Raw genomic sequence first — 144,179 nt, 5'->3', positions numbered from 1 at the left:
GGTAAAGTTGTATCTAACTGGTAAAGTTGTATCTGACTGGTAAAGTTGTATCTAACTGGTAAAGTTGTATCTAACTGGTAAAGTTGTATCTGATGGGTAAAGTTGTATCTGACTGGTAAGACTGGTAAAGTTGTATCTGACTGGTAAAGTTGTATCTGACTGACTGGTAAAGTTGTATCTGACTGGTAAAGTTGTATCTGACTGGTAAAGTTGTATCTGACTGGTAAAGTTGTATCTGACTGACTGGTAAAGTTGTATCTGACTGACTGGTAAAGTTGTATCTGACTGGTAAAGTTGTATCTGACTGGTAAAGTTGTATCTGACTGGTAAAGTTGTATCTAACTGGTAAAGTTGTATCTAACTGGTAAAGTTGTATCTAACTGGTAAAGTTGTATCTGACTGGTAAAGTTGTATCTAACTGGTAAAGTTGTATTTGACTGGTAAAGTTGTATCTAACTGGTAAAGTTGTATCTGACTGGTAAAGTTGTATCTAACTGGTAAAGTTGTATCTAACTGGTAAAGTTGTATCTGACTGACTGGTAAATTTGTATCTGACTGGTAAAGTTGTAACTGGTAAAGTTGTATCTGACTGGTAAAGTTGTGTCTGACTGACAGATCAAGCTGTATTTGACTGTTAAAGGTGTATCTTACTGGTGATGTTGTATCTGACTGGTAAAGTTGTATCTGACTGGTAAAGTTGTATCTGACTGGTGAAGTTGTATCTGACTGGTAAAGTTGTATCTGACTGGTAAAGTTGTATCTGACTGGTAAAGTTGTATCTGACTGGTAAAGTTGTAACTGACTGGTAAAGTTGTATCTGACTGGTAAAGTTGTATCTGACTGGTAAAGTTGTATCTGACTGGTAAAGTTGTATCTGATGGGTAAAGTTGTATCTGACTGGTAAGACTGGTAAAGTTGTATCTGACTGGTAAAGTTGTATCTGACTGGTAAAGTTGTATCTGACTGGTAAGACTGGTAAAGTTGTATCTGATGGGTAAAGTTGTATCTGACTGGTAAAGTTGTATCTGACTGGTAAAGTTGTATCTGACTGGTAAAGTTGTATCTGACTGGTGAAGTTGTATCTGACTGGTAAAGTTGTTATCTAACTGGTAAAGTTGTTATCTAACTGGTAAAGTTGTTATCTAACTGGTAAAGTTGTATCTAACTGGTAAAGTTGTATCTAACTGGTAAAGTTGTAACTGACTGGTAAAGTTGTAACTGACTGGTAAAGTTGTATCTGACTGGTAAAGTTGTATCTGACTGGTAAAGTTGTATCTGACTGGTAAAGTTGTATCTGACTGGTAAAGTTGTATCTGACTGGTAAAGTTGTAACTGACTGGTAAAGTTGTATCTGACTGGTAAAGTTGTATCTGACTGGTAAAGTTGTATCTAACTCACATGGCTTTATTTTCTGTGTCTGACTAGTAAGGTCTGCTCAGTAGAATACAGGACCTGAGATTTTATAGAAATGACAAGATTGGTACTTGCTCCGATCAGGTGCCACCGAATCCCCTGATACATAGCTATTTCCCAAATTACACCCTCTTCCCTTTTTAGTGCACTGCTTTTCTCCAAAGACATTCAGAAACCCCATAATGCTCCAGTTTAAAAGTTGTGCACTACATAGGGAATAAGCTGCCATTTGAGATCAACTCACACTGAATCATCTACTCACCTCCGACATAATTTGAAGCTGATTGTCATTGCGTTCTGGTCCAAGATCAGCTCTTTATCAATATGGAAATGGCATCTCTTTAATGGGACTTTCGCTGCAGGAATTCGATTAGACTGACCATCTTTGGGGACCGGTACAAATGTGCACTGAAGACCTTGAAACTTAGCTTACATGTTTTGAAAGAAAAGTGAGTTAAATATATCAAGCCTGGCGAAGGACCAAGGGAGGTTCAGTCACGCACAGGCACATGTACAGACATATGCACACACACGCAGGCACGCACGCATGCACCGACACACACACACACACTCGACACACACACAGAAACACACACACACGCACGCATACACCGACACACACACACACACACACACGCGACACACACACACACACACACAGAAACACACACACACACACACACATATACACCGACACACACACACACACACGCACGCGACACACACACACACAGAAACACACAGACACACGCACGCACCGACATACACACACACACACACACACACACAGAAACACACACACACGCACATCTCTTACTCACTCAGAGCATTGGCCAGGCTCTTGTTTCTCTCTAGTGTTGTACTGCTCCTCTGTGTGTCCCCAGGATACAGCACAACAAATTCTGCTCTAGATGCACACACACACACACTTGCACACACACCTCTTGCTGTAGATACACACATACACACACACACAGAGACACACAGACACACCGACACACACAAAAACACACATGTGCACATACACACACACCTCTTGCTGTAGATACATACATGTGCGTGCAAGTACACACACGCGCACGCACACACACACACACACACACACACACACACACACACACACACACACACACACACCTCCTGCTCGAATACACACTGCCTCCTCATTAACCAATCCACTGTGGGTTTATTATCAATTGACATTCTGAAGAGTTTCATGATTTATTTTTGATTTATTTACACAATTTGAAATTACAATATGAGATGTGACTGACAAGGTATTGCATGGTTTCAAACCAGTGGGATATAGTGGATTCTGATTGACTGATTTATTCATGTATCATTATACATGATGTATGCCATATTGATCCAATTTACAAGGTTTTTTTCTTTTTCTTTCTAAGATTGTAATCGATGTTTTGCTGACGTGCTCAGGGTTTGTGAAGAGCCACCTGTCAATAGAGGGAGAAAAAAAAATAATGATGAAAATATCAGAAAATAACAAAGCACTGGTGCTGTTGAGGTGCGGTCCGGAGTTTCAAACCGTCACTGAAAGATACTTTGCCTATACTAGGAAGAAAATAAAAAACTTATTCTATAGGCTACTTCAACGCTCTATTCGTCATTTACGGACACAGTTTTATGACGTTGACCTTCCCGATTCAGTTCGGTTCTCTCTCGCTCCCGGATTTGGAAATACAATAACATTAAGCGGTTTGTTCGAACCCACTCCTCACGACACTTCCTCCACTGTTCGGCACTCTGTAGGGGTGAATGTGACATCGATGACTCCTCATCGCGGGGAGCCACATACAACAACCCCCGCACCACAGCATCCTGCTTCTGTGCCCGGAAAAACGCTCAAAAGTCATCACATTGTCCATGGTCTATTTCAAGGAGTTCCCATTTGAGTTTATTTCATTGACTGTTGAACTTGGAAAGGAAAGGTAAGCGCTTGACTTCTTTATTGGCTTCAAGGATACATGAACAATGCGTAACAGGCGTTTTTTTTACTGTCTGTGTGTCTCATGTGTAGATAAATGACTAGTAGGCTAGGGAATGACACTTGCATGTCCAGTGATCATGTAATACATTAGTCCTTTGATATGTTGATGATGCGTTGTTTATACCTATATTGTTATATCTGTCTTGTTATCTACATTTTATAATTGACAGATTAACAAGGTAAGTGTTGGTACGCCTGAAATTACGCATGAAAAACAGCTGCATTTGGTTTACACGAACTAAATAAATTCTTATCGGAAGATAAGAAATTATTGTGATGTTTTATTCTGAAATTATATATATGTTATTATTATTCCATTGACATATAGTGGAAACCACACGTGAAATAGACATTTTCACATTTTATAGATATACAGATTTGGTCAAGAATGCGATGACACTGATATTACACCCCTTCATTCCCCAATGTCTCCCCCGGTATAAACTCGGTTAGGCTACTCCATGTATAAAGAGTATTCTCCTATCTCTTATCAGTCCATATCTCGGGTGATTTCATCTCTCCCCTTTGGTACAGGTTATCTCTAGGACCCAGAAGAGTGGGAGAGACAAGTGTTGAACCAGAATACGTATCGTCGTTCCTATTACCTCACATTAGGAAAACATATATTGCTTATCTCCAGTCTAGTCCGTCACTCTTGACTCTTGTTGGGCAGAGACAAGTGGTACAGAGGCAGGTGCAAGTCTGCGATTACCCACTCCAGAATACGCTATTTGTCTGGCGCTCTGTGGTTCTGTTCCTTAGCGAATCAGTGAGCAGAGATCACGAGATAGTTTGGTGGGTTTATGGGGTTATCACGAAAGCTCCCGAGACCAGAGGAACGCCCGCAAGGTGAAATGACACAATATATCATCTGCATCCTGAGAGGCGGTCTGCGTTGCGTAAAAGAAGCGGATGATTGAAGATAAACTGGGAGGTTTCCCGTGTCTCGGGGTGATTCCAGTGTCTCAGGAGTCGCGTCTGAGCGGTAATAGACGAGAGAGACCTAGAGAGAAGAGGTTGTTTGCGCTCCCGGGAGGTCCCGCTCTGCATGAAAAGGAGCGATGTAAAAGAGATTGCCAACGGTAAGAAGAAGTAGAGAAATAACCGATTATGAATTGAAAACAAAAGTTGAGCAGCTGTATCGGTATTTTAGATCTTCATTTAATATTCTATTGTTTTTAGGACGAGAGCTGTGTTTTACCCTGTCCGTTGCTTTCTGAATGCGCGCTTTACGCGTAGGACTCGGTTGGCTATTGTGATATAGATTTTGATTTTACAAAGACTTTTTCAACATGGGGAGTGTGACAAGGACTAAATCAGATATTGCAATCTGTTCCATGACCTCTTGCAACACACTAACTCTGTAATTAAACTACGTTAAGCCCAAACCTGTTCCAATGTTGCATACTGAACTTTTTGAATGGTTACGACAGGTCATTTCCAGTCCACCTGGGAAACCTGTGCGTATTCCTTAGCTATAGTTCTAATTGAAATACAAGTAGTCATGCTCTTGCGAATTTGAACAAAATTGTGTGCAATAATCAATTATTTTCCAATTTTGAACAAATATCTGATTTAAATAGGCCAATTTGTTACGTTTTTGTCAAAAAAAAAAATTATATGGTGAGCCATAGGCATCCGAAGTATATTACATTTATGTTTGTTAATCTTTGAGTTAATTTCTGTTCTGAGTAATAATCCAGCGGTTATTGTTCAAACTGGGCAGCCAGGGGTTTTACATGCTACAGACATGGCTGATAGTGTTTAGAATAAAGACAGGGTTGAGGTTGTGTAGACTACATACATGGGTTGTATAGACTATAGACAGGGTTGAGGTTGTATAGACTATAGACAGGGTTGAGGTTGTATAGACTATATACAGGGCTGAGTTTGTATAGACTATAGACAGGGCTGAGGTTGTATAGACTATAGACAGGGTTGAGGTTGTATAGACTATATACAGGGCTGAGGTTGTATAGACTATATACAGGGTTGAGTTTGTATAGACTATAGACAGGGCTGAGGTTGTATAGACTACAAAGAGGGCTGACATTGTACAGGCTAAAATCAGGGCTGAGGTTGGAAAGACTATAGACAGGGCTGAGGTTGTATAGACTATAGACAGGGTTGAGGTTGTATAGACTACAAAGAGGGCTGATATTGTACAGGCTAAAATCAGGGCTGAGGTTGTATAGACTATAGACAGGGCTGAGGTTGGAAAGACTACATACATGGATTATATAGACTATAGACAGGGCTGGGGTTGTGTAGACTACAAACAGGGGTTATGTAGACTATAGACAGGGCTGAGGTTGTAAATACTATAGACAGGGCTAAGGTTGTATATACTATAGACAGGGCTGAGGTTGTATAGACTACAGATAGGGCTGAGGTTGTAAAGACTACATACAGGGGTTATATAGACCACAGACAGGGATGAGGTAAAATAGACTATAGACAGGGCTAAATTTGTATAGACTATAGACAGGGCTGAGGATGGAAAGACTACAAACAGGGGTTATATAGATTATAGACAAGGCTGAGGTTGTATAGACTACAGATAGGGCTGAGGTTGTATAGACTACAGATAGGGCTGAGGTTGTATAGACTACATACAGGGGTTATATAGACCACAGACAGGGATGAGGTTAAATAGACTATAGACAGGGCTGAGGTTGTATAGCCTATAGAAAGGGCTACATTTGTATAGACTACAGACAGGGGTTATATAGACTGCAGACAGAGCTGAGGTTGTAGAGACCATAAACAGGGCTGAGTTTGTATAGACTATTGACGGGGTTGAGGTTGTATAGACTAGAAACATGGCCAAGGTTGGGTAGACTATAAATAGGGCTGAGTTTGTAAATACTATAGACAGGGCTAAGGTTGTATATACTATAGACAGGGCTGAGGTTGTGTAGACTACAGACAGGGGTTATATAGATTATAGACAGGGCTGAGTTTGTATAGATTATGGACAGGGCTGAGGTTGTGTAGACTACAGACAGGGGTTATATAGATTATGGACAGGGCTGAGTTTGTATAGACTGTATACAGGGCTGAGGTTGTATAGACTATAGGCAAGGCTGAGGTTGTGTAGACTACATACAGGGGTTATATAGACTATAGACAGGGCTGAGGTTGTATAGACTGTAGACAGGGCTGAGTTTGTATAGACTAGACATGTTTTGTGTAGATTGCAGACATAGCTGAGGTTGAGGAGACTACAAACAGGGCTGAGTTTGTATAGACTATTAACAGGGCTGAGGTTGTATAGACAGAGCTGCTTTTGTATAGACTATAGACAGAGCTGAGGTTGTATAGACTATAGACATGGCCGAGGTTGGGTAGACTATAAACAGGGCTGAGTTTGTATATACTATAGACAGGGCTGAGTTTGTATACACTATAGACAGGGCTGAGGTTGTATAGACGATTAACATGGCTGAGGTTGTATAGACTATAGCCAGAGCTTGAGGTTGTATAGACAAAGGTGATTTTGTATAGACTACAGACAGGGCTGATGTTGTATAGACTTTTGATATGGCTGAGGTTGTACAGACAGGGCTGAGGTTGTACAGACAGGGCTGAGGTTGTACAGACAGGGCTGAGGTTGTACTGACAGGGCTGAGGTTGTACTGACAGGGCTGAGGTTGTATAGACGATTAACAGGGCTGAGGTTGTATAGACGATTAACAGGGCTGAGGTGGTATAGACTATAGACAGAGCTGATGTTGAATAGACTATAGACAGGGCTGACGTTGTATAGACTTTTGATATGGCTGAGGTTGTACAGACAGGGCTGAGATTGTACTGACAGGGCTGAGGTTGTATAGACTAGACATGTGTTTTATAGACTACAGACAGAGCTGAGGTTGTGTAGACTATAGACAGAGCTGTTGTATTGTCATGTCCTGACCAGTAAAGGGGTTATTTGTTATTATAGTTTGGTCAGGACGTGGCAGGGGGTGTTTGTTTTATGTGTTTCGGAGTTTGTGGTTAATGTTCTATGTTAGTATATTTCTATGTTCGTTCTAGTCTTTCTATTTCTATTTGTAGTTTATTGGGTTGACCTCAATTGGAGGCAACTGTTCCTCGTTGCCTCTAATTGAAGGTCCTATTTAGTAGGGGTGTTTTTTCATGGGTTTTTGTGGGTAGTTATTTCCTGTTTTGTGTTCGTGCACCTGACAGGACTGTTTAGTGTCATTTGTTGTTTTTGTATACGTGTTTCTTTTGTTTTCCTTCTTTAATAAAATAAGAAGATGAGTTTACACGTTCCCACTGCGTTTTGGTCCAATCCCAACGACACCCGTGACATGTATAGACTATAGACAGGGCTGAGTTTGTATAGACTATAGACAGGGCTGAGTTTGTATAGACTATAGACAGGGCTGAGTTTGTATAGACTATAGACAAGGTTGTATAGACTATATACAGGGCTGAGGTTGTAGAGACTATATACAGGGCTGAGGTTGTAGAGACTATATACAGGGCTGAGGTTGTATAGACTATAGACAGGGCTGAGTTTGTATAGACTATAGACAAGGTTGTATAGACTATATACAGGGCTGAGGTTGTAGAGACTATATACAGGGCTGAGGTTGTAGAGACTATATACAGGGCTGAGGTTGTAGAGACTATAGACAGGGCTGATGTTGCATAGACTATAGACAGGGCTGATGTTGCATAGACTATAGACAGGGCTGATGTTGCATAGACTATAGACATGGCTGAGTTTGTATAGACTATAGACATGGCTGAGTTTGTATAGACTATAGACAGGGCTGAGGTTGTATAGAATATAGACAAGGCTGAGGTTGTAGAGACTATAGACAGGGCTGAGGTTGTATAGACAGGGCTGATGTTGCATAGACTATAGACAGGGCTGATGTTGCTTACTATAGACAGGGCTGATGTTGCATAGACTATAGACATTGCTGAGTTTGTATAGACTATAGACATGGCTGAGTTTGTATAGACTGTAGACATGGCTGAGTTTGTATAGACTATAGACAGGGCTGAGGTTGTAGAGACTATAGACAGGGCTGAGGTTGTATAGACTATAGACATGGCTGAGTTTGTATAGACTATAGACAGGGCTGAGGTTGTAGAGACTATAGACAGGGCTGATGTTGCATATACTATAGACATGGCTGAGTTTGTATAGACTATAGACATGGCTGAGTTTGTATAGACTATAGACAGGGCTGAGGTTGTATAGAATATAGACAGGGCTGAGGTTGTAGAGACTATAGACAGGGCTAAGTTTGTATAGACTATAGACAGGGCTGAGGTTGTAGAGACTATAGACAGGGCTGAGTTTGTATAGACTATAGACAAGGTTGTATAAACTATATACAGGGCTGAGGTTGTATTGACTAGACAGGGCTGAGGTTGTAGAGACTATAGACAGGGCGGAGGTTGTATAGACTATAGACAGGGCTGAGGTTGTAGAGACTATAGACAGGGCGGAGGTTGTATAGACTATAGACAGGGCTGAGGTTGCATAGACTATAGACAGGGCTGAGTTTGTATAGACTATAGACAGGGCTGAGGTTGTAGAGACTATAGACAGGGCTAAGGTTGTAGAGATTATATACAGGGCTGAGGTTGCATAGACTGTTGACAGGGCTGATGTTGCATAGACTATAGACATGGCTGATGTTGCATAGACTATAGACAGGGCTGATGTTGTATAGACTATAGACAGGGCTGAGGTTGTAGAGACTATAGACAGGGCTGATGTTGCATAGACTATAGACATGGCTGAGTTTGTGTAGACTATAGACAGGGCTGAGGTTGTATAGACTATAGACAGGGCTGAGTTTGTACTGACAGGACTGGAGTGCTGTATGTCTACCCTCTGGTGATCTTTAACCATAGATGAGTGGACTGATTAACACAGCATTGCTTGTGTGCTTATTAGCACAGTACTGCTTGGGTGCTGATTAATACAGTACTGCTTGGGTGCTGATTAATACAGCACAGCTTGGGTGCTGATTAACACAGCACACCTTGGGTGCTGATTAACACAGCACAGCTTGGGTGCTGATTAACACAGCACCGCTTGGGTGCTGATTAACACAGCACCGCTTGGGTGCTGATTAACACAGCACCGCTTGGGTGCTGATCAACATAGCACCGCTTGGGTGCTGATTAACACAGCACCGCTTGGGTGCTGATCAACACAGCACCGCTTGGGTGCTGATTAACACAGCACCGCTTGGGTGCAGATTAACACAGTACCGCTTGGGTGCTGATCAACAATGTACTAGCTGGGTGCTAATTAACAGAATACTGCCTGGGTTCTAATTAAGAAAGCATTAAATCGGTGCGTCAGCCCAACACGTCAGCAAAATGTATCCTTTACACAATGTACTATATACTGTATCAGAAATTCCCCACCGAGCTACCAAGCCTGGGTTAACCATTCAGCCATCAGACATTAACTGTTTGTGGCTAAATTTAAACTGTTACTCGGGAGAGTGAGCAGAAGAGAGGGACAGGCAGAGAAGCACAGAGACAGAGTGAGAAAGGCAGAGAGAGAGAGGTAGAGCAATACCCTGAACAAAAATGTAAACGTAACATGTAAACTTGGTTCCATGTTTCATGAGATGAAATAAAAGATCCCAGAAATGTTCCACTTCATCCTTCAAGACTGTTGGAAAAAGCATTTCATGTGAAGCTGGTTGAGAGAATGCCAAGAGTGTGCAAAGCTGTCATCAAGGCAAAGGGTGGCTACTTTGAAGAATCTCAAATCTCCAGTATATTTTCATTGTTTAACACTTTGTTTAACACGTTCTTGGTTACTTCATGATTTCATATGTGTTATTTCATAGTTTTGATGTAGAAAATAGTAAAAATAAAGAAAAACCCTGGAATGAGTAGGTGTGTCCAAACTTTTGACTGGTACTGTAGATAGAGCGGGAGGGAGAGGAATACAGAGATAGACAGAAGGGGGCTGGTAGCGGATGCCACGTCTGTGTTTCCTGCCAATTGATCACGCACTGGCTGGCTCTGGCTCATAGGGAAGAAATGGGTGTTGGACAATTGAAATCTGTGAAGGGGGGTGGGGGGGGGGGGTGGGGTGGGGGGGCGTTTTACAGTCATCAGTCTGGACAACAAGCATTTAGCTTCTGAAGTTAATAATTGTATATTAGTTATTGTGAGAAAAAATAAATATATATATATATATACTGCTCAAAAAAATAAAGGGAACACTTAAACAACACATCCTAGATCTGAATGAAAGAAATAATCGTTTTAAAACCTTTTTTCTTTACATAGTTGAATGTGCTGACAACAAAATCACACAAAAATAATCAATGGAGATCCAATTTATCAACCCATGGAGGTCTGGATTTGGAGTCACACTCAAAATTAAAGTGGAAAACCACACTACAGGCTGATCCAACTTTGATGTAATGTCCTTAAAACAAGTCAAAATGAGGCTCAGTAGTGTGTGTGGCCTCCACGTGCCTGTATGACCTCCCTACAACACCTGGGCATGCTCCTGATGAGGTGGCGGATGGTCTCCTGAGGGATCTCCTCCCAGACCTGGACTAAAGCATCCGCCAACTCCTGGACAGTCTGTGGTGCAACGTGGCGTTGGTGGATGGAGCGAGACATGATGTCCCAGATGTGCTCAATTGGATTCAGGTCTGGGGAACGGGCGGGCCAGTCCCTAGCATCAATGCCTTCCTCTTGCAGGAACTGCTGACACACTCCAGCCACATGAGGTCTAGCATTGTCTTGCATTAGGAGGAACCCAGGGCCAACCGCACCAGCATATGGTCTCACAAGGGGTCTGAGGATCTCATCTCGGTACCTAATGGCAGTCAGGCTACCACTGGCGAGCACATGGAGGGCTGTGCGGCCCCCCAAAGAAATGCCACCCCACACCATGACTGACCCACCACCAAACCGGTCATGCTGGAGGATGTTGCAGGCAGCAGAACGTTCACGTCGTCTCCAGACTCTGTCACGTCTGTCACGTGCTCAGTGTGAACCTGCTTTCATCTGTGAAGAGCACAGGGCGCTAGTGGCAAATTTGCCAATCTTGGTGTTCTCTGGCAAATGCCAAACGTCCTGCACGGTGTTGGGCTGTAAGCACAACCCCCACCTGTGGACGTCGGGCCCTCATACCACCCTCATGGAGTCTGTTTCTGACCGTTTGAGCAGACACATGCACATTTGTGGCCTGCTGGAGGTCATTTTGCAGGGCTCTGACAGTGCTTCTCCTGCTCCTCCTTGCACAAAGGCGGAGGTAGCGGTCCTTCTGCTGGGTTGTTGCCCTCCTACGGCCTCCTCCACGTCTCCTGATGTACTGGCCTGTCTCTTGGTAGCGCCTCCATGCCCTGGACACTACGCTGACAGACACAGCAAACCTTCTTGCCACAGCTCGCATTGATGTGCCATCCTGGATGAGCTGCACTACCTGAGCCACTTGTGTGGGTTGTAGACTCCGTCTCATGCTACTACTAGAGTGAAAGCACCGCCAGCATTCAAAAGTGACCAAAACATCAGCCAGAAAGCATAGGAACTGAGAAGTGGTCTGTGGTCCCCACCTGCAGAAACACTCCTTTATTGGGGGTGTCTTGCTAATTGCTTATAATTTCCAATTGTTGTCTATTCCATTTGCACAACAGCATGTGAAATTTATTGTCAATCAGTGTTGCTTCCTAAGTGGACAGTTTGATTTCACAGAAGTGTGATTGACTTGGAGTTACATTGTGTTGTTTAAGTGTTCCCTTTATTTTTTTGAGCAGTGTATATATATATATATATATATATTTTTTTTCATTTCCTGAAAAGTTTCTGTTTTGAGAGAGAGGACGTTTTTATCAGACAGTGACGATATGCTTGCGCTGTATATACATTTCTTATGGCTGAAAGTGCGAAAGGAAAGGAGAAGATGTTTGAAGCTTCCATCACACTTTTGTTTGAAGGATGTATTTCATCTACAGAGAGATTAACCTGGAGAAGAGTCCCCTAAGCAAGCTGGTGCTGGGGCTCTGTTCACAAACACACCCCACAGAGACCCCAGGACAGCAACACAATTAGACCTAACCAAATCATGAGAAAACAAATAGATAATTACTTGACACATTGGAAAAAATTAACAAAAAAACTGAGCAAACTAGAATACTATTTGACCCTAAACAGAGAGTACACAGTGGCAGAATAGCTGACCACTGTGACTGAACTAAAATAAAGGAAAGCTTTGACTATGTACAGACTCAGTGAGCATAGCCTTGCTATTGAGAAAGGTCGCCATAGGCAGACCTGGCTCTCAAGAGAAGACAGGCTATGTACACACTGCCCACAAAATGTGGTGGAAACTGAGCTGCACTTCCTAATCTCCTGCCAAATGTATGACCATATTAGAGACACATATTTCCCTCAGATTACACAGATCCAAAAAGAATTTGAAAACAAATACAATTTTGAAAAACCTTTGATAAACTCATATCTATTGGGCAATAATATCGGCAATATTTGTTGCCACAAGAAAAGGGCAAACAGAAGAACAAACACCATTGTAAATACAACCCATATTTATGTTTTTTATTTTCTCTTTTGTACTTTAACTATTTGCCCATGGAATTGAGAGAGAGAGAGAGCGAGAGAGAGCGAGAGAGGGAGAGAATCAAATTTTATTTGCCACATGCACCAAACACAACAAGTATAGACTTTTCCGTGAAATGCTTACTTACAAGCCCTTAACCAACAGTGCAGTTCAAGAAGAAGAAAATATTTACCAAGTGGGCTAAAATAAAAAGTTACACAATAAGAATAACAATAACGAGGCTATATACAGTGGGCACCGGTACTGAGTCAGTGTGCGGGGGTACAGGCTAGTTGAGGTAATCTGTGCATGTAGGTGGGGGCGAAGTGACTATGCCTAGGTAACAAACAAACAGCGAGTAGCAGCAGTGTACAAGAGGGGGGGGGGGGGTGTCAATGTAAATTGTCCGGTGGCGATTTTTATGAATTATTCAGCAGTCTTATGGCTTGTGGGTATAAACTGTTGAGGATCCTTTTGGTCCTCGACTTGGTGCTCCGGTACTGCTTGCCGTGCAGTAGCAGACAAAACAGTCTATAACTTGGGTGACTGGAGTCTCTGACAATTTTATGGGCTTTCCTCTGACACTGCCTATTATATAGGTCCTGGATGGCAGGGAGCTTGGCCCCAGTGATGTACTGGGCCATTCACATTACCTTCTGTATCGCCTTACTGCCGAGCAGTTGCCATACCAGGCAGTGATGCAACCGGTCAGGATGCTCTCGATGGTGCAGCTGTTGAACCTTTTGAGGATCTGGGGGCCCATGCAAAATCTTTTCAGTCTCCTGAGGGGAAAAGGTTTTGTCGTGCCCTCTTCACGGCTTTCTTGGTAATTTTGGACCATGATAACTCGTTGGTGATGTGGAGTCCAAGGAACTTGAAACTCTCGACCAGCTCCACTACAGCCCCTTCGATGTTAACCTCTCTAGGGGGTGTGGGACGCTACCGTCCCACCTGGCCAACATCCAGTGAAATTGCAGAGCGCCAAATTCAAAAACAGAAATACTCATTATAAAAATTCATGAAACATACAAGTGTTATACATTGGTTTAAAGATTAACTTCTTGTTAATCCAACCACGGTGTCAGATTTCAAAAAGACTTTACGGCGAAAGCAAACTATGCGATTATCTGAGAACAGCGCCCAGCAGACAAATCATTACAAACAGTAACCAGCCAAGTAGACGAGTAACAAAAGTCAGAAATAGCGCTAAAATTAATCACCTTTGATCTTCATATGGTTACACTCACAAAACTCCCAGTTACCCAATAAATGTTCGTTTTGTTCGATCAAGTACCTCTTTATATCCAAAAACCTCCATTTTGTTAGCGCGTTTTGTTCAGTAATCCACTGTCTCAAACAACATCCGGTGAAATTGCAGAGCGTAATAAACATACATAAAAGATACAAATGTTATACACCAGCTGGCCACATGTAGTGGAAGAAGCCATGGGGATCGTGAACTGCGTCATAAGTCTTTGTATGGTGGATAGGCTTTCAATGGAAAAACAGGCAATTCAAAATAATAGTACTTCCTGGATAGATTTTCCTCAGGTTTTCGCCTGAGGAAATCAGTTATGTTATACTCACAGACATTATTTGAACAGTTTTGGAAACCTTAGAGTGTTTTCTATCCAAATCTACCAATTATATGCATATCCTAGCTTCTGGACGTGAGTAGCAGGCAGTTTACTATGGGCATGCTTTTCATCCAAAATTCCGAATGCTGCCCAAATGCTGCCCCCTACCCTAGTGAGGTTAATGGGGGCCTGTTCAGCCCGCCTTTTCCTGTAGTCCACGATCAGCTCCGTTGTCTTGCTCACATTGAGGGAGAGGTTGTTGTCCTGGCACCACACTGACAGTTCTCTGACCTCCTCCCAAAGGCCATCTCATCGTTGTCGGTGATCAGGCCTACCACTGTTGTGTTGTCAGCAAACTTAATGATGGTGTTGGATTCATGTTTGGCCATGCAGTAGTGGGTGAACAGGGAATACAGGAGGGGACTAAGTATACACCCCTGAATGGTCCCAGTGTTAAGGATCAGCGTGGCAGATGTGTTGTTGCTGTCTCTTACCACCTGGGGGCGGGCCATCAGGAAGTCCAGGATCCAGATGCAGAGGGAGGTGTTTAGTCCCAGAGTCCTTAGCTAAGTGATGAGCTTCGTGGGCACTATGGTTTTGAACGCTGAGCTGTAGTCGATGAACAGCATTCCCACATAGGTGTTCCTTTTCTCCAGGTGAGAAAGGGCGGTGTGGAGTGCAAATGAGATTGCGTCATCTGTGGATCTGTTGGGGCGGTATGCGAATTGGAGTGGGTCTAGGGTGTCCGGGAGGATGCTGTTGATGTGAGCCATGACGAGCCTTTCAAAGCACTCGATTGCTACCGACGTGAGTGGCATGGGGCGGTAATCATTTAGGCAGGATACCTTCGCTTCCTTGGGCACAGGGACTATGGTGGTCTGCTTGAAACATTTAGGTGTTACAGACTCGGTCAGGAACATGTTGAAAATGTCAGTGAAGACACTTGACAGTTGGTCTGCGCATGCTTTGAGTACACGTCCTGGTAATCCATCTGGCCCAGCGGCTTTGTGAATGTTGACCTGTTTAAAGGTTTTGTTCACATTGGCTACCGAGAACATTATCACACAGTCATCCAGATCAGCTTGTGCTCTCGTGCATGCTTCAGTGTTGCTTGCCTCGAAGCGAGCATAAAAGGCATTTAGCTCGTCTGGTAGGCTCGTGTCACTGGGCAGCTCGCGTCTGGGTTTCCCTTTGTAGTCTGTAATAGTTTTCAAGCCATGCCACATCCAACGATCGTCAGAGCCAGTGTAGTAGGATTCAATCTTAATCCTGTATTGACACTTTGCTTGTTTGATAGTTCATCTGAGGCCATAGTGCGACTTCTTATAAGCGTCCGGATTAGTCTCCCGCTCCTTGAAAGCGACAGTTCTAGCCTTTAGCTCGATGCGGATGTTGCCTGTAATCCATGGCCTATGGTTGGGATATGTACGTACAGTCACTGTGGGGACGACGTCATCGATGAACTTCTTGGTGAAGCCGATGACTGAGGTGGTGTATTCCTCAATGCCATTGGAGGAATCCCAGAACATATTCCAGTCTGTGCTACCAAAACAGTCCTGTAGTGTAGCATCCGCATCATCTGATCTCTTCCGTATTGAGCGAGTCACTGGTTCTTCCTGCTTTAGTTTTTGCTTGTAAGCAGGAATCAAGAGGATAGAATTGAGGTCAAATTTGCCAAATGGAGGGCGGGGAAGAGCTTCGTATGCATCTCTGTGTGTGGCGTAAAGCTGGTCTAGGATTTTTTTTCCCCTGGTTGCACATGTGACATGCTGGTAAAAAATTTGAAAAATGGATTTAAGTTTGCCTGCATTAAAGTCCCTGGCCACTAGGAGCGCCATTTCTGGGTGAGCATTGTCTTCTTTGCTTATGGCCTTATAGAGTTGGTTGAGAGCTGTCTTAGTGCCAGCTTCGCTTTGTGGTGGTAAATAGACAGCTACGAATAATACAGATGAGAACTCTCTTGGTAGATAGTGTGGTCTGCAGCTTATCATAAGGTACTCTACCTCAGGTGAGCAATACCTCAAGACTTCTTTAATATTAGACATCGCGCACCAGCTGTTATTGACAAAAAGACACACACCCCCACCCCTTGTCTTACCAGAGGTAGCGTCTCTGTTCTGCTGGTGCATTGAAAATCCCACCAGCTCTATATTGTCCGTTTCTTCGTTCAGCCACGTCTCGGGGAAACATAAGATGTTACAGTTTTTAATGTCCCGTTGGTAGAATAATCTTAATACTAGGTCATAAATTTTATTTTCTAACGATTGCACGTTTGCAAGGAGAATGGAAGGCATTGGGCGTTTACTCGCTCTTCTCCGGATTCTCAGAAGGATTCCCGATCTGCGTCCCCTTTTTTCTTGCGTCTTTTCTTCACGCAAAAGGCGTGGATCTGGGCCTGATCCAGTGAAAGCAGGATATCCTTCTCGTCGGACTCGTTAAAGGAAAAAGTTTCTTCCAGCCCGCGGTGAGTAATCGCGATGTCCAGAAGTTATTTTCGGGTAGCAGCAACATTATGTACACAATAAGTAAAAAAAAATGTGTTAAACAAAACGCAAAAAATATAACAAAATTGCACAATTGGTTGGGAGAATGTAAAACGTCAGCCATGTTCTTCGGCGCCATATTGGGTATGAGAGGGGTATGTAGAGAAAGAGGCCGGATGCCATCTTTAAACACTCCACCATGCCTGACTGGCCCATAGGATGGGATGATAGCAGACACAAGCGGGTGTTTCACACAACTAAAAAAACAACAGAAGAGAGGATTTAAGATAGACAACCTCTGGATCTCTCTCTCTCTCTCTCTCTCTCTCTCTCTCTCTCTCTCTCTCTCTCTCTCTCTCTCTCTCTCTCTCTCTCTCCTGAACATAAAGAGATCTGGTGAAATATTTATGAATTTTAATATAGAATGCATCCTAGCAGCCTTAGCATTTTCTTCCTGCAACCTTGGACCCTGAAAATGTTGTTATCCCCAGTGCATTAGTCATTGGGTAACATGGTGTGTGACCGAGTGAGTTCAAACCCTGGTCTCCAGTGTTGCTCAGGACTGTGTTAGCCCACTGAGCTAAAGGCTAGACATTAGTATCATCTTATTTAGTCAGATGAAAACCACACTGTGAGTAAGTTAGTACTAAAAGAAATGTGTGGATTTTGCATCAAAAGCAACATTTATTCAGCTGCAAAATATCTTCATAATATTATTACCACATATTTTAAACTGTCAACATTTAGTTTGATCAGGTTGTCCTGGAGATCATTCCACTATTCCACCATCATGGCAGAATGTCCGGACACTTCTCTCTCTCTCTCTCTCTCTCTCTCTCTCTCTCTGTCTCTCTCTCTCTCTCTCTCTCTCTCTCTCTCTTGTCTCTCTCTCTCTCTTCTTTCTCTCTCTCGCTCTCTGAATGACATCCAATATTCATGCAGTCAGCCCCATCCACTATTGCTTAGCGTTGAATTTCTCTTTTTCACTTTTCCTAATGCAAAACAGATAAGAAGCAAGGCGGCTCCACGGCTCCACAGATTCACTCCAGTGATCAGAGAGAGAGAGAGAGGTAAGTGTGAAACATAATCTGACCAGTGGAATAATGAAACTCAAGCATCCGATAATGGGCGGGAGGTTTCTATCTAAATGGTGATTATGGTGATTTTCCTCAGCCTAGCCCTTATCAGTTCCTGGAACCCCCTGCAGTTAGAACAAATATAATCACCCACCATTTTATTTGTGTTATTATTAAACACACTAACACACCATCTTCTACACTTTATCTCACTTTATCACATCACGGTCTTCCCTCCTCCCCTGGGCAGCTTCCTGGCCGGTGACTTCATCATATTCAGTTCTGGGATAGATATCAAATTTGTAATTGGCTTCTTGTTACAAGACTTCTTGATTGATATCAGCACATTTAGAGAGACAAACCTTTCACATTCTGTATTGCAGCGAGTGTACAACACGAGGCTTGGCATCTACCTAGATTTAGCGAATTAGCAGTCATTTACTTAATAGTTCTTAGTTTATTCACTCAGTACTCAGTACAGCCTGACGTACACTCTAAATAGCCAACAAGAACTCCTGGATATTGTATCACAATGCACAAAGAGTTTTTTGACAACTTCCTCTGGAGATCGCGAAGAAACCCCAGGAGACTGAAACATAGCAGAGAGGAAGTGCATGCCTGGAGGCGGCGTCGAGATTGTAAACAAAGGCGAGGGAAGTGAGGTGGCCTCCGGGCGAGGCAAAAGCTTACCCCACATCAGCTTTCACTACCTAGCCTTTTCCTCGGTAACGTCCGGACATTGGCGAACAAAAATGAACAAAATACGACTGAGAATCATCTAACAAAAAAAGGATTGTGGATTGTAGCGTCATGATTTTCACGGAAACGTGGCTAAACAACAGCCCGACAACGCTATTGGGCTAGAGGGGCGTGACGTCTTCAGGGCTGATCGTACGGCAGAGGACTCTGGTAAGACCAGAGGAGGTGGTCTGTGCATTTATGTAAACAAAGCATGGTGTACAGGCAGTAAGATAACCAGGAGTCACTGCTCAACCAATCTGGACTACCTGATGATTTGCTGCAGGCCTTTCTAATTTCCTCGGGAGCTTACATCCATTGTTGTTACTGAAGCCTATATATACCTTGCGGATGCTAATGCTAAATTAGCAATGAAAGAACTTCACTTTGCTAATAGCTAACAGCAAACGGCACATCCTGATGGTGCTTTTATTGTTGCAGGGGATTTTAACCACTCAAATCTGAAAACTGTTTCTCCCAAATTCCACGAAAATGTCTCCTGCCCCACTAGGGGACACAATACACTAGGCCACGTGTATACAAACATTCCGGAGGCTTACAAAGCCATTCCCCTCCCCCACATGGGACAGTCTGATCACCTTTCACTGTTCCTGCTCATCAAGTATTTACCCCTTATTAAACGCGTGAAACCATCAGTGAGGACAGTCAGTGTGTGGCCAGAGGGGTCAGACTCATTACTACAGCACCAGTTTCAACACACAGACTGGAGATTGTTTGCCACTCAGGCCACCCTTGACTCACATATGGACATAGAAACATATGCTTCTTCTGTTCTGGATTACATCAACATCTGCATCAAAAATGTCACCACCCATAAACTAATAAAGGCCTTTCCCAACCAGAAGCTTTGGATGAACAGAGAGGTCCGACTACTGCTAAAGGCACGCAATGCTGCTTTCAGATCCGGCGATGCAGAAGCCTACAGCTCATCCAGGGCCAACCTGAAAAAGGGCATCAAGACATGACCAAGCTAAACATGACCACAAACTGCAGATTGAGGAGCACTTCAACAACAACTCCGACCCTCGACGCATGTGGCAGGGCATCCAAGCCATCACAGACTATCAGCCAAAAAACCCTACCCCCACAACCAGCGACGTCTCCATCGCCGACGTGTTAAACAGGTTCTATGCTCGCTTCGACAGGGACAACAAGGATCCAGACATCAAAGCTGAGCTCCCCCCAGATGACCTCCCCCTTAGACTATCCATCGCAGATGTTTTGTCTGCACTAAGCAGGGTGAATGCACACAAGGCTGCTGGTCCTGATGGTGTCCCCAGTCGTGTGCTCAGAGCATGTGCTGGGCAGCTGGCCGAGGTCTTCACTGACATTTTCAACCTGTCACTGGCTCAGGCGGTTGTCCCCACGTGTTTTAAGATGGCAACCATTGTGCCAGTGTCGAAGCATTCGACCGCATCAAGCCTGAATGACTTCCGACCTGTTGCACCCACCCCCACGATCATGAAGTGCTTCGAAAGACTGGTTTTGGCCTACCTTAAGTCCTCCAACACTGGATCCCCACCAGTTTGCCTACCGACCGAACGGGTCTACAGATGACACCATCTCCACAGCTTTGCACTCTGTCCTGACCCACCTGGACAAAACCCACACCTATGTGAGAATGCCGTTCATAGATTTTAGCTCAGCATTCAATACGATCATTCCCTCTAGGCTGGTCACCAAACTCCATGACCTAGGGATCAGCCCCTCTCTCTGTAACTGGACTTTGGACTTCCTGACCAACAGACCCCAGTCTGTCAGGTTAGACAACTTCACCTCCTCAACCCTGAACCTGAACACCGGTGTGCCACAGGGCTGCCTGCTGAGCCCCCTCCTGTACTCCCTCTTCACCTACGACTGCGTTCCTGTACACGGACCATTGTCAAGTTCACAGATGACACCACGGTGGTAGGCCTGATCAGTGACAATGACGAGTCAGCCTACAGGGAGGAGGTCAAGCACCTGGCTGCATGGTGCGCTGACAACAACCTGGTCCTCAATGCAAAGAAAACCAAGGAGCTCATTGCGGATTACAGGAAGTCTAAAAGCTGCAGCCATGCACCAGTTCTCATTGATGGCACTGAGTTGGAGCGTGTGTACAGCTTCAAATTACTGGGTGTCTACATCTCTGAGGACCTCTCCTGGACCCTCAACACCGGTCAAAAAGGCACAGCAGCACCTGTACTTTTTGAGGGGGTTGAAGAAGGCCTGTCTGTCTCCCTAGGTCCTGGTGAACTTTTACCACTGCACAGTCGAGAGCATTCTGACTAACTGCGCCACAGTGTGGTTTGGCGGATGCACCGTGGCCAACCAAAAGGCTCTGCAACAGGTGGTGAAAACCACCCAGCACATCACTGACGCCCAGCCATTGAAGACCTACATTTACATTTTAGTCATTTAGCAGACGCTCTTATCCAGAGCGACTTACAGTAGAGTGCATACATTTTTATTACATTTTTACATACTGGCCCCCCCCCGTGGGAATCAAACCCACAACCCTGGCGTTGCAAGCGCCATGCTCTACCAACTGAGCTATAGTGGGACTGCTTAGGTGTCTGCTTAGGGCGCGTGGCATCATCAGGGACCTGTCACATCCATGCCACAAACTGTTTGTACTCCTACCTTCAGGCAGGCGGTACAGGTCTCTATGTTCCCGCACTAACAGGCTCAAGAACAGTTTCTTTCCAGCTACTGTAACCCTGCTGAACTCTGTGACACGGCACTAGCCATATCCACCCGCCCACCGCTTAGTACTGCCTCTCAGGGACCTTGTTGCACTACTCTCTTTGCACTCTTCACGGTACGACTGGACTCTGACATTGCTTTGCAAAGTCCGATTAAGGACATAATTCAGTTGTACATGTCTACCTCGGTAACCTCATTGCTGCTATCCCTGCATTTCAGTTGCATACCTCCTTGCAATTTCAATTTCCTTCATTGCACTTTTATACATCCCACTTAATAACATACATTGAACTTAATTGTTTCACATGTACATTTTTTGTACTCTTTATTTGCACTTCTGGTCAGATGCTAACCGCATTTTGTTGTACTTGTACTTGTTCAATGACAATAAAGTTGAATCTAATCTAAATCTCTCCCTACTCACTTTCTGCTTCCTCCTTTCTCCTCCCTCCCTTTCTCTCCCTCTCTCCCTTCACTCTCCTCCTCATTTCACCTTCATCTCTTTCTGCTTCCTCCTTTCTCCCTTTCTCTCCCTCTCTCCCTTCACTCTCCTCCTCATTTCACCTTCATCTCTCCCCTCCTCCCTCCATTCTCTCTCCTCCTTTCTCCTCTCTCCCTTTCTCTCCCTCTCTCCCTTCACTCTCCTCCTCATTTCACCTTCATCTCTCCCCTCCTCCCTCCATTCTCTCTCCTCCTCCTTTCTCCTCCCTCCCTTTCTCTCCCTCTCTCCCTTCACTCTCCTCCTCATTTCACCTTCATCTCTTTCTGCTTCCTCCTTTCTCCTCTCTCCCCTTCTCCCCCTTTCTGCCCTCCCTGCCACCCTCCCGCCCTTTCTCCTCCCCTCCTTCTCTTCCTCTTCCCTCCTACTATCTCTCCCGCCTCCCTCTCCCCCTCCTCTCTCTATCCTCTCTCTCATCCTCCCTCCTCCCTCTCCTCTCTCCCTCCTCCTCCCCTTTCTCACCCATAGATGTATATCTAATCAAGGCTGTCAGTAATACATTCCTAACATGTTTCATTTTAAATGTTCAGATGTGGATGAATTGCAGAAATGATCGTGTCTCCAGTGTAAAGAAATATTTCAGTCTTTTCATCAATATCTGCATCCCAAATTGCACTCTATTCCCTATACAGTGCACTACCTTTGACAAGAGCCAGCGGGGACCTGGTTAAAACTAGGGGACTTAAATGGATACCTCAGGATTTTGGCAGAATTTATCTGCTTCCCCAGATGAACTCGTGGATACCATTTTTATGTATCTGTGTCCAGTATGAAGGAAGTTAGAGGTCTTTTTCTGAGCAAATTCTGACTAGAGTTTAGGGCAATGACTGAAAGTCATGTGTATCTACTGGCATGCTAGCAGATACCTATACACTCTTAGAAAAAAAACCTGGAACCAAAAAGGGTTCTCCTATGGGGACAGCTGAAGAACTATTTTGGAACCATTTTCTCTAACAGTGTAGACTTCCAGTCATTCTGCTAAATCTAGTTAGCATTGGCTCACAAAACTACCTCTAACTTCCTTCATACTGGACACAGCGACATACAAATTTGTACCAATGAGATTATCATTGCTAAAAAAAAACACTCGAAGTATCCCTTTAACCTGAGTGTATTCAGAGCCTTTTCAGCTCCGGAGTCAGTCCACCAATGTAAAGAAGTATTACATTGGTAGAAACTGGTACTGCTTGATGTGTTTGAATCCCAGTTCTTATAAATCTGGGCCAGTCATCTGGGTTCTATTAAGAATGGTTAAATATGCAGCAATGTTAAAATGGCAGGGAATAGGAAACATGTTAAGATATCAGGGAATAGGAGGCACGTTAAGATGTTAGGGAATAGGAGACATGTTAAGATGTCAGGGAATAGGAGACATGTTAAGATATCAGGGAATAGGAGACACGTTAAGATGTCAGGGAATAGGAGGCACGTTAAGATGTCAGGGAATAGGAGACACGTTAAGATGTCAGGGAATAGGAGACATGTTAAGATGTCAGGGAATAGGAAACATGTTAAGATATCAGGGAATAGGAGGCACGTTAAGATGTTAGGGAATAGGAGACATGTTAAGATGTCAGGGAATAGGAGACACGTTAAGATGTCAGGGAATAGGAGACATGTTAAGATGTCAGGGAATAGGAGACACGTTAAGATGTCAGGGAATAAGAGACACGTTAAGATGTTAGGGAATAGGAGACATGTTAAGATGTCAGGGAATAGGAGACATGATAAGATGTCAGGGAATAAGAGACACGTTAAGATGTCAGGGAATAGGAGACACGATAAGATGTCAGGGAATAGGAGACACGTTAAGATGTCAGGGAATAGGAGGCACGTTAAGATGTCAGGGAATAGGAGACACGTTAAGATATCAGGGAATAGGAGACAAGTTAAGATGTCAGGGAATAGGAGACACGTTAAGATGTCAGGGAATAGGAGACACGTTAAGATGTCAGGGAATAGGAAACATGTTAAGATATCAGGGAATAGGAGACACATTAAGATGTCAGGGAATAGGAGACATGTTAAGATGTCAGGGAATAGGAGACACGTTAAGATGTCAGGGAATAGGAGACACGTTAAGATGTCAGGGAATAGGAGACACGATAAGATGTCAGGGAATAGGAGACACGTTAAGATGTCAGGGAATAGGAGACACGATAAGATGTCAGGGAATAGGAGACACGTTAAGATGTTAGGGAATAGGAGACACGTTAAGATGTTAGGGAATAGGAGACACGTTAAGATGTTAGGGAATAGGAGACACGTTAAGATGTTAGGGAATAGGAGACACGTTAAGATGTTAGGGAATAGGAGACACGATAACATGTCAGGGAATAGGAGACACGATAAGATGTTAGGGAATAGGAGACACGTTAAGATGTTTTTTATTTATTTTTTATTTCACCTTTATTTTACCAGGTAGGCAAGTTGAGAACAAGTTCTCATTTACAATTGCGACCTGGCCAAGATAAAGCAAAGCACTTCGACAACATACAAAAACACAGAGTTACACATGGAGTAAAACAACATACAATCAATGATACAGTAGAAAGAAATATGTCAGGGAATAGGAGACACGATAAGATGTTAGGGAATAGGAGACACGATAAGATGTCAGGGAATAGGACACATGTTAAGATGTTAGGGAATAGGAGACACGTTAAGATATCAGGGAATAGGAGACACGTTAAGATGTACATTTGAAAATGTCAATGTGGTTGAAGGATTTATTTGAAGGATTCTATTTCTTTTGATTGTCACTGTAGTTCATAAATCTATTTATTTATTTTAAATAGTTGATGACGCCATAGAGTAAAAGCAGTTATTTCCCTTGAAATAAAGATTACGTTATAAATTGTAGATTTTGTCTTGAAAGCAGCAAAGGACTATATTTAGTCAAGCACAATGGAAAATTCATTAAAAGATAGCCTTGTAAAGTCAGAAACACCTTGAGTTGAAATATCGGTGTTACCAACATGTAATCAACAGTACCTTAACTCTTGCTCAGAGCTGTCCTATATACTCATCCTGAGGTTGGCATTCAAATGTTATCATCTATTTTGGTTTCTTTTTGCCCACACCTATTGACAGGCTTTACGTTACTGACACAGACACACGCACACACGCACACACACGCACACACACGCACGCAGGCACACACACGCGCACACACACACACTTTGTTAACCACAACTGGTGCACGATCTCTAAGGTTAAGGACGTTTCTAGAGTTAGAGAACCTCATGATAAGCTGCAGACCATGCTATTTACCAATAAAGTTTATCTATATTTTACGTAGGTGTCTATTTACCACCTCAAACCGTTCGTTGCTGGCACTAAGACCGCACTCAACGAGCTGTATACGGCCATAAGCAAACAAGAAAATGCACATCCAGAGGTGGCGCTTCTACTGGCCGGTGATTTTAGTGCATGTCACTTGTGCAACTAGAGGTGACAAAACTCTTAATCACCTTTACTCCCACACACAAAAGGTCATACAAGGCTCTCTCATACAAGGCCATAACTCTATCCTCCTGATTCCTGCTCAAAAGCAAAAACTCAAACAGTAAGTACCAGTGACTTGTTCAATACAGAAGTGGTACGTTGAAGCAGATGCTAAGCTTCAGGACTGTTTCGCTACCACAGACTGGAATATGTTCCCGGGATTCATCCGATAACATTGAGGTGTTTAATTAACACTGGCTTCATTAATAAGTGCATCGACGACGTCATCCCTGCAGTGACTGTACGTACAATATCCCAACCAGAAGCCATGGATTGCGAACAACATTTGCTCTGAGTTAAAGGCTAGAGCTGCTGCTTTCAAGGAGCAGGAAACTAACCCAGACACCCTCCTGTATTCCCTGTTCACCCACGACTCCAACAACATCATTAAGTTTGCGGATGACACGAAGGTGGTAGGCTGGATCACCAACGATACTAAGACAAGAAACGGGGGGGGGGGGGGGGGGGCGAGTACGCCGTCAACCACATTGATGGGGGGCTGTAGTGGAGCGGGTCGAGAGCTTCAAGTTTTCTTGGTGTCCACATCACTAAGGAATTAACATGGTCCATACACTCCAACACAATTGTGAAGAAGGCTCTAAAACGCCTCTTCCCTCTCAGGAGGCTAAAAAGGTTTGGTATGAGCCTCATCACTGCTTGGTATGACAACTGCTCGGCGTCCGACCGCAAGCCGCTACAGAGGGTAGTGAGTACGACCCAGTACATCACTGGGGCCGAGCTTCCTGCCATCCAGGACCTCTATACTAGGTGTCAGAGGAAGGCCATAAAAATTGTCAAATATTCCAGCCACCCATCAAGTGGTACCAAGTCTGGAACCAACAGGACCCTGAACGGTTTCTACCCTCAAAGCCATAAGACTGATAAATTGTTAACCAAATAGCTACCTGGACTATTGTCCCCCTTTTGCACTTTTCTTATGACTCATCACATACGCTGCTGCTACTGTTTATTATCTATCCTGCTTCCTAGTCACTTTAACCCTACCTATATGTACATATCTACCTTAATTACCTTGTACCCCTGCACATCTACTTGGTACTGGTACTTCCTGTATTTGGCCAATTTATTGTTACTTATTGTTTATTTATTCCTTGTGTTATTATCTTTCTAATTTTCTCTCTGCATTGTTGGGAAGGGCCCGTAAGTAAGCATTTCACTGTTCATCTACACCTGTTGCTCAAATAAAATAATATTTGATTTGATTTGACACACACACACACACACACACACACACACACACACACACACACACACACACACACACACACACACACACACACACACACACACACACACACACACACACACACATCCACACACACACACACTGAAGGCTGCCAGGTACTTTTACAGGAACAGTAGTTCTCAGTGATAGCTGCAAAACAATCCCTCAACACACCATTTTTCCTCTCCCAATTTTCTCTACCTCCACCGCTCCAAAGAATATGAGTAGTTAAACTGTGTCGCCAAATGACACGCTCTTCCCTACATAGTGCACTACTTTAGATCAGGGCCCTGGTCAAAAGTAGTGCACTAACTAGGGAATAGGGTATTATGTGGGTGTATGTATGACACTGAACTCTGAAATTCCAACAAATAAAAGGGGCTGACTGGAAAAGCAATTTAAATTACTCGACACATGGAAAAGCACCGCTTTGTTTGGAATTCTAATGAATATTAAGTTTCACATCCGAGCAAAGACACATTTAAATTGTATAGTTCAGCTGAGCCATTATTGAAGGGTAGATAACGGTGGTCAAATAAGACAACTTGTGTGTGTGTGTGTGTGTGTGTGTGTGTGTGTGTGTGTGTGTGTGTGTGTGTGTGTGTGTGTGTGTGTGTGTGTGTGTGTGTGTGTGTGTGTGTGTGTGTGTGTGTGTGTGTGTGTGTGCGTGTGTGCGTGTGTGCGTTTGTGTGTGTGTGCGTGCATGATCACTGACCACGTATCTACTAATCCACTTCCTGTCCACAGAGCACTGACTATAAGATAACCTCCTCTCCTTCTCTCCCACAGAGCACTGACTATAAGATAACCTCCTCTCCTCCTCTCCCACAGAGCACTGACTGTAAGATAACCTCCTCTCCTTCTCTCCCACAGAGCACTGACTGTAAGATAACCTCCTCTCCTCCTCTCCCACAGAGCACTGACTGTAAGATAACCTCCTCTCCTCCTCTCCCACAGAGCACTGACTATAAGATAACCTCCTCTCCAACAGAGGACTGACTACAAGATAACCTCCTCTCCTTCTCTCCCACAGAGGACTGAATGTAAGATAACCTCCTCTCCTTCTCTCCCACAGAGCACTGACTGTAAGATAACCTCCTCTCCTTCTCTCCCACAGAGGACTGAATGTAAGATAACCTCCTCTCCTTCTCTCCCACAGAGCACTGACTGTAAGATAACCTCCTCTCCTTCTCTCCCACAGAGCACTGACTGTAAGATAACCTCCTCTCCTTCTCTCCCACAGAGCACTGACTATAAGATAACCTCCTCTCCTTCTCTCCCACAGACCACTGACTATAAGATAACCTCATCTCCTTCTCTCCCACAGAGCACTGACTATAAGATAACCTCCTCTCCTTCTCTCCCACAGAGCACTGACTATAAGATAACCTCCTCTCCTTCTCTCCCACAGAGCACTGACTGTAAGATAACCTCCTCTCCTCCTCTCCCACAGAGCACTGACTATAAGATAACCTCCTCTCCTTCTCTCCCACAGAGCACTGACTGTAAGATAACCTCCTCTCCTCCTCTCCCACAGAGCACTGACTGTAAGATAACCTCCTCTCCCACAGGGCACTGACTGTAAGATAACCTCCTCTCCTTCTCTCCCACAGAGCACTGACTGTAAGATAACCTCCTCTCCTCCTCTCCCACAGAGCACTGACTACAAGATAACCTCCTCTCCTTCTCTCCCACAGAGCACAGACTGTAAGATAACCTCCTCTCCTTTTCTCCCACAGAGCACTGACTGTAAGATAACCTCCTCTCCTTCTCTCCCACAGAGCACTGACTGTAAGATAACCTCCTCTCCCACAGGGCACTGACTGTAAGATAACCTCCTCTCCTCCTCTCCCACAGAGCACTGACTGTAAGATAACCTCCTCTCCTTCTCTCCCACAGAGCACTGGCTGACCACAGTGACCTGAGACCATACAAACTGCTTGGTTGATGAAGATACAGACAACAGGTTGGCCCCACCCCTCCACACCATCCCCGACCCATCGTTGAGCTCTTCAAAAACATTTAACAATCAACACTTCTGAACAACGTTTCCTTCTGACACACTCTCTCGACCTTTCACCAGAAAAACAACAGCCTGGTCCCACAACAGTGACTGTAGCTCCAGCCTGGTCACACAACAGTGACTGTAGCTCCAGCCTGGTCCCACAACAGTGACTGTAGCTCCAGCCTGGTCACTCAACAGTGACTGTAGCTCCAGCCTGGTCCCACAACAGTGACTGTAGCTCCAGCCTGGTCCCACAACAGTGACTGTAGCTCCAGCCTGGTCCCACAACAGTGACTGTAGCTCCAGCCTGGTCCCACAACAGTGACTGTAGCTCCAGCCTGGTCCCACAACAGTGACTGTAGCTCCAGCCTGGTCACACAACAGTGACTGTAGCTCCAGCTTGGTCCCACAACAGTGACTGTAGCTCCAGCCTGGTCCCACAACAGTGACTGTAGCTCCAGCTTGGTCCCACAACAGTGACTGTAGCTCCAGCCTGGTCCCACAATAGTGACTGTAGCTCCAGCCTGGTCCCACAAAGACCAGTAAACGAAGAGGAATAACAGTAGTCTGAAGCTGCTCACACACAGTAACATGGTGCCCCCTCTTCCCACCTTTTGACGTTGGGAACCATCTTTTCAAAGTACTCTCTGTCCATCTTCTCTCTGTCCATCTTCTCTCAGTCCATCTTCTCTCTGTCCATCTTCTCTCAGTCCATCTTATCTCTGTCCATCTTCTCTCTGTCCATCTTCTTTCAGTCCATCTTCTCTCTGTCCATCTTCTCTCTGTCCATCTTCTCTCTGTGAATCTTCTTTCAGCCCATTGTCTTTCTGTCCATCTTCTTTCTGTCCATCTTCTCTCTGTCCATCTTCTTTCTGTCCATCTTCTCTCTGTCCATCTTCTTTCTGTCCATCTTCTCTCTGTCCATCTTCTCTCTGTCCATCTTCTCTCTGTGTATCTTCTTTCAGCCCATTGTCTTTCTGTCCATCTTCTTTCTGTCCATCTTCTCTCTGTCCATCTTCTTTCAGTCCATCTTCTCTCTGTCCATCTTCTCTCTGTCCATCTTCTTTCTGTCCATCTTCTCTCTGTCCATCTTCTTTCTGTCCATCTTCTCTCTGTCCATCTTCTCTCTGTCCATCTTATCTCTGTCCATCTTCTCTTTCTGTCCATCTTTTTTCTGTCCATATTCTTTCTGTCCATCTTCTCTCTGTCCATCTTCTTTCTGTCCATCTTATTTCTGTCCATCTTCTCTTTGTGTGAGTACAAAGGGACAGTAAAAACCTGCCACTTTGTCACGATAGGACGGACAAAAGAGAAACCTGCGATGCGTTGTCCAGAGATTTTGACACTGCAGGCGGTGTGTGTGTGTGTAAGTGTGTGTGTGAGTGTGTGTGTGGCCATGCAGCAATACCCAGCTGCTTGGTCCCACTATGACGTGTGTAAGAGTCGGATCTACACAGAGGAAGGGTTAACATGGGACTACATGGCCTGTCAACCAGAAGCTACAGTCATGACCAAGTACCTGACCGTCAGCCTGGACCCGCCCAATATCACCTGTGGAGACCCACCTGAGACATACTGCACACTGGTGAGTACTGTGATGGTGAAAGATACACACACACACACACACACACACACGCACACACGCACACACACGCACACACTGAAACTTGTATGGACACACTGGGCCGGCAGGTAGTCTAGTGGTTAGAGCGTTGGACTAGTAACTGAAAGGTTGCTAGATCGAATCCTTGAGCTGACAAGGTACAAATCTGTTGTTTTGCCCCTGAACAAGACAGTTCCTAGGCTGTCACTGTAAATAAGAATTTGTTCTTAACTGACTTTGCATGCATATCCACACACAGTTGGCTGTGATGGTGATGAATGAGAAGGTAGGTTCCAAACCACGTACTGTGCTGAGTCTCTGACTGGACTGGAATTCACCTGGACTGCACTATACTATACTGTACTGGACTGGAATGGACTTAGTGGACTGGACTAGGCAACAAGAAGAATGGACTTGTACACCTACACAATGGGATGTATGCATACACACATACTGCTGTGTGTGCTTGCATGCGTGTGGAGGGGTGACATTGGGATAGCGTTGTTCTTGGAATAGATTCCCATCCTGCTCTTGTTGTTTGACGCCTGTATAGTATAGTGAGCAGGAAGTTGCTCCGCTGTGTACGGTGATATCATGAGTAGATGGAGATCTTTGATTAGAATGAGTATCTGCACAGTCTTGTCGTTAAAATAAAAGCGGCTCCTGAAAGCTCTTTTCCTTCTCAAACTCCAGATGGCACAGAGACATTTAGTAGCTCGGCAAGATGAAAGAGAGAGAAGAGCGTCGCCGAGTAGGAGGGTATGTGTGTGTGTGTGTGTGCATGCAAGATATTCTCTTTTTATCTGTTGACATGGTTAGCGGGCACACAGTCCTGACTGGTACTCCTGGCCTTAGTCTCAGAAGCCTCCCACAGTTACTATGGCAATGTGGGGAGCATGTTCTGTAGATGAGCTCGTGCCCAGCCAATCACAAGGCCCCATGCTGCATGCTCGGGACAAAGGAACTAATTCCCTACCGCCAGACTTCCAGAATTTCATCATGACTAGATGGAGAGCAGACATGGTCTCTGCCCCTCTGTCCTTGTGTTACCAATAGCATTATGTCTGTCTGACTGTCTGTCTGTTTGAGGACAATGGTGTTGGCTCATTCAAGCGGCTTGCTGATCAGTTTATCAACACAGTTCTGAAAGTTTTTGTTATAATGCAGTAGTCATTACACGCAGTAACAGCACAAGGTAATGTCGATCATGTTACAAAAAAAAACACTTTTTTTCCTTTTTTGTGATTCCACTGAGATTCCTTTGTGATTCATCAGTGATTCCTGTGTGATTCATCTGTGATTCCTTTGTGATTCATCTGTGATTCCTGTGTGATACCTCTGTGATTCATCTGTGATTCCTGTGTGATACCTCTGTGATTCATCTGTGATTCCTTTGTGATTCCTATGTAATTCTTCTGTTATTCCTCTGGGATTCCTCTGGGATTCTCGTATGATTTTCAGCGTCCCTTTGCTTCCAGTTTAATCCTTATCCTTACTTTCCCATATATTGGTTGGAGAACTACTTCTGCCAAAGATAAAATGTGCCACATAGGAGTGTGAGGTAGTGTGTGTGGATCAGGACAGGACAGGTCATAACAGATACACAGGACAGAGACAGGACAGATACACAGGACAGAGACAGGACAGATACACAGGACAGGACAGATACACAAGACAGGACCACAGGACAGAGACAGAGACAGGACAGATACACAAGACAGGACAGAGACAGATACACAGGACAGATACACAGGACAGGACAGAGACAGGACAGATACACAGGACAGGACAGATACACAGGACAGATACACAGGACAGGACAGAGACAGGACAGATACACAGGACAGGACAGACAGGACAGACACACAGGACAGGACAGACAGGACAGATACACAGGACAGGACAGAGACAGGACAGATACACAAGACAGGACAGATACACAGGACAGGACAGAGACAGGACAGATGAACAGGACAGGTCATGACATTACAGGACAGGACAGATAAAAAGGACATGACAGTACAGGGCAGGAGAGAGACACAGAACAGAACAGGACAGGTAGACAGGACAAAACAGAGAGACAGGAAAGAGAGACAGGACAGAGAGACAGGACAGAGACACAGGACAGGAAAGAGAGACAGGACAGAGAGACAGGACAGAGACAGAAGAGGACAGGAAATGAGTGCAAGGAAGTACAGAACAGTAGAGGACAGGACAGAGACAGGACAGGACAGGACAGAGAGACAGGACAGGACAGAGAGATCAGACAGGACAGTACAGGAGAACAGGACAGTACAGATAGACAGGACAGGAGGACAGGACAGTACAGGACAAAGAGACAGGACAGCAAGACAGGACAGGACAGAGAGACAGGACAGGACTGGACAGAGAGACAGGATAGTACAGTACAGGAGAACAGGACATGACAGTACAATACATGACAGAGGGACAGGACAGTACAGGACAGAGAGACAGGACAGTACAGGAGAACAGGACAGGACATTACAGGACAGAGATACAGGACAGGACAATACAGGAGGACAGGACAGAGAGACAGGACAGGGAGACAGGACAGGTTAGGACAAAGAGACAGGACAGAGAGACAGGACAGGACAGAGGTACAGTACAGATAGACAGGACAGGGAGACAGGACAGGTTAGAAACAAAGAGACAGGACACCGATACAAAGATGAGTCCTCTATCTATCTCTATGGCCTGTTGTTCACATGCGTATCTGCCCTCTCATTGGCTAGAATGGTCCCGCCTGATCTCGCCTCCTCCCTCCTTCCTTCCATCTTTGAGGACATGTATTTATATGTATTTATATGTATACATTTTTTTTTAAATCTGCCTCAATGCCCCCCTTATGTCCTTGGGCCCCAGGGCTTCAGCCCCTGTAAGTTTATGCATTAATCAGGCCCTGGATTTGCACTATGCAACTTTTGCAAGACCACATTTTTCACTTGCTTTCGCAAAAACAATGATTTATAGGCAACTTAAACTTCTTCAATTCAACCATTATTGGGTTAAAATAAACATATACTGTACATTTGTGAACAGCCATCCACAACCACCACAATCAATAAGGTACAAAAAGCTAAATGAGAGAGCTGCAGTATGATTCACATCAATACGCTATGTAACAAAATGCATGAAATGAAATGTATGTATTCACTACTGTAAGTCGCTCTGGATAAGAGCGTCTGCTAAATGACTAAAATGTAAATGTAAATGTAGATATCAATAATAAGTGAAATCCATATTGCCCGTAGGCTACACCCCAGCTGTCATCCTTACCTCCAAGCGTTTATTTGTTAAGGCTAGAACGCACATGCAAAGACCAGAGTAAGCACTTTGCAATTTAACGCAACAATTTTTGTGACAAAACTATTGTTAGATTTGAAAATGTGACGGAAACACATTGAAGTTTAGATTTTTATTCGGTACATAAACTTTTATTCGGTACATAAACTGTCAATTTGGTAAAACACCCACTGGTGGGAAAATACGCATATTTTCTTTTGCGGATTTTTAGAATATTCACATGAAAATCTGTCTGCAAATTGGATGGAAACCCAGCTATTGAGAAAATAGAAAAGTGCCTACGTTTTTTTTTACCAAACAACCTTTTTGAATTTAATAATCTAATTTCTCTAAAGTATTTGTAATCTGATTACAATATTTTTGCTGGTAATGTAGCGGATTACAGTTACATTTTTTTATTTTTTTATAATCCATTACATGTAACAAAGGTTGTTACATTGTAACTAGATAGTAGTTATTAAGGTTATACCCTATTGGGTTTCAATTCACATTAAGTTTCTTGCTCCTGGGTAGGTATATGACAATTACAAGTATATCCTATGTAACTACATTGTTTTTACATTACATTACAGAAAAAAAAGATATATATATGGTAGGATTTTTTTGTGTATATAAAATGAATTATGTGAGAAATGTCAGTGGAAAAGCTTATGCGCAAATATTTATATAATAACCATTATAACGATCGATGTAAACTTGGAGTCACGCGATTACATGTCATGTGATCCTCCCACTCGTCGGGAAAGCGTGCAGTTTATTAGCCCACAGATGAAATAAGTGGCGGCAGGTAGCCTACTGGTTAGAGCATTGGCATAGTAACCGAAAGGTTTCAAGATCGAATCCCCGAGCTGACGATGTAAAAATATGTTGTTCTGCCCCCTGAACAAGGCTGTTCGTAGGCCGTCATTGAAAATATGAATTTGTTCTTAACTGACTTGCCTAGTTAAATAAAAAGGTGATTATGAACTTCCCATGGTGGTGAAAATGCAAGCATAATGTGAGCTTGTTTACTCTTTTCCAATATATATCCAGGGTCTTATTCTGGTAACATGATCGCGGATGCTTGGCTGCCTTCTGACAAATACGAATCATCTCGCTCTTCTGTCCGTAATTATCTCAACATGTAGGCTATACATTCTCTCTAGCCAACAGCACGCCGGTACAGTACGCTGCTGGCTAGGACGCAGGTGCCTTTAACAGAGTTAACACACTCGCTATATTACGCACTTTTTTGGAGGGTGAGAAAACCATCAGTAGAGTTGAAAATGCCATGGAAACCCACTCAACTTGTATTTGTTATTCGTTACATGGGAATTTAACCGCAAAATGTATATTTTTTATATATTGATCTACGTCATCACGCATAGTCTTTAATCTGTCACAAATCAATTGGATGGAAACATATCCCTGGTGTGTTTTAATGCAGATTTTAGAATATTCATACGAAAAATCTCTCGCCAATTGGATGGAAACCTAGCTTGTGACAGGGTGTGCCTTGTTCAATTGTTGTGACCCGCTCCGAGCGTATTTATCAACACTGGTATTACATGTGGATTGGGTGGCGGCAACACTGTAGTTTTGAGTCGAGTTATTAACATGGTAATTCGCTGGTGACTTTCAGTGTGTAATTACAAAACGTTAGGTGCGTAGCGGAAAAACAAGAAAATGTGTAATAACATCAGTAATTACTCGTGTGAAATAACCTTCAATTACACAGTCCCTGTTCCAATTGTGTAATAACTGATAGCCCTACAACCCTACTACCATGTGTTTACATCATAATACCATGGTAACTACTATAGTTATTACTGTTTAGTTATAGTAATACCTCTAACTACTGTAGTTTTTACTGTTTAGTTATAGTAATAACTCTAACTACTGTAGTTATTACTGTTTAGTTATAGTAATAACTCTAACTACTGTAGTTATTACTGTTTAGTTACACAGTAATACCTATGTAACTACAGTAGTTATTACTGTTTAGTTATGCAGTAATACCTATGTAACTACAGTAGTTAGTACTGATTAGTTACACAGTAATACCTATGTACCTACAGTAGTTATTACTGTTTAGTTACACAGTAATACCTCGAACTACTGTAGTTATTACTGTTTAGTTACATAGTAATACCTATATAACTACTGTAGTTATTACTGCTTAGTTACATAGTAATACCTATGTAACTACTGTAGTTATTACTGTTTAGTTACACAGTAATACCTCGAACTACTGTAGTTATTACTGTTTAGTTACATAGTAATACCTATATAACTACTGTAGTTATTACTGCTTAGTTACATAGTAATACCTATGTAACTACTGTAGTTATTACTGTTTAGTTACATAGTATTAGGGGAACTTAATGTAAGTGTAACTTAGTGTTACTTAGTTTAATTAAATAAACCAAATGATCCACTTAGAACTGTTTGAATAGTGAAGAGTAGAGGGAATCATTAGACAGATAAAAAAAAAACATGCACACACTCACACACAAGCACACCAGCCCCTGGGCCTAATAAACTAGGACTATTAATGCTGCAGGATGAGTCTTAAAAAAAACACTCAGTTTAAACTCTCTAAATGACATTAATGAATATCTTGCACAGAACCAGCCATAATTGGTTGAGGTGGATTTAATGGTGGTTTTCAACAGCTACATGTTATTACAGGCAATTACTTAATTTGATTAATCAGGGTTCCCCAACTGGCGGTCCGCGTGCCAAATCTGGCCCGCCAACAATAATATTTGGCCATCCCAAAGCCCCCAAAATGTATTATGAATATAATAATAAAAAATGATCGGACACGAGATGAAAAAAACTCCGAAATGTAATGTTCCAAGAAGGAAGTTACACTACCTAAATAATGCAAAAATTACATTTCAATTTCATTCGTGAGGAGGGAGGGAGAATGCAGGAGACAGTCAACTAATAAAGCAGGCAGCGGACCATTTCGTGTGGTGCTCAAACGTAAAGCTACAACCACAGCGAAATAAATAGGTGAACAGCTACCTGGTGCAGAAAATATAGCTCACTTGTTATGCAAGTGTTGCACAGCGACAGATGGAGAAAACCTACACCAGTCGATCCATTTATTTAAACAATAATCTTCATTTTAATTTGACTTTACAAACAACAAGAGTGCTACATTGGAATGTATTTCTTTCCCGAGCCTAGGCCTATATGAAATAACTAAACTGGCTGAGGTAGGCTATGAGGTTTACCAGCATCTTTCACCATCAAAAAAATATATGGCCTAATAGAAGTGCGATTTTGATTTTTTTTTTACAATTGCAACTGGCCAAAAATGTATCATCCTACATAAAACAATAATTGAAAGGGAAAAAAAATGCGATTTCTGTGTCTGAATGTCTGTATCGGGATAGCCTGCTCCTCTAACGACAGAACAAACAGAAAATACTGTCAGCTTGAGAACTAAATATCCTTGGACAAGCACTCAAAATAATGTTAGTATTTACTAAATACAGTCACATAGGCAACTATACCCATTCAATGGGAAAAGTTGCATTTCCCCTCGGACACAATCTTGTGGATTTTGCGTGAGATGCATGTGATTTTGATGCGTAGGCAGTCCTTGATTTACTTATGTGAAAGCCAGTTCCTGTCGTGAGAGTGTTCTGCGTTCATAGAGGAAAAGGAGGACTCGTAGGTGTAAGTTGAACCAAACATTGTTGTCAAATGAAGTTTCTTTATTGGCTGTATTCCTCTGAGCATGTCACCCAAAACGCACACAAGGACTACTGAGCGCATCCCTGATTTTTCTCTATCTGCTCCGTTTGAATTCCGGCTACATCCAGCGAGGGTATCGTTTTCTTAGCAAGGGAGGAGTGTGAGAGGATCACGTACAAACACAATTATATCATTGGGCATGCTGTAGTCTTCAAAACTGCTGGATAAATTGTCCCTCAGCTGCTTGATGAAATCTTCCATGCTGCGGCCTGGTCCCTCAGCCTTTTCGTTTCTTCAGTGTGCTGAAGTACAGTAGCCTTCCCGGATGACAAGTCCAAATCGAACCATTCAAGCTTCCTAGTAAAAGGCTTCACGTTTTTTTTCCACCATGTACACGACTGTTTCCCCTCTTCCTTGTAACTGGAGATTTAACCCGTTTAAGTGACAGAATACGTCAGCCCCCAAAAAATCTGTACGTGCAGCTTGCAGTTAACGCTAAGATGTTTCTGTGTTGGGCCTCTTGTCTGGTGATCGAAGGCCACTTTGAAAGTTTCATGCTTAGATTCATAATTACGTCTGAGATCGAATTCCTTGCAAACAGCGACATTTTCATTGCATATTGGCATTGGGGAAAATATGAACGCATATCTCACAGTACGTTCTAACCCTGAAACTTCGATTTTCATTATCCGCCTTTCTTTTGATACTTTATGAGAGCGACATTTTGTCTTGCCTAACAAGTTAATTGCTACGTAGACCTGTTTTCCCCAACAATCAACGCACAGAGAAATAGACAACAAAATAATAATTGAAGAGAGGCATGGTGATTTTAGGAGCGTAATCACTGAATTTATGATGTACTAATCAGATGTGTTAAAAATGTTGTTAAATCTGTAGTGTAGGTCAATTAATTGTGCTAATACCATATACTAATTATGTTCTGTCCCGCCGACTATTAGCGCAGAAGAAATTTGTCACAATGCCAAACCTAGTTGATGAACCCTGACCTAAATAATGCACTACTTTTTACAAGGGCCATAGGGATGCAACGCAAGTCACATAGCATCTCTAGTGAGGCCGATGCACAAATAGCGACTAATTCTGCTGCTGTCTGTAGGCTTTGACTCTGTAGATTACAGTAATTCTTCTGAACTCGTTTCTGCTCTCGGAGAAAGGCGAGAAAGACAGTTCATCATGTGATGTCTGGAAGAGCTTAGGATGGGAGGGAAAGACCATGTCCATCCCTCTCTCTGTTTCTCTCTCTCTCACTCTCCCATCACTCCTTTTCCTCCTCTCCCCTACACCTCTCTCTCTCTCTGCTTCTCTCTCTCTCACTCTCCCATCACTCCTTTTCCTCCTCTCCCCTACACCTCTCTCTCTCTCTGCTTCTCTCTCTCTCTCTCCCCTCACTCCTTTTCCTCCTCTCCCCTACACCTCTGTCTCTCTCTGCTTCTCTCTCTCTCTCTCCCATCACTCCTTTTCCTCCTCTCCCCTACACCTCTCTCTCTCTCTGCTTCTGTCTCTCTCCCATCACTCCTTTTCCTCCTCTCCCCTACACCTCTCTCTCTCTCTGTTTCTCTCTCACTCCCATCACTCCTTTTCCTCCTCTCCCCTACACCTCTCTCTCTGTTTCTCTCTCTCTCTCCCATCACTCCTTTTCCTCCTCTCCCCTACACCTCTCTCTCTCTCTGCTTCTCTCTCTCCCATCACTCCTTTTCCTCCTCTCCCCTACACCTCTCTCTCTGTTTCTCTCTCTCTCTCCCATCACTCCTTTTCCTCCTCTCCCCTACACCTCTGTCTCTCTCTCTCTGTTTCTCTCTCTCTCTCCCATCACTCCTTTTCCTACTCTCCCCTACACCTCTCTCTCTCTCTGTTTCTCTCTCACTCCCATCACTCCTTTTCCTCCTCTCCCCTATACCTCTCTCTCTCTCTCCCCCTCCTTCCACTCTCCTCTCTCTCTCTCTCTCTCTCTCATCCATATATTTATTTGGAGACAGCCACAGTGTTTAGCTCCCCCATCACCCCGTAACCTTGACTTTATTCTGAACTGCCCCGTCACATCATCCCCGCACCGCTGCACACAGACATGCATGCCCTCGCACACACACACACACACACACACACACACACACACACACACACACACACACACACACACACAAAGACACACACACTCACACACACACACTGCCCCTTCCCACCACATCATCACCGCTCCACTTCACAGTGAGACGCTGAGATGACATGCAACATGTCCCCAGAGTCCCCAAGAGGAGGGGGGAGAGGGAGGAGGGAGATGAGGAGGTGGAGGAGGGAGACGAGGAGGGGGAGGAGGGAGAGGAGGAGGAGGGGGAGGGAGGAGGAAGAGGAGGGAGATGAGGAGGGGGACAAGGGGGAGGGAGGAGGGAGAGGAGGGAGATGAGGAGGAGGGAGGAGGGAGATGAGGAGGTGGAGGAGGGAGAGAAGGGAGATGAGGAGGGGGACGAGGGGGAGAGGAGGAGGGGGACGAGGGGGAGAGGAGGAGGGAGAGGAGCCGGAGGGGGAGGGAGGGAGGAGGAAGAGGAGGGAGATGAGGAGGGGGACAAGGGGGAGGGAGGAGGGAGAGGAGGGAGATGAGGAGGAGGGGGAGAGGGAGGAGGGAGATGAGGAGGTGGAGGAGGGAGAGAAGGGAGATGAGGAGGGGGACGAGGGGGAGAGGAGGAGGGGGAGAGGAGGAGGGGGACGAGGGGGAGAGGAGGAGGGGGAGAGGGACGAGGGGGAGGGGGAGAGGGAGGAGGGAGACGAGGAGGGGAAGGGGGAGAAGGGAGGAGGGAGATGAGGAGGGGGACGAGGGGGAGGGGAGAGGAGGGAGATGACGAGGGGGATGAGGGGGAGGGAGGAGGGAGAGGAGGGAGATGACGAGGGGGACGATGGGGAGGGAGGAGGGAGAGAAGGGGGACGAGGGGGAGGGAGGAGGGCGAGGAGGAGGGAGATGAGGAGGGGGAGGAGGGAGATGAGGAGGGGGGCGAGGGGGAGGGAGAGGAGGGAAATGAGGAGGGAGAGGAGGGAGAGAAGGGAGATGAGGAGGAGGGAGATGAGGAGGGGGAGGAGGGAGATGAGGAGGGGGAGGGGGGAGATGAGGAGGGGGAGGGGGGAGATGAGGGGGAGGGGTGGAGGGAGGAGGAAGAGGAGGGAGAGGAGGGGGAGGGGTGGAGGGAGGAGGAAGAGGAGGGAGAGGAGGGAGATGAGGAGGGGGACGAGGAGGAGGGAGAGGAGGGAGATGAGGAGGAGGAGTCATCATCATGTATTCTCTCACTCTGCTGCTACTCCTTTTTACCTCATCGTTTTCCCCTCTTTTAAATGTTCTGGTCCCTTGTTTTTTGTAAAGCAACTGATGTATATTATTCCTGGACAGCGTTTGAACTGGGACGATTTTACCATTCCCTGTATAGGGCCTCATGGTTTGGGAGATGGAGACGTGCGTGTGTGTGTCTGTATGTATGTGTGTCGGTGGGTGTGTGTGTGGGTGGGTGTGAGTGAGTGAGTGTTCTCACTTTGCCGTCTTTTTTTCCAGGACAGATTTGGGGCGGATGAACCCTCTTGCTTCACTTCTTCCTCTCTGGCTCACAGCCTCCATCATCTCCACTACTTTTTTCCCCATTGTTTTATCTCAAGCTCCATATCCATTTCACCACCATCTTCTCACTCGCTTCTTAATCGTCGTCCTCCTCATCGATCCAGTGTCCTCGTCTGTCTCCACCATGCGAAAACGCTATTTACCCGTTGAAAATGTGCCGCAGCGCGCTGTTTTCCCTGCCTTTCTCTGTTGTTTTGAGATGAGCTGAAGCATGAGGAGATAAATAATCTACAATGCTGAACATAATCAATATTATGTTGTTTTTGGAGTGATATTTTGGCCACGTTCATCTGGCTAGCATGAGGGACAAGAAGTGTAGCAAAACCACAATGAAGTTTGTTTTGAGAAATGTCAGCTAACCTTGTAAGCTACCTAGGTATAAAGCTATTAGCTAGTTCAATTTCTCTCACGATTATAAAGCAAATAAAATGTTAATAAAAACAGCATATTATTGATTTAGAAGGCTATCAGTTTTAGCATAGTCACTAGCTTATCCAGCATCAGTGATACATAGAGCAACCATTTACTGTCAACCTAACGGAACCAACTGGAATCATTTTGGAAGCAACATTGCTAAAATTAATGAAATAAAATTGACCTCGTATGATACCTGTAATGCTCATCTCCTGTAGCCTAAATGTCATCTCCTTACTTTCATACTGTACAAACATTAGAAGGGTTCGATTTGCACTAAACAATGTTTTATGTCAGCACTTAATAGACATGTACAAAATCTGGTATATGGTTTGCCTCATATACATTGTCTACTGGCTTCATTTTAAATTGAGAACATATAGCTCAACATGTAAACAATGTGTGAGTTTTAGCTATTCTCTGCTTCAGATCACAGATGCCCATAAAGCTAGTAATGACATCATACTGTCGGCCTATGGCTGCATTGGTGATGCATGTCATATTATAAGCTGCACAATGGATTCACATGGCTGATATACTGAGACAGAGTGACAGTCAAATTAAAACAGATTGGAGATCTTACAACTGGACACAAAGGAAATGTTCATTTGAGAAAACAACACAGGAACACAGACACATTACAGACAGATCCCCTACCTCCCTTTATTGCAGGATTGTGATATGTGATTAATCAACATTGACACTGGTTCATTTAGAATAATACTTTAACAATTAAAGCAATTTTAAAATTACTTCACTTCAAAGATTTAACACTTTATTTAAACATTTGGAAGTGATAAACTAACTTGTATTTAAAGACGAGACCTCTTAGTCTAAACAACAATATATCACTGAGTAGCAACAAGTAGGCTATTATTACCAAAGAATAATTTCAGGGGAACAAGAGAAACTCCATACCAGTGTTGGCCAATGTTGCTCCACTGATCCCTGATCTACTGGGGGAGCAGACTTCTATTCCAGACCAGCAATAGATCTACTAGGGGGAGCAGACTTCTATTCCAGACCAGCAATATATCTACTAGGGTGAGCAGACTTCTATTCCAAATCAGCAATAGATCTACTGGGGGGAGCAGACTTCTATTCCAGACCAGTAATAGATCTACTGGGGGGAGCAGACTTCTATTCCAGACCAGCAATAGATCTACTGGGAAAGCAGACTTCTATTCCAGACCAGTAATAGATCTACTGGGGGGAGCAGACTTCTATTCCAGACCAGTAATATATCTACTGGGGGAGCAGACTTCTATTCCAGACCAGCAATAGATCTACTAGGGGGAGCAGACTTCTATTCCAGACCAGCAATAGATCTACTGGGGGGAGCAGGCTTCTATTCCAGACCAGTAATAGATCTACTGGGGGAGCAGACTTCTATTCCAGACCAGTAATAGATCTACTGGGGGGAGCAGAATTCTATTCCAGACCAGTAATAGATCTACTGGGGGAGCAGACTTCTATTCCAGACCAGCAATAGATCTACTGGGGGAGCAGGCTTCTATTCCAGACCAGTAATAGATCTACTGGGGGGAGCAGCTCTCTATTCCAGCCCAGCAATAGATCTACTGGGGGAGCAGCCTTCTATTCCAGACCAGTAATAGATCTACTGGGGGAAGCAGACTTCTATTCCAGACCAGTAATAGATCTACTGGGGGGAGCAGACTTCTATTCCAGACCAGTAATATATCTACTGGGGGAGCAGACTTCTATTCCAGACCAGTAATAGATCTACTGGGGGGAGCAGACTTCTATTCCAGCCCAGCAATAGATCTACTGGGTGTGCAGGGTTCTGTTCCAGACCAGTAATAGATCTACTGGGGGGAGCAGACTTCTATTCCAGACCAGCAATAGATCTACTGGGGGGAGCAGACTTCTATTCCAGCCCAGTAATATATCTACTGGGGGAGCAGACTTCTATTCCAGACCAGTACTAGATCTACTGGGGGGAGCAGACTTCTATTCCAGACCAGTAATAGATCTACTGGGGGAGCAGACTTCTATTCCAGACCAGTAATAGATCTACTGGGGGGAGTAGACTTCTATTCCAGACCAGTAATAGATCTACTGGGGGAGCAGACTTCTATTCCAGACCAGTAATAGATCTACTGGGGGGAACAGATTTCTATTCCAGGCCAGTAATAGATCTACTGGGGGAGCAGACTTCTATTCCAGACCAGTAATAGATCTACTGGGGGGAGCAGACTTCTATTCCAAACCAGCAATAGATCTACTGGGGGAGTAGACTTCTATTCCAGCCCGGTAATAGATCTACTGGGGGAGCAGACTTCTATTCCAGACCAGTAATAGATCTACTGGGGGGAGCAGACTTCTATTCCAGATCAGCAATAGATCTACTGGGGGGAGTAGACTTCTATTCCAGACCAGTAATAGATCTACTGGGGGGAGCAGACTTCTATTCCAGACCAGTAATAGATCTACTGGGGGGAGCAGACTTCTATTCCAGACCAGTAATAGATCTACTGGGGGGAGTAGACTTCTATTCCAGACCAGTAATAGATCTACTGGGGGAGCAGACTTCTATTCCAGACCAGCAATAGATCTACTAGGGGGAGCAGACTTCTATTCCAGACCAGCAATAGATCTACTGGGGGGAGCAGGCTTCTATTCCAGACCAGTAATAGATCTACTGGGGGAGCAGACTTCTATTCCAGACCAGTAATAGATCTACTGGGGGGAGCAGAATTCTATTCCAGACCAGTAATAGATCTACTGGGGGAGCAGACTTCTATTCCAGACCAGCAATAGATCTACTGGGGGAGCAGGCTTCTATTCCAGACCAGTAATAGATCTACTGGGGGGAGCAGCTCTCTATTCCAGCCCAGCAATAGATCTACTGGGGGAGCAGCCTTCTATTCCAGACCAGTAATAGATCTACTGGGGGAAGCAGACTTCTATTCCAGACCAGTAATAGATCTACTGGGGGGAGCAGACTTCTATTCCAGACCAGTAATATATCTACTGGGGGAGCAGACTTCTATTCCAGACCAGTAATAGATCTACTGGGGGGAGCAGACTTCTATTCCAGCCCAGCAATAGATCTACTGGGTGTGCAGGGTTCTGTTCCAGACCAGTAATAGATCTACTGGGGGGAGCAGACTTCTATTCCAGACCAGCAATAGATCTACTGGGGGGAGCAGACTTCTATTCCAGCCCAGTAATATATCTACTGGGGGAGCAGACTTCTATTCCAGACCAGTACTAGATCTACTGGGGGGAGCAGACTTCTATTCCAGACCAGTAATAGATCTACTGGGGGAGCAGACTTCTATTCCAGACCAGTAATAGATCTACTGGGGGGAGTAGACTTCTATTCCAGACCAGTAATAGATCTACTGGGGGAGCAGACTTCTATTCCAGACCAGTAATAGATCTACTGGGGGGAACAGATTTCTATTCCAGGCCAGTAATAGATCTACTGGGGGAGCAGACTTCTATTCCAGACCAGTAATAGATCTACTGGGGGGAGCAGACTTCTATTCCAAACCAGCAATAGATCTACTGGGGGAGTAGACTTCTATTCCAGCCCGGTAATAGATCTACTGGGGGAGCAGACTTCTATTCCAGACCAGTAATAGATCTACTGGGGGGAGCAGACTTCTATTCCAGATCAGCAATAGATCTACTGGGGGGAGTAGACTTCTATTCCAGACCAGTAATAGATCTACTGGGGGGAGCAGACTTCTATTCCAGACCAGTAATAGATCTACTGGGGGGAGCAGACTTCTATTCCAGACCAGTAATAGATCTACTGGGGGGAGTAGACTTCTATTCCAGACCAGTAATAGATCTACTGGGGGAGCAGACTTCTATTCCAGACCAGTAATAGATCTACTGGGGGGAACAGATTTCTATTCCAGCCCAGTAATAGATCTACTGGGGGAGCATACTTCTATTCCAGACCAGTAATAGATCTACTGGGGGGAGCAGACTTCTATTCCAAACCAGCAATAGATCTACTGGGGGAGTAGACTTCTATTCCAGCCCGGTAATAGATCTACTGGGGGAGCAGACTTCTATTCCAGACCAGTAATAGATCTACTGGGGGGAGCAGACTTCTATTCCAGACCAGCAATAGATCTACTGGGGGGAGCAGACTTCTATTCCAGACCAGTAATAGATCTACTGGGGGGAGCAGACTTCTATTCCAGACCAGTAATAGATCTACTGGGGGGAGCAGACTTCTATTCCAGACCAGTAATAGATCTACTGGGGGAGCAGACTTCTATTCCAGACCAGCAATAGATCTACTGGGGGAGCAGACTTCTATTCCAGACCAGTAATAGATCTACTGGGGGGAGCAGACTTCTATTCCAGCCCAGCAATAGATCTACTGGGGGGAACAGACTTCTATTCCAGACCAGTAATAGATCTACTGGGGGGAGCAGACTTCTATTCCAGCCCAGTAATAGATCTACTGGGTGTGCAGGGTTCTGTTCCAGCCCAGCAATAGCACACAAGATTATCAACTCACTAGATTTCTTGAGTTGAATCAGGTGTGTTATTGCTGGGCTGAAACAGAACCCTGCACACCCAGCAGACCTCCAGCAGGGTTGGTCTGCTCCAATCGTAACAGGTTTATACATTGTGTGTGCTGTTTAACTGTATTTTTGTATACAACATTTGTATACACCATAACCCTAACACAGGTAGGCCTACACATATAACCCATGGGATATAGGATAAAGTGTTAGTCTCTTGTGACATTCATTGGGACCTCTCTTTTCATCTACAAACAGGCTTTTAAAGCTTTCCATATCTGAGGACAGAAAACATAACAAAGAAACAGGCTTCATTATTCTAAAATTAGACAGCACTGAATAATATTTTGCTATTATCTCTCGGTCTTCAAAGTTTTCCCCTCTAGGGACTGGAACTGGGGAATATCTTCCTAATGTTCTCCCTCAATGTGACCTGCCCTGTCCACTAGTCTACACTGTCCCTTTACTGACAGCTGGAGCTGCAATGTCACCCTCTTCTCTGGCTGTTATCTACAAATGCATTTGGAGACTGTGTTATTAATTTATAATGATTACATCAAGATTGCTAGCTAATAGGAAGTTAGCTAGCTAATAATTACATCAAGAGAGCTAGCTGATATGAAGTTAGCTAGCTAATAATTACATCAAGAGAGCTAGCTGATAGGAAGGTAGCTAGCTGGTGATTACATCAAGATTGCTAGCTGATAGGAAGTTAGCTAGCTGGTGATTACATCAAGATTGCTAGCTCATAGGAAGTTAGCTAGCTGGTGATTACATCAAGAGAGCTAGCTGATAGGAAGTTAACCAGCTAATAATTACATCAAGAGAGCTAGCTGGTAGGAAGATAGCTAGCTAATAATTACATCAAGAGAGCTAGCTGATAGGAAGTTAGCTAGCTGGTGATTACATCAAGAGAGCTAGCTGATAGGAAGTTAGCTAGCTAATAATTACATCAAGAGAGCTAGCTGATAGGAAGTTAGCTAGCTAATAATTACATCAAGAGAGCTAGCTGATAGGAAGTTAGCTAGCTGGTGATTACATCAAGAGAGCTAGCTGATAGGAAGTTAGCTAGCTAATAATTACATCAAGAGAGCTAGCTGATAGGAAGTTAGCTAGCTGGTGATTACACCAAGAGAGCTAGCTGATAGGAAGTCATCTAGCTGATAATTACATCAAGAGAGCTAGTTGATAGGAAGTTAGCTAGCTGATAATTACATCAAGAGAGCTAGTTGATAGGAAGTTAGCTAGCAAATGTCATTTAATTCACTTAGCTAAATAGTGCACGAAGTTAGCTAGCTAACAGCTCAATTGAGTTAGTGGCCTACTGTAGCTAGTATCTGAGATCTGAGCCTGTCAAGGACATCCAACCCTGACAATATGTGTATCATACTAGGAGTGTGACTAAACACAGAGACTCAACAAGATGCTCGTATCCTCTTTGTGTCTCTGCTCTGAATCAGATCCTTCCTTCCTAGTGGATGGTCTAGATGATGTCACTGGCCTTCAACTCAGGGAGAATGTCTGTCTGACACATCTGTATTGTTTCTCATTTTAGGTCTGGGATTATTCCTAATGGGATTAACATGACAAGCATTTGAACTGCAGCTCTCATCTTTTACACAGGCAAATGAACAGGAGAAAAAAAAGATCTCTTTCTCTCTGTCTATCGTTCTCACCCACTCTCACCCACTCTCTTCTTTGCTTCTCTCTCTCTGTCTCTTGCTCTCTTTCCTCCCTCTCTCTCTCTCTCTCTCTCTCCCCTCTCTCTCTCTCTCTCTCTCTCTCTCTCTCTCTCTCTCTCTTTCTCTGTGGAAGCTCTTTGTAAGTATGGTAACCCCAGGCTGCTCAGTGAAAACAGCAAAGCATCAGACTCTAGTCCACTGACTCTTTAAAAAAAAAAGGCTGTCCTCAGAACAGCATAAAGGATAAATAGCAGGCCTTCATTTTTTTTAATTGCTTTTCTTGAGTGAAAGGAGGGAAACTTGTCAAAACCAGACTACAACCAAACCCAGCTCTAATCAGCCTTCTATGAGGAGAGAATCTTAGTGTGAATCCCAAATGGTATCCTATTCCCTATGTAGTGCACTACTTTAGACCAGAACCCTATGGGACCCTTTTCCCTATGTAGTGCACTACTTTAGACCAGAGCCCTATGGTACCTGGTCAAAGCAGTGCACTATATAGGAAATAGGGTGCCACAGGGCTCTGGTCAAAAGTAGTGCACTATATAGGGAATAGAGTATAATTTGGGACAGAGGCTAGAGCTGTTGATTGAATCCTGGTGTTTTCAGCCTTCGGAACTCCCCTTCATACACACACGTACGCCACGACCAGCATCATCACCACCCCCACCACCAGCAGCACCACCACCACCATCACTACCACCACTACCACCACCACCACCCCCACCACCACTACCACCATCACTACCACTACCATCACCACCATCACTACCACCACCACCACTACCACATCACTACCACCACCACCACTACCATCCCCACCATCACTGCCACCCCCACCACCATTACCACCATCACTATCACCACTACCACCATCACTACCACTACCACCACCACTACCACCATCACCACCACCATCACTACCACCACCACTACCACCACCATCACTACCACCACCACCACTACCACCATCACTACTACCACCACCAGCACCACCACTACCACCATCACCACCACCATCACCACCACCATCACTACCACCACCACTATCACTACCACCACCAGCACCACTCCCACCACTACCACCACCACTACCACCAGCATCACCACCACTACCACTACAATATTGCTAGTTCGCTGTGCCTGTACGAAAACTAACCCTAACCCATGACTGATCAAAACGTGTTTTCTGATGGTTCCCTTTTGACGCCCTGCAGAATAAATATGATGAGCAATATGTTTGGAACATCGAATCGCAATAAAATCACAGTATCGAATCGCAACACATATCGTATTGGCACCTAAGTACCGTATTGTGAGGTCCCTGGCAATTCCCAGTCCTTCTAATAAAGTGGTGTTAAATTTACCCCGGCAAACTGGACCACATGGGATAAATAATTCTCTCTCTCTCTCTCTCAAAAGAGCTGTGTTGCCTTGTTTATTAACCTGTCAAAGGTGTTCGACACTGTTAATCATTCTGTTTTGCTGGAGAAATGATGAAGAGTAGGCCTGGAATATACAACTTGTTTATGGTTTCAAAATGATCTTAGCGACAGAACTCAAGCCATCTTAACCCTCCTGCTGTGGATGGCATTCTCACAAACAATCACAACATTGTTTCAATAATATATATAACTTTTCTCGCTGCTCTGGTGTATAAAGCTTTTTTAGGCCTCGCTCACAATTCATTCTGTGGCAGCACAATGACCAAATTATGTACTGTATGTGAGGCTCTTGATCATATCTTTGATCATGACACTGGTGAGGAGGAGAGAGTCCTTGTTAAACAAAGTAGTCTGTGATAAAATAGCACAATATCTTTAATCTGAGTATTTGTTATAGTCAAAATAATCCATACATTATGCTTTTTTTACTCACAAATGAGTTGTATGAGCTCAGGTCAATGAGGCCTACAGGCCATAAATAGCACATAGAAGTTCAAACCTTGTAATGTTCACAATAAATTAAGTTGATAAAACGATCTAACACAACATTAGGTGATAATATATGTATTATTATGGATTTATAATCAGCTATAATGGGGTGGTCATTTTGGACCGGGAACACAGAACTAATTAACATAAAACGAACACAACAGGAGGGTTAAGAGATGGGGCTTAAATCTGAATTTCTTGAGATTCAAAAAGGTGTTCTTCAGGGTTCTATTTTGGGTCCAATATTGTTCACTTTGTATATTAATGACATAGGAAACACTGTTAATACTTGTAACATTCATCTCTATGCAGATGACACAGCTTTGTATTCCTGTGCCACCTTAGGTCGTTCGTGAACTTCAGCATGACTTTGATTCAATGCAGAAATCCCTTACATGTCTTAAATTAGTGTTAAATACAAGTAAAACCAAGCTCATGTTGTTCTCTAGGTCATAAAATGTTGACCTTGAGGACATGCATATGTGCGCTACAAATGGAGCCCAAATTGAGCTTGTTCTTCAATTTAAGTTCCTGGGTGTCTGGATTGATGACAAGTAGTCCTTCGTAACGCATATAGAAAATCTGACTAAGAAGCTAAGATCCAAGATTGTTTTTTTATTTTTTATTGAAATAAATCATGCCTTAGTATTAAAAAAAAGGAGAAAGATTGTTCAAACATTGCTTCTCCCTGTATTGGATTTTGGTGATATTGTTTACATGCATGTAGCAACCTGTATTTTAAAACCCCTTGGACGCCGTCTACCATTCAGCAATACCGTTTTATCACAAGGGACAATTGTAGGACTCATCATTGTAGTCTGTATAAAATGTGGGATGGACCTCTCTGTCTGTAAGAAGAGAGCTGCATTGTCTTTTATTTATTGACAAAGCAATCTTACAGAAATTCTGTCTATATGTAACATCATTAGTTAATTAAAAAAATAATCATAAGTTACCAAACCCGTTCACAGGAATGGATAACACTAGAGATCCCTCTAGTCTCCACAGATTGTGAAAATCTACGTTTTTTTTTTTTTGTTGCTACTAATTTGTGGAACAATCTGCAGAGTGCACTGCAGTTACATATGCTGGTGCCACTCAGGCAGTTTAAATTATTGATTGAGGACCTCTATGTAGTTGAATGTGATTGCTTTTATTAAATCTGTTTATTTTTTGTTTATTGTGCTGAATTATATTGTTTTATACACATACTGTATGTGTATGCTGTTTTATCATTCTGTTTTATTGTAATGTGTACAGGGTTCTCATGTAAAATAGATTTTCAATCTCAATGTTTAAATAAAGGATAAATGAAATACATTTATGCTGATGATTCAACCCTATACACATCCGCAGCCACAGCAGCAGCAGCAATAACAACAATAACAACATCAGCAACAGCAACAACAACAACAGCTGCAGCAGCAATAACAACAACAACAGCAACAAAAACAGCAACAGCAGCAGCAACAACATCAGCAGCAACAACAGCAGCAATAACAACAACATCAGCAGCAACAACAACAGCAACAAATACAGCAGCAATAACAACAACATCAGCAGCAATAACAACATCAGCAACAACAACATCAGCAGCAACAACAACAGCAACAAATACAGCAGCAATAACAACAACATCAGCAGCAATAACAACATCAGCAGCAACAACAGCAACAGCAGCAACAACAGCAGCAGCAGCAATAACAACAGCAGCAGCAACAACAACAGCAGCAACAACAACAACAGCAATAACAACAACAACATCAGCAGCAATAACAACAACAACATCAGCAGCAATAACAACAACAACAGCAACAAATACAGCAGCAACAACAACAACATCAGCAGCAATAACAACATCAGCAACAACAACATCAGCAGCAACAACAACAGCAGCAACAACAGCAACAGCAGCAATAACAACAACAACAGCAACAAATACAGCAGCAACAACAGCAACAACAATAGCAGTAACAACAACAACATCAGCAGCAACAACAACAACAACAACAGCAGCAATAACAACAACAACAGCAGCAGCAGCAACAACAACATCAGCAACAACAACAGCAACAAAAACAGCAACAACAGCAACAACAGCAGCAACAACAGCAGCAACAACAGCAAGAATGTAAACAATGCCACAGTAGAATAAGGACTTCAGTCATATTCCGTTGGATGTGACACTCTGCTCAGCTCACTGACTAACTGATGTTGTGAGAATCTCTCAGGTTTATTGGCACCGGACAGTGTAATGGCATCGGAAGTGATGTCTGCCGTTTTACTGGCTTCTAACCAACTTTGCTATTTTGTAACTCAGTTTGTATATAACATTACTGCTACCGTCTCTTTTGACAGAAAAGTGCTTCTAGACATCAGAACAGCGATTACTCACCTCGAACTAGACAAAGATTTTTTCTTTAATGAGTCTGACGCGAAGGATATACTGCTTCCCGGAGACCAGGGCCCTCATCCCTGTCATTCGTGGGAAGAAAATATGGAAATTCGAGGGGTCGAAGGTCTGGTTGCGAGTGAGTAAACCAGCACTACCCTCTGTATTATTGGCCAACATGCAATCATTGCAAAACAAACTGGACGATCTACGATTAAGAATATCCTACCAACGGGACATTAAAAGTTTCACCGAGACTTGGCTGAACAATGACACGGATTATATAGCGCTGGCTGGCTTCTCCATTTTTCCGCAGGACAGAGCAGCTACGTCTGGTAAGACGAGGGGCGTATGTGTGTGTCTATTTGTCAGTAACTCCTGGTGCGCAATGTCTAATATTAAAGAAGTCTCGAGGTATTGCTCACCTGAGGTAGAATACCTCATGATAAGCTGTAGACCACAGTATTTACCAAGAGAGTTCACATCTATATTATTTGTTGCCATCTATTTACCACCACAAACCGATGCTGGCACTAAGACCACTCTCAACGAACTGTATAAGGCCATAAGCAAACAAGAAAATGATCATCCCGAAGCGGCGCTCCTAGTGACCGGGGACTTTAATGCAGGCAAACTTAAATCCATTTTACCTCATTTCTACCAGCATGTAGAGGGGAAAAAAACTCTAGAGCACATTTACTCCACACACAGAGATGCATACAAAGCTCTCCCTCGCCCTCCATTTGGCAAATCTGACCATAATTCTATACTCCTGATTCCTGCTTACAAGCAAGAACTAAAGCAGGAAGTTCCAGTGACTCGCTCAATACGGAAGTGGTCAGATGATGCGGATGCTAACCTACAGGACTGTTTTGCTAGCACAGACTGTAATATGTTCTGGCATTCGTCCATTGATTAATAACTTTGATTGATTAATAACTGCCTCTTTATTTTGAAGCATGGTGGTAGCTGCATCATGGTATGGGTATGCTTGACATCGTCAAATACTGGGGAGTTTTTCAGGGAAAAAAAACGGGATGGAACTATGCACAGGTAAATTACTAAAGGAAAACCTGGTTCAGTCTGCTTTCTACCAGACACTGGGAGATTAATTCATCTTTAAGCAGAACAATAACCTAAAACACAAAGCCAAATCTACAATGGAGTTGCTTATCAAGAGGACAGTGTACAGTGGGGGAAAAAAGTATTTGATCCCCTGCTGATTTTGTACGTTTGCCCACTGACAAAGAAAGGATCAGTCTATAATTTTAATGGTAGGTTTATTTGAACAGTGAGAAACAGAATAACAACAACAAAAAATCCAGAAAAACGCATGTCAAAAAAGTTATGAATTGATTTGCATTTTAATGAGGGAAATAAGTATTTGACCTCCTCTCAATCAGAAAGATTTCTGGCTCCCAGGTGTCTTTTATACAAGTAATGAGCTGAGATTAGGAGCACACTCTTAAAGGGAGTGCTCCTAATCTCAGCTTGTTACCTGTATAAAAGACACCTGTCCACAGAAGCAATCAATCAATCAGATTCCAAACTCTCCACCATGGCCAAGACCAAAGAGCTCTCCAAGGTTGTCAGGGACAAGATTGTAGACCTACACAAGGCTGGAAAGGGCTACAAGACCATCGCCAGACAGCTTGGTGAGAAGATGACAACAGTTGGTGCCAATTATTCGCAAATGGAAGAAACACAAAATAACTGTCAATCTCCCTCGGCCTGGGACTCCATGCAAGATCTCACCTCGTGGAGTTGCAATGATCATGAAAACGGTGAGGAATCAGCCCAGAACTACACGGCAGGATCTTGTCAATGATCTCAAGGCAGCTGGGACCATAGTCACCAAGAAAACAATTGGTAACACACTACGCCGTGAAGGACTGAAATCCTGCAGCGCCCGCAAGGTCCCCCTGCTCAAGAAAGCACATATACATGCCCGTCTGAGGTTTGCCAATGAACATCTGAATGATTCAGAGGACAACTGGGTGAAAGTGTTGTGGTCAGATGAGACCAAAATGGAGCTCTTTGGCATCAACTCAACTCACCGTGTTTGGAGGAGGAGGAATGCTGCCTATGACCCCAAGAACACCATCCCCACCGTCAAACATGGAGGTGGAAACATTATGCTTTGGGGGTGTTTTTCTGCTAAGGGGACATGACAACTTCACCGCATCAAAGGGACGATGGACGGGGCCATGTACCGTCAAATCTTGGATGAGAACCTCCTTCCCTCAGCCAGGGCATTGAAAATGGGTCGTGGATGGGTATTCCAGCATGACAATGACCCAAAACACACGGCCAAGGCAACAAAGGAGTGGCTCAAGAAGAAGCACATTAAGGTCCCGGAGTAGCCTAGCCAGTCTCCAGACCTTAATCCCATAGAAAATCTGTGGAGGAAGCTGAAGGTTCGAGTTGCCAAACGTCAGCCTCAAAACCTTAATGACTTGGAGAACATCTGCAAAGAGGAGTGGGACAAAATGAGATGTGTGCAAACCTGGTGGTCAACTACAAGAAACGTCTGAACTCTGTGATTGCCAACAAGGATTTTGCCACCAAGTACTAAGTCATGTTTTGCAGAGGGGTCAAATACTTATTTCTTTCATTAAAATTCAAATCAATTCATAACATTTTTGACATGCGTTTTTCTGGATTTTTTGGTTGTTATTCTATCTCTCACTGTTCAAATACACCTACCATTAAAATTATAGACTGATCATTTATTTGTCAGTGGGCATAATCAGCAGGGGATCAAATACTTTTTTCCCTCACTGTACGTACATATCCCAACCAGAAGCCTTGGATTACAGGCAACATCTCCACCGAGCTAAAGGCTAGAGCTTCCGCTTTCAAGGAGCTGTACACTAATCCGGAAGTTTATAAGAAATCCTGCTATTTTTCTCAGATGAACCATCAAACAGGCAAAGCGTCAATACAGGACTAAGATTGAATCCTACTACACCGGCTCTGATGCTTGTCGAATTGTGGCAGGGCTTGAAAACTATTACGGACTACAAAGGCAAACCCAGCCGCAAGCTCCCCAGTGACGCGAGCCTACCAGACGAGATAAATGCCTTTTATACTCGCACATCTGCCACGCTGATCAACAACACTGGGGCCCCTCAGGGGTGTGTACTTAGTCCCCTCCTCTACTCCCTGTTCACCCACGACTGCGTGGCCAAGCATGACTCCAACACCATCATTAAGTTTGCTGATGACACAACGATGAGACCTGGCAGTGTGATGCCAGGACAACAACCTCTCTCTCTCAATGTGAGCAAGACAAAGGAGTAGATTGTGGACTGTAGGAAAAGGAGGTCTGAACAGGCCCCCATTAACTGAAGTGGAGCGGGACGAGAGTTTAAAGTTCCTTGGTGTCCTCATCACCAACAAACTCTCTTGGTCCAAACACACAAAACAGTTGTGTAGAGGGCACAACAGCACCTTTTCCCCCTCAGGAGACTGAGAAGATTTGGCAGTGGCTCCCCAGTGGCGCAGCGGTCTAAGGCACTACATCTCAGTGCAAGAGGCATCTCTCTGCTACAGCACGGCAAGCTGTACCGCAGCGTCAAGTCTAGGACCAAACGGCTCCTTAACAGCTTCTATCCCCAAGCCATTAAACTGCTGAACAACTAATCAAATGGCCACCCAGACTATTTACATTGAACCTCCTGTTGTTTTTACACTACTGCTACTCGCTGCTTATTATCTATGCATAGTAACTTTACAAATTACCTCGACTAACCTGTACCCCCGCACATTGACTCGGTACCAGTACCCCCTGTATATAGCCTCCACATTGACTCGGCACCGGTACCCCCTGCATATAGCCTCCACGTTGACTCGGTACCAGTACCCCCTGCATACAGCCTCCACGTTGACTCGGTACCCCCTGTATACAGCCTCCACGTTGACTCAGTACCCCCTGTATACAGCCTCCACGTTGACTCGGTACCGGTACCCCCTGTATATATCCTCCACTTTGACTCTGTGCCGGTACCCCCTGTATATAGTCTCCACATTGACTCTGTACCGGTACCCCCTGTATATAGCCTCCACATTGACTCTGTACCGGTACCCCCTGTATATAGCCTCCACATTGACTCTGTACCGGTACCCACTGTATATAGCCTCCACATTGACTATGTACCGGTACCCCCTGTATATAATCTCCACATTGACTCTGTACCGGTACCCCCTGTATATAGCCTCCACATTGACTCTGTACCGGTACCCCCTGTATAGATCCTCATTATTGTTATGTACCATTCTTGTGTTCATTTTTGATTCGTTAGATTTTTTGAACTTTAGTTTATTTAGTAAATATTTTGTTAACTCTATTTGTTGAACTGCATTGTTGGTTAAGGGCTTGTAAGTAAGATTTTCATGGAAAGTATTATTGATTAATGGATTGATAGGTTTAAATTTTAATTGTAGTTCTTTCCTCAAGTAGATACGGTACAGTATGTTTACAGCTGGTGGATGCTGCTTGGTGGATATGTGGTGTAGGGGAATAAAAGTGGAAATGTAAGACAAGTTGCTGAGGTGGACAACATTAACGTGAAACTTTAGAGGAAACTACACACAATTCAAGGTTGTTGAGTTCACGTCTATTAACTCTGATCAAGGTGGCTGAGGTGAAAGCCTCAGCGGGAGCCAAAGACCTTAGGTGAAACTCCCATCTAATTCTGGTTTATTTTATATCAGCAGGAGAGTAACAACTCCATCTGATTCACAGGGACCTTGTTCATTTTATAAGCAGGTCCAAAGCCTAGCACAATACTTCAGCTAACCCTTAATTGGTGGTAGACTGTAACACTATACCTCAGCTAACCTGTTCAGGGTGATAGACTGTAACAAGGCTCAAGATTCAAGGCCTGGTTATTTCATGTTTATGAATGTTCGCATTTTACCTAATGAAACCCATAGCGGGTGGTATCTGTAACAAACGGCCTACAAGTGTAGAGATGACATGTTACCCCAGGATACCTATTACAGGCGGTAAATATAGAAACAAGGTAGCTATATTCACGTCAGGGGAATTTAGTGAAAAGTTGTTATTTCGTTTTTTGTATTTTTTGTGTGTGTTGCACTTGCATTCAGTATGAATCCAATGATTATGAGAAGAAATAAATCTATGAAAATGCGTATACTTATTTTAAATGTATGTAGTTCTGTCTTTGTAATGTACCTGTCCATTATACATTATTATATGTTCTGTGGAAGAGTAGTTGCTGCTTTAGCACTAGCTAATTGGGATCCTAATACATCCCACCGTATAACAGACAGAGCCTTATCCCATAATGGTACCCTATTCTCTATGAAGTGTACTACTTTTGATGTTAGCAGTCATCTTCAGGAGGATATACGACATTTTCAGGAGCCAGTTGTTGTGGTGGGACTGCGAGGGCTGTGTGATTCACACTAAGGTCAGGTTAAGACACTGAGTTCTGATGGAGAGGTGAGGGAGTGAGGCTGGGAACACACACACGCACAGAGAGAGAGAGACAGAGAGAGAGAGAGAGAGAGCTGAGACAGCAGGGTATTTGAGGTGTAAAAATTAGCAGGATGGATTGATGATGGATTGATGAAATGAGTAACAAATCAAATCCTGAGGGAGAGATTTTTTCCACTGCCTCCCTATGAGCAGAGCCTGAATGAAGATGCTTGACTTTGTGATTTATCACGACCGTTCGATATAACGAGCGTATACATAACCAACTATAGACTATGGGGAAAAACAGACGTGTTTGGCTTAGATTGTTGATAACATGTAAACTATATTTAGTCTCCAATGTTTATTGAAAACATAAATACATTTTCACAATGAACACTTGTTGTCTCTCAAATACATCGTTACAGTTGTTGGTTAGCTAGCTAGCTAATTTTAGCAATGCTAGCATAGACGTGACAACAGTCAAAACACATCTAAACAAGACATGGTAAAACTAGCTGAAACGAGCCACCTAGGATTCCAAACATGGCAGCTTCTTGTCACTGTTGCTAGCTATCTGACCGTTCAGAATCATAATGACGCACGCCTTCTGGCCACATCGATGCGCTCGCATCATTTTCGTGATTTCTGCCAACCCGTCTGTTGACATAGCTGAATTTCCTTTACAGCTCCCTGAGCTCTCTGGGACTAGATCACAATGAATCCTCACTAAACTGCTGTTCACATGAACACACACACACACAGAGACACACAGAGACACACCCTTTGGTAAAGGCAAAAGGGAATTATAGGGCCACTACATGGTTAAAACTATCATTTCTATAACAAAAGTATAATGGATGGTCAGTCCTTGCACACATAGCTCTGTCTATGAATTTGACGGTGGATATATTTCTCCAGACCCATCCCTCAGCTGTTTACTAAAACAAGTGGTGGGGTGCCCACTTTGTTATTGTTTGAACTGCAGATTGCTGCTTAGCGGCAGCATTTTATTTAGCTTGTAATTAGATCAGAAATGAATCATCATAAGCAATATTCCTGCTGGACAAATAGAGATGTCTGATGAACAAGGTGTTTTGTTGGAGTGTGTATAATAGAGGAAAATAAAGACGAGGTGGTGAGGTTAGGTGGTGAGGGGAGGTGGTGTGGTTGTGAGGTGGTGAGGGGAGGTGGTGAGGTGGTGAAATGGTGAGGTGGTGAGGTTAGGTGGTGAGGTGGTGAAATTGTGAGGTGGTGAGGTGAGGTGGTGGTGAGGTGGTGGTGAGGTGAGGTGGTGGTTAGGTGGTGGTGAGGTGGTGGTTAGGTTGTGGTGAGGTGGTGGTGGTTAGGTGGTGGTGGTTAGGTGGTGGTGAGGTGGTGAGTTGGTGGTTAGGTTGTGGTGAGGTGGTGAGGTGGTGGTGGTTAGGTGGTGGTGGTTAGGTGGTGGTGAGGTGGTGAGTTGGTGGTTAGGTTGTGGTGAGGTGGTGGTTAGGTGGTGGTGAGGTGGTGAGGTGGTGGTGAGGTGGTGAGGTGAGGTGAGGTGGTGGTGAAGTGGTGAAATGCTGAGGTGAGGTGGTGGTTAGGTTGTGGTGAGGTGGTGAGGTTAGGTGGTGAAGTGGGAGGTGGTGAGGTGGTAAAATGGTGAAGTGGAGGTGGTGAAGTGGTGAGGTGGTGAAGTGGGAGGTGGTGACATGGTGAGGTGGTGAAGTGGGAGGTGGTGAAGTGGTGAGGTGGTGAAGTGGGAGGTGGTGAAGTGGGAGGTGGTGAGGTGGTGAAGTGGGAGGTGGTGAGGTGGTGAAGTGGTGAGGTGGTGAAGTGGGAGGTGGTGAGGTGGTGAGGTGGTGAAATGGGAGGTAGTGAGAGGGTGAGGTGAAGAAGTGGTGAGGTGGTGAAGTGGGAGGTGGTGAGATGGTGAAGTGGTGAGGTGGTGAGGTGGTGAAGTGGGAGGTGGTGAGGTGGTGAAGTGGGAGGTGGTGAAGTGGGAGGTGGTGAGGTGGTGAAGTGGGAGGTGGTGAAGTGGGAGGTGGTGAGGTGGTGAAGTGGGAGGTGGTGAGGTGGTGAAGTGGGAAGTGGTGAGGTGGTGAAGTGGTGAGGTGGTGAAATGGGAGGTGGTGAGGTAGTGAAGTGGTGAGGTGGTGAAGTGGGAGGTGGTGAGGTGGTGAAGTGGGAGGTGGTGAGGTGGTGAAGTGGGAGGTGGTGAAATGGTGAGGTGGTGAAGTGGGAGTTGGTGAGGTGGTAAGGTGGTGAGGTGGTGAAGAGGGAGGTGGTGAGGTGGTGAAGTGGGAGGTGGTGAGGTGGTGAAGTGGGAGCTGGTGAGGTGGTGAAGTGGGAGGTGGTGAGGTGGTGAAGTGGGAGGTGGTGAAGTGGGAGCTGGTGAGGTGGTGAAGTGGGAGGTGGCGAGGTGGTGAAGTGTGAGGTGGTGAGGTGGTGAAGTGGGAGCTGGTGAGGTGGGGAAGTGGGAGGTGGTGAAGTGGGAGGTGGTGAGGAGGTGAAGGGTGAGGTGGTGAGGTGGGGAAGTGGGAGGTGGTGAGGTGGTGAGGTGGTGAAGTGGGAGGTGGTGAGGTGGTGAAATGGTAAGGTGGTGAAGTGGGAGGTGGTGAGGTGGTGAAGTGGGAGGTGGTGAGGTGGTGAGGTGGGGAGGTGGTGAAGTGGGAGGTGGTGAGGTGGTGAAGTGGGAGGTGGTGAGGTGGGGAGGTGGGGATGTGGTGAGGTGGGGAGGTGGGGAGGTGGTGAGGTTAGGTGGTGAGCACTACATTTCCATTTTTAAACAACTAATTGACTTCCATTTAGATAAATCAGATCAAGCCTAAACTGTGTGATGTAGTAGGGAGTTGTGATTTTCCAACAGGCCTATACTCTACATAGTTTAGCATAGAAAATGTGATAATTAACTCTTATAACCATACCCCATTGCGTGCTTACATAGAGAGGGTGAGAAGAGACAGAAGACATGCGATGGAGAGGGATAGAGAGCTGTTGCTTCGTGAGGTATCTCTACCTGAAAATATATGATCTAGGTGATGGATAGTTGGTATTCAGCAGTCATAAAAGTATGCCTTATTTACTTTGAAGAACTACTAAAACAGTGATTTTGTCAGACAACATAGGCAGCAGCCCTCTAGAATAGAGATGAAGACTTGGAATCATTTTTGCCATTTATGAATGTGTTATTCAATGTGTTTCTCTGGGCTATAGAAGTAAAAGGACAAATTAAATATATTTTTCAATATATATTTTTTTAAACGTAAAGGGGTCCTAAAATGTCAAATCAAATTACTAAATGAACCATAATATGTACGGCCATCTTAAAACTATTCCATATATTAGCTTAGAAATCGATAAGGATTCATCAAGTGATAAGCAGTAATGGGCAGTCACTACCATCATGGGACTTTTATTAGTTGTTTTATTCTGTGTTGTTACAACATTATAAAAAAATAATATATAATTTAAAACCAAAATCAAAAACCGTGATAATTTTTTGTTATAAGTGAACCGATCTTAAAGAAGCACTAATTGCTCAGCACTAACACACACACACACGCACGCATGCACGCACACACACAGAGGCCTACACGACCTAGATCTGAATGGCCGAGGGTAATCTGCTGTCATGTCGTGTGTTATGTCATTGAGGTGTTCTAGGTTAACACTGCTAGAATTTATTGCCACTTCATCTGGTGAGATTACCTCATCGTTCTCTAATGGAACTGACAATAAGAAATTAGTGGAAATGACTGATGTTAGGATGAACTGTCCACCACTCCCCTGTCTCACCTCCAAGGAGCTCTCTCTTTCTGTCACTTCTGTCTCACCTCCAAGGAGCTCTCTTTCTGTCCACCACTCCCCTGTCTCACCTCCAAGGAGCTCTCTCTTTCTGTCACTTCTGTCTCCCCTCCAAGGAGATCTCTCTTTCTGTCCACCACTCCCCTGTCTCACCTCCAAGGAGCTCTCTCTTTCTGTCACTTCTGTCTCACCTCCAAGGAGCTCTCTTTCTGTCACTTCTGTCTCACCTCCAAGGAGCTCTCTTTCTGTCCACCACCCCCCTGTCTCACCTCCAAGGAGCTCTCTTTCTGTCACTTCTGTCTCACCTCCAAGGAGCTCTCTTTCTGTCACTTCTGTCTCACCTCCAAGGAGCTCTCTTTCTGTCACTTCTGTCTCACCTCCAAGGAGCTCTCTTTCTGTCACTTCTGTCTCACCTCCAAGGAGCTCTCTTTCTGTCACTTCTGTCTCACCTCCAAGGAGCTCTCTTTCTGTCACTTCTGTCTCACCTCCAAGGAGCTCTCTTTCTGTCCACCACCCCCCTGTCTCACCTCCAAGGAGCTCTCTTTCTGTCACTTCTGTCTCACCTCCAAGGAGCTCTCTTTCTGTCCACCACCCCCCTGTCTCACCTCCAAGGAGCTCTCTTTCTGTCACTTCTGTCTCACCTCCAAGGAGTTCTCTCTTTCTGTCACTTCTGTCTCACCTCCAAGGAGTTCTCTCTTTCTGTCACTTCTGTCTCACCTCCAAGGAGCTCTCTTTCTGTCACTTCTGTCTCACCTCCAAGGAGCTCTCTTTCTGTCCACCACCCCCCTGTCTCACCTCCAAGGAGCTCTCTTTCTGTCACTTCTGTCTCACCTCCAAGGAGCTCTCTTTCTGTCCACCACCCCCCTGTCTCACCTCCAAGGAGCTCTCTTTCTGTCACTTCTGTCTCACCTCCAAGGAGCTCTCTTTCTGTCACTTCTGTCTCACCTCCAAGGAGCTCTCTTTCTGTCCACCACCCCCCTGTCTCACCTCCAAGGAGCTCTCTTTCTGTCACTTCTGTCTCACCTCCAAGGAGCTCTCTTTCTGTCCACCACCCCCCTGTCTCACCTCCAAGGAGTTCTCTCTTTCTGTCACTTCTGTCTCACCTCCAAGGAGCTCTCTTTCTGTCCACCACCCCCCTGTCTCACCTCCAAGGAGCTCTCTTTCTGTCACTTCTGTCTCACCTCCAAGGAGCTCTCTTTCTGTCCACCACCCCCCTGTCTCACCTCCAAGGAGCTCTCTTTCTGTCACTTCTGTCTCACCTCCAAGGAGCTCTCTTTCTGTCACTTCTGTCTCACCTCCCAGGAGCTCTCTCTTTCTGTCACTTCTGTCTCACCTCCAAGGAGCTCTCTCTTTCTGTCACTTCTGTCTCACCTCCCAGCAGCTCTCTTTCTATCCACTTCTGCCATTTGCTGAGAACTGCCTCAACCCACCACCTTTCTGTTTAAGTAATGTCACCTACACTATGCAGTCAGTGTGTCTCCCTGATCCCAGATCAGATAGCCTTGTTGGAACCCGTCATGGTCAATTTACTCTGATGGAGAAAATAACCGATATGTACTGATCGCAGATCAGATAGCCTTGTTAGAACCCAGCTTGGTAGAGCTACTGATCCGTGGCGATGGAGATCAAATCAAAGTTTATTTGTCACGTGCGCTGAATACAACAGGTCACGTGCACAGAATACAACAGACCTTACAGTGAAATGCCGAATACAACAGGTGTAGACCTTACAGTGAAATGCTTACTTACTAACCAACAGTGCAATTTTTAAGTAAAAAATAGGTATTAGTTGAACAATAGATAAGTAAGAAAATAAAACACAACAGTCAAAAGACAGTGAAAAATAACAGTAGCAAGGCTATATACAGTAGAGAGGCTATATACAGTAGAGAGGCTATATACAGTAGAGAGGCTATATACAGTAGTGAGGCTATATACAGTAGTGAGGCTATATACAGTAGAGAGGCTATAACAGTAGAGAGGCTATATACAGTAGCAAGGCTTTATACAGTAGCGAGGCTATATGCAGTAGAGAGGCTAAATACAGGCATCGGTTAGTCGGGCTAATTGAGGTAGTATGTACATGTAGGTATGGTTAAAGTGATAATGCATATATAATGAACAGAGAGTAGCAGTAGCGTAAAAGAGGGGTTGGTGGGTGGTGGGTGGCGGGTGGCGGGATACAATGCAGATAGTTTGGGTGGCCAATGTGCGGGGGCACCGGTTAGTCGGGCTAATTGAGGTAGTATATACATGTAGGCATGATTAAAGTGACTATGCATATATGATAAACAGAGAGTAGCAGCAGTATAAAAGAGGGATTGGTGGGGGACACACAATGCAAATAGTAATTTCATTACCTGTTCAGGAATCTTATGGCTTGGGGGTAAAAGCTGTTGAGAAGCCTTTTGGACCTAGACTTGGCGCTCCGGTACCGCTTGCCATGCGGTAGAAGAGAGAGCAGTCTATGACTGGGTTGGCTGGGGTCTTTGACAATTTTTAGGGCCTACCACTCTGATCCATCCATTGTTGTCAGCCATTCTAATAAAGAGATGAGCCACTACCTCTTCTTTCCTGCTTAGCTCTTTCCCTCTCTCTATCTACCACTCTCTCGTGACATTGGAAAGAATCAACCAAAAAATAGAATAGATTAGAATTCTCTCTCTCAATTCTATTCTGCTCAAATGGTTTTACTGGCATGGGAAACATGTTTAGTGGAATAGAAAATAAACAAAAGGGAAATAATCAAGGCAAATAAACAATGAGTAAACATCAGAAAAGCTTTTTAAATAATATAGATATTTCAAATGTTATATTATTGGCTATGTACAGTGTTGTGACAATGTGAAAATAGTTGAAGTATGAAAGGGAAAATAAATAAAACAGATAAATGTATGTTGTTAGTGCTCTACTGGTTGACCTTTCCTTGACCTTTCCTGGTAACCCTTGACCTTTCCTGGTAACAGCAGTGTTGTAGTACTCGAGACCCGGTCTTGTTCTCCAGTGGTTGCGTGTGTTCATGGATGCTAAAGGAAGCCTGGCTTCCCCAAAACATTTACCCCCAAGAAATATATATATATATCTCTGTTTCATAATTTTCTTCAATTCACAAGAGGCTGAATGTATCTCACAGGAGACAGCAAACAGCGCCCCTCTGTCTCTCTACATGAAGATCATCTGTCTGATGCTGTCTGGTCCAAATGAATATGACATTGTTGCCGCCAGTAGCATTGAAGGCAAGGGAAGCCATTGAGTATCTGGCCTCCCTTGACAAAAATAATATAGAAAAAAATTGCCAATCAGCGTTAAGTTAAACTGAGCGAGGTCAACTATGAATGGTCCTGCCGCACCTAAAAAAAAGTCTCATTGAAGTTAGCTTGGATTTGGTGTCACTCCTATCAAATCCCATTGAATGCATACGTCATTGACAGAGAAACTTGAATTGTTGCATCTCGTTGTGTTGTCCTCCGGTGGCCTAGCTAAAATTGGCAATTATTTGACATAATTCTCCGTCCTGGTCAATGACTATAACGGCGATTCCGATCCAACCATTAATTCGTACATTATTATGCCCCTGGCCTGAGAGGATGGACATTCAATAGCTAGATAAAGAAGGCTAATGTTAATTACCTTGCTAAGGTTGCCCATGACTGGAAGTTAGTCTAACGAGCAAGAATCTGACTGGAAGTTAGGCTAACGAGCAAGAATCTGACTGGAAGTTAGGCTAACGAGCAAGAATCTGACTGGAAGTTAGGCTAACGAGCAAGAATCTTATTATGGTGTTTGCATTTTTCTGGTCTCGGTCCCCTTGTCCCCCGCCCGGTCTTGGTCTTGACTATGTCTCGGTCCACTTGTCCCCCGCCCGGTCTCGGTCTTGACTATGTCTCAGACCCCTTGTCCCCCGCACGGTCTCAGTCTTGACTCTGTCTTTCCCCCCTCCTGTCTTGGTCTAGACTCTGTCTTTCCCCCCCTCCTGTCTTGGTCTAGACTCTGTCTTTCCCCCCCTCCTGTCTTGGTCTTCACTCTGAGTCGATTTGCTACGGTCTTGGTCTTGAATAAGTCTCGTTTTATGTGGTCTCGAACACAACGCTGTGTAACAGGTTGAATCAAGATTGGATTTGTTTTAAAATGCTTTGTGAGTCTGTGTAATCTGAGGAAAATATGTGTCTTTAATATGGTCATACCTTTGGCAGGAAGTTTCCTCTCTCTCCTTCCTCCTCTCCCTAGGCAACACAGTGACTAGGGTCTGGTTTCAATGGACTCTTTTTCTTAATAAAATACAAAATAGCAAGATGAAGATCAGAGAGGTACATTTTTAATGAGTGCATTTCGCATGCGACTAGTTTGCATCAACTACCTTAGCTAAAACTACTGTAAACGTCGTGACGTTCTGGAATGTCTGCCTCGTGATTTGTTGGGAGAGTTTTCGAGACTATCCTCCCCCTCTCATTCTTAGCAGGAGGAGAGGACAGAACAAAGAGAGCTCTTATAATTTTCCAATAGCCTCCTCCCGTGCCGAATCTGTATCTTATACCATTTGAGCCCTACGGTGTGTAGTGACCAGAGAGTTTATCGTTTTCCAATAGCCTCCTCCAGTGCCGAATCTGTATCTTATACCATTTGAGCCCTACGGTGTGTAGTGACCAGAGAGGGTTATCGATCTTCATAAGGTCATGTTTTGTTGTCAAATAACCACCGCTGGAACCAGTGAGATGTCCTGACCTTTGTATTAAATACCTATCTATCCACTACCGCTGCTGTTCCTCTATATTAGGATGTTAAGGTTGATTTGTTACGATGGCGCTGTATCCACCCATGCAAAACATCTATAGCAAGACAAGTGACATGTCTTGATTGGGAAAGTGTTTCTCTAGTCTCCAGTCTACCTCCAGTGGCTAGATAATACAGCGCTATGATTGGTGATAAAGAGTCAACAGTATATCCTGCTCAGATGACTTGACTGATAACCTCCCTGAGGGGTAGAAGTCATCGTGAGCCAGTCCATAAGAAGAAATACAATAATAATAGATGAAATTGAGCGAAACCGCGTCCGCAGCAATCTCACAGCGCATCACAGTTTATTTTCCATCAATTTCTTTTATTTTGATGTCACCATGCCGTGAATCTCTGTCCACTCTTGCTCGAGAGGGGAAATTGTTTTTTTCATTAGCCATGGACAGTTTGGGTATTTCATTTTGTCTTTGAATAAGGCTTCAGGGAAGCACACACACACACACACACACACAATTATGTCTCTGAAGAGCACTCATCCCAGTGTCTGGCCATGACATCAAATGAAATACAAATACAAGTGGAGCTTCACGCTCTCATCATGGAAGCTCTCTCTCTCTCTCTCTCTATTCAATTCAATTCAATGGTCTTTATTTGCATGGAAAACATAGAGTATGTTGACATTGCCAAAGCAAATGGAATAAATAAAATTAACGAAAGGGAAATAAACACACTGCAATATTTCACCTAACGGAGATGGCAGTTTATCAATGTCTGATTTGTTTTCAAATTCTTTGTGGGTCTGTGTGATCTGTGGGAAATATGTGTCTCTAATGTGGTCATACATTTTGCAGGAGGTTAGGAAGTGCAGCTTATAGCCTGTCTTCTCTTGAGAGCCAGGTCTGCCTATGGCGGCCTCTCTCAATAGCAAGGCTATGTTCACTGAGTCTGTACATAGTCAAGGATTTTCTTAATTTAGAGTCAGTCACAGTGGTCAGGTCTGTGTACTCTCACTGTGTACTCTCTGTTCAGGGACAGATAACATTGGAATTCGTTTTTTTGGTTGATTCTTTCCAGTGTGTCAAATAGTTATCTTTTTGCTTTCTCGTGATTTGGTTGTGTCCAAATGTGTTTCTGTCCTGGGGCTCTGTGGGGTCTGTTTGTGTTTGTGAACAGAGTCCTAGAACCAGATTGCTGAGGGGACTCTTCTCTACGTTCATCTCTCTGTAGGTGAGGGCTTTGTGGTGGAATGCGTGGGCATCGCTTCCCTTTACGTGGTTGTAGAATTTAACAGCTCTTGTCTGGATTTTGATAATTAGCAGGTATAGTCATAATTCTGATCAACATGCATTGTTTGGGATTTTCCATTGTACACATAGTATATTTCTTGCTTTATTGCTTGCTGAGTCTCGATTGGGTGTTTGTCCTATTTTGTGAGTTCTTGGTTGGTGAGTGGACTCCAGACCTCACAACCATATAAATCAATGGGTTTGATAATTGATTGAAATGTTTTTAGCCATATCCTAATTGGGATATTGATTTTTATGTTCCTTTTGAAGGAATAGAAGGCCCTATTTGCCTTGCCTCTTCGATCGTTTACAGCCTTGTGGAAGGTACCTGGGGTGTTGATGTTTAGGCCGAGGTAGGTATAATTATTTGTGTGCTATAATATAATATATACAGTTGAAGTCGGAAGCTTACATACACCTTAGTCAAATATATATAAACACAGTTTCACAATTCCTGACACTTAATCCTAGTAAAAATTCCCTGTCTTAGGTCAGTTAGGATCACCACCTTATTTTAAGAATGTGAAATGTCAGAATAATAGCAGAGAGAATAATTTATTTCAGCTTTGATTTCTATTAGTATTTGGGAGCATTGCCTTTAAATTGTTTAACTTGGGTCAAACGTTTCAGGTAGCATTCCACAAGCTTCCCACAATAAATTGGGTGAATTTTGGCCCATTCATCCTGACAGAGCTGATGTAACTGAGTCAGGTTTGTAGGCCTCCTTGCTCACAAGTGCTTTTTCAGTTCTGCCCACACATTTTCTATAGGATTGAGGTCAGGGCTTTGTGATGGACTCTCCAATACCTTGACTTTGTTGTCCTTAAGCCATTTTGCCACAACTTTGGAAGTATACATGGGGTCATTGTCCATTTGGAAGACACATTTGTGACCAAGCTTTAACTTCCTGACTGATGTCTTGAGATGTTGCTTCAATGTATCCACATAATTTCCCATCCTCATGATGCCATCTATTTTGTGAAGTGCACCAGTCCCTCCTGTAGCAAAGCACCCCCACAACATGATGCTGCCACCCCTGTGGTTCATGGTTGGGATGGTGTTCTTCGGCTTGCAAGCCTCCCCCTTTTTCCTCCAAACATAACGATGTTCATTATGGCCAAAACGGTTCTATTTTTGTTTCATCAGACCAGAGAACATTTCTCCAAAAAGTACGATCTTTGTCCCCATGTGCAGTTGCAAACCGTAGTCTGGCTTTTTTATGGCGGTTTTGGAGCAGTGGTTTCTTCCATGCTGAGCTTGTTGATGTTGATATAGCACTCATTTACTGTAGATATAGATACTTTTGTACAGGTATCCTCCAGCATCTTCACAAGGTCCTTCACTGTTGTTCTGGGATTGATTTGCACTTTTCGCACTAAAGTACGTTCATCTCTAGGAGACAGAATGCGTCTCCTTCCTGAGTGGTATGATGGCTGAGTGGTCCCATGGTGTTTATACTTGCGTACTATTGTTTGTACAGATGAACGTGGTACCTTCAGGCGTTTGGAAATTGCTCCCAAGGATGAATCAGACTTGTGGTGGTCTACAATTTTTTTTCTGAGGGCTTGGCTGATTTCTTTAGGTTTTCCCATGATGTCAAGCAAAGAGGCACTGAGTTTGAAGGTAGGCCTTGAAATACATCCACAGGTACACCTCCAATTGACTCAAATTATGTCAATTAACCTATCAGAAGCTTCTAAAACCATGACATCATTTTCTGGAATTTTCCAAGCTGTTAGAAGGCACCGTCAACTTAGTGCATGTAAACGTCTGACCCACTGGAATTGTAATACAGTGAATTATAAAATACATTTGTGGAGTGGTTGAAAAACACTTTTTTTCAAAATGCGCTGTGGTGCCCCCTATCCTAGGCGACCGTCAAGAGGTTAGGCAGCCCTTTTTCCCTCCTTCAGTGTGGGATCTTGTTTTTGTACAGCTCAGTAAGCCTGCAGAACGTGACGCTCGTTTTTTGTTGTTTATTATTTTGATTTAGTGTTCTGAGTTACAATAAAGAAGTATGAGTACTTACCACGCTGCACCTTGGTCTACTCCTTTTGACGACTGTCACAGAAGATCCCACCACCAAGAGACCAGCGTGGTCCGGAGAAATGGACCTGGGAAGACACCCAGGAGGAAATGGTATCCTGGTCTATTGAGGAGATGAGGAGGAGTATATCCAGGGCTTTGGAGGAATTAGGGGCAGGAGAAAAGCGCCTCCCATGGGAACAGGTGGAGGCAGCGAGAGCACGGCAACGAGGGAAGCACGAGAGGCAGCCCCAAAAACAATTGGGAGGGGGTACTAGGGGAGATTGGCAGAGTCAGGTTGGAGACCTGAGCCAACTCCTCGTGCTTACCGTGGGGAGCGAGTGACTGAGCAAGCATCGTGTTTTGCGGTGATGCGCACTGTGTCGCCAGTGCGCATTCACAGGCCGGTGCGCTCTGTGCCTGCCCCACGTACCAGGCCTCCAGTGAGTATATCCAGCCTGGTATGCCCTGTGCCTGCTCCTTGCACTTGCCCTGAGGTGCGTGTCACCAGGCTGGCGCCACCTGTGCCAGCCCCATGCATCAGGTCTCTAGTGCACCTGGCCAGTCCGGTGTGTCCTGTTCCTGCTCCTCGCACACGCCCTGAGGTGCGTGTCACCAGTCTGGCGCCACCTGTGCCAGCCCCACGCATCACATCTCCAGTGCGCCTTCCCAGTCCAGAGCTTCCGGCGACAGTTCCCAGTCCAGAGCTTCCGGCGACGTCGGAAGGCTGCACGTAAGAAGCCTCCAGTGATGATCCATGGCCCGAAGCCTCCAGTGATGATCCATGGCATGAAGCCTCCAGTGATGATCCATGGCCCAGAGCCTGTAGTGATGATCCATGGCACGAAGCCTCCAGTGATAATCTGTGGCAAGAAGCCTGTAGGGATGATCCATGGCCCGGAGCCTGTAGGGGTGATCCATGGCACGAAGCCTCCAGTGATAATCCATGGCACAAAGCCTCCAGTGGTGATCCATGGCGCGGAGCCTGCAGTGATGATCCATGGCATGGAGCCTGCAGCGACGGTCCCCAGTCCAGAACCTCCTGAGACGGCCCGCAGTCCGGAACCTCCTGAGACGGCCCGCAGTCCGGAACCTCCTGAGATGGCCCGCAGTCCGGAACTTCCTGAGACGGCCCGCAGTCCGGAACGTCCTGAGACGGTCCGCAGTCCAGAGCCTCCTGAGACGGTCTGCAGCCCAGAGCCTCCAGCGGCGGTCTGCAGCCCAGAGCCTCCAGCGGCGGCCTGCAGTACGGTTCCTCCTCCGACGATCCACGGTCCGGTGGCGCAAAAGCAAAGGGATCAGCGGGCGGAGCGGGGGCTACGCCCCGAACCGGAGCCGCCACCATGGGTAGATGCCCAACCGGACCCTCCCCTATAGGTTCAGGTTTGCGGCCGGGAGTCCGCACCTTTGTGGGAGGGGGGTACTGTCATGCCCTGACCTGAGAGAGAAATTTTATTTCTCTATTTTGTTAGGTCAGGGTGTGGGGTGGGCAGTCTATGTGATATTTACATTTACATTTACATTTAAGTCATTTAGCAGACGCTCTTATCCAGAGCGACTTACAAAATGGTGCATTCACCTTATGATATCCAGTGGAACAACCACTTTACAATAGTGCATCTAAATATTTTAAGGGGGGGGGGGGGGGTTAGAAGGATTACTTTATCCTATCCTAGGTATTCCTTAAAGAGGTGGGGTTTCAGGTGTCTCCGGAAGGTGGTGATTGACTCCGCTGTCCTGGCGTCGTGAGGGAGCTTGTTCCACCATTGGGGTGCCAGAGCAGCGAACAGTTTTGACTGAGCTGAGCGGGAACTGTGCTTCCTCAGAGGTAGGGGGGCCAGCAGGCCAGTGGTGGATGAACGCAGTGCCCTTGTTTGGGTGTAGGCCTGATCAGAGCCTGAAGGTATGGAGGTGCCGTTCCCTTCACAGCTCCGTAGGCAATCACCATGGTCTTGTAGCGGATGCGAGCTTCAACTGGAAGCCAGTGGAGAGAGCGGAGGAGCGGGGTGACGTGAGAGAACTTGGGAAGGTTGAACACCAGACGGGCTGCGGCGTTCTGGATGAGTTGTAGGGGTTTAATGGCACAGGCAGGGAGCCCAGCCAACAGCGAGTTGCAGTAATCCAGACGGGAGATGACAAGTGCCTGGATTAGGACCTGCGCCGCTTCCTGTGTGAGGCAGGGTCGTACTCTGCGAATGTTGTGGAGCATGAACCTACAGGATCGGGTCACCGCCTTGATGTTAGTGGAGAACGACAGGGTGTTGTCCAGGATCACGCCAAGGTTCTTAGCACTCTGGGAGGAGGACACAAGGGAGTTGTCAACCGTGATGGCGAGATCATGGAACGGGCAGTCCTTCCCCGGGAGGAAGAGCAGCTCCGTCTTGCCGAGGTTAAGCTTGAGCTGGTGATCCGTCATCCACACTGATATGTCTGACAGACATGCAGAGATGCGATTCGCCGCCTGGTTATCAGAAGGGGGAAAGGAGAAGATTAATTGTGTGTCGTCTGCATAGCAATGATAGGAGAGACCATGTGAGGATATGACAGAGCCAAGTGACTTGGTGTATAGCGAGAATAGGAGAGGGCCTAGAACAGAGCCCTGGGGGACACCAGTGGTGAGAGCGCATGGTGCGGAGACAGATTCTCGCCACGCCACCTGGTAGGAGCGACCTGTCAGGTAGGACGCAATCCAAGCGTGGGCCGCGCCGGAGATGCCCAACTCGGAGAGGGTGGAGAGGAGGATCTGATGGTTCACAGTATCAAAAGCAGCAGATAGGTCTAGAAGTATGAGAGCAGAGGAGAGAGAGTTAGCTTTAGCAGTGCGGAGAGCCTCCGTGACACAGAGAAGAGCAGTCTCAGTTGAATGCCCAGTCTTGAAACCTGACTGATTAGGATCAAGAAGGTCATTCTGAGAGAGATAGCAGGAGAGCTGGCCAAGGACGGCACGTTCAAGAGTTTTGGAGAGAAAAGAAAGAAGGGATACTGGTCTGTAGTTGTTGACATCGGAGGGATCGAGTGTAGGTTTTTTCAGAAGGGGTGCAACTCTCGCTCTCTTGAAGACGGAAGGGACGTAGCCAGCGGTCAAGGATGAGTTGATGAGCGAGGTGAGGAAGGGGAGAAGGTCTCCGGAAATGGTCTGGAGAAGAGAGGAGGGGATAGGGTCAAGTGGGCAGGTTGTTGGGCGGCCGGCCGTCACAAGACGCGAGATTTCATCTGGAGAGAGAGGGGAGAAAGAGGTCAAAGCACAGGGTAGGGCAGTGTGAGCAGGACCAGCGGTGTCGTTTGACTTAGCAAACGAGGATCGGATATCGTCAACCTTCTTTTCAAAATGGTTGACGAAGTCATCCGCAGAGAGGGAGGAGGGGGGGAGGGGAAGGAGGATTCAGGAGGGAGGAGAAGGTAGCAAAGAGCTTCCTAGGGTTAGAGGCAGATGCTTGGAATTTAGAGTGGTAGAAAGTGGCTTTAGCAGCAGAGACAGAAGAGGAGAATGTAGAGAGGAGTGAGTGAAAGGATGCCAGGTCCGCAGGGAGGCGAGTTTTCCTCCATTTCCGCTCGGCTGCCCGGAGCCCTGTTCTGTGAGCTCGTAGTGAGTCGTCGAGCCACGGAGCAGGAGGGGAGGACCGAGCCGGCCTGGAGGATAGGGGACAGAGAAAATCAAAGGATGCAGAAAGGGAGGAGAGGAGGGTTGAGGAGGCAGAATCAGGAGATAGGTTGGAGAAGGTTTGAGCAGAGGGAAGAGATGATAGGATGGAAGAGGAGAGAGTAGCGGGAGAGAGAGAGCGAAGGTTGGGACGGGGCAATACCATCCGAGTAGGGGTAGAGTGAGAAGTGTTGGATGAGAGCAAGAGGGAAAAGGATACAAGGTAGTGGTCGGAGATTTGGAGGGGAGTTGCAATGAGATTAGTGGAAGAACAGCATCTAGTAAAGATGAGGTCAAGCGTATTGCCTGCCTTGTGAGTAGGGGGGGAAGGTGAGAGGGTGAGGTCAAAAGAGGAGAGGAGTGGAAAAAAGGAGGCAGAGAGGAATGAGTCAAAGGTAGACGTGGGGAGGTTAAAGTCACCCAGAACTGTGAGAGGTGAGCCATCCTCAGGAAAGGAACTTATCAAGGCGTCAAGCTCATTGATGAACTCTCCAAGGGAACCTGGAGGGCGATAAATGATAAGGATGTTAAGCTTGAAAGGGCTGGTAACTGTGATAGCATGGAATTCAAATGAGGAGATAGACAGATGGGTCAGGGGAGAAAGAGAGAATGTCCACTTGGGAGAGATGAGGATTCCAGTGCCACCACCCCGCTGGCTCGATGCTCTAGGGGTATGCGAGAACACGTGGGCAGACGAAGAGAGAGCAGTAGGAGTAGCAGTGTTATCTGTGGTAATCCATGTTTCCGTCAGCGCCAGGAAGTCTAGGGACTGGAAGGTAGCATAGGCTGAGATGAACTCAGCCTTGTTGGCTGCAGACCGGCAGTTCCAGAGGCTGCCGGAGACCTGGAACTCCACGTGGGTCGTGCGCGCTGGGACCACCAGGTTGGAGTGGCAGCGGCCACGCGGTGTGAAGCGTTTGTATGGCCTGTGCAGAGAGGAGAGAACAGGGATAGACAGACACATAGTTGACAAGCTACAGAAGTGTTGTTTCTTGTATTATTGTCTCCTGTGTCTTTAGAGAACTGTTTCACTTTGATATCCTTTTTCTTCTGTCCTGATTTTCTCTTTCTTTTCTTCTGTTAACTAGATATTCTTTGTTGTTCTTCGTTAGCTAGCTAGCTTCTTCCAAAAGAGTCCCTAGCAACTGCTTAGCAACTGGTAAACAATTCAGCTAGCTAAGATAACTACAATTTTATGAAAAATAGTTATTTTTCAAAAGCCTATCTTCTTTGTTTGTTGCTTGTTTTATCTCCTATTCAGTCTTACAGTTTTCTTTAGCTTTTTTCCGATGTACTTCACTCTAAAAACCATGTAAATTTCAATATTTGTAGGAGCTCATTTTTCAGCTGCTGCTGCTCAAATTGGAGTTCCGGAACATATATGATATATTTCTATGTTGTCTTTTTCTTTAATTGGCCTGGTATGGTTTCCAATCAGAGGCAGCTGTCTATCGTTGTCTCTGATTGGGAATCATACTTAGACAGCCCTTTTTCCCTCCTTCAGTGTGGGATCTTGTTTTTGTACAGCTCAGAGAGCCTGCAGAACGTGACGTTCGTTTTTCGTTGTTTATTATTTTTGATTTAGTGTTCTGAGTTACAGTAAAGAAATATGAGCACTTACCACGCTGCACCTTGGTCTACTCCTTTTGACGATCGTCACACTGATAGGTCAAATATATTGTTCAGGCTTCCTACTGCTAAGTAGACACCTTCACTATTGCAGGAAAACATTTTGTCCAGGAAGTTTTCTAGAAGGGATTAGATTTGTTGTTGGCCAGGTTTGGTAGGTTTCTACAATATATCTATCTATAGCATTTCTTAATAGTTTGCAGTTTGTTCGGCTTCGATGCTTCATGGTTGATTATTGCTTCATTCAAGTAGATTGTGATTTTGCTGTGAACTGATAGGGGTGTCAGTGGGCTGACTGTAAACGCACTGAGAGACTCTGGGTTGAGGTCAGTGATAAAGTAATCTACAGTACTACTACCAAGGGATGAGCTGTAGATGTACTTACCGTAGGAGTCCTCTCGAAGCCTACCATTGACTATGTACATACACAGCGTGCGACGGAGCTGCAGGAGTTGTGGCCCATTTTTGTTGGTTATGTTGTCGTAGTTGTGTCTAGGGGGTTATATGGGGGAGGGAATGCAGGCACCTCCAGGTAGGTCCCCCTGTATGCTGAAGGTGTCAGGTTCTTGTCCAGTTCTGGCATTTAGGTTGCCATTTTTATAAATGTATGCAAAAGAAAAAATAGAATTACCTTATTTACATATGTTTTCAGAACTTTTGCTATGATACTTGAAATTGAGCTCTGGTGCATCCTGTTTCCATTGATCATCCTTGAGATATTTCTACAACTTGATTGGTGTTTACCTGTGATTGGACATGATTTGGAAATGCACACACCTGTCTATGTAAGGTCCCACAGTTGACAGTGCATGGCAGAGCAAAAACCAAGCCATGAGGTCAAAGGAATTGTCCACAAAGCACAGAGACAGGATTGTGTCGATGTACAGACCTGCGGAAGGGTACAAAAACATGTCTGCAGCATTGAAGGTCCCCAAAAACACAGTGGCCTCCATCATTCTTCAAGGGAAGAAGTTTGGAACCTTCAAGACTCGCCGTCCGACCAAACTGAGAAATAGGGGAGGAAGGGCCTTGATCAGGGAGGTGACCAAGAACCCAATGGTCACTCTGACAGAGTTCCTATGCGGAGATGGGAGAACCTTCCAGAAGGACAACCATCTCTGCAGCAATCCACCAATCAGGCCTTCATGGTAGAGTAGCCAGACGGAAGCCACTCCTCAGAAAAAGGCACATGACAGCCTGCTTGGAGTTTGCCAAAAGGCACCTAAAGGACTTTCAGACCATGAGAAACAAGATTCTCTGGTCTGATGAAACCAAGATTGAACTCTTTGGCCTGAATGTCAAGCGTCATGTCTGGAGGAAACCTGGCACCATCCCTACAGTGAAGCATGGTGGTGGCAGCATCAGGCTGCGTTGATGTTTTTCAGCGGCGGGGACTGGGAGACAAGTCAGGATCGAGGAAAAGATGAACGGAGCAAAGTACAGAGAGATCCTTGATGAAAACCTACTCCAGAGAGCTCAGGATCACAGACTGGGGCGAAGGTTCACCTTCCAACAGGACAATGCCTCTAAGCACACAGCCAAGAAAATGCAGGAGTGGCTTCGGGACAAGTTTCAATGTCCTTGAGTGCCCAGCCAGAGCCCTGACTTGAACTCGATCAAACATCTCCTCAGAGACCTGAAAATAGCTGTGCAGCGCCGCTTCCCATCCAACCTGACAGAGCTTGAGAGGATCTGCAGAGAAGAATGGGAGAAACTCCCTAAATACAGGAGTGCCAAGCTTGTAGCATCATACCCAGGAAGACTCAAGGCTGTAGTCGCTGCCGAAGGTGCTTCAACAAAGCACTGAGTAAAGGGTCTGAATACTTATGTCAATTATATTTTTATTTATCAACAACTACCTACCTATTACTGTCCCTGAACCAACAACTACCTACCAACAACTGCCTACCAACAACTACCTTCCAACAACTACCTTCCAACAACTACCTACAAACAACTACCTTCCAAAAACAACCTACCTATTACTGTCCATGAACCAACAACTACCTACCAACAACTACCTTCCAAAAACAACCTACCTATTACTGTCCATGAACCAACAACTACCTACCAACAACTACCTTCCAACAACTACCTACCCACAACTACCTTCCAACAACTACCTTCCAACAACTACCTACCTATTACTGTCCATGAACCAACAACTACCTACCAACAACTACCTACCAACAACTACCTTCCAACAACTACCTACCCACAACTACCTACCAACAACTACCTTCCAAAAACAACCTACCTATTACTGTCCATGAACCAACAACTACCTACCAACAACTACCTACCCACAACTACCTACCAACAACTACCTTCTAAAAACAACCTACCTATTACTGTCCATGAACCAACAACTACCTACCAACAAATACCTACCAACAACTACCTACCAACAACTACCTACCAAACACGACCTACCCACAACTACCTACCAACAACTACCTTCCAACAACTACCTACCCACAACTACCTTCCTATTACTGTCCCTGAACCAACAACTACCAACGAACAACTACCTACAAACAACTACCTTCCAACAACTACCTACCAACAACTACCTACCAACAACTACCTACCTATTACTGACCCTGAACCAACAACTACCAACCAACAACTACCTACAAACAACTACCTTCCAACAACTACCTACCAACAACTACCTACCAACAACTACCTACCTATTACTGACCCTGAACCAACAACTACCTACCAACAACTACCTACCAACAACTACCTACCAACAACTACCTACCTATTACTGACTCTGAACCAACAACTACCTACCAACAACTACCTACCTATTACTGACTCTGAACCAACAACTACCTACCAACAACTACCTACCTATTACTGGTCCTGAACCAACAACTACCTACCAACAACTACCTACCTATTACTGGCCCTGAAGCAACAACTACCTACCAACAACTACCTACCAACAACTACCTTCCAACAACTACCTACCAACAACTACCTACAAACAACTACCTTCCAACAACTACCTACCAACAACTACTTACTTATTACTGACCCTGAACCAAAAACTACCTTCCAACAACTACCTACCTATTACTGACCCTGAACCAACAACTACTGTACCTACCGTCGTTTTCACCACCTTTGTTTAGGCAAACTTAAATTAGTTCAGAACTAAAATGTGGCTTAGCAGATCACATAATAAGTTATATGGACTGTTTTAATGACTACCCCTCTCTCTGTCCTCAATACACACAACATCTGTAAGGTACCGCAGTGAAGTATTGAATTTCAAGCACAGCTTCAACTACAAAGACCAGGGAGCTTTTCAAAAGCCTCATATAGAAGAGCTGTGACTGGTAACAATAACAAATCAGACATTGAGTCTCTTATTTTATTTATCCTTTATTTAACTAGACAAGTCAGTTAAGGACATTCTTATTTACTATGACGGCCTAGGAACAGTGGGTTAACCTCCGTGTTCAGGGGCAGAACAACAGATTTGTTTGTTACCTTGTCTGCTCAGGAATTCGATCAAGCCACTTTTACGGTTACTGGGCCAACGCTCTAACCACTAGGCTACTGGCCTCCCCTTTAAGACATGATCAAGTTAATAATCATGCTCTGGATGATGTATTAAACCACCTAGACACAACAAAGATAGTCATCCTTCTGATATGAGCTACAGAACAGGAAGGAAACTGATCAGGGATGTCCATTGGTGATTTAAAACAACTACAGAGTTCAATGGCTGTGAATGGAGAAAACTGAGGATGGATCAACAACATTGTAGTGACTCCACAATAACGACCAAAATGACAGAGTGAAAAGAAGAATATAAATACTCTGAAACATGTATCCTGTATGCAACAAGGCACTAAAGTAATACTGAAGAAAAACACGGCAAAGGAATACACTGTGGCCTAAATGCAAAGCCTTATGTTTGGGGAAAATCGAACACATCACTTAATAACGGCCTCTTTATTTTGAAGCATGGTGGTGGCTGCATCATGGTATGGGTATGCTTGACATCGTCAAATACTGGGGAGTTTTTTAGGATAAAAAAACGGGATGGACCTATGCACAGGCAAATTACTAAAGGAAAACCTGGTTCAGTCTGCTTTCTACCAGACACTGGGAGATGAATTCATCTTTAAGCAGAACAATAACCTAAAACACAAAGCTAAATCTACAATGGAGTTGCTTATCAAGAAGACAGTGTACAGTGGGGGAAAAAAGTATTTGATCCCCTGCTGATTTTGTACGTTTGCCCACTGACAAAGAAAGGATCAGTCTATAATTTTAATGGTAGGTTTATTTGAACAGTGAGAGACAGAATAACAACAAAAAAATCCAGAAAAACGCATGCCAAAAATGTTATGAATTGACTTGCATTTTAATGAGGGAAATAAGTATTTGACCCCCTCTCAATCAGAAAGATTTCTGGCTCCCAGGTGTCTTTTATACAGGTAACGAGCTGAGATTAGGAGCACACTCTTAAAGGGAGTACTCCTAATCTCAGTTTGTTACCTGTATAAAAGACACCTGTCCACAGAAGCAATCAATCAGATTCCAAACTCTCCACCATGGCCAAGACCAAAGAGCTCTCCAAGGATGTCAGGTGACAAGATTGTAGACCTACACAAGGCTGGAATGGGCTACAAGACCATCGCCAAGCAGCTTGGTGGGTAGGTGACAACATTTGGTGTGATTATTCGCAAATGGAAGAAACACAAAAGAACTGTCAATATCCCTCGGCCTGGGGCTCCATGCAAGATCTCACCTCGTGGAGTTGCAATGATCATGAGAATGGTGAGGAATCAGCCCAGAACTACATGGGAGGATCTTGTCAATGATCTCAAGGCAGCTGGGACCATAGTCACCAAGAAAACAATTGGTAACACACTACGCCGTGAAGGACTGAAATCCTGCAGCGCCCGCAAGGTCCCCCTGCTCAAGAATACATATACATGCCCGTCTGAAGTTTGCCAATGAACATCTGAATGACTCTGACCTCTGTGATTGCGTCTGACCTCTGTGATTGCCAACAAGGGTTTTGCCACCAAGTACTAAGTCATGTTTTGCAGAGGGGTCAAATACTTATTTCCCTCATTAAAATGCAAATCATTTTATAACATTTTTGATATGCGTTTTTCTGGATTTTTTGTTGTTATTCTGTCTCTCACTGTTCAAATGAACCTACTATTAAAATTATAGACTGATAATTTCTTTGTAAGTGGGCAAACGTACAAAATCAGCAGGGGATCAAATACTTTTTTCCCCCACTGTATGTTCCAGAGTGGCAGAGTTACAGTTTTGATTTAAATCTGAATGCCAGTCTATGGCAAGACATGAAAATTGCTTTGTAGCCATGATCCCCAACACAATGAAACAGCTTGAAGAATTTTGAAAAGATTAATGGGCAAATAATGCACAATCCAGGTGTGCAAATCTCTTTGCAAATCACTTACCAAATAACACTGTAGTCGACGCCAACTGAGTTTCTAACCTGAGGGGTTGAATACTTATTTAACACAAATCTAATCATATTTAATTTGACATGCTTCGTAAACAACAGGTGTAGACTAAAAGTGAAATGCTTACATATGTGCCCTTCCAACAATTCAGTAACGATAACTTGGATATATTCACAGGGCACCGGTACCGGGTCGATGTGCAGGGTTACGAGGTAATTGAGGTAGATATGTACAGTAGAAGTTGGAAGTTTACATATAATTAGGTTGGAGACATTAAAACTAGTTTTTCAACCACTCCACAAATTTCTTGTTAACAAACTATAGTTTTGGCAAGTTGGTTAGGACATCTACTTTGTGCATGACACAAGTCATTTTTCCAACAATTGTTTACAGACAGATTATTTCACTCATAATTCACTGTATCACAATTCCAGTGGGTCAGAAGTTTACATACACTAAGTTGACTGTGCCTTTAAACAGCTTGTAAAATTCCATAAAATAATGTAATGGATTTAGAAGCTTCTGATAGGCAAATTGATATAATTTGAGTCAATTGGAGGTGTACCTGTGGATGTATTTCAAGGCCTACCTGCAAACTCAGTGCCTCTTTGCATGACATCATGGGAAACAAATAAATCAGCCGAGCCTTCAGAAGAAAAATTGTATACCTCACCAAGTCTGATTCATCCTTGGGAGCAATTTCTAAACGCCTGAAGGTACCACGTCCATCTGTACAAACAATAGTACGCAAGTATAAACACCATGGGACCACGCAGCTGTCATGGGGTGGGAGATAGCCTTGTGGTTAGAGCGTTGGACTAGTAACCGGAAGGTTGCAAGATTGAATCCCCAAGCTGACAAAAATCTGTCATTCTGCCCCTGAACAAGGCAGTTAACCCACTGTTCCTAGACCATCATTGAAAATAAGAATTTGTTCTTAACTGACTTGCCTAGTTAAATAAAGGTAAAATAAAAAATTGAAATACATACTGCTTAGGAAGGAGACGCGTTCTGTCTCCTAGAGATGAATGTACTGTGGTGCGAAAAGTGCAAATCAATCCCAGAACAACAGCAAAGGACCTTGTCAAGATGCTGGAGGAAACAGGTACAAAAGTATCTATATCCACAGTAAAACGAGTCCTATATCGTCATAACTTGAAAGGCCGCTCAGCAAGGAAGAAGCCACTACTCCAAAACCGCCATAAAAAAGCCAGACTACGGTTTGCAACTGCACATGGGAACAAAGATCGTACTTTTTGGAGAAATGTCCTCTGGTCTGATGAAACAAAAATAGAACCGTTTTGGCCATAATGACTATCGTTATGTTTGGAGGAAAAAGGGGGAGGCTTGCAAGCCGAAGAACACCATCCCAACCGTGAAGCACGGGGGTGGCAGCATCATGCTGTGGGGGTGCTTTGATACAGGAGGGACTGGTGCACTTCACAAAATAGATGGCATCATGAGGATGGGAAATTATGTGGATATATTGAAGCAACATCTCAAGACATCAGTCAGGAAGTTAAAGCTTGGTCGCAAATGGGTGTTCCAAATGGACAATGACCCCATGCATACTTCAAAAGTTGTGGCAAAATGGCTTAAGGACAACAAAGTCAAGGTATTGGAGTGTCCATCACAAAGCCCTGACCTCAATCCTATAGAAAATGTGTGGGCAGAACTGAAAAAGTGTGTGTGAGCAAAGAGGCCTATAAACCTGACTCAGTTACACCAGCTCTGTCAGGAGGAATGGGCCAAAATTCACCCAACTTATTGTGGGAAGCTTGTGGAAGGCTACCCGAAACATTTGACCCAAGTTAAACAATTTAAAGGCAATGCTACCAAATACTAATTGAGTGTATGTAAACTTCTGACCCACTGGAAACGAGATGAAATAAATAAAAGCTGAAATAAATAATTCTCTCTACTATTATTCTGACATTTCACATTCTTAAAATGAAATGGTGATCCTAACTGACCTAAGACATGGAATTTTTACTAGGATAAAATGTCAGGAGTTGTGAAAAACGGAGTTTAAATGTAGTTGGCTAAGGTGTATGTAAACTTCCCACTTCAACTGTACATATAACTAGGAATAAAGTGACTAAGCATAATAATAATAAACAGTAGCCGCAACGTATGTTGATGAGTCAACAAAAAACAAAACAAAGGTTGCAAAAATCGTCAATAGTTATTTAGTTAACAATCTATTTAGCAGTCTTATGTCTTGGGGATAGAAGCTGTTCAGAGTCCACCCTCTACAACTGGATCCTGGACTTCCTGACGGGCTGCCCTCAAATAGTAGCGGTAGGCAACAATTCATCCTCCACACACACACACACACACACACACACACACACACACACACACACACACACACACACACACACACACACACACACACACTACATCACACAAGCATTTCGCTACACCCGCAGTAACATCTGAAAAAAAATGTATATGTGACCAATAAAATGTTATTTGATTTGACAGCTAACCTTGTGGGAACACACAATTCAGTCCCATTCAAAATCCTATTTTCCCTAACCCCTAAACCTAACCCGTACTCTTACCCTAACCTTAACCCTAACCCCAAAACCTAACCATAATCCAACCCCTAACTCCTAACCCGAACACTCAAACTACACTAATTAACCCTAAAGCCCTTAGAAATAGCATTTGACCTTGTGGGGACCAACAAATTATCCTCAGTTGGTCAAATTTCTGGTCCCCTAAAGAATAGTAAAACATGTCCACACACACACACACACACACACACACACACACACACACACACACACACACACACACACACACACACACACACACACACACACACACACACACACACACACACACACACACACACTATTACCACTGCTCTACATACGGTGTTGCTACAGCTCAGTCTATTATCTATCCGTTGCCTAGTCAATTTACCTGTATCTATGTGCAGATTGCTACCTCAATAACCTCGTACCCCTGCACATCGACTCACTACTGGTAAGCCCTGTATATAGCCATGTGGCTCCCTGTGGCTCAGTTGGTAGAGCATGGTGTTTGCAACGCCAGCATGGTGTGTGCAACGCCAGGGTTGTGGGTTCGATTCCCACGCGGGGCCAGTACAAAAAAATATATAAAAAATGCATGAAATGTGTGAAATGTATGCATTTACTACTGTAAGTCGCTCTGGATAAGAGCGTCTGCTAAGTGACTAAAAATGTTTAAAAAAATAAATAACTGGTACTCCCTGTATATAGCCATGTTATTACCTGGTACTCCCTGTATATAACCATGTTATTACCTGGTACTCCCTATATATAGCCATGTTATTACCTGGTACTCCCTGTATATAGCCATGCTATTACCTGATACTCCCTGTATATAACCATGTCATTACCTGGTACTTCCTATATATATCCATGTTATTACCTGGTACTCCCAGTATAAAGCCATGTTATTACCTGGTACTCCCTGTATATAGCCATGCTATTACCTGGTACTCCCTGTATATAACCATGTTATTACCTGGTACTTCCTATATATAGCCATGTTATTACCTGGTACTCCCTGTATATAACCATGTTATTACCTGGTACTCCCTGTATATAGCCATGCTATTACCTGGTACTCCCTGTATATAGCCATGTTATTACCTGGTACTCCCTGTATATAGCCATGTTATTACCTGGTACTCCCTGTATATAGCCATGTTATTACCTGGTACTCCTTGTATATACCATGTTATTACCTGGTACTCCCTGTATATAGCCATGTTATTACCTGGTACTCCCTTTATATAGCCATGTTATTACCTGGTACTCTCTGTATATAGTAATGTTATTACCTGGTACTCTCTGTATATAGTCATGTTATTACCTGGTACTCTCTGTATATAGCCATGTTATTACCTGGTGCTCACTGTATATAAACATGTTATTACCTGGTACTTCCTGTATATAGCCATCTTATTACCAGGTACTTCCTGTATATAACCATCTTATTACCAGGTACTTCCTGTATATAACCATCTTATTACCAGGTACTTCCTGTATATAACCATGTTATTACCTGGTACTTCCTGTATATAGCCATGTTATTACCTGCTACTCTCTGTATATAGTCATGTTATTACCTGGTACTCTCTGTATATAGCCATGTTATTACCTGGTACTCTCTGTATATAGCCATGTTATTACCTGGTACTCCCTGTATATAGTCATGTTATTACCTGGTACTCCCTGTATATAGCCATGTTATTACCTGGTACTTCCTGTATATAGCCATGTTATTACCTGGTACTCCCTGTATATAACCATGTTATTACCTGGTACTTCCTGTATATAACCATGTTATTACCTGGTACTCCCTGTATATAACCATGTTATTACCTGGTACTTCCTGTATATAGCCATGTTATTACCTGCTACTCTCTGTATATAGTCATGTTATTACCTGGTACTCTCTGTATATAGCCATGTTATTACCTGGTACTCTCTGTATATAGCCATGTTATTACCTGTTACTCCCTGTATATAGCCATGTTATTACCTGGTACTCCCTGTATATAGCCATGCTATTACCTGGTACTCCCTGTATATAGCCATGTTATTACCTGGTACTCCCTGTATATAGCCATGTTATTACCTGGTACTCCCTGTATATAGCCATGTTATTACCTGGTACTCCTTGTATATACCATGTTATTACCTGGTACTCCCTGTATATAGCCATGTTATTACCTGGTACTCCCTTTATATAGCCATGTTATTACCTGGTACTCTCTGTATATAGTAATGTTATTACCTGGTACTCTCTGTATATAGTCATGTTATTACCTGGTACTCTCTGTATATAGCCATGTTATTACCTTGTGCTCACTGTATATAAACATGTTATTACCTGGTACTTCCTGTATATAGCCATCTTATTACCAGGTACTTCCTGTATATAACCATCTTATTACCAGGTACTTCCTGTATATAACCATCTTATTACCAGGTACTTCCTGTATATAACCATGTTATTACCTGGTACTTCCTGTATATAGCCATGTTATTACCTGCTACTCTCTGTATATAGTCATGTTATTACCTGGTACTCTCTGTATATAGCCATGTTATTACCTGGTACTCTCTGTATATAGCCATGTTATTACCTGGTACTCCCTGTATATAGTCATGTTATTACCTGGTACTCCCTGTATATAGCCATGTTATTACCTGGTACTTCCTGTATATAGCCATGTTATTACCTGGTACTCCCTGTATATAGCCATGTTATTACCTGGTACTTCCTGTATATAACCATGTTATTACCTGGTACTCCCTGTATATAACCATGTTATTACCTGGTACTTCCTGTATATAGCCATGTTATTACCTGCTACTCTCTGTATATAGTCATGTTATTACCTGGTACTCTCTGTATATAGCCATGTTATTACCTGGTACTCTCTGTATATAGCCATGTTATTACCTGTTACTCCCTGTATATAGCCATGTTATTACCTGGTACTTCCTGTGTATAGCCATGGTATTACCTGGTACTCCCTGTATATAACCATGCTATTACCTGGTACTCTCTCTATACAACCATGTTATTACCTGGTACTCTCTGTATATAACCATGTTATTACCTGGTACTCCCTGTATATAGCCATGTTATTACCTGGTACTCTCTGTATATAACCATGTTATTACCTGGTACTCTCTGTATATAACCATGTTATTACCTGGTACTCCTTGTATATAGCCATGTTATTACCTGGTACTCCCTGTATATAGCCATGTTATTACCTGGTACTTCCTGTATATAGCCATGCTATTACCTGGTACTCCCTGTATATAGCCATTTTACCTGGCACTCCCTGTATATAGCCATGTTATTACCTGGTACTCCCTGTATATAGCCATGTTATTACCTGGTACTCCCTGTATATAGCCATGTTATTACCTGGTACTCCCTGTATATAGCCATTTTACCTGGCACTCTCTGTATATAGCCATGTTATTACCTGGTACTCCCTGTATATAGCCATTTTACCTGGCACTCCCTGTATATAGCCATGTTATTACCTGGTACTCCCTGTATATAGCCATTTTACCTGGCACTCCCTGTATATAACCATGTTATTACCTGGTACTCCCTGTATATAACCATGTTATTACCTGGTACTCCCTGTATATAGCCATGTTATTACCTGGTACTCCCTGTATATAACCATGTTATTACCTGGTACTCCCTGTATATAGCCATGTAATTACCTGGTACTCCCTGTATATAGCCATTTTACCTGGCACTCTCTGTATATAGCCATGTTATTACCTGGTACTCCCTGTATATAGCCATTTTACCTGGCACTCTCTGTATATAGCCATGTTATTACCTGGTACTCCCTGTATATAACCATGTTATTACCTGGTACTCCCTGTATATAGCCATGTTATTACCTGGTACTCCCTGTATATAGCCATGTTATTACCTGGTACTCCCTGTATATAGCCATTTTACCTGGCACTCTCTGTATATAGCCATGTTATTACCTGGTACTCCCTGTATATAGCCATGTTATTACCTGGTACTCCCTGTATATAGCCATTTTACCTGGCACTCTCTGTATATAGCCATGTTATTTTTTAAGTTGTTATTGTTATTCGTTATTCATTATTCGTTGTGAATTTATTTCTTGTGTCAGTATTTCTATTTCATTTTTTTTTTTTTACCTTTTAACTTCGTCTTTATATTTATTTGTATCTTCAACTCTGCATTGTTGGAAAAGGACCCGTCAGTAATCATTTCACTGTTAGTCTACACCTGCTGTTTTACGAAGCATGAATTTGAACATGGGATTAAGCATTCCCTTTCAGTTAAACATCAAGTCTGGTTTGAATGTTTTAGGCTGTATCACAACCTCATAATCATACTGCTATTTCAAGTGCTAAGTACTTTTTACATTTGAATAAAATAGCCAACCTTAGTACTCTGAAATTAATACAGGCTAACCAATGTTTTATATTGTATCAACGTTTCATCTGTGGCTGGCCCCATTGTTATACAGAGTTGGTAGAGGTGAGATGAATGTCAATGTGAGTGTGTTTAATGCATTCTCATACGCACACAAAGAACACACACACACACACACACACACACAGATTCGTGCTGGGTCTCAGTAGTGCAGGCAGTGCTGTGCAGATGAAGGCCCATGAAATATGTATGTTTCTCAGCTATGTGTTTCATAAGAGGTAGTCATTGAGGAATCCTCTCCCATCTATATTAGAGGAACAGCAGGAATATCCATCAAACAGTCAATGTGGTTGGTAGAGTAGATGAGACCAGAGACATACTGGGGAGAATGAGTGGTGGGGACACTGGAGGATGGAGGTGGAGAGACGTTAGACAACAGATTCCCAATGTAATTATGGACAGATTAATTATCTCTCTACTAGTAGTAGGTGACATTGTTAGTAGAGGAGAGGGGTGGCGAAAAGACAGTGTACAGGATGCATAGTGTAATGACGAAGATGGTTAGTCAATTGGAAGATTAATATGCCATTGTTCTTCCCAGTTGTACTTTATCCTAGTCAATAGTTACAATGCATTATGATGCAGTTACAATACATTGCAAGACTTGTCATAAGCAGAGTTGGCCCTTATGACGCCCTTATAATGTCTCATAATGATGTTGAATGAACCTGGTATTACCTTCACTCTTTGACGTCTGTTTCTCACAGGAAAACCCTTACATGTGCAACAACGAGTGTGACGCCTCCACAGATGAACTAGCCCATCCTCCGGAGCTCATGTTCGACTTCGAGGGACGCAACCCCACAACCTTCTGGCAATCCAGTTCATGGAATACGTTCCCCAAACCCCTGGAGGTCAACATCACGCTGTCGTGGAACAAAACTATCGAGCTGACAGACGACATCATCCTCACCTTCGAGTCCGGCCGCCCTGAGCAGATGCTTCTGGAGAAATCGTTAGACTATGGTAAAACCTGGACCCCTTATCAGTTCTACGCTACCGACTGCCTCGACGCCTTCACCATGGAGCCCAAGACGGTCAACGAGCTGACCCAGCGAACCCTCCTCGACATCATCTGCACCGAGGACTACTCCCGAGGCTACGTGTGGAAGTACGATAAAACCGTCCGTTTCGAGATCAAGGATCGGTTCGCGCTGTTCGCCGGACCGCGGCTGCACAACATGGCATCGCTGTACGGTCAACTGGACACCACCAGGAATCTGCGGGACTTCTTCACAGTGACGGACCTGAGGATACGGCTGCTGAAACCGGCCACCGGGGCCACCATGGTGGATGAGAACAACCTGTCCAGATACTTCTACGCCATTTCTGACATCAAGGTGCAGGGCAGGTAAGAGAGATGGTTAATTCGTTTCTATAAAAAAATGTTCCATTCCATTGAGATCATAGATCTATTTTACTATAGAGAGACCTGTACCAAGAAATCTTGTATTGTGTGCCAAAGAATGCTTTAAATGGATCTAGGAACAAGGTTAGTTTGTTTCATTGTATTTGGTTTGGCTGTGGTCAGGCTGCTCCAATCTACAGGTAATCTACAAAACAAACGAAACACCAAAATAAAGTTTCTTAGTAAGGTGCTGGGCCGCCACGAGCCACCAGAACAGCTTCAATGCGCCTTGGCATAGATTCTAGGTATTCTATTAGGATCCCCATTAGCTGTTGCGAAGGTAGCAGCGAATCTTTCTGGGGTCCACACAAAACATGACATAATATAGAACATTAATAGACAAGAACATCTCAAGGACAGAACTACATACATTTTAAAATGGCACACATAGCCTGCATATCAATACGTACACAATATGGCCAAAAGTATGTGGACACCTTTTCAAATCAGTGGATTCAGCTATTTCAGCCACACCCGTTGCTGACAAGTGTATGAAATCGAGCACACAGACATGAAATCTCCATAGACAAACATTGGCAGTAGAATGGACTTACTGATGAGCTCAGTGACTTTCAATGTGGCACAGTCAATGGATGCCACCTTTCTAACACGTCAATTCATCAAATTTCTGCCCTGCTAGAGTTGCCACGGTCAACTGTAAGTGCTGTTAATGGGAAGTGGAAACATCTAGAAGCAACAACAGCTCAGCCGAAGCTCACAGAACAGGACCGCCAAGTTCTGAAGCATGTAGTGCATAAAAATCATCTGTCCTCGATTGCGACACACACTACCGAGTTCCGAACTGCCTGTTGAAGCAACGTCAGCACAATAAATGTCCGCTGGAAGCTTCTTTGAAATGTGGTGGAGGAATAATTGTCTAGGGCTGTTTTTCATGGTTCAGGTTAGACCGCGTAGTTCCAGTGAAGGCAAATCTTAACGCTACTGCATACAATGACATTCTAGACGATTATGTGCTTCCAACTTAGTGGCAACAGTTAGGGAAGACCCTTCCTGTTTCAGCATGACAATGCCCCCGTGCACAAAGCGAGGTCCATACAGAAATGGTTTGTTGAGATCGGAGTGGAAGAACTTGACTGGCCTGCACAGAGCCCTGACCTCAACCCTATCAAGCACCTTTGGGATTCATTGGAACGCCGACTGCGAGCCAGGCCTTATTGCCCAACATCCGTGTCGGACCTCACTAATGCTCTTGTGGCTGAATGGAAGCAAGTCCCCACAGCAATGTTCCAACATCTAGTGGAAAAACTTCCCAGAAGAAGGGAGGCTGTTATAGCAGCAAAGGGGGGACCAACTACATATTAATGCCCATGATTTTGGAATGAGATGTTCGACAATCAGGTGTCCACATACGTTTGTGTATCTAGGTCAAATAGGCAAGAGGTATTGTGCCGTGAGGTGTTTTTTTTAACCAGGTTTGCTGTTGATTTGAGCAATATGAGATAGAAGGGAGTTTCATGCAATAATGGCTCCATATAATACTGTATTCTTTCTTGAATTTGTTCTGGATATGAGGACTGTGAAAAGACCTCTGGTGGCATGTCATGTGGGGTAAGTGTGTGTGTCAAAGCTGTGTGTAAGTTGACTATGCAAACAATTTGGAGCAAAGTTCTACAGCATTAGTAAACATGTGATCGATACATGTGGATGATCTTGTTCCTGTAGTGTTTGTAAACATCCTGGAAGGTTGATTAATAACTTAAACCAGATTACAGGCACTGGTTACAGTAAGAAGCTTCCTCTTGAGCGGACAGCTTGATGAAAACCAGTCAATATTCAGGTCCCCAATAAAGTAGACCTCTCGGTTTACATCACATACACTATCAAGCATTTCACACATATTATTTAGATACTGACTGTTAGCACTTGGTGGCCTATAGCAGCACCTCCAAAGAATAGGCTTTCGATGATGCAGGTGAACCTGCAACCACAACACATCAGTAACACGATATCTTCTGTAAGCATTGCATGGAGATGGCGCTTAATACATATATCTACATTTTTACATTTAAATTTTTTTTTAACTAGGCCTGTGACAGCTTTGCACACTCTTGGCATTCTCTAAACCAGCTTCATGAAGTAGTCACCTGGAATGCATTTCAATTAACAGGTGTGCCTTGTTAAAAGTCAATTTGTGGAATTTCTTTCCTTCTTAATGCATTTGTGCCAATCAGTTGTGTTCGGGGATAAAAGCACAACAACAAAACATAAGAAGAAAATAAATGTCTGTTATCTGGTATTAGCAAGTTATTGATTTCATTAACCTTTAACCTTTCTAAGGCTACATATATTAATAGGGGCTATTTTCAGCCCTTTCCTGGGCAGCTACTCAGAGATAGAAATAATATGGAAAAGAACAAACAAAGCAAGTGGAAAAAAATAATAATTCAGCAATCCATTAATCAGTTGGTTGGTGTGTGTGTGTGCTGCGGGGTTGAAGCTATGAACCCACAGGCTTGGCTATCTCATCCCTTACAGGCCTTTGGGAGGGAGGGTGGACAATGAGTCTGTCATAGTGGATGGTAGCAATGTCCCCACGCACTCTGGCAGCGTTAATGGCTGGGATAAGTCATTTTTTTCTTCAGGATAGTCCTTGTTGTGGAAAATGTACATTCTTCTCAAGTTCTTGGCTCTTTCCAGAACAGCTACCTTGTTCTTGAACCTCATGAACTTGACCACTATCGGCCTGGTCCTGTCACCTGTGGTGGGTTTTCCAGTCCTGTGGGCGCGCTCCACCTCAATCTTCCTGTGGTCCATCTTCAGTTTCTCTGAGATAATTTCCCTCACTTTGTCCTCAGACTCCGTCCAGGTCTCATGTGGACATTCTGCAATTCCGTCCACAACGTTGTTCTGCCTTGATTGTCACTCAAGGTAATCTGATTTCTTCGCCATTGTTATCATGGATTCACACACAGAACTGATGTCCTCTCTCAATGACTTACAGATTGCTGTCATTTTGCCGTTTTCCTGTTTAAACTCATCGAGCTGAACCTGGGAGAACTGGAAACTGTTCTTCAGGTCCTGGACCTCTCTGGTCAGGTCGTCCATTATTTTATTAGTTGACTCCACCATTATTTGGACACAACACTTGAAGCTAATTTCTCGTTGTTGTAACAAATGCGTGTAGAAATATGTTTGTTTGTTCTAAAGATCCTTCACCTGTGGTAGAGAGACACCACCGTCATCAATGATACTCCCACCGGCTTTGGTCTTTGTCATGGTAGCAATGTAAGCTATGCTGTAACTCCTCACAGTTGCAGACAGAGAAGATGGAAACAGAAACAAACAGCAGGGATCTAGACAGTCACAAGCCCGGGACAATCTGTGGTCCTAGCCACAAGGGCTAATCACGTCGCGGGCTGTGTTCACACCCTCAAGGAAACCCTACTAGCTTGATAGGCAGCTAACTGTGGCAGCTAGGCTAGCTGCTACGCCATGCAGCTCATCCGACCGTTGGAAGGCAGATAGCAGCAGTCCCAGCAACTGATTCCAACCGTGTCGTGGGATCCAAACTCAAAAGGTAGCTTGCTCGTAACCAAACTGTTTCAAGACTTTCAAAACTTTCCAAAACAACAAATTGAGTTCTCCCTTTTTCCGCATCCCCTCTATTGGAGGGATACGACACCATTCGTCCATGAGAAATTCCATAATTTGGTGTTTTCTTGATGTTGGTGAAAAACGATGTCTCAGAAGTCGCTCCAGAATCTCCCATAAGTGTACAATTGGGTAGAGATATGGTGACTGAGACACGCACGCAGGCACACACATACACACATAAGGGTGTAAAGTACTTAAGTAAAAATACTTTAAAGTACTACTTAAGTCATTTTTGGGGGGTATCTGTACTTTTTTTTAACTTTTTTGATTTAATAGTGGTTTTAGCATGCAGCACAAACAGTCTGTTTAACTAGTGGTTTTACAGTGGTGTAAAGTACTTAAGTAAAAATACTTTAAAGCACTACTTAAGTATTTTTGGGGTGGTATCTGTACTTTACTATTTATATTTTTGCCAACTTTTAATTTTACTTCACTACATTTGTAAATAAAATAATGTACTTTTTACAACATACATTTTCCCTGACACCCAAAAGTACTCGTTACATTTTGACAGAAAAATTGTCAAATTCACACACTTATCAAGAGAACATCCCTGTTCATCCCTAATGCCTCTGATCTGGCGGACTCACTAAACACATATGCTTCGTTTGTAACTCGTGACTTACCACCTGGATTCGGTCTTATGTATCAACATTTGAAATTGTGTTTTTTACATTATATAAAAGTAGAGGCTCAGAGCTACAAAATGGTATATCATACACTGCATTTGAGGAACAATGGGAAAGTAATTCTGCTTTGAAAGTTGATCAACTTGTAAACTCACTTTTGAGAAAATCAGCTGTTTTGCTATCTAGTGAAGAGCTCTTCTTTGTCTACACCCATTTAGCATCGTTCACACCCTCACCCTAAGCTTTAGCCCCACCCATCTCGCTTTGTTCTCGAAGCGCACACTTGACGCTCTGGCCGATGATTTGTTGACGCTCTGGCCGATGACCTCTGGATAACATGAAAACAGCCTAACCAGCACTGCTGGCAACAATTTTATTACACTTTTTTGCAGACGTTTACTGACACCGGCTACATTCAACGGGTGTTGTACACACGTCATGTAACGTTAGCTAACGAACCAGCCAGCCAACGTTAGCTAGTTAAACAAAAGTCCTGGGAGCTAACCATCCATGTTCAATGTTAGTTATCTAACATTAGGCTATAACTAGAACAGCACACGGCTCTTGGAAACAAATAACATCAGCTAGGGAGCCAGCCAGCTAACGTTAGCTAGCTAGCTAACAGTACACTTTAGCTTGAAATGAAACCACTTTCTGTCAAAATTAGAAAACGTGTAATATTTGGTTGCCCTTAGTTTGAAGATCAAATCAAATCAAATGTATTTATATAGCCCTTCTTACATCAGCTGATATCTCAAAGTGCTGTACAGAAACCCAGCCTAAAACCCCAAACAGCAAGCAATGCAGGTGTAGAAGCACGGTGGCTAGGAAAAACTCCTTAGAAAGGCCAAAACCTAGGAAGAAACCTAGAGAGGAACCAGGCTATGAGGGGTGGCCAGTCCTCTTCTGGCTGTGCCGGGTGGAGATTATAACAGAACATGGCCAAGATGTTCAAATGTTCATAAATGACCAGCATGGTCAAATAATAATAATCACAGTAGTTGTCGAGGGTGCAACAGGTCAGCACCTCAAGAGTAAATGTCAGTTGGCTTTTCATAGCCGATCATTGACAGTATCTCTACCGCTCCTGATGTCTCTAGAGAGTCGAAAACACCAGGTCTGGGACAGGTAGCACGTCTGGTGAACAGGTCAGGGTTCCATAGCCGCAGGCAGAACAGTTGAAACTGGAGCAGCAGCACGGCCAGGTGGACTGGGGACAGCAAGGAGTCATCATGTCAGGTGGTCTTGAGGCATGGTCCTAGGGCTCAGGTCCTCTGAGAGAGAGAAAGAACGAAAGAAAGATAATTAGAGAGAGCATACTTAAATTCACACAGGACACCGGATAAGACAGTGGAGAGCCACACTTATACATTTTTTAAAAAGCCGAGTTCGACAGGATTATCAACACAGACTGACACAGTTCTTTGACAAACCAATCCGAACTCCTCTCTCGGCATGCCCAGCTCACTCATTATCTAAGCCAATCATGGCTAATGGGAAGGTTGCTACCTTTTTTTGTGGCTTAACCAACAAGACTCGTAATTTAACTATTTTATTTGTTTTTACAGATGGCATATGAGTTTGTTATTAAGGCACATGAAAGTTCACATGTTGAAGGCATTTCTGCCAGAAAACGCATTTTGATAAAAAAATATATTTTATACGTTCCAACGGCTCTCCTGTGAAGTCGTGACTTGCGACATACTTATAGTTTCCTGAATCAGGTCACATTTATGTGTTGGAGTGTTGGAGTGTGCCCCTGGCTATCCGTCAATAAAAAGAGAAAATTGTGCCATCTGGATTTCTTAACATAAGGAATGTGAAATGGTTTATAGTTTTACTTTTGATACTTAAGTACATTTGAGCAATTCCATTTAATTTTGATGCATAATTAGTATATTTAAAACCAACTACTTTGACTCAAGTTGCAATTTACTGGGTGACTTTTACATCAGTCATGTTCTATTAAGGTGTCTTTACTTTTACTCAAGTATGACAATTTAGTACTTTTTCTGCATGTACGATAAACCCCCTATGCTCCAATGAGACCTCTTTCAAAGTCACTGAGATCTCTTCTTTCCGTGGTAGCCAAAATAATGGTCAACTGGGCATTTTTATACATGACCCTAAGGATGTTAATTGCTTAATTAACCACACCTGTGGGGAAGCACCTGCTTTCAATTTACTTTGTATCCCACATTTACTCAAGTGTTTCCTTTATTTTGACGGTCACAGGTATATGGTCAACTACCTGATGTGAATACATTATGCTAAAGTGAGCTTTTAGATAGCTCTGGTAAGGGCTCCACATATAGCATGATTTACATGCTACCCTGAATCAACCATTTTGTGTTTAATATTTTTATTAAAATCCTATTAGGGGCGATTCATATTTTATGAGCGGAATGCTCCGTTTTGCATTCTAATGAGAGCTGTGCCAGGGCCTGAATACACGGCTAACATCCCTGTAATTATCAGAGTTACATTCCAAATGGCACCCTATTCATTACAATACATACGGCCCTGGTCAAAAGTAGTACTATATAGGGAATGAGTGCTATTTGGGATGCAGGCCCAGATTTAAATTTGACCTTCATCAGGAGATTCCCAACGGTTTATAGAGAATGGAAAACATTACAGATACAGTAGATCATTTTATAGCTCCATAAACCTGTGGATCATAAAAACCCTCCACAGCTGTTCTCCAAATGGGACCGCTGTACCTGTGGCTGTGCCTGTATGCGTCCACACGCGTGTGTGCACAGCAAATTGGCCAGTGTTTATTTTTCAGTGTTATTTTGTAGTGTTGATTCAGGAGTTAAATTCATTCTGTAAGGGAGAAATTAACATTCAGTGGTGTAAAATAAACCCCAGTGTTGGTGTTCGTAACCAGAGTTATTGTTGTACACTTTGGAGAGTTAAACAGTCCCGTCAAAATCCTTTAGAAGGATTACTTTATCCTATCCTAGGTATTCCTTAAAGAGGTGGGGTTTCAGGTGTCTCCGGAAGGTGGTGATTGACTCCGCTGTCCTGGCGTCGTGAGGGAGATGGGTGATGGCCAGTGCCCGGATTAGGACCTGTGCCGCTTCCTGTGTAAAGCAGGGTCGTACTCTGTGAATGTTGTAGTGCATGAACCTACAGGATTGGTAGTCTCCTTTACCAGAGTTCTTAATCCTTTTAGTCATTCTAAATGCAGGTTGAATAAAAACCTCAACTGTTGGATAACTCTGGCTGGATTCTGAAAATAATTACGCATCACTTTGCCAGCCAGCATAATGTGACTTGCAGGCCAGATGTGGCCTGTAAACCAGGAGTTTTCTAACATCACTGTATTAGGGTAAGACTAGGCCATCAAAGTAAGGTCTTATGATGTAGCTATTGTATTCTCATAGAGTTTAATTGTAATGATAGTATTTACCTAGATACTCACTTGGGGATAACTACATGCCTTTAAAAGGAAATAATTCAATAAGCATGTCTCTGTAACTAACAAACACAGCCATGGGTGGTAACTCTACAATTCACTTGAAAAGAAAAGGCACCCTGGAAATTTGTAAATTAGGCTTTACACCACAGGTGTTGAAAAAAAACACCCAAAAATGATTTTACAGTAGATGTTAATTTCTTACACTGAGAATGTGTAACAGCATCAGGACTAAGCAAAGTTAGTCTAGTTTACTCTAAATCAAGAGGTCGCCAACCTTTTCTGAGTCAAGATCACTTTCGCAGTCAAAAATCAAACCCATGATCTACCGCTTAGATTTATTTTTCAACGTGAATTAAAAATTTGTTTTAAACAATTTTAATTTAATAAAATCAGCTCTGTAGGAATGAGGTTTGAGCAGTAGGCCTAATACATTATCACAGCATATTAGTTATATGCCTGGCCTACCAATATTGCTATTCTCAGACCATATTAAATTTCAAAGCTCAAGCTTTGATAACAAAAGATCAGTTGGTGTAGCACTTGCGAGGCTATGCATAAATTTAAATAATTAGCTATTTTATTTTACTGGACTGATGATACCGGTATTCGATGGTCTTTGTGGAAACTTGGGAAAAGAACAAGGTCAAATCATGACGTCAGTGATCTTCAGGTCAGAAAGTCGAAGCTCTAGAAAGTTTCCCCGGGTTTCCTGCTTGGATGACCATTCAAATCTACTTTTTGTCTGATTTCCCAGTTGTCTTGAACGCACTGAAGTCAAAAGTGGGGGATTTCCGAGTTCCCAGTTGTTTTGAACACGACATTAGTCTTAGTGGACGGAGAGAGCAGCAGAGGGTCCGCCTCTCACGGTCCCTGCTCTCTCCTTTCTAACTATAACTCCACCTGATGGAGTCACACCGCATCTGCCGCATGCACAAATTCATGTTGTTCCTGTGACCAGAGAAAGTGAAGTATAGAGTGCATTCAGAAAGTATTCAGACCCCTTGACTTTTTACATATTTTGTTACGTTACAGCCTCATTCTAAAATGAATTAAATTAATGTTTTCCTCATCAATCTACACACAATACCCCATAATGACAAAAATAAAACAGGTTTTTAGAATGTTTTGCAAATTAATTTAAAATAAAAAACAGATACCTTATTTTCAGAAGTATTCAGACTCTTTGCTATGAGACTCGAAATTGAGCTCATTTGCATCCTGTTTCCATTGATCATCCTTGAGATGATTCTACAACTTGATTGGAGTCCACCTGTGGTACATTCAATTGATTGGACATGATTTGAAAAGGCACACACCTGTCTATGTAAGGTCCTGTAGTGCTCCGAGACAGGATTGTGTCAAGGCACAGATCTGAGGAAGGGTACCAAACATTTTCGGCAGCATTGAAGGTCCCCAAGAACACAGTGGCCTTCATCATTCTTAAATGTAAGAAGTCTGGAACCACCAAGACTCTTCCTAGAGCTGGCCACCCGGCCAAACTGAGCAATCGGTGGAGAAGGGCCTTGGTTAGGGAGGTGACCAAGAACCCGATGGTCACTCTGACAGAGCTCCAGAGTTCCTCTGGCCTTTATGGTAGAGTGACCATACGGAAGCCACTCCTCAGTAAAAGGCACATGACAGCCCTTCTTGGAGTTTGACAAAAGGCCCCTAAAGGACTCTGACCATGACAAACAGGATTCTTTGATATGATGAAACCAACGTTGAACAGAGAGGTCCTTAATGAAAACCTGCTCCAGAGCGCTCAGGACCTGACTAGGGAAAGGTTCACCTTCAAACAGGACAATGACCCTAAGCACACGGCCAAGACAACGCAGGAGTGGCTTCGGGACAAGTCTCAATGTCCTTGAGTGGCCCAGCCAGAGCCTGGACTTGAACCCAATCTAACATCTTTAAAATATATAGATTCTTTTTTTATTTCACCTTTATTTAACCAGGTAGGCTAATTGAGAACAAGTTCTCATTTGCAACTGCGACCTGGCCAAGATAAAGCAAAGCAGTTCGACACATACAACAACACAGAGTTACACATGGAATAAACAAACATACAGTCAATAATACAGTAGAAAAAGTCTATATACAGTATGTGCAAATGAGGTAGGTTAAGGGAGGTAAGGCAATAAATAGGCCATGGTGGCAAAGTAATTACAATATAGCCATTAAACACTGGAATGGTAGATGTGCAGAATATATATACACTGCTCAAAAAAATAAAGGGAACACTAAAATAACACATCCTAGATCTGAATGAATGAAATAATCGTATTAAATACTTTTTTCTTTACATAGTTGAATGTGCTGACAACAAAATCACACAAAAATAATCAATGGAAATCCAATTTATCAACCCATGGAGGTCTGGATTTGGAGTCACACTCAAAATTAAAGTGGAAAACCACACTACAGGCTGATCCAACTTTGATGTAATGTCCTTAAAACAAGTCAAAATGAGGCTCAGTAGTGTGCCTCCACGTGCCTGTATGACCTCCCTACAACACCTGGGCATGCTCCTGATGAGGTGGCGGATGGTCTCCTGAGGGATCTCCTCCCAGACCTGGACTAAAGCATCCGCCAACTCCTGGACTGTCTGTGGTGCAACGTGGCGTTGGTGGATGGAGCGAGACATGATGTCCCAGATGTGCTCAATTGGATTCAGGTCTGGGGAACGGGAGGGCCAGTCCATAGCATCAATGCCTTCCTCTTGCGGGAACTGCTGACACACTCCAGCCACATGAGGTCTAGCATTGTCTTGCATTAGGAGGAACCCAGGGCCAACCGCACCAGCATATGGTCTCACAAGGGGTCTGAGGATCTCATCTCGGTACCTAATGGCAATCAGGCTACCTCTGGCGAGCACTTGGAGGGCTGTGTGGCCCCCCAAAGAAATGCCACCCCACACCATGATTGACCCACCGCCAAACCGGTCATGTTGGAGGATGTTGCAGGCAGCAGAAAGTTCTCCACGGCGTCTCCAGACTCACATGTGCTCAGTGTGAACCTGCTTTCATCTGTGAAGAGCAAAGGGCGCCAGTGGCGAATTTGCCAATCTTGGTGTCCTCTGGCAAATGCCAAACGTCCTGCACGGTGTTGGGCTGTAAGCACAACCCCCACCTGTGGACGTCGGGCCCTCATACCACCCTCATGGAGTCTGTTTCTGATCGTTTGAGCAGACACATGCACATTTGTGGCCTGCTGGAGGTCATTTTGCAGGGCTCTGGCAGTGCTCCTCCTGCTCCTCCTTGCACAAAGGCGGAGGTAGCGGTCCTGCTGCTGGGTTGTTGCCCTCCTACGGCCTCCTCCACGTCTCCTGATGTACTGGCCTGTCTCCTGGTAGCGCCTCCATGCTCTGGACACTACGCTGACAGACACAGCAAACCTTCTTGCCACAGCTCGCATTGATGTGCCATCCTGGATGAGCTGCACTACCTGAGCCACTTGTGTGGGTTGTAGACTCCGTCTCATGCTACCACTAGAGTGAAAGCACCGCCAGCATTCAAAAGTGACCAAAACATCAGCCAGGAAGCATAGGAACTGAGAAGTGGTCTGTAGTCACCACCTGCAGAACCACTCCATTATTGGGGGTGTCTTGCTAATTGCCTATAATTTCCACCTGTTTTCTATTCCATTTGCACAACAACATGTGAAATGTATTGTCAATCAGTGTTGCTTCCTAAGTGGACAGTTTGATTTCACAGAAGTGTGATTGACTTGGAGTTACATTGTGTTGTTTAAGTGTTCCCTAATCTTTCCCTATATATATATATGTGTGCAAGTAGAGATACTATATGTGCAAGTAGAGATACTGGGGTGCAAAGGAGCAAGATAAATAAATAAATAAATACAGTATGGGGATGAGGTAGTTGGATGGGCTATTCACAGATGGGCTATGTACAGGTGCAGTGATCTGTGAGCTGCTCTGACAGCTGGTGCTTAAAGCTAGTGAGGGAGATATGAGTCTCCAGCGTCAATGATTTTTGCAGTTCGTTCCAGTCATTGGCAGCAGAGAACTGGAAGGGAAGGCGGCCAAAGGAAGAATTGGCATTGGGGGTGACCAGTGAGATATACCTGCTGGTGCGCGTGCTATGGGTGGGTGCTGCTATGGTGACCAGTGAGCTGAGATAAGGCGGGGCTTTACCTAGCAAAGACTTGTAGATGACCTGGAGCCAGTGGGTTTGGCGACGAGTATGAAGCGACGGCCAGCCAACGAGTGCGTACAGGTCGCAGTGGTGGGTAGTACATGGGGCTTTGATGACACAACGGATGGCACTGTGATAGACTGCATCCAATTTGTTGAATAGAGTGTTGGAGGCTATTTTGTAAATGACATCGCCGAAGTCGAGGATCGGTAGGATGGTCATTTTTTCGAGGGTATGTTTGGCAGCATGAGTGAAGGATGCTTTGTTACGAAATAGGAAGCCGATCTATGGAGAGACGTGAAAATAGCTGTGCAGCAACGCTCCCCATCCAACCTGACAGAGCTTGAGAGATGAATTGTTCAGCAGCCTTATGGCTTGGGGGTAGAAGCTGTTAAGGAGCCTTTTGGACATAGACTTAATGCTCCGCTACCTCTTGCCGTGCGGTAGCATAGAGAACAGCCTATGACTTGGGTGACTGGAGTCTGACAATTTTTGGGGCCTTCCTTTGATACCGCCTGGTATAGAGGTCCTGGATGGTAGGAAGCTTGACCCCATTGATGTACTGGGCAGTACGAACTACCCTCTGTAGTGCCTTGCGGTCGGATGCCGAGAAGTTGCTATACCAAGCGGTGATGCAACCATTCAGGATGCTCTTGGTGGTGGAGCTGTGGAACCTTTTGAGGATCTGGAGACCCTTTTCCCCCTCAGTCTCCTGAGGGGGAAAAGTGTTGCATTGGACTCATTAAAGAAAAAATCTTTGTCCAGTTTGAGGCGAGTAATCGCTGTTCTGATATCCATAACCTCTTTTTGGTCATAAGATACAGTGACGGAAACATGATGTACAAAATAATTTACAAACAATGCAAAACAAAAATTAACAAAACCGCACAGTTGGTTAGAAGCCCGTAAAAACGGCAGCCATCCCCTCTGGCGCCATTATAGAATATTCAGGCTATTCATAGTTGCAGAGTGGGAAATGTGAGGACCCAGTGTCCAAAAAGACTATACGTAGCTATGTGTGTGGAAAACATTTAATCGCAGGTAATACATTTAACTTGTTTGGTATAGTCCATTTGCAACTCCACTTACTACTTGTTGCTGTGTGGTCCATGTGTTTGTGTTCTTAATGTTCTGGTTAGTAGCTAGCCAGCACTCACTCACATGTCTGCTAGCATCGTCATGAAAAGGGGTGTGAGGGGAAAACCCTACAATAATATGTTTTTCTAAGTAGTGAAAATGCTCTGGAGCTAAGTAATGCTCAGAAAGTCATTTAGACATGTACTTTTCTTAAAATGTAGTTTTGTAATTGACTAAAGCAATCAGAAAACAAGAAAATTGCGTTTCAAATGGGTCAATGTGGTAACTTACAGGTTGTTTTTCCCAACTGGATAATACCTGAGAAGCAGGTGTTTGGAGGATATATTGGCACTGGTGTTGTTAGTCCAGAGACAAAGTCGAAGGGCAGATATATCCTCCAAACACTGGATTCTCGGGCATTATCAATTTTATATACAGTGAGGGAAAAAAGGATTTGATCCCCTGCTGATTTTGTACCTTTGCCCCTTGAAACGTTATGCTTTGGGGGTGTTTTTCTGCTAAGCTGACAGGACAACTTCACTGCATCAAAGGGACGATGGACGGGGCCATGTACCGTCACATCTTGGATGAGAACCTCCTTCCCTCAGCCAGGGCATTGAAAATGGGTCGTGGATGGGTATTCCAGCATGACAATGACCCAAAACACACGGCCAAGGCAACAAAGGAGTGGCTCAAGAAGAAGCACATTAAGGTCCTGGAGTAGCCTAGCCAGTCTCCAGACCTTAATCCCATAGAAAATCTGTGGAGGGAGCTGAAGGTTCGAGTTGCCAAACATCAGCTTCGAAACCTTAATGACTTGGAGAAGATCTGCAAAGAGGAGTGGGACAAAAATCCCTCCTGAGATATGTGCAAACCTGGTGGCCAACTACAAGAAACTTGTTTTTTCCACCAAGTGCTAAGTCATGTTATGCAGAGGGGTCAAATACTTATTTCCCTCATTAAAATGCAAATCAATTTATAACATTTTTGACATGCGTTTTTCTGGATTTTTGTTGTTGTTATTCTGTCTCTCACTGTTCAAATAAACCTACCATTAAAATTATAGACTGATCATTTCTTTGTCAGTGGGCAAACATACAAAATCAGCAGGGGATCAAATACTTTTTTCCCTCACTGTAACACACACATAGTTGCCAAAGCTACAAAAGAACAAAATTAGATCATCTGTAAATAATTTGGTAAGCTACAGAAGTGAGAAAGTGGTGTGGAGCCTTCCTCTCTTAACATCCTCGAACAACTCTGCAGAACAACTCTGCAGAACAACTCTGCAGAACAACTCTGCAGAACAACTCCGCAGAACGGTCTTTGTTTTGCCGACGAGACTGACGCTTACAGCTGCCACTGAAAGACCAGGGGAGACTGAAGTACTAACACTAATTGCTAATTACCTAGCAGAGGTGAACAGCACACCTCCTGGTATTGATTACTGATTGCCCAGGAGAGGAGAAACCACTCCTCTTCCAATACAGCCACTGATTACCAAAACAAGTCACAAATTGACCTGCCCCTTAATCCTGGTTGATGTGTCAACAATCATCTGTAAATTATGATCAGTCAGCAGTTCATACATGAAGTAGGCTACTGGGAAGACAGACAGCATTTAAAGTAGATGGGCCTAGCTAGCTAAAAGGCAGTAACAGACAACTGGTAAAGACAAAAATTATGCTTATCATTCCTGGAGATATCAGGAGTCCTCTAGCTATATTGAGGGGACAGACACATCACTGGCGAGACAGACACATCACTGACGGGACAGACACATCACTGAGGAGACAGACACATCACTGAGGAGACAGACACATCACTAAGTGGACAGACACATCACTGTGGGGACAGACACATCACTGTGGGGACAGACACATCACTGACGAGACAGACACATCACTGACGGGACAGACCCATCAGTGACGAGACAGACACATCAGTGACGGGACAGACACATCAGTGACGGGACAGACACATCACTGACGGGACAGACACATCACTGTGGGGACAGACACATCACTGATGGGACAGACACATCACTGACGAGACAGACACATCACTAAGTGGACAGACACATCACTGTGGGGACAGACACATCACTGATGGGACAGACACATCACTGACGAGACAGACACATCACTGACGAGACAGACACATCAGTGACGGGACAGACACATCACTGATGGGACAGACACATCACTGACGAGACAGACACATCACTAAGTGGACAGACACATCACTGTGGGGACAGACACATCACTGATGGGACAGACACATCACTGACGAGACAGACACATCACTGACGAGACAGACACATCAGTGACGGGACAGACACATCACTGACGGGACAGACACATCACTGTGGGGACAGACACATCACTGTGGGGACAGACACATCACTGACGAGACAGACACATCAGTGACGGGACAGACACATCACTGACGGGACAGACACATCACTGACGGGACAGACACATCACTGTGGGGACAGACACATCACTGACGAGACAGACACATCACTAAGTGGACAGACACATCACTGACGAGACAGACACATCACTGACGAGACAGACACATCACTGACGAGACAGACACATCACTGTGGGGACAGACACATCACTGAGGGGACAGACACATCACTGACGAGACAGACACATCACCGACGGGACAGACACATTACCGATGAGACAGAAGCATCACTGTGGGGACAGACACATCACTGAGGGGACCGACACATCACTGAGGGGACCGACACATCACTGAGGGGACCGACACATCACTGTGGGGACCAACACATCACTGTGGGGACAGACACATCACTGAGGGGACCGACACATCACTGAGGGGACCGACACATCACTGAGGGGACTGACACATCACTGTGGGGACAGACACATCACTGAGGGGACCGACACATCACTGTGGGGACCGACACATCACTGTGGGGACAGACACATCACTGAGGGGACCGACACATCACTGAGGGGACTGACACATCACTGTGGGGACAGACACATCACTGAGGGGACCGACACAACACTGAGGCAGAGAGGAACTAGCAGGACATTTTAATAGACCAGAGGAACTAGACTGGAAGGAATTTTAGGGCTATGTTGTTGGTTGATGTAACTCTACAGGCCTAGTCTGTTGGCTTGATGTAACTCCACAGGGCTTGGCTGTTGGATTGATGTAACTCCACAGGGCTTAGGCTGTTGGTTGATGTAACTCCACAGGGCTTAGGCTGTTGGCTTGATGTAACTCCACAGGGCTAGGCTGATGTAACTCCACAGGGCTAAGCTGTTTGTTGATGTAACTCCACAGGGCTAGGCTGTTGGTTTATGTAACTCCACAGGGCTAAGCTGTTTGTTGATGTAACTCCACAGGGCTAAGCTGTTTGTTGATGTTTTTTATTTTTTTTTTTATTTCACCTTTATTTAACCAGGTAGGCAAGTTGAGAACAAGTTCTCATTTACAATTGCGACCTGGCCAAGATAAAGCAAAGCAGTTCGACAACATACAAAAACACAGAGTTACACATGGAGTAAAACAACATACAATCAATGATGCAGTAGAATAAAAAAAATTATAAAAAAAATAAATAAGACTATATACAATGTGTGCAAATGATGTGAGATAAGGGAGGTAAAGGCAAAAAAATGCCATGGTGGCAAAGTAAATAAAGTATAGCAAGAAAAACCATAGGGCTAGGCTGTTGGGTTTATGTAACTCCACAGGGCTAAGCTGTTTGTTGATGTAACTCCATAGGGCTAAGCTGTTTGTTGATGTAACTCCACAGGGCTAAGCTGTTTGTTGATGTAACTCCACAGGCCTAGGCTGTTGGATTGATGTAACTCCACAGGGCTTGGCTGATGTAACTCCACAGGGCTAAGCTGTTGGTTGATGTAACTCCACAGGCCTAGGCTGTTGGGTTTATGTAACTCCACAGGGCTTGGTTGATGTAACTCCACAGGGCTTAGGCTGTTGGTTGATGTAACTCCACAGGGCTAAGCTGTTTGTTGATGTAACTCCACAGGCCTAGGCTGTTGGATTGATGTAACTCCATGTTAATTGACTTTTAAAGAGTTTGTTGTTTTTATCTATGACATAGGCACTGCATTTACCTTTTAATGCCAAAATGCTCCAAGGCAGAGGTGAGAGACGTTTTACATTTAAAGTTGCTTCCCGAAGTGATTTTTTTGCTGAAAGGAGAACAGCATACCAGCATAAGGTGATGATATCAAATCTATATTACTGTAATTTGAGGAGAACAGCGCACCATAAGTTGATGATATAAAATCCATATTACTGTAATTTGAGAACCGCACACCAAAAGGTGATGATATCAAATCTATATTACTGTAATTTGAGGAGAACAGCACACCATAAGGTGATGATATCAAATCTATATTACTGTAATTTGACCTACCTGTGAGTTTAGCACGAAAACCTGTAAGTCGCTTTGGTTAAAAGTGTCTGCTAAATGGCAGATATTATTCTATATTTACATGCAAACATGCCCTTCTCAGACTCTAATATTCATATTCAGGAAGTCAGACATGTTCTACCCAATATTTACTCAAGTGTGGTAAACAAACACTGCTGATCTGTAAATTGCAGACCCTCTACGCTGCCTCCCAGCCCCATCTTCAGCAGATATCTCATTCTGCTATTCATTACATAGCTCAGCTAACGTGCGATTCTGACCATGGATGGAACCGTAACGTAGATGAAAGGTGGAAAGAGGAGAGGAGGTAGAGAGAGAGAGAGAGAGAGAGAGCGAGAGAGTGAAGGAGGGGAGTGGAGGGAGGGGTAGAGAGAGAGAAGGAAGTAGGGGAGTGAGTTCCCCTACTATTCGTGCTACAACTGTTTGCACATTGTTATAAACACTGTACATAGCTGATAATACTTTAAATGCTCATTTCTATAATTTTTTACATTTTTTATTTTGTTTTCTCACTTTTGTTAATTGTTTATTTGACTTGCTTTGGCAACATAAACACATTTCAGAGAGAAAGAGAGAGAGAGGACAGAGAGAGAGAGAGAGAGAGAGAGAGAGAGGCCAGAGAGAGAGAGAGGACAGAGAGAGAGAGAGAGAGAGAGAGAGAGAGAGAGAGGACAGAGAGAGAGAGAGGACAGAGAGAGAGAGAGAGAGAGAGAGAGAGAGAGAGAGAGAGAGAGAGAGAACACCTACTTAAGACTACTTAAGTTGTTTTTTGGGGAATCTGTACTTTACATTACTATTTATATTTTTGGGTACTTTTATATTTCTGTACTTTTCCCTGACACCCAAAAGCACTAGTTACAATTTGAATGCTTAGCAGTTCAGGAAAAAGGTCAAATTCACACTCTTATCAAGATAATATCCGTGGTCATCCCTACTGCCTCTGATCTGGAGGACTCACTAAACAGAGAACATCCCTGGTCATCTCTACTGCCTCTGATCTGGAGGACTCACTAAACAGAGAACATCCCTGGTCATCCCTACTGCCTCTGATCTGGAGGACTCACTAAACAGAACATCCCTGGTCATCCCTACTGCTTCTGATCTGGAGGACTCACTAAACAGAAAACATCCCTGGTCATCCCTACTGCCTCTGATCTGGAGGACTCACTAAACAGAAAACATCCCTGGTCATCCCTACTGCCTCTGATCTGGAGGACTCACTAAACAAAAATGCTCCATTTGTAAATTATGTCTGAGTGTCTGGGTGTCGGAGTGAGTGTCAGAGTGAGTGTCTGAGTGAGTGTCTGAGTGAGTGTCGGAGTGAGTGTCGGAGTGTCTGAGTGAGTGTCTGAGTGAGTGTCTGAGTGAGTGTCTGAGTGAGTGTCGGGGTGAGTGTCGGGGTGAGTGTCTGAGTGAGTGTCTGAGTGAGTGTCTGAGTGAGTGTCGGGGTGAGTGTCTGAGTGAGTGTCTGAGTGAGTGTCGGAGTGTGTGTCTGAGTGAGTGTCGGGGTGAGTGTCGGGGTGAGTGTCTGAGTGAGTGTCTGAGTGAGTGTCTGAGTGAGTGTCTGAGTGAGTGTCGGAGTGAGTGTCGGGGTGAGTGTCTGAGTGAGTGTCTGAGTGAGCGTCTGAGTGAGCGTCGGAGTGAGCGTCTGGGTGAGAGTCGGGGTGAGCGTCGGAGTGAGCGTCGGAGTGAGCGTCGGAGTGAGCGTCTGAGTGTCTGAGTGAGTGTCTGAGTGAGTGTCTGAGTGAGTGTCTGAGTGAGTGTCGGGGTGAGTGTCGGGGTGAGTGTCTGAGTGAGTGTCTGAGTGAGTGTCTGAGTGAGTGTCGGGGTGAGTGTCTGAGTGAGTGTCTGAGTGAGTGTCGGAGTGTGTGTCTGAGTGAGTGTCGGGGTGAGTGTCGGGGTGAGTGTCTGAGTGAGTGTCTGAGTGAGTGTCTGAGTGAGTGTCGGAGTGAGTGTCGGGGTGAGTGTCTGAGTGAGTGTCTGAGTGAGCGTCTGAGTGAGCGTCGGAGTGAGCGTCTGGGTGAGAGTCGGGGTGAGCGTCGGAGTGAGCGTCGGAGTGAGCGTCGGAGTGAGCGTCTGAGTGAGCGTCTGAGTGAGCGTCTGAGTGAGCGTCGGAGTGAGCGTCGGAGTGAGCGTCGGACTGTGCCCCCTGGCTGTCAAGACAAAGTAATAAAAAAGGAAATAGTGTCGTCTGGTTGGTTTGCTAAATATCAGGAATTTGATGTATAGCATTTACTTTTACGCTGTACTTTTACTCAAGTATGACAATTAAGTACTTTTTCCACCACTTTACTTAAGTACATTTAAAATCTGATACTTTTATTAGACTTTTACTCAAATAGTATTTCACTGGGTGACTTTCACTTTTACTTGAGTCAGTTTATATTAAGGTATCTTTACGTTTATTCAAGTATGACAATTGAATACTTTTCTACCTCTGCCCAAACCTGATAAGGATAGAGTCAAATGAGTGAAGTTGGGAGGAAGTTCAGCTGCTACTTAAATCTTTCAGAAGCACCCTGCTTCTTCACACCTCATTCCAATCTTCCTGGCAATGATATGACAGGGTCCATATGGTTCTTGCCTCAAAAACAATTATAGACTTTGAATAATTCATTAAAGCATTTTGCAACCATTTAAAGTGGATGATAAATCTACTTGTGAAAAACCGCGTGTTTTGTTAGTTTCACAGTCAGAAGTCATTACTCGTAGGCCCGACAATACTAATAACACTACAAGTATAACTGAGTATTTTTCACATGTAGCTCTTGTATTGTACTATGTTCTGCAAGTCATTAGACGCTGTCTAATCAACCACACACACATAAAGTAAACATTTCAACACATCACTCCTTTTTCCTCACTAGCATTTCACTGCACCCGCTATAACATCTGCTAGCTAGACTGTGGATGCATCCAATACACTTTGATTTGATTCACCTTGTTCACACCACTCTTATGACTGTTTTACTGTGTGTGTGAGTGAACGGTCAGAGATGCACAGCACGTAATGTGTTGATATGATCTCTCTCTCTCTCTCTCTCTCTCTCTCTCTCTCTCTCTCTCTCTCTCTCAATTTAAAGTCTTTGTTGACATGTGAAACATATGTTTACCTTTCCAAAGCAAGTGAAATAGATAATATACAAAAGTGAAATAAACTATACAAAAATAAAAGTAAACATTACACTGACAAAAGTTCAAAAAGAATAAAGACATTTCAAATGTCATATTATGTGCGGGTAGTTAAAGTAGAAAAGGGAAAATAAATAAACATAAATATGGGTTATATTTACAATGGTGTTTGTTATTCACTGGTTAACCTTTTCTTGTGGCAACAGGTCATACATCTTGCTGCTGTGATGGCACACTGTGGTATTTCACCCAATAGATATGGGATTTTATCCAAATTGGGTTTGTTTTCAAATTCTTTGTGGGTCTGTAATTTGAGGGAAATATGTGTCTCTAATATGGTCATACATTTGGCAGGAGGTCAGGAAGTGCAGCTCAGTTTCCAACTTATTTTCTGGGCAGTGTGCACATAGTCTGTCTTTTCTTGAGAGCCAGGTCGACCTACGGCGGCCTTTCTCAATAACAATAACAATGCACTGATTCTGTACATAGTCAAAGCTTTCCTTAAGTTTGGGTCAGTCACAGTGGCCAGGTATTCTGCCACTGTGTACTCTCTGTTTATGGCCAAATAGTGTTCTAGTTTGCTCAGTTTTTTTGTGAATTCTTTCCAATGTGTCAAGTAATAATTGTTTTGTTTTCTCATGATTTGGTTGGGTCTAACTGTGTTGCTGTCTTGGGGCTCTGTGGGGTCTGTTTGTGTTTGTGAACAGAGCCCCAGGACCAGCTTGCTTAGGGGACTCTTCTCCAGGTTCATCTCTCTCCAGGTTCATCTCTCTGTAGGTGATGTCTCTCTGTCTCTCTCTCTCTCTCTCTCTCTCTCTCTCTCTCTCTCTCTCTCTCTCTCTCACTCTGATGCTCAGTGTTAAATTAAAATATTCCTACCATCACTTCTAAGCCGATATGACACCAATGTCGATGAAACTTTGCAAATCGACTTGATTAGAGTTACACACCACACTCCCCGCCTCTCGTCATTATCCGTTCAGCAGTAACCGAGAACCACTATACCGGATTTTTAACAGGGGCGTTAGCATAAGGATGCCTTTAAATGTGCAAACACCTAGCTCAAATTATAGACGTCGGATCAAAACGAGATTATACCGATTCAACAACCAAATGGTGAATCCAATATGGTGACCATTGGACTTACCAATTGTCATATTGAATTTTCTGTTTGTTTGTTGCATTTCTGACAATTAGAACATCTTTTTCAGCCGAATCTCCTAGTTCTAAGAAGTCCAGGTTACTCTCTCTGGTACTAAAACGCCTCTGGGGTACTCTATTCTTGCCCCAATCGGAAAATGACACACACAGATAATACATTTGGTACAGTACAGGTAAAACTTACCCCAGTGGGAAAACGTAAAACGTAAATACTCCATTTGGTACAGTACAGCTCAGTTAAAACTTGTGTAAGTCCCAAATGGCACCCTATTCCCTATATAGTGCACTACCTTTGTCAAAATTAGTACACTATCAAGGTTATGGCGTGTCATTTAGGTCCCAGCCTTGATCCTACAGATAGTACAGCTGGGACCCAGCCTTGACCCTACAGACAGTACAGCTGGGACCCAACCTTGATCCTACAGACAGTACAGCTGGGACCCAGCCTTGACCCTACAGACAGTACAGCTGGGACCCAGCCTTGATCTCACAGACAGTACAACTGGGACCCAGCCTTGACCCTACAGACAGTACAGCTGGGACCCAGCCTTGATCTCACAGACAGTACAACTGGGACCCAGGCTTGATCCTACAGACAGTACAACTGGGACCCAAGCTTGATCCTACAGTCAGTGCAGCTGGGACGCAGGCTTGATCCTAAAGATAGTACAGCTGGGTCTGTGATACTGTAAAGGCTGTTGATATTCCTGTTTATCCACTGTGCTCGACGGAGAGCTTATGTTGATGTGTTTCCCTCTATCTCTCATTCATTATTTAGGTGGACAGAAAAAGGCCCTTATGAGTACTAATTAAACATCAGAGACTGACTGGTGTGTGCGTGTGTGTGTGTGTGAGAGAGAGAGAGAGAGAGAGAGAGAGATAAGAAAGGTATTAAAGATGTGTATTTGTGAAAGAGAGAGAGCTTTGGCAATGTTAACATATGTTTCCCATGCAAATAAAGCCCTTAAATTGAAAAAAATGGAATTGAATTGAGAGACAGAGAGAGAGCAGAGAGAGAGAGCAGAGAGAGAGCAGAGAGAGAGAGAGCAGAGAGAGAGAGAGAGAGAGAGAGAGTTGTGTGTGCAAATGCTTGTGTGTGTGTGTTTATTAGGGTGGTAAACACCAGCAGTAATTTAAACCTGACTTGCTGTCAATCAACCTGGTCAGAACTGTTATGCCGGACAGCCTTGATCCCATAGGCGGCACAAGAGCACGTACCCCCTCAGATTGGTCCTGTTTTAAAAAATTTAAATATGTTTTGTTTTATTTGTATTTAGATGTATTCATGTATTTGTGACTGGTTTCAGGAAACTAGGCGTATGTCGCGAGTCACTACCTCACAGGAGCACCATTTGAAGGTAAACTTTTTTTTTTATCAAAATGCGCTTTCTGGAACGTGAACTTTCATGTTCCTTAATAACAAACTTGTATGCAATCTGTAAATATAAATACAATTGTTAAATTACGAGACGGGTTGGTTTAGCTATGGATAAAGGCAGCAACCTTTCTGCTAGCCATGATTGGCTGAGATGAGTGGTCTGGACATGCCGAGAGATGAGTTCGGATTGGTCTGCCATGTAGCCCGCTTCTGTCGATAACATGAGCTGTGTAGGTAATCCTTTCCAACGCAGCTTTTTTGAAAGATATCACGTAGTAGAACTGCATAAGTGTTGCTCTGGAGGACCAAATTTTGAAATCAATGGAATTAGAGTATTAGCTAAGGAGATGGAGAAAAAAGAATACACAGAAGGCTGTTGTATAAAACACCATTCTCCGGATTACATCTTCAAACTAAGGTCAAACATGGCGTCCGTGACAGAGAGGGAGAAGCGTCAGTCCATGTACTTTTGTAAGAGAGTCTAGCAAGCTACATTTTCAGATATTACACATTTCTAATTTTGTCAGAAAGTCGTTTTAACTTCAAGTTAAAGTGGAATGTTAGCTAGCTAAAGTTACGTGTTTGATCTGTGTATTAATATTATTTGTATCTCTGAGCCATTTGCATTGCTAGCTATAGCCTAATGTTAGCTAGCTAACATTGAACTTGGTTGGTTAGCTACCTTCAGATTCATGCTGGGTAGTAACGTAATGAGTTGGATTTATGGTTCATTGTTTAGTTAGCTAGCTACTGGTCTAAACAAAAGACTCCATTATGCAAGTAACTATTTCAATAGAATATTTATGATGTCACTGCAACATCTTTCGATAGACGTAGCTGGTAGATTCGCTCTGGCTATCTATTTACATTTCAGAGCACTCTCGTCTGAGTGTGCCAGAGCACAGAATAACTGATGAATTTACAAACGTTAAACACCTGTTAAATATGGCCGGTGTCAGTAAACGTTGGCAAACAAGTGCAATTAAATTGTAGCCAGCATCACAGTTGGAGTCACCAACGCGCTTGATGGGTGTGAACAATGCTGAATGGGTGTAGACAAAGAAGAGCTCTCAAGCAGGTACCGAAACCTTCAAAGGCCATTTTCTCAAAAGTGAGGTTACAAGTTTATCAACTTTAAAAGCAGAATTACTTTCCCCTTGTTGCTCAACTGTAGTGTATCATATACCATTTTCTAGCTTTGAGTCTACATTTATTGATTGTAAAAAACACAATTTCAAATTTTGCTACACATTTCAGTGGGTCACATTTGTTGTTTCTCTGTAATACTACCTAGCACCTTGGAATTTTATAAAGTTGGCTTTAGCTAGCCCAGATATGTTTTAGCTAGCTCACATTCCTTACAATCTTTTACCCAGATTATACCCAGCACAGTTAATTTCTTTAATAAATAACCACCAGTCAGGAAGATACAGACAGCTCAAGAGGTATGCTTAGATATGCAGAAAAAGGAAACATATTTTTTACATAGAATTAAGGATAATGATTATGGCTTTAGACTACAGGAAATGCTGTTTCAGCTTATTTGCAAAATGCAAACCTGGACTTGGTGCCCCCTCAGAATTGTGGGTTGAATGAAGCCCTTTGTGTTGGTTATGCTTCACAGGGTTAGGGTTGGTGCTTGGACCTGCAGAGGTTGTAGAGGGTACGGTTGCAAATAGAAAACTGTTTTCAGTATGCCAATGTTACACTGAATTGAACCTTTATTGCTAGAAAGCTAACTGTAAACTTCAAATGCAATAATGCTTTTCCATATCAGGTGGTACGATGCAGTGAATGAGTTAAGTGTTATAGGTATCTTTCAAGGTATCTGGCTTCTACGTATGCTTCTGGGTATCTGGGTTCGATCTATCCTTCTGGGTATCTGGCTTCTACGTATCCTTTTGGGTATCTGGGTTCAATCTATCCTTCTGGGTATCTGGCTTCTACGTATTTGAATTTGTATTTATTATGGATCCCCACTAGTTCCTGCCAAGGCAGCAGCTACTCTTCCTGGGGTTTATTATGGATCCCCATTAGTTCCTGCCAAGGCAGCAGCTACTCTTCCTGGGGTTTATTATGGATCCCCACTAGTTCCTGCCAAGGCAGCAGCTAATCTTCCTGGGGTTTATTATGGATCCCCACTAGTTCCTACCAAGGCAGCAGCTACTCTTCCATGGGGTCCAAACACACCAAAGCATCCATATTACATATAAAACAACAGATAAAACAGTGAACTATGTTTGTACTGAAAGAGCTAAAGATAAAACAGTACATCATATAACATCCCTACACCACCACATTATCCACAACACATAATGTTCAATACCACCATACAACATTATCACAGTGTGTGCATATGCACGTATTCTTCTGGCTATCTGGCTTCTACAAATTATTCTGGGTATCTGGGTTAGATCTATCCTTCCGGGTATCTGGCTTCTACGTATCCTTTTGGGTATCTGGGTTCGATCTATCATTCTGGGTAGCTGGATTCTATGTATCCTTCTGGGTATCTGAGTCCGATTAATCCTTCTGGGTATCTGGATTCTATGCATCCTTCATGGTATCTGGGTTCTACAAACTCTTCTGGGTATCTGGGTTCGATTTATTCTTCTGGGTATCTGGCTTCTATGTATCGTTCTCGGTATCTGGCCTCTATGTATCCTTCTGGGTATCTGGATTCTAAGTCTGCTTCTGGGTATCTGGGTTCAGTCTATCCTTCTGGGTATCTGGATACGATCTATCCTTTTGTGTATCTGGCTTCTACGTATTCTTCTGGGTATATAGGTTCGATCTATCCTTCTGGGTATCTGGGTTCGATCTATCCTTTTGTGTATCTGGCCTCTAATTGGCCTTCTGGGTATCTGGGTTTGATCTATCCTTCTGGGAATCGGGCTTCTACGTATCCTTCTGGGTATCTGGGTTCGATCTATCCTTCTGGCTATCTGGCTCCTCAGTATCCTTCTAGGTATCTGGGTTCGATCTATCCTTCTGAGTATCTGGGTTCAATCTATCCTTCTGGGTATCTGGCTTCAACGTATCCTTCTGGGTATCTGGATTCAATCTATCCTTCTGGGTATCTGGCTTCTACATGTACTTCTGGGTATCTGGGTTCGATCTATCCTTCTGGGTATCTGGGTTCGATCTATCCTTCTGGGTATCTGGGTTCAATCTATCCTTCTGGGTATCTGGGTTCAATCTATCCTGATGGGTATCTGGCTTCTACGTATACTTCTGCTTATCTTGGTTCAATCTATCCTTCTGGGTATCTGGGTTCAATCTATCCTTCAGGGAATCCGTATTCGATCTATCCTTCTGGATATATGGGTTGGATCTTTCCTTCTGGGTATCTGGCTTCTACGTATCATTCAGGGCATCTGGCTTCTACGTATCCTTCTGGGCATCTAACTTCTACGTATCCTACTGGGTTTCTGTGTTTGATCTATCCTTCTGGGTTTCTGGGTTTGATCTATCCTTCTGGGTTTGATCTATCCTTCTGGGTATCTAGGTTCATTCTATCCTTCTGGGTATCTGGGTTCTATCTATCCTTCTGGGTATCTGGGTTTGATCACAGAGTAGAATCGATGTGCCATCCTTGTGAACCCAGCTAACAAAATTGTTGTCTTACAAAAACAAAATGTTCTTCCCTTACCTAAATGATTCCACGAGTGTTCAATTCATCGAATACTTTTATAACACAGTATGTTTCTTTGAGTTATGTTTGATTGACCATTCGAAAGATTTTATTGTTCATGTCACAGTTCATTCATGGTTATCAGACAGGGAGAGAATGGACTCCTCAATATTGATAACATACTGTGTAAAATTATGGTTTTAGAAAGCTTAAAAGTAGATGATACAACCTCTGATTAATTCCCGTACATCTAGATTATTACGAAAATATTCTACAATGAACAAAAATATAAACGCAACATGTAAAGTGTTGGTCCCATGTTTCATCAGCTGAAATAAAATATCCCAGAAATCTTCCATACGCACAAAAAGCTTATTTCACTCAAAATGTGTGCACAAATTTGTTTACATCCCTGTTAGTGAGCATTTGTCCCTTGCCAAGATAATCCATCCACCTGACAGGTGTGGCATATCAAATTAGCTGATTAAACAGCACAATCATTACACAGGTGCACCTTGTGCTGGTGATAATAAGAGGCCACTCTAAAATGTACAAATGTCTCAACTTTTGAAGGAGCGTGCAATTGGCTTGTATTATGCAGTACGTGTCATTGTTAGTTCCGTCTTTACAGTTGCCATGAAGAGTTCTGTAGAGTTTCAAGGTTTAATTGAACTCAAAGTTCTGTTCATGTCACTGTTCCATCCCTCATGGTTATCTGACAAGCAGAGAATGAAATCTATCTCCTCCCTATTGATGGGATATTTAACTGAGGCTTTGCAAACCATACTTTATAAACCTTATACACTGAGGAGGATATTGCAGATACTGTAAACTTAAGATAAAACTCAGATGTATTATTTTACATCTGCATCATCAAGAAGACATGATGTCCTAAACCCAGTATGTTGTGATGTTTCTGAAAGCATCATTCTTTTTATTATACTATCTTTACAATTTCTGAGAAAGTTGAGTTGAAGTCAAGGTTTTAGTAGTTCTGAGAAAAATAAACCCTCTATGTGAGGATTTGATTTGAGTCGAACATTCCCTGAGGTGAAAGAGGGAAATTACACAGATATCCACTAGGTGCCAATCTATAAGCAGGTCTCCCAGAGAGTGATGCTTAATGTCACTGTCGTGGTTAACAGCTCAAATATCTTAATGTTCCCTTTGAAGTGTTATTTTAGCTAGGAGAGGGCGAGAGAGAGGGAAGGAGGGCAGGAGAGAGAGAAAGGGAGAGAGGGAGAGGGAGGGAGGGAGGGAGAAGGAGAAAGAGGCAGGGAAGGTGGGACGGAGGGAGTTGCTCAGCAACACAACAACACAGCTGCCCTCATGCACCAGGCAGCCAGGCAGTCATAAGAAGCGGTTGAAATCAAACCTAGGCTACTGTAGATAGCTGTATGTTGGTATTCAAGCTATGACCAAGACCTCAGCTGTACTGTACCAAATATCTGTTTGTTTTTTCCCATTGGAAAAACCAACATACAGCTACTGTAGATAGCTGTATGTTGGTATTCAAGCTATGACCAAGACCTCAGCTGTACTGTACCAAATATCTGTTTGTTTTTTCCCACTGGAGTAAAAATGGAGTGTGACTAAAATGGGGGTAGTTTAACTGCATGGAACAACATTTAATTTTTTATTCCAAATTTGCTATTCCTCTGGACATTTCCAAAAGCTCCTGTTTTCACTATTTACAGTGGCTTGCGAAAGTATTCACCCCCTTGGCATTTTTCCTATTTTGTTGCCTTACAACCTGGAATTAAAAATGATTTTGGGGGGATTTGTATCATTTGATTTACACAACATGCCTACCTACTTGTTTTTAATTTTTTTATTTCACCTTTATTTAATCTCATTTACAACTGCAACCTGGCCAAGATAAAGCAAAGCAGTGCAACAAAAACAACAACACAGAGTTATACATAAACAAACTTTCAGTCAATAACACAATAGAAAAAAATCTATGTACAGTGTGTGCAAATGTAGAAGAGTAGGGAGGTAGGCAATAAATAGGCCATAGAGGCAAAATAATTACAATTTAGCATTAACACTGGAGTGATAGATGTGCAGATGATGATGTGCAAGTAGAGATACTGGGGTGCAAAAGAGCAAGAAGATAAATAACAATATGGGTATGAGGTAGTTGGGTGTGCTATTCACAGATTGGCTGTGTACAGGTACAGGGATCGTTAAGCTGCTCTGACAGCTGATGCTTAAAGTTTGAGAGGGAGGTATAAGTCTCCAGATTCAGTGATTTTTGCAATTCGTTCCAGTCATTGGCAGCAGAGAACTAGAAGGAAAGGCGGCCAAAGTAAGTGTTGGCTTTGGGGATGACCAGTGAAATATACCTGCTGGAGCGCCTGCTACGGGTGGGTAATGCTATGGTGACCAGTGAGCTTAGATAAGGTTGGGCTTTACCTAGCAAAGACTTATAGATGACCTGGAGCCAGTGGGTTTGGCGACGAATATGTAGCGAGGGCCAGCCAACGGGAGCATACAGGTCGCAGTGGTGGGTAGTATATGGGGCTTTGGTGACAAAACGGATGGCACTATGATAGACTATATCTAGTTTGCTGAGTAAAGTGTTGGAGGCTATTTTGTAAATGACATCGCCGAAGTCAAGGATTGGTAGGATAGTCCGTTTTAGGAGGGTATGTTTGGCAGCATGAGAGTGAAGGAGGTTATGAGAGTGAAGGAGGTTATGTTGCGAAATAGGAAGCCGATTCTAGATTTAATTTTGGATTGGAGATGCTTAATGTGAGTCTGGAAGGAGAGTTTACAGTCTAATCAGACACCTATAGGTATTTGTAGTTGTCCTCATATTCTAAGTCCGAACCGTCCAGGGTAGTGATGCTAGTCAGGCGGGTGCGGGCAGCAATCGGTTGAAGAGCATGCATTTGGTTTTACTAGCATTTAAAAACAGTTGGAGGCCACGGGAGGAGTGTTGTGTGACATTGAAGCTCATTTGGAGATTAGTTTACACAGTGTCCAAAGAAGGGCCAGATGTATACAGAATGGTGTGGTCTGCATAGAGGTGTATCAGAGAATCACCAGCAGCAAGAGCGGCATCGTTGATATATACAGAGAAAAGAGTCAGCCCGAGAATTGAACCCTGTGGCACCCCCATAGAGACTGCCAGAGGTCCGGACAACAGGCCCTCCGATTTGACACACTGAACTCTATCTGAGAAGTAGTTGGTGAACCAGGCGAGGCAGTCATTTGAGAAATCAAGGCTATAGAGTCTGCCGATAAGAATGCGGTGATTGAAAGAGTTGAATGCCTTGGCCAAGTCAATGAAGGCAGCTGCACAGTACTGTCTTTTATCGATGGCTGTTATGATATCGTTTAGGACCTTGAGCGTGGCTGAGGTGCACCCATGACCAGTGCGGAAACCAGATTGCTTAGTGGAGAAGGTACGGTGGGATTCAAAATGGTTGGTGATCTGTTTGTTAACTTGGCTTTCAAAGATTTTATAAAGGCAGGGCAGGATGGACATAGGGCTATAACAGTTTGGGTCTAGTCTCTCCCCCTTTGAAGAGGGGGATGACTGTGGCAGCTTTCCAATCTTTGTGGATATCAGACGATACGAAAGAGAAGTTGAACAGGCTAGTAATAGGGGTTGCAAAAATTTCGGCAGATAATTTTAGAAAGAGAGGGTCCAGATTGTCTAGCCCAGCTGATTTGTAGGGATCTAGATTTTGCATCTCTTTGAGAACATCAGCTGTCTGGATTTGGGTGAAGAAGAGGCGGGAGGGGTAGGGGCTTTGGCAAGTTGATGCAGGGGGTGCAGAGCTCTAGGCCAGGGTAGAGGTAGCCAAGTGGAAAGCATGGCAAGCCATAGAAACAAACAAAAAAAAATGAAAACTTGAGCGTGCATAACTATTCACCCCCCCCCCCCAAAAAAAAAAAAATCTATACTTTGTAGAGCCACCTTTTGCAGCAATTACAGCTGAAAGTCTCTTGGGGTATATCTCTATTAGCTTGGCACATCTAGCCAATGGGATTTTTGCCCATTCTTCAAGGAAAATTGCTCCAGCTCCTTAAAGTAAGATGGGTTCCACTGGTGTACAGCAATCATTAATAAGTCACACCACAGATTCTCAATTGGATTGAGTTCTGGGCTTTGACTAGGCCATTCCAAGACATTTAAATGTTTCCCCTCAAGCCACTCAAGTGTTGCTTTAGCAGTATGCTTAGGGTCATTGTCCTGCTGGAAGGTGAACCTCCGTCCCAGTCTCAAATCTCTGGAAGACTGAAACAGGTTTCCCTCAAGAATTTCCCTGTATTAGCGCCATCCATCATTCCTTCAATTCTGACCAGTTTCCCAGTCCCTGCCGATGAAAAACATCACCACGGCATGATGCTGCCACCACCACGCTTCACTGTGGGGATGGAGTTCTCGGGGTGAATTGAGGTGTTAGGTTTGCGCCAGTAATAGCGTTTTCCTTGATGGCCAAAAAGCTCAATTTTAGTCTCATCTGACCAGAGTACCTTCTTCCATATTTTTGGGGAGTCTCCCACATGCATTTTGGCGAACACCAAACGTGTTTGCTTATTTTTTTTCTTTAAGCAATGGCTCTTTCCATTTTTAATAATGGATTTACTTGTGCTCCGTGGGATGTTCAAAGTAACCAAAAGGTTGTTGGTTTGAATCCCTGAGCTGACTAGGTGAAATCTGTCAATGTGCCCATGAGCAAGGCACTTAACCCTAATTGCTCTTCTGAGTCGCTCTGGATGAGAGTGTCTGCTAAATGACTCAAATGTAAATCAAAAAAATAATCACACGTAAAGAGGCAAGTGGGACACATTATAATACCATAATGCCTACATCAATACACACCCCTCCATAATACCTCCTGTCATTGATACAAATCACAGCTGTGATGCCGGAGCAGTCCGCCCACCATGCAAATAACATTTTAATTTCACTTCACCTGGAAAATTCAGAGCAGGGGAACACACAGACAAACACACACTCAGACACAGACAGACAGGCACACACAGACACACATAGACACACAGACACACACAGACACACACACAGACACACACAGACAGACAGGCACACACAGACAGACAGACAGGCACACACAGGCACACACAGACACACACAGACACACACAGACACACAGACACACACAGACACACACAGACAGACACACACTAATATTTATCCGGCAATTTGGGGAATGGAAACGTTATGGAGGGGTTGACGTTATATTTGCGAGGATGTAAGACACAAACAATTTGCCCAGATATGTATTACATTTGTGTGTAGTGTGTAGTGTGTAGTGTGTGTGTGTGTAGTGTGTGTGTGTAGTGTGTAGTGTGTGTGTGTGTAGTGTGTGTGTGTGTGTGTGTGTGTGTGTGAGTGTAATGTGTGTGTGTGTGTAGTGTGTAGTGTGTGTGTGTGTGTATGTCAGATGTATTGGATTAGTAATACCCAGACGAATGAATGAAAAAAAAACGTTCCACCATTCAGAGAATGAGAAACGAGGTCTAATCGGACTCTTGAATTTCACGGTGACACAACATGGCACGCCATAATGAGGTCTCAACAAGTCTCTCCCCACACTCTCACTGCTAACACTGAAATAGGAAAAGAGTCAATATCTAATGCAATTCGATGTTCTTATGTTACATTACCATGTTGAGTGTGTTATTCATTCACTGGAGGTCATTGTTTGACTTAAATGTACTTCAACATATTAGAGAAACCCTCTAGAACAATCACCCAGAGAAAACACCCCCAGAGAAAACCTTTTTTTTACTGATTTTAAGCAAGGTTTTAGGCCTCGACTGAAATGGTAATATTACATATTGGCTATGCCCTAATCTTCTCATTCTGAAAAGATGGCAAGGGATTGGTGCTGTTTCACGGCCACTCGAGTTACACATTGATTTTTTTGATTTTCATCATGTTGGCATGTAGCACTCAGAACGGATTTAGATTTTGGAGCAGAGGGTTAGCAACAGTGTTGTGTGTTTTGAATGACTTTAACAGAAATAGTGAAATTGATCACACAATGACTAAACCTTTTCTTTGTTTTACAGCTACAAAAGGCATTATGTTCCTGATAACCAGTGGTGAAAAAAAGTACCCAACTGTCATATTTGAGTAAAAGTATAGATACCTTAATAGAAAGTTACTCAAGTAAAAGTGAAAGTCAGCCAGAAAAAATACTACTTGAGTAAAAGTCTAAAAGTTTTTTGGTTTCACATATACTTAAGTATCAAAAGTAAATGTACAAGTATAAATCATTTAAAATTCCTTATGTTAAGCAAACCAGATGCCACCATTTTCTTGTTTTTAAAATGTATGGATAGTCAGAGGCACAATCCAACATCGTTTACAAAAGACGCGTTTGTGTTTAGTTAATAGTATATAACGAACGCATCATGAGTCACAACGATGAAAGCAGTAATACACCCACATTAAAAAGTTTTGCATCCCAAATGGCACCTATTCCCTATTTTAGTGCACTACTTTTAACCAGGGCCTGTATTGAATAGGGTGCCATTTGGGATGTAATCTTAGACTCTACAGCCACTTCAATGAGTCCCGCGCGTAAATGGAACGTTATTCCCTTTTTTAATGCACGTTTCTCTGACCTTGAATTTAAGCATGAGAACAGCATGCAATTTAAACGCTATTCGTTCGGGTGGAGATCAAAGAAATGAAGCTGCGGCGGAGGTCTGTCCACAAATATGACGTATTCTGACCTTGATTTAATTCTTTCATAATTCCACCACCTTTACGCGCGAGGAATCCATGAATAAGGTCGAGTGAACCTACCGGTTCCAAGTGTAAAAAACATCGACTTAATTTTTTCTGCTAGAAATAACATCATTCTTCATGCACTGTAATTTATAACTTGATAAGAGCTATTGTTAAGAGCTAGGTAAATGAGTAATCAGTTTGGATAAGGGAATTGTAAATATAAATGACTATCTATTTTACCTTATAATCGCTGGAGACAAATGTGAAACCAGTCATATGGCAGCAAACTGAATCATATCAACATGTCAACTTTCCCACAGTAAAGTTTATGAAATTCTCTGCCATTACACAGATTTTAAATTGTACAGCCTTTTTACCTTGCAGGGATGGACTCTCTCGAATGTCTTGATTGTAGGTGTCACGACTTCCGCCGAAGTCGGTCCCTCTCCTTGTTCGGGCGGCGTTCGGCGATCGACGTCACCGGCTTTCTAGCCATCACCGCTCCATTTTTCTATTATCCATTTGTCTTGTCTTGTTTCCATACACACCTGGTTTTCATTTCCCCAATCAATCTACTTGTATTTAACCCTCTATTTCCCATTATATTTTGTGTGTAATTGTTTCATGTTTTTCGTGGTGTTTGATTTACGCGTTTTACTTTGGTTATGTTCTGTGGTTTTGAGCGCATTTTTATTTATGTAGTGCTCTCGTATTTTGGAACTATAATAAAGTGCGCTTGGTTACATTTAGCTTCTCTCCTGCACCTGACTTCGCCTCTCATACACCTGATATTGAAAGTAGGTTACCCTGACTTTCTATCAAGTTCAATTTTAGCCACTATCAGTATCGACCGTCAGTAGGCCTAATAACCACACATGTTAATTAAACTGATAATTGACTGTTAGTTCCCTTCAGTTGGTATAGTCTACATTATCATTCCTTGTGATTACATTGTTTTGTTCACATTCATTTGCTTCCTCTGTAAACGCCATCGCGGCCATGTGGTTGTTGCTGAGGATCAGTACTAACTGTTGATAATATATTAAAAAAAAGACATGTAGGCTAAATAAATCATTATGGAGCAGAGCACAGACCAAGCCGTAACAGTTTGAACCTGACGCATGGCACAATACTTGGCAGTGACATCACACAGTTCCATGGTCCAGACGAGGCTATATCCTACACTATTCTCCCAATTATAATAATATGTACACTAATCTTCCAAGATTATCTCCTTTTTTTTATCTAACTAGGCAAGTCAGTTAAGAACAAATTCTTATTTAGAATGATGGCGTAGGAACAGTGAGTTACTGCCTTGTTCAGGGGCAGAACGACAGATATATTACCTTGTCAGCTCGGGGATTCCGCCTAGCATCCTTTTGGTTACTGACCCTACACTCTAACCATTAGGCTACCTGCCGCCCCCACACTCTAACCACTAGGTTACCTGCCGTCCCTACACTCTAACCACTAGGCTACTTGCCGTCCCTACACTCTAACCACTAGGTTACCTGCCGACTCTACACTCTAACCATTAGGCTACCTGCCGTCCCTACACTCTAACCACTAGGCTACCTGCCGTCCCTACACTCTAACCACTAGGTTACCTGCCGTCCCTACACTCTAACCACTAGGTTACCTGCCGACCCTACACTCTAACCACTAGGCTACCTGCCGTCCCTACACTCTAACCACTAGGTTACCTGCCGTCCCTTCACTCTAACCACTAGGTTACCTGCCGACTCTACATTCTAACCATTAGGCTATCTGCCGTCCCTACACTCTAACCACTAGGTTACCTGCCGACCCTACACTCTAACCATTAGGCTACCTGCCGCCCCTACACTCTAACCACTAGGCTACCTGCCGACCCAACACTCTAACCATTAGGCTACCTGCCGCCCCTACACTCTAACCACTAGTCTACCTGCCGCCCCTACACTCTAACCACTAGGCTACCTGCCGCCCCTACACTCTAACCACTAGTCTACCTGCCGCCCCTACACTCTAACCACTAGGCTACCTGCCGCCCCTACACTCTAACCACTAGGCTACCTGCCACCCCAAATGGATCATTGCAAATGGATCATTGCTGCTGCTGTAGTAAACAGAGAATAAACCAGGTACAGAACCATATCTTCCCATTGATCATACTGCTGTAGTAAACAGAGAATAAACCAGGTACAGAACCATATCTTCCCATGGATCATACTGCTGTAGTAAACAGAGAATAAACCAGGTACAGAACCATATCTTCCCATGGATCATACTGCTGTAGTAAACAGAGAATAAACCAGGTACAGAACCATATCTCCCCATTGATCATCTGCTGTAGTAAACAGAGAATAAACCAGGTACAGAACCATATCTCCCCATTGATCATCTGCTGTAGTAAACAAACATCATGATAGCAAGACAGGACACATTTCCTGCCTCTAGCTTTAGAAACAATTATTTTCTCCTCCCCCTCTCTCTCTCTATCCTCTCTCTCCTCTCTCTATCCCCCCTCTCTCTCTCTCTCTCTCTCTCTCTCTCTCTCTCTCTCTCTCTATCCTCTCTCTCTCTATCCTCTCTCTCTCTCTACCCCTCTCTCCTCTCTCTCTCTACTTCCTCTCTCTGTGTTCCTCTCTCTCTCTACTTCCTCTCTCTCTCTCTACCTCTCTCTCTCTTCTCTCTCTACCTCGTCTCGTTTTCTCTCTCTGTCTCTCTCTCCTCTCTCTCTCTCTCTCTCTCTACCCCTCTCTCTCCTCTCTCTCTACCCCTCTCTCCTCTCTCTCTCTACTTCCTCTCTCTCTCTCTCTCTCTCTACCGCCTCTCTCTCTCCTCTCTCTACCTCCTCTCTCTCTCTGTCTCTCTCTCTACCTCCTCTCTCGCTCTCTCTCTCTCTCTACTTCCTCTCTCTCTCTTCTCTCGCTCTACCCCTCTCTCCTCTCTGTCTACTTCCTCTCTCTCTCTGTACCTCTCTCTCTCCTCTCTCTCTACTTCCTCTCTCTCTCTACCTCTCTCTCTACCTCTCTCTCTCTCTTTCTCTCTCTACCCCTCTCCTCTCTCTCTACCTCTCTCTCTCTACCCCTCTCTCTCCTCTCTCTCTACCCCTCTCTCTCCTCTCTCTCTACTTCCTTTCTCTCTCTCTCTCTCTACCGCCTCTCTGTCTCTCTCTGTCTCTCTCTCTCCTCTCTCTACCACTCTCTCTACCTCTCTCTCTCTAACTCTCTCTTTACCTCCTCTCTCTCTGTCTCTCTACCTCCTCTGTCTCTCTCTCTGTCTCTCTCCCTCTCCCTTCAGTTTACATGCAGCACATACAGTGTCTCTCTCTTCCTCTTTCTCTCATGTAAAATACATCAAAGCCTTCTCTGAGATCCCTGAAGGTGTATGAGGATCATCTCAGGTCAACCCAGTAGCGGCAGACCTTGAACTCTTTTGCCTAGCAGTCTGGGCCAAAGTTTCCTCTGTAGTAACAGCCTTCATCTCCCCACCCCTCAGTAGGAGTGTAAGGACTTCAGGGGTGTCCCAAATGGAAGGTGTCCCAAATGGCAACTCATTCCCTATATTGGGCATATAGTGCACTACTTTATAGTGCACTAGTCCTGATCAAACGTAGTGAAATATAAAGAGACTAGGGAGCCATTTGGGTTCTCAGACAGAGTTTTCTTGAAGGAGCTCATGTATTTATACAGTGGTGAGGATGGATTTCAACACAGAACCCTGGAAGACCCTGAAGTTAGTCTCATATGAAGGCTTCTGCACAGTAACAGAAGTCTTGTTTTGGAGGTCAGATTTTCTCTGAATTTCTATGAAATTGACTTGTTACGCCTTACATTTTAGGGAATTCTGGTTGGCGATGAGGCTACTCATTGGTCAATAGTCAAAATGCGCAACTTTTGGTACAATTACATAAGCCTGTGTTAGTGACCAGATCTAATAAGCAAAGGTAGAAATATAAAATCCAAATGGTAGGTTATATCTAGCCTATTAAAATATGTATGAAAATATGTATTTTTCCCATTCAGTTTCACACTGGCAACCAACCAAAACCTTCTTGCAACCAACACCCACTTTGAGAATCACTAGCTCACCCACGACCTGTGTTGATTGGCAGTTTGCTGGTCCAATTAGAGGGCTGAGTGTGCGTTTCACTAGACAATCTGTTGCACGTTCTCTGGCTGTGCGGAGAGTAATCCACGGAGACTCTGTCTCACAAAATAAGTGACAAAACGTTGTAAAACCTGATAATTTTAAGTTATCAGTCTCAAGTCAAAGTCGAGTACCGAGTCTTGAGGCTCCAAGTCTAAAGTTATTTTATTTTCTCTCAAGTCAAGTCTCAGGTCATCAAATCTGTGACTTGACTCAGACTCGAGTCAAAGTCATGTGACTCAAGTCCACAACTCGGCATATAAGTGTATGTAAATTCTGATAGTTTAACTACAGAGACTGAGATGATTGTACTGAGTGAGGGAGAGAGGTCCTTACCAGAACACTTTCAACTTAAAACACACAGAGAACCATTTAGATAGACCACAACAGAAGCAATTACATAAGAATGTAAACTAACCGTAATAATATGACTGTTTGCTTGAATGCTGAAAAATAGATGACAGTTGTATTTGTATTTATTATGGATCCCCGTGTGTGTGTGTGGAGGGGGGGTTCCAGCAAAATTAAGGTATTTTATATAATTTTTAAGACATTACAATACATTCACAACACACTGTGTGTCCTCAGGCACCTAATCCACCACTACCACATATCTACAGTACTAAATCCATGTGTTTGTGTGCGCCAATATTTCTGTTGCTTCACAGTCCCCGCTGTTCCATAAGATATTTTTTTTATCTATTTTTTAAATCTAATTTTACTGCTTGCGTCAGTTACTTGATGTGGAATAGAGTTCCATGTAGTCATGGCTCTATTTAATGCTGTGTGCCTCCCATAGTCTGTTCTGGACTTGGGGACTGTGAAGAGACCTCTGAAGGCATGTCTTGTGGGTATGCATGGGTGTCTGAGCTGTGTGCCAGTAGTTTACCCAACAGCAACAATGTAAGAATAGAATGTGCAGTATGTCGTGCTGGTTAGGCAATGGAGTGTGTGTTGGTTAGGTAATGGAGTGTGTGTTGGTTAGGTAATGGAGTGTGTGTTGGTTAAGTCATGGAGTGTGTACACACTATCTACCTAGAGAGTTTTCATCGATTTTATTCGTAGCCATCTATTTACCACCCCAAAACGATGCTGCCACAAAAAGGCCACACTCAACGAGCTGTATAAGGCCATAACAAACAAGAAAATGCTCATCCAGAAGTGGCGCTCCTAGTGGCCGGGGACTTTAATGCAGGCAAACTTAAATCCGTTTTACCTAATTTCTATCAGCATGTGCAAACAGAGGGGAAAAAAGTGGTCAGATGACGCTGATGGTATAGGACGGTTTTACTAGCACAGAGTGGAATATGTTCCACCTCAGTCACCAGCTTCATCAATAAGTGCATTGACGATGTCGTCCCCACAGTGACCATACATAGATATAACAACCAGAAGCCATGGGTTACAGGCAACATCCGCACCGAACTAAAGGCTGAAGCTGCCACTTTCAAGGAGCGGGACACTAATCCGGACGCTTATAAGAAATCCCGCAATGCCCTCAGATGAACTATCAAACAGGCAATGCGTCAATACAGGACTCAGATTGAATCCTACCACACTTGCTCTAATGCTGGTTTGATGTGGCAGACTTGCAAACTATTTCGGACTACAAAAGCTGCCCAGTGACGTGAGCCAGCAAACAAGCTAAATGCCTTTTATGCTCGCTTCGAGGAAAGAAACACTGAAGCATTCATGAGAGCACCAGCTATTTCGGACAACTGTGTGATCATGCTCTCCGATGTGAGCAAGACCTTTAAACAGGTCGACATTCACAAGGCCGTGGGACCAGACGGATTATAAGGACATGGACATGTACTTAAAGCATTACTATTACAGTGTCTCTTACACTAGTTGAATCTAGTTTTGAATGTAAATAATAATCAGCCTCATTGTTATGTTTCTGTTGAAGTTAGTTATCTGTATCAGCTATTGATCATAGATGCATAGAATTGTTCTTTTGACCAATCACATCAGATCTTTTTTAGATCTGATTGTTTTTCACTAATTGGTCTTTTGACCAATCAGAATAAGGCTGCATGTATAAATGCAGCAAAAGTTATTTAGTAGATATATCTATCTATCTATCTATATATATCTATAATATATATATCTATATCTATCTATCTATATATATATATATAATGGCACATATAAATAATAAAACAGAAGTTGGATTATAAATATATTCAAAAAGGTAAGCCATAGTCACTGTGGGGGTGAAAGTTGCTCTGAAGCATATTGAGTAAAAACATCCAGAAAAGAGAAAAAAAGAAAAAAAAGAAACCGCAACACTGATCAGGGGAGAGACAGCCACGATCACCACGACGACAGACTCACACGGCTGCACTTGAGATCGAGGAGAAAGAACAAAAATAAACACCAAACTTTCTTTGCAGATCTGACTACATATGGCACCACACCTTGGAAATGGTATAGATCAGTAATGTCCCTTCAAAGTGTTCCAACTGAACCAATGATGATTTGTTTGTACTTCAACAGCAAGAATGCAACATGTATGGGGAAATAAATTCTCTCTGACCGAGTCTGTAATACCTACATGTTTCAAGCAGACCACCATAGATCCTGTGCCCAATAAAGTGAAGGTAAACTGCCTAAATGATTACTGCCCCATTGCACTCACGTCTGTAGCAATGAAGTGCTTTGAAAGGCTGGTCATGGCTCACATCAACACCATCATCCCAGAAACCCTAGACCCACTCCAATCAGCATACCGCCCCAACAGATCCACAGATGATGCAATCTCAACCGCACTCCACACTGCCCTTTCCCACCAGGACAAAAGGAACACCTATGTGAGAATGCTGTTCATTGACTACAGCTCAGTGTTCAACACCATAGTGCCCACAAAGCTCATCACTAAGCTAAGGACGCTGGGACTAAACACCTTCCTCTGCTCTGGATCCTGGACTTCCTGACGGGCCACCCCCAGGTGGTAAGAGTTGGCAACAACACATCCACCACGCTGATCCTCAACACTGAGGCCCCTCAGCGGTGTGTACTTAGTGCCCTCCTGTACTCCCTGTTCACCCATTACTGCGTGGTTAAGCACGACTCCAACACCATCATTAAGTTTGCTGACGATACAACAGTGGTAGGCCTGATCCCTAACAACGATGATACAGCCTATAGGGAGTAGATCAGAGACCTGGCAGTGTGATGCCAGGACAACAACCTCTCCCTCAATGTGAGCAAGACAAAGGAGCTGATCATGGACAACATGAAAAGGCGGTCCGAACATTAACATCGATGGGGCTATAGGGGTGTGGGTTGAGAGTTTCAAGTTCCTTTGGTGTGCACATCACCAACGAACTATCATGGTCCAAACATACCAAAACAGTTGTGAAGAGGGCGCGACAACACCTTTTCAGGAGACTGAAAAGATTTGGCATGGGTCCCCAAATCCTCAAAAAGTAATATAGCTGCACCATCGAAAGCATCCTGACCAGGTGTCATCACTCCCTGGTATGGCAATTGCTCGGCATCCAACCGTAAGGCTCTACAGAGGGCAGTACGTACGGCCCAGTACATCATTGGGACCAAGCGTCCTGCTATCCAGGACCTATATACCAGGTGGTGTCAGAGGAAGGCCCTAAAAAATGTCAAAGACTCCAGCCACCCTAGTCATAGACTGTTCTCTTTGCTACCGCACGGCAAGTGGTACCGGAGCGCCCAAGTCTAGGTCCAAGAGGCTTCTAAATAGCTTCTACCCCCAAGCCATAAGACTCCTGAACACCTAATCAAATGGCTACCCCAGACTATTTGCCCCCCCCCCTCTACACTGCTGCTACTGTCTGTTATTATCTATGCATAGCTACTTTAATAACTTTACCTACATGTACATATTATCTCAATTACCTCGACTAACTGGTGCCCTCGCACATTGACTCTGTACCGGTACCCCATGTATATAGCCTCGCAATTGTTATTTTACTGCTGCTCTTTAATTATTTAGAATTTTTATTTGTTACTTTTTTTTAGGTATTTTGTTAAAACTGCATTGTTGGTTTAAGGGCTTGTAAGTAAGCATTTCACTGTAAGGTTGTATTTGGCGCATGTGACAAATAAAATGTGATTTGATTTGATTTGATTCTGTCGATTCAACTCCACCCTCAACTTCTTAAGGAGCGGGACAACTTCCGGTGAAACTGGAGGGCCCGCAATTCAAATAAATAATCATAAATATTATGGATTTTAAACATTTAGGTACATATAAGTGTCTTATGTTGACTGAAAGCTTAAATTCTTGTTAATCTAACTGCACTGTCCAATTTACAGTAGCTATTACAGCGAAAACATGCCATGTGATTGTTTGAGGATGGCGCCCCACATCAAAATATTATTCCACCGGCACAGGTTTCATACATTCACATATAACGATTAAATATTCACTTACTTTTGAAAATATTCCTCTGATTTGTCATCCAAAGGGTCCCAGCTATAACATGTAGTGTCATTTTGTTAGATAAAATCCTTCTTTATATCCCAAAAAGTCAGTTTAGTTGACGCCATCGATTTGAGTAATCCACTCATTCAACTTGCTGAGAAAGGAATCAAAAAATCTACCCCTAAACTTTGTTTCAATAAGTCAAAATACGTTTCTATTTACTCCTCAGATACCCTAAAATGTAATCAAACTATAATATTTATTTCGGAAAGAAGTATGTTCAATAGGAAACCAATTTTAGCAGGTAGGTAATGTCTTCATGGTGCGCGCAAACACGAATTTCCAAGACTGTGTCCTTCTACTATACTGTTATTTCTCATTCAGGAAGCTAATTTTCAATATGACCTTCTGTTGCATTTCTAAGAGGATGGTCTCTCAACAACAACAAAAAATTCTGGTTGGTTTTTCTTTGGATTTTCTCCTACTATATCTATTGTGTTATATTCTCCTACATTAGAGTCCACAACAGGACTTCTGTTACTGTGCAGAAGCCTTCACATGAGATAGATTGGTCTTTATGAATTGCCATTTGGGACACAAAGGATACACAGTACACATGTATACACAAGAGACACAGTACACATTTAAACACAAGAGACACAGTAGACATTTATACATAAGAGACACAGTACACATTTATACATAAGAGACACAGTACACATTTAAACACAAGGATAAACGGTGAGAGAAATGAGGGTACACAGCGGTTTCAGACAGTGTTTTAGATAAGATAATAGATAATACTTCCACTATAAAGAGACTAACTAGTCTAGGAGGAATATAACCGATCATTAAAACTTAATGGAAAGCATTATTAACGATGCCAGTTCAAGGTCTGCCCTACTCAATAGAGCAGAGGGACATACCTCTTGTGACAAGGACACACACACACACACACACACACACACACACACACACACACACACACACACACACACACACACACACACACACACACACACACACAGGTGTGTGTCTGTGAGTTTGTGTCTGTGCGTTTGTGTGTGTGTGTGTGTGTGTGTGTGTGTGTGTGTGTGTGTGTGTGTGTGTGTGTGTGTGTGTGTGTGTGTGTGTGTGTGTGTGGGCGTGTGATCCTGTTTTGGCTGCTTTTTAATTAAGGGGAAGGTTACCATGGGGAGCCCAATTGAGGTGTATGTATAGAGGAGAGAAAAGGAAAGAGGGGAGATAGCGAGAGGGTGAGAGAGAGAGAGAGAGAGAGGGAGAGAGTGTTAACCAAAAGTTTTATTCGGCTGTCCCCATAGGAACCCTGTTTGGTTTCAGGTAGAACACTTTTGGTTCTACATGGAACACAGAAGAGTTCTACCTGGAACCAAAAAGAGTTCTACATGGAACCAAAAAGAGTTCTACCTGTAACCAAAAATAGTTCTACCAGGAACCAAAAAGAGTTCAACATGGAACCAAAAAGGTTTGAGTAACTTTGAAGAAAGCCTTGGTTCATTTGTCGTCTTCTTGTTAACTCTCAATCAGCTCTCTGTTTAGTCCTCAACAAAGAGAACGCTATTGACTGTGTCCCAAATGGCACCCTATTCCCTATAGGGCACTATGTAGGGATTAGGGTGCCATTTGGGATGCCTTTGAATCCTGACTTTATTTAAGGTGGTGTTCACTTCACGGAGGGTTAGCCAAATTAGGTGTTGTTTTAAATGCTGTTCCCTCCTCGAAGGGTTAGCCAAATTTGGTGTTGTTTTAAATGCTGTTCCCTCCTCGAAGGGTTAGCCAAATTAGGTATTGTTTTAAATGCTGTTCCCTTCACGGAAGGTTAGCCAAATTAGCTCTTGTTTTTAAATGCTGTTCCCTCCACAGAGGGTTAGCCAAATTAGCTCTCGTTTTAAGAATAACGATACGTTTTCCGCTCTCTCTTCCCTCTTAGTCTGATCTAAGTCAAGTACCGGAGTGGGAATTCCATGTAGGCCTAGTATACCCACTATTAAATTATAGAAGAGGCAACACTCCACAGCAAGGGCACAGTGAAATATCCTTGTATGGAGGAGGTGATTTGGTGAAACACGTCGGCATGATGATTAAACATAGTCTTAGACTTGAAGACTTGCGTTAGCTTCCCAGTCAGTCACATTTGATTCAAGTCAATAAAATAGTTCATATTAATGTTATCCAGGAGTAAGCACTGCAATCCGGCTTGAAGAACCAACCCACAGCCTTTGGTACAAATAATAACATGTATTTACATTCTGTCTGTTGCATGGTGTTTTCCTTCTCAGATCGAAGTGCATCCTGAATGCCACTCTTATAGAAGATAATTTGTGTTCAATGACTTATCTGGCTATGAATAAAGGTGAAATAAATATGATTGTGTGTTTTCCCTCCTCAGATGTAAGTGTAACCTACACTCCAACAGCTGTGTGTTTGACAAGGACAAGGGGAAGCTGGGGTGTGAGTGTGAACACAACACAACAGGACCAGACTGCGGCCGCTGTAAGAGACACTACCACGGACGACCCTGGAGCGTCGGGTCCTACCTGCCCATCCCCAGAGGAACTGCTAACATCTGTGAGTAGACTACGTCTCTATATATCTAAAACCAATTGTGGAAAAAGTTTAACTTGTTCAACAGAATCTAATCAAGAATAAAATAATGATATATGAGGCATGTGGGCTTTTCGTCAATCTTGGAGGAGATTTCTGTCTGATCTGTCAGTTCCCAGGTCTAGGCCAGGGGGCTCATTTCCTTAATATATCTAATGCAGGCTAACCCCAGGCTAACACCAGGAAAGCTAACTCTAGGGAAGCTAGAAGAGGGATAAGGTGCTATAATCATCCCAACACTGAGGGATAATGTGCTATATCCAGCCCAACACTGAGTTATAGCCAGCGGGATAATGTGCTATATCCAGCCCAACACTGAGGGATAAGGTGATATAGCCAGTCCGACACTGGGGGATAAGGTGATATAGCCAGCCCAACACTGAGGGATAAGGTACTATAATCAGCCCAACACTGAGGGATAAGGTACTATAATCAGTCCAACACTGAGGGATAAGGTGTTATATCGAGCACTGAGGGATAAGGTGCTATAATCAGCCCAACACTGAGGGATAAGGTACTATAATCAGCTCAACACTGAAGGATATGGTGTTATATCCAGCACTGAGGGGTAAGGTACAATAATCAGCTCAACACTGAGGGATAAGGTGTTATAATCAGCTCAACACTGAGGGATAAAGTGTTATAATCAGCTCAACACTGAGGGATAAGGTACTATAATCAGCCCAACACTGAGGGATAAGGTGCTATAATCAGCCCAACACTGAGGGATAAGGTGCTATAATCAGCTCAACACTGATTATAGCTGAGGAATAAGGGCTGATTATAGCACCTTATCCATCAGTGTTGGGCTGATTATAGAACCTTATCCCTCAGTGTAAAAAAAAATAGCCTGCCCAGGGACTGCGGTTGAAAATTAGCCAGCGTGCTAAAACCGGCACTTTTACTGAAACCTTGATTAATGTGCACTGTCCCTGTAAAAATAAAAATAAACTCAACTCAAACTCAACACTGATGAGTAAGGTGCTATAATCAGCCGAGGGATAAAGTATTCTAGCCAGACCAACACTAAGGGATACGATCAGTATAAATGTGTGTGCATGTTATGTGTGTGTGTGTGTGTGTGTGTGTCTGTGTGTGTGTGTGTGTGTGAGTAAATTAAGTGAGTGTGTGTGTGTGTGTGTGTGTGTGTGTGTGTGTGTGTGTGTGTGTGTGTGTGTGTGTGTGTGTGTATGCATGTTATGTGTGTTTGAGCAATTTAAGTGAATGTTTGTGTGTGCATGTGTGTGTGTGTGAGTAAATTAAGTGTGTGTGTGCACGTGTGTACCTGTATGTGCATTCAGGGTGTGTGCACGTACTCTCACGTGTGCCTTCATACCCATGTATGTGTCGTCTAAGGGGAAGTGGCTTGATTTCCCCCTACGCTGCGCTCCTCCAGTTAGGAGACACTCTGCAACGTGAGAGCAGCTGTCCTTCTCTCTCAGATTGACAGGGCGTTATTAAAAACAGACAACCCCTTGGACGCATCTGCACTGAATGGATAAAACCCCAGACCCAGTCTCCATATGCTCCATAGCAAAAAAAACAATATGACATACTGGTTTGGAGAAAGAACAGAATGCAATGATATTGCATATGGCACCCTGGTAGTATTACATAATAATAGAATAATATTACTCCCCACAGGTGTGGAAGTTTAATCGTTTTTTTTTGTTTTTTTTGTCTTCGATTTGAGTTATTTGTTATTCTCTCATAAGAGAAGACTGTTTTTCCTGCATCCAAAATGGAACCCTATTCCTACTTTTGACCAGAGCCCTATGAGCCATTGTAGTGCACTGTGTAGGGAATAGGATGCCAGTTGAGATGTAACCTATAGCGAACAACATGGGGCGTTCCGTGCGTTTCCCCCCAATGCAGCAACTAACGCAACGGCTCATATTTCCTGCTAGGATATTAACCGTACGGTCCTTGAAGACAAATTTGCTGAAAGTGCAGAATTTAATTCTAGTTTAATAGCACTCATCTGTCATCAAGTCATCGTCTTCAGTCACAATAGCAATACATCTCCTAGTGACAGACGGGGTATTAGATTTTACATTTTTCATATTCAGGACCTTACTGAACATATGCAGATATATAGTTGTACGTGACCCTTCATGTAAAAATCAGGACCCAACATATGCAGATATATAGCTGTACGTGACCCTCCATGTAAAAACCTAAGATGAAAGGAGGCTCTCTGTTGCTAGGGGACTAGAGCTGTCAGGATAAAAGGGATGAAGTATGGACAAGAATACATCTACACTATCATATACTTTAGATATAGACATACTCTACATGACCAAAAGTATGTGGACACCTGCTTGTCGATCATCTCATTCCAAAATCATGGGCATTAATATGGAGCCCCATTGGCTGCTATAACACCCTCCACTCTTCTGGAAAGGCAATCAAATCAAAAGTTATTTGTCACATGTGACTTTTCCGTGAAATGCTTATTTACAAGCCCTTAACCAACAATGCAGTTTTAAGAAAAATAAGAGTTAAGAAAATATTTACTAAATAAAGGAAAGTAAAAAAAAAAAAAGTGACAATAAAATAACAGTAACGAATCTATCTATATACAGGGGCTACCGGTATCGAGTCAATGTGTGGGGCTACAGATTAGTTGAGGTAATTGAGGTAATATGTACATGTAGGTAGTGGTAAAGTGATTATGCATAGATAATAAATAGTGAGTAGCAGCAAAGTAAAAAAAGGGGGGGGGGGGGGGGTCAATGCAAAAATTCCGGTTGATTAGATGTTCAGGAGTCTTATGGCTTGGGATTAGAAGCTGTTAAGAAGCCTTTTGGATCTAGACCTGGCGCTCTGGTACCGCTTGCAGCGCGACTAGGGTGGCTGGAGTCTTTGGCAAATTTTAGGGCTTTCCTCTAACACTGCCTGGTGTAGAGGTCCTGGATGGCAGGAAGGTCGGCCGAACGCACTACCCTCTGTAGCGCCTTGTGGTTGGAGGCCGAGCAGTTCACATACCAGGCGGTGATTAAACCAGTCAGGATGCTCTCGATGGTGCAGCTGTATAACTTTTTAAGGATCTGAGGACCTAAGCCAAGGGGGAATAGGCATTGTCATGCCAACTTCACAACTGGTGTGTTTGGACCATGAAAGTTTGTTGGTGATGTGGACACCAAGGAACTTGAAACTTTCAACCTGCTCCGCTACAGCCCTGTTGATGAGAATGGGACATGCTTGGCCCTCCTTTTCCTGTAGTCCACAATTATCTCCTTTGTCTTGATCACATTGAGGGAGAGTGATGTCCGGGCACCACACTGCCAGGTCTCTGACCTCATCCCTATAGGCTGTCTCATCGTTGTTGTTGATCAGGCCCACCACCGTTGTGTCATCGGCAAACTTAATGATGGTGTTGGAGTCATGCTTGACCATGCAGTCATGGGTGAACAGGGAGCACAAGAGGGGATTAAGCACACACCCCTGAGGGGCACCCGTGTTGAGGTTCAGCGTGGCAGATGTGTTGTTGCCTCTCCTTACCAACTGGAGGGCGACCCGTCAGGAAGTCCAGGATCCAGTTGCAAAGGGAGGTGTTTAGTCCCAGGGTCCTTAGCTTACTGATGAACTTTGAGGGCACTATGGTGTTGAACACTGAGCTGTAGTCAATGAACAGCATTCTCACATAGGTGTTCATTTCATCGAGGTGTGAAAGGACAGGGTAGAGTGCAATAGAGTTTGCTTCATCTGTGGATCTGTTGGGGCGGTATGCTGATTGGAGTGGGTCTAGGGTTTCTGGGATGAAGGTGTTGATGTGAGCCATGACAAGCATTTCAAAGCACTTCATGGCTAAAGATGTGAGTGCTAAGTCTAGTGGAAAACCTTCTGTCTGTTAAGATCTATCTTAAAATGCAAATCAATTTATAACATTTTTGACATGCGTTTTTCTGGATTTTTTTGTTGTTATTCTGTCTCTCACTGTTCAAAGAAACCTACCATTAAAATTATAGACTGATGATTTCTTTGTCAGTGGGCAAATGTACAAAATCAGCAGGGGATCAAATACTTTTTTCCTTCACTGTATAAGTATATCAAGCCAGTCAGTTTTATCATTTCTGTCAGTTCAATCAGTACATCAAAACTACAGTTTTATCAGTTCTATCAGTTCTATCAAACCCTACAGTTCTATCAGTTCTGTCAGTTCTATCAGTTCTATCAAACCCTACAGTTCTATCAGTTCTGTCAGTTCTATCAGTTCTATCAGTACATCAAAACTACAGTTCTATCAGTTCTGTCAGTTCTATCAAACCCTACAGTTCTATCAGTTCTGTCCATTCTGTCAGTACATCAAACCCTACAGTTCAATCAGTTCTATCAGTTCTATCAGTACATCAAAACTACAGTTCTACCAGTTCTACCAGTTCTATCAGTTCTATCAGTTCTATCAGTTCTATCAGTTCTGTCAGTTCTATCAGTTATGTCAGTTCTATCAGTTCTATCAGTTCTTTCAGTTCTATCAGTTCAATCAGTACATCAAAACTACAGTTCTATCAGTTCTGTCAGTTCTATCAAACCCTACAGTTCTATCAGTTCTGTCCGTTCTGTCAGTACATCAAACCCTACAGTTCAATCAGTTCTACCAGTTCTATCAGTTCTATCAGTTCTATCAGTTCTATCAGTTCTATCAGTTCTATCAGTTCTGTTAGTTCTATCAGTTCTGTCAGTTCTATCAGTTCTATCAGTTCTATCAGTTCTATCAGTTCTATCAGTTCTGTCAGTTCTATCAGTTCTGTCAGTTCTATCAGTTATGTCAGTTCTATCAGTTCTATCAGTTCTGTCAGTTCTATCAGTTATGTCAGTTCTATCAGTTCTTTCAGTTCTATCAGTTCAATCAGTACATCAAAACTACAGTTCTATCAGTTCTGTCAGTTCTATCAAACCCTACAGTTCTATCAGTTCTGTCCGTTCTGTCAGTACATCAAACCCTACAGTTCTATCAGTTCTTTCAGTTCTATCAGTTCAATCAGTACATCAAAACTACAGTTCTATCAGTTCTATCAAACCCTATAGTTCTATCAGTTCCTTCAGTTCGATCAGTTCCATCAGTTCCATCAGTTCTATCAAACCCTACAGTCTTGTAGCCCATTCCAGCCTTGTGTAGGTCTACAATATTGTCCCTGACATCCTTGGAGAGCTCTTTGGTCTTGGCCATGGTGGAGAGTTTGGAATCTGATTGATTGATTGCTTCTGTGGACAGGTGTCTTTTATACAGGTAACAAACTGAGATTAGGAGCACTCCCTTTAAGAGTGTGCTCCTAATCTCAGCTCGTTACCTGTATAAAAGACACCTGGGAGCCAGAAATCTTTCTGATTGAGAGGGGGTCAAATACTTATTTCCCTCATTAAAATGCAAATCAATTTATAACATTTTTGACATGCGTTTTTCTGGATTTTTTTTTTGTTATTCTGTCTCTCACTGTTCAAATAAACCTACCATTAAAATTATAGACTGATCATTTCTTTGTCAGTGGGCAAACGTACTAAATCAGCAGGGGATCAAATACTTTTTTCCCTCACTGTAGATCAAATCGAACTGATAGAAATGATGGAAGTGACAGAACTGATAGAAATGTAGGGTTTGATAGAACTGATAGAACTTTAGGGTTTGATAGAACTGATAGAACTGATAGAACTGACAGAACTGACAGAACTGATTGAACTGTAGTGTTTGATGTACTGATAGAATTGATAGATCTGAAAGAACTGCAGGGTTTGAAAGAAATGACAGAACTGACAGAACTGATAGAACTGATAGAACTGTAGGGTTTAATAGAACTGGTGGAACTGACAGACCTGACATATCTTATAGAACTGATAGAACTGTGGAGTTTTTACTAGAACTGACAGAACTTATAGAACTGTAGGGTTTGACAGAACTGTAGGTTTTGATGTACTGATAGAATTCATAGAACTGACTGAACTGACAGAACTGATAGAACTGATAGAACTGATAGAACTGATGGGTTTGATAGAACTGACAGAACTGGTAGAACTGGTAGAACTGGTAGAACTGGTAGAGCTGACAGAACTGATTGAACTGGTAGAACTGGTAGAGCTGACAGAACTGATAGAACTGGTAGAACTGGTAGAACTGACAGAACTGACAAAACTGATAGAACTGATAGAACTGATAGAACTGTAGGGTTTGAAAGAACTGATAGAACTGGTAGAACTGATGGGTTTGATAGAACTGACAGAACTGGTAGAACTGGTAGAACTGATAGAACTGATAGAACCGTAGGGTTTGATAGAACTGATAGAACTGGTAGAACTGATGGGTTTGATAGAACTGACAGAACTGGTAGAACTGGTAGAACTGATAGAACTGACAGAACTGACAAAACTGATAGAACTGATAGAACTGATAGAACCGTAGGGTTTGATAGAACTGATAGAACTGGTAGAACTGATGGGTTTGATAGAACTGACAGAACTGGTAGAACTGGTAGAACTGATAGAACTGATAGAACTGACAGAACTGAGCGAAGAACTGATAGAACCGTGGGGATAGAACTTATAGAACTAATAGAACTGACGACAGAACTGATGACGAACTGATAGAACTGCCTGATAGAACTGATAGAACTAATAGAACTAACGGAACTAACAGAACTGATAGAACTGACAGAACTGATGGGTTTGATAGAACTGACAGAACTGGTAGAACTGGTAGAACTGATAGAACTGACAGAACTGACAAAACTGATAGAACCGTAGGGTTTGATAGAACTGATAGAACTAATAGAACTGATACGGAACTAACAGAACTGATAGAACTGAACAGAACTGATGGGTTGATAGAACTGACAGAACTGGTAGAACTTGTAGAACTGATAGAACTGACAGAACTGACAGAACTGATTGAACCGTAGGGTTTGATAGAACTGATAGAACTAACAGAACTGATAGAACTTATAGAACTAATAGAACTGAACAGAACTGATAGAACTGACAGAACTGATAGAACTAATAGAACTAACGGAACTAACAGAACTGATAGAACTGACAGAACTGACAGAACTGATAGAACTAATAGAACTAACAGAACTGATAGAACTTATAGAACTGATAGAACTAATAGAACTAACGGAACTAACAGAACTGATAGAACTGACAGAACTTATAGAACTAATAGAACTAATAGAACTAACAGAACTAACAGAACTAAAAACTGTCTGTTTTTAGCCACCTCGTGCGATTCCGTCTGTAGATTAGTGGGGTTCCGTGTGGTAGGGGGGACCAGTCCAATTGGCAAAATAGTTAGTTATAGTGGCCCAAGAAAATTGTCCGATAGACCTATTCAGATAGCAGCCGATAAGACAGCTAACGATTAGCGGGCCGCAGATGGGCATTCGGGTTACGTCGCGACGGACGGGCCAGTTGGATAACTCCCTCGGGCAGATAACATCAGTAGTCCAGTCGTGAAGGCCCGATGGGGCTCCGCATCGGCAGTAAAACGGGTCCGGATAGGTGATTGTAGCCCAGGAGAGGCTGATGGAACTCTTCAGCTGGCTAGCTCCGGAATAGCCCAGGAGTGGCTGATGAAACTCTTCAGCTGGCTAGCTCCGGAATAATTTATGTTAACTCCGGGACCAACGTTGCCAATAGTCAATCAGGTAGCAGGTAGCTAGCTGCAAGATCCAGGTGTAAATATCCAGAGCCTGCGGTAGAAATCCGTGGATATGGAGAGAGAATAGGTCCGGTAAGCTCTGGTCTGATTCGCGCTGTACAAAAATTGGTGATAGCTTTTCGAGCTAATGGATAGCTGAGGACCGCTAACCGTGGCTAGCTGAACTACAACATTAGCCAGTGAACTGGGTAACCTTTGGCTAGCTTCTGTTGTGGATTTCAGATTTTAGGTAAATAATACTTTTATTTTTTAAATTGGTGAGGCGGGTTGCAGGAGAGTGTTTTGAGGTTGAGTTTTTAGAAACATTTTTTTTAAAGATATGCGAAGAAAATATGTAAATATATATATACACGGGACACGACAAGAGGAAGACAAAGGACGTCTGAACTGCTACGCCATCTTGGGATTAATGTCTGACAGAAATGTAGTGTTTGATAGAACTTATAGAACTAATAGAACTAACAGAACTAACAGAACTGACTGAACTGATAGAACTAACAGAACTGATAGAACTGATAGAACTAAAAGAACTAACTGAACTGATAGAACTAATAGAACTAACGGAACTGACTGAACTGATAGAACTAACAGAACTGATAGAACTAATAGAACTAAAAGAACTAACAGAACTGATAGAACTGACAGAACTAACAGAACTAACAGAACTGATAGAACTAATAGAACTAACAGAACTAATAGAACTAACAGAACTGATAGAACTAACAGAACTAACAGAACTGATAGAACTGATAGAACTGATAGAACTAATAGAACTAACAGAACTGATAGAACTAACAGAACTGATAGAACTAACAGAACTAACAGAACTGATAGAACTGATAGAACTGATAGAACTAACAGAACTGATAGAACTGATAGAACTGATAGAACTAACAGAACTGATAGAACTGATAGAACTGATAGAACTGATAGAACTGATAGAACTGATAGAACTAACAGAACTGATAGAACTGATAGAACTGATAGAACTAACAGAACTGATAGAACTGATAGAACTGATAGAACTGATAGAACTAACAGAACTGATAGAACTGATAGAACTGATAGAACTAACAGAACTGATAGAACTGATAGAACTAACAGAACTGATAGAACTGATAGAACTGATAGAACTAATAGAACTGACAGAACTGATAGAACTGATAGAACTGATAGAACTGATAGAACTGATAGAACTAACAGAACTGATAGAACTGATAGAACTAACAGAACTGATAGAACTGATAGAACTGATAGAACTAACAGAACTGATAGAACTGATAGAACTGATAGAACTAATAGAACTGACAGAACTGATAGAACTGATAGAACTAACAGAACTGATAGAACTGATAGAACTGATAGAACTAATAGAACTGACAGAACTGATAGAACTGATAGAACTAACAGAACTGATAGAACTAATAGAACTGATAGAACTTATAGAACTGATAGAACTGATAGAACTGATAGAACTGATAGAACTAACAGAACTGATAGAACTAACAGAACTGATAGAACTGATAGAACTGATAGAACTGATAGAACTAACAGAACTGATAGAACTGATAGAACTGATAGAACTTATAGAACTGATAGAACTGATAGAACTAACAGAACTGATAGAACTGATAGAACTAACAGAACTGAGAGAACTGGTATAACTGATAGAACAAACAGAACTTACAGAACTGATAAACTGGCAGAACAGACAGAACTGATAGAACGGTAGGGTTTGATAGAACTGATAGAACTGATAGAACTGTAGGGTTTGATAGAACTGATAGAACTGATAGAACTGATAGAACTGATAGAACTGATAGAACTGATAGAACTGACAGAACTGATAGAACTGATAGAACTGATAGAACGGTAGGGTTTGATAGAACTGATAGAACTGATAGAACTGATAGAACTGATAGAACTGATAGAACTGATAGAACTGATAGAACGGTAGGGTTTGATAGAACTGATAGAACTGATAGAACTGATAGAACTGATAGAACTGATAGAACTGATAGAACTGTAGGGTTTAATAGAACTGGTGGAACTGACAGACATGACATATCTTATAGAACTGATAGAACTGTGGAGTTTTTACTAGAACTGACAGAACTTATAGAACTGTAGGGTTTGACAGAACTGTAGGTTTTGATGTACTGATAGAATTCATAGAACTGACTGAACTGACAGAACTGATAGAACTGATAGAACTGATAGAACTGATGGGTTTGATAGAACTGACAGAACTGGTAGAACTGGTAGAACTGGTAGAGCTGACAGAACTGATAGAACTGATAGAACTGGTAGAACTGATAGAACTGGTAGAACCGTAGGGTTTGATAGAACTGATTGAACTTATAGAACTAATAGAACTGATAGAACTGGTAGAACATATAGAACTAATAGAACGAATATAACTGATAAAACTGATAAAACTGATTGAACTGATAAAACTAACAGAACTGATAGAACTGATAGAACTGACAGAACTGATAGAACTGACAGAACTGATAGAACTGGTAGAACTGATAGAACTGATAGAACTGATAGAACTGATAGAACTGATAGAACTGATAGAACTGACAGAACTGATAGAACTGATAGAACTGATTGAACTGATAGAACTGATAGAACTGACAGAACTGATAGAACTGATAGAACTGATAGAACTGATAGAACTAACAGAACTGATAGAACTGATTGAACTGATAGAACTGATAGAACTGATAGAACTGATTGAACTGATAGAACTGACAGAACTGATAGAACTGATAGAACTGATTGAACTGATAGAACTGATAGAACTGATAGAACTAACAGAACTGATAGAACTGATAGAACTGGTAGAACTGATAGAACTGATAGAACTGATAGAACTGGTAGAACTGGTAGAACTGTATATATTAATAGGGATATTATTGATATTGATATTAGTAGGGATATTGATATTAGTAGGGATATTGATATTAGTAGGGATATTGATATTAGTGGGGATATTGATATTAGTGGGGATATTGATATTAGTGGGGATATTGATATTAGTAGGGATATTGATATTAGTAGGGATATTGATATTAGTAGGGATATTAGTAGGGATATTGATATTAGTAGGGATATTGATATTAGTAGGGATATTGATATTAGTAGGGATATTGATATTAGTAGGGATATTGATGTTAGTAGGGATATTGATATTAGTAGGGATATTGATATTAGTGGGGATATTGATATTAGTGGGGATATTGATATTAGTAGGGATATTGATATTAGTGGGGATATTGATATTAGTGGGGATATTGATATTAGTAGGGATATTGATATTAGTGGGGATATTGATATTAGTGGGGATATTGATATTAGTGGGGATATTGATATTAGTGGGGATATTGATATTAGTGGGGATATTGATATTAGTAGGGATATTGATATTAGTAGGGATATTGATATTAGTGGGGATATTGATATTAGTGGGGATATTGATATTTGTGGGGATATTGATATTAGTAGGGATATTGATATTAGTAGGGATATTGATATTAGTAGGGATATTGA

This window comes from Salmo salar, chromosome 14, assembly GCF_965601325.2.
Source record: "Salmo salar chromosome 14, fSalSal1, whole genome shotgun sequence".
Classification (NCBI taxonomy): domain Eukaryota; kingdom Metazoa; phylum Chordata; class Actinopteri; order Salmoniformes; family Salmonidae; genus Salmo; species Salmo salar.
This window is presented reverse-complemented; position numbering follows the sequence as displayed.